Source organism: Salmo trutta, chromosome 7 (assembly GCF_901001165.1).
Source record: "Salmo trutta chromosome 7, fSalTru1.1, whole genome shotgun sequence".
Classification (NCBI taxonomy): Eukaryota; Metazoa; Chordata; class Actinopteri; order Salmoniformes; family Salmonidae; genus Salmo; species Salmo trutta.
The window spans coordinates 12973069-13094974 of record NC_042963.1 but is presented as its reverse complement, the minus strand read 5'-3'; the positions used below and the strand labels follow the sequence as shown (position 1 = coordinate 13094974).

General features: G+C 42.1%; 1 protein-coding gene and 1 non-coding gene across 3 annotated transcripts; both read right to left on the bottom strand.

Moving 5' to 3' along the window:
• Window positions 1-10304: 10304 nt before the first annotated feature.
• Window positions 10305-79563, bottom strand: LOC115196957 (protein shisa-like-1a). 2 transcript variants are annotated; one of them, XM_029758023.1, is made up of 8 exons: window positions 79256-79563; window positions 54754-54944; window positions 54429-54519; window positions 45083-45163; window positions 38961-39159; window positions 32653-32866; window positions 19201-19508; window positions 10305-11768 (listed from the first exon to the last, which is right to left on the bottom strand). In XM_029758023.1, exons 5-8 carry the CDS (start codon window positions 39025-39027, stop codon window positions 11764-11766), a joined length of 594 nt encoding a protein of 197 aa, XP_029613883.1. In that variant the 5' UTR covers window positions 39028-39159; window positions 45083-45163; window positions 54429-54519; window positions 54754-54944; window positions 79256-79563; the 3' UTR covers window positions 10305-11763. The 2 variants fall into 2 exon arrangements, with proteins under 2 accessions (XP_029613883.1, XP_029613881.1); XM_029758021.1 differs by lacking the exons at window positions 45083-45163; window positions 54429-54519; window positions 54754-54944.
• Window positions 43926-44001, bottom strand: trnat-ugu (transfer RNA threonine (anticodon UGU)). Its single transcript has one exon. It is a non-coding gene; the product is annotated as a tRNA-Thr (tRNA).
• Window positions 79564-121906: the final 42343 nt, after the last annotated feature.

Here is a 121906-nt window from a genome sequence, read left to right as displayed (position 1 = left end):
GTGACAATTGGGGTGATCAGTCCTTGGTTCCAAATATTGGGAAAATGCCAGAGCTAAGGATGATGTTAAAGAGTTTTAGTATAGCCAATTGGAATTTGTTGTCTGTATATTTGATCATTTCATTGAGGATACCATCAACACCACAGGCCTTTTTGGGTTGGAGGGAAGCTGAGAGGTCAAATATACTGTTAAGATTTTCTACTGCCAAGTTTAGACCTTCACTATTACAGTGGAACCTTTTGTCCAGGAAGTTGTCTGAAGGGATTGAATTTGTTGTTCCCTAATTGTTTTTTCGTAGGTTTCCAAACTACATTCCTTCCATCTATAGCATTTCTTAAAATTACTCAGTTCCTTTGGCTTTGATGCCTCATGATTGAGCATAGCTCTCTTCAAGTAGACTGGGATTTTGCTGTGGTCTGATAAGGGTGTCAGTGGGCTGACTGTGAACGCTCTGAGAGACTCTGGGTTGAGGTCAGTGATAAAGTCGTCTACAGTACTACTGCCAAGAGATGAGTTATAGGTGTACCTACCATAGGAGTCCCCTCGAGGCCTACCATTGACTATGTACATACCCAGCGTGCGACAGAGCTGCAGGATTTGTGACCCGTTTTTGTTGGTTATGTTGTCATAGTTGTGCCTAGGGGGGCATATGGGGGAGGGAATACTGCCACCTCCAGGCATGTGTTTGTCCCCCTGTGTGTTGAGGGTGTCAGGTTCTTGTCCGGTTCTGGCATTTAGGTCACCACAGACTAGCACATGTCCCTGGGCCTGGAAATGATTGATTTCCCCCTCCAGGATGGAGAAGCTGTCTTAATTAAAGTATGGGGGGATATAGGTAGCACACAGGAGGACATTTTTCCCTGTTAAGATAAATTCCTTTTGAATTTCTAGTCAAATGTAAAATGCTCCTGTTTTGATTAATTTAATGGAGTGAGTTAGGTCTGCTCTACACCAAATTAGCATACCCCCTGGGTCCCTTCCCTGTTTCACACCTGGTAGTTTGGTGGATGGGACTACCAGCTACCAGTAACCTAGAGGGTAACCAGTGGGTCCGTCTCTGCTATACCAGGTTTCTTGTAGGATGACAATGTCTGTATTTCCGATTTCTTTGATGAAGTCCAGGTTCCTGCTCTTTAGGCCAAAGGCAGATGACCTCAGGCCTTGGACACTCCAGGATGAGATACTGAAGGCTTTCTGTTCCATAAAGTGTCCAATGTTGTAGGTCGTTTGGTTTGGCCTCAGGCCAGTAAGTGTGAACAGAGCCTGCTGAGCATCTGGTACATGCCATTGGCTAGGGCTAGTGTAAGAGCCCTGTGTGAAGTGTTGGGGCTGCGTTTGAGAGCGATGTCCTTTAGAGTCCGGGCGAAGGTGGGCACTGCTGCCTTGTATAGGTGGACCTGGTCATAGAGGCTGTTCAGGGTAGAGTGGTGGGCCAGGAAAACATTTGGTTTTGAGGCACAGTCACGGGAAATACTTGCGTTTACCCGCTGTATGGTAGCAGGGTGGAAGTCTTTTCCTGGTAGCAGGGTGGAGATAACCACTTGTGCATTGGAGAAAGTAGAAGAAGCTTTTTCAATCACTCCCTTCAGTGCTGTGGCAACCCTTTCCTTCTATGTTCTCAGGTTGTTTGTGCATGTGTGTGTTATTATGTGGCTAGGTGAACCTAGTTGGTTCTCAGACAGAAGGTCTAGGGCGCCCTGGGTGTTTGGACACCAGAGATTAGACACACTGTGTTTGGGCAAAAGTTTTTTTTCTTGTACATTTTTCCCATTTGAGTCCATAAGAAGTACAATACACTCTCTCCCTCCCTCTCTCATCTATCACTCACTTTCTCTCTTCCCCTCCCTCCCCTCTTACGCCCTCCCTCTCTCTACCCTCTCTTACTCTCCCTCACTCTCCCACTTCTCTCTATCTCTCTCCCTCCTCCCCCCTCTATTACTTATTTCCCCTCTCCCCCTCCTCTCCTCTCTTCTCATCTCTCTCTCTCCCACCTCTCTCCCAACATCACCTCTCTCACCTCCACAGACAGGATATTGACGCATAGATATACAGTACATCAAGGGTATTGACTCAAACAGTAAGTCAATACATAGCATTCAAGGCAAAAAAGTTGGTGATAAAGCTGCAATGGGTAAATTGGTGAAAGACTCAGAAAGACAGACAGACAGACATACAGACACAGAGACAGACAGCCAGCCAGCCAACCAGGCAGGCAGGCAGACAGACAAATAAAATCACAGACAGGCAGGCAGTCCGACAGGCAGTCAGACAAACCCTAAACCTAACCCAACTTCATGTCCACATACCTGGGGTAAGTTGTGCCGAGAGACCACTTTTTTTGGACAAGATATGTTTTGAAAACTGTAATGTTTACATTCATTCAGATTATTTCCAGGGATTCACAACATCCTGAAAAATATGTAAATATCTTTGTTAGAAAGAATACTATATTTCCCTTGACGGAGAAATGCTGAATGTAAAAAATGTGCTCAACTTACCCCACTCTCACTTACACTTAAAATAACATTGCGGGGCTGCTGTGGGGTTCGGGACCAGTTCTTGCAGGACTGTGGTTGGGTTCGGGACCAGTTCTTGCAGGACTGCGGTTGGGTTCGGGACCAGTTCTTGCAGGACTGCGGTTGGGTTCGGGACCAGTTCTTGCAGGACTGCTGTGGGGTTCGGGACCAGTTCTTGCAGGACTGCGGTTGGGTTCGGGACCAGTTCTTGCAGGACTGCGGTTGGGTTCGGGACCAGTTCTTGCAGGACTGCTGTGGGGTTTGGGACCAGTTCTTGCAGGACTGCTGTGGGGTTCGGGACCAGTTCTTGCAGGACTGCTGTGGGGTTCGGGACCAGTTCTTGCAGGACAGCTGTGGGGTTCGGGACCAGTTCTTGCAGGACTGCGGTTGGGTTCGGGACCAGTTCTTGCAGGAGCAGGTGGGAGTCTGACAAAAATCCAGCGGTGGTGAGCGGGTGCGGTATGAAAAGAGATTGGGGTCCCCTGAATTTTAGAATGTTTAATCTTATCAAACACATTGTTTACCATCAAATGGGTTTAGCATATATATATTTTTTAACTCAACTAGGCACGTCAGTTAAGAATACATTTTTATTTACAATGACGGCCTACCCCAGCCAAACCCGACGACACTGGGCCAATTGTACGCCGCTCTATGGGACTCCCTATCATAGCCGGTTGGGATACAGCCTGGATTTGAACCAGTGTGTCTGTAGTGGCACTTCTAGCACTGAGATGCAGTGCCTTAGACCGCTGCACCACTCGGGAGCCACATGCAACATTTTTGAGTCAACTAAGGTCCTTTTACAATGCTAGAATGCACTTCCTTGTCATTATGTGTTGGGACAGCCTGTGGGACCTAAAATGTAATAAATTAAAAAGACAATTTAATATTATTCTCATGTATATGAAAATCAATTTTTAAAACTGCTTTACAGAGAGTAGTGAGACAGACAGTGATGAGGCTGAGGCAGGCTGCAATTCAGGAGGAGGTGGAGGAGACAGAGAGAGAGAGAAATGTTACTAGTACAGCTGTCCCCTGAAATATGATCCCCTGAGAGAATCTGTAATGTAATCAAACACATGAATAACTTGTTTCTTTTCGAATGGGTATAAAATACAACATTCTAGTCAGCTAAGGGTGCACTTCGGCAGTTTACAATACAGAAAACTGAATTGCATTGTAGCTCAAATGAGATGCTAAGAACATGAACGGAATTAAAAAGATAACAAATTTCAATATAAACATCTCCACATGCTATTTCTCTGAACTTTTCTAGTGTCCAGTCCCAATTAACTATTTTGGAAGGGCAACCTGATGTGCATTTTGTGTAATTTTTTATCACAGAAAATGACATTAGGCCTCTTCCCTATATACTTGCATGAAAATGCAATCAAACAATACAGTTCTAAAAATGTAATATGTTTGTTCGTCTTATCTCGTCTTGGTGTTTGTTCGTCTTATCTCAATCGTCCAGTGGAGTTTATAGTTTAACCACCTTTTTCTTTACTACTACCTCACAGGTGACCTTTTAAGAAAGCCCTGTGTCGAGGTTCAGCTTAATTTGGCAGGAATTACTTAATTCATCCTCAACATGGTGCTTTATTCTCTCCCCGCGAAAACAGATTTCCGTCATCTGAATTGTTAAAGAGTGTCCCCAGGAGGCCGTACATTGACTTTCAGCTTCCTGCGATTACAGGAAGTGTCTTAATTGGGGGTCTTAGGGGAGGTTTCGAAGGATTATAAAAGTTGAATCTTCTCTAACAGTACATATTTATGACCGGGGGACTGTCATGACCCGGCATATGACATTTTTAAGTAAATCGACCCAAAAGCATTTTTGACCTCTATTGGACACAATGGTCTTGCAGTTCAAGAAAATAAAATGACCTGGTTACCCAGACTCCTCACTCCGGCCAAACGCCCACGGACGTTAGTTTCTTCTCCGCAATGAGTCTGGATCTGAGTGCCTCCCCAACCCTTTACCTAACGCGAACACATTCGGGCCGTCTGATTGGTCCAGAAACAGATGGGTTGGGCCAGAGCCAGAGCACATGCGTAAAGTGCCGGTTTGAAAATTCGTCACTGATACTCTGATTGGTTAGAGACGATCCAATCGCTGATCACTTTGTATTGTACGCCCCTCATCACCACAAACGACTTCAATGATGGCAGTCTCAGACTAACGAGCGTAGCGAACGACAGAGCAGCAGAATCATTTAGTGTGAGTCGTCAGGCTAAAAACGTGTTAGAATGAATTTTGAAGAGCATGTTGGTCACATTTCTATTTATTTACTTGAAACTGTCGGTGTCTGCCTGTGTATGTCTGTCTGTCTGTCTGTCTGTCTGTCTGTCTGTCTGTCTGTCTGTCTGTCTGTCTGTCTGTCTGTCTGTCTGTCTGTCTGTCTGTCTGTCTGTCTGTCTGTCTCTCTGCCTGCTTGTCTTCCTGTCTGTCTATCTTTGAGTGCATATGTCTGTCTGTCTGTCTGTCTGTCTGTCTGTCTGTCTGTCTGTCTGTCTGTCTGTCTGTCTGTCTGTCTGTCTGTCTGTCTGTCTGTCTGTCTGTCTGTCTGTCTGTCTGTCTGTCTGTCTGTGAGTGGATATGTCTGTCTGCCTGTCTGTCTCTCGGTATGTCTTTCTTTGAGAGTCTGTTTGTCTGACAGACAGACTGTCTGAGTCTTTCACCAATTTACCCATTGCAGCTGTATCACCAACCTTTTCGCCTTGAAAGCAAAGTAATGACTTATGCGTCAATGCCCTGTCTGTGGAGGTGGGAGAGAGGAGGAAGAGAAAGGAAGGAGAGAGAGAGATGAGAAGAGGGGGAGGGATGGAAGAAGGAGTGAGAGGGAATGGAGGGGGAGGATATTGAGGGAGGGGACAGAGATGAGGGAGGGAGTTAGAGAGGGAGAGGAGGGAGATATTAGTGAATAAGAGAGAGATAGAAGAGAGAGGAGGGGAGAGAGGGAGAGAGAGAGAGAGAGAGAGAGAGAGAGAGAGAGAGAGAGAGAGAGAGAGAGAGAGAGAAAAAAAGGAGGGAGAGGGGGAAAGGGAGAGAGCGAAAGCACGAGAGAGAGAGAAAGAAAGAAAGAAAAAAGAAAGAAAGAAAAGGAGGGAGAGGGGGAGAGGGTGGAGGTGGTGAAGGGGGAGGGAGATAGAAAAGGAGGAGGATAAAGAGCAGGTAGTGAGAGAGACAGAGGGAGGCAAAGAGAGGGAGACAAGAAGGGAGAGAGAAAGGAAGGAGAGAGAGGAGGAGAGAGGGGAGTTGGTGAAAAAAGGGGGAGGGAAAGAGAAAAGGAGGGGCTATAAAGCACAGGAGGTTGGTGTCACCTGAATTGGGGAGAACAAGCTTGTGAGAATGGCTGGAGTGGAATTAGTGGAATGGTATCAAATACAGTACATCAAACACTTGGTTTCCATGTGTTTGATGCCCTTCCATTCGCTCCGTTACAACCGTTATTATGAGCCATCCTCAGCTCTGAAGCCTCCACTGGTATGAAGAGGAGGTAGAGAGAGAGACAGAGGGAGGCAAGGAGATGGAGAGAGAAGTGGGGAGGGAGAGAGGGGATTAGAGATAGAGAGAGACAGAGAGAGAGACAGAGAGAGAGACAGAGAGAGAGAGAGACAGAGAGAGACGTCTGTCTAAGTCTTCCACCAATTTAACCTTTGCATCTTTATCACTATCTCTCCCCATTGACTGCAGTGTATTGACATTAGCCTCACGTGTTGTGACTCTTCTCTTTTTGCAAAAATGTCACAGGATGACGTTTTGAGGCTGACAGTGGGTTGCTCAGGCCCACTTTCATTCCAGCTCAATGTCACACTACTCACAGGGCAGACAGAAAGAGAGAGAGTAGACCTGGCGAGGGTTGTGTTCCTCCTCTTCATCACGTAACTAGCCCATTTCAGTAGACAGTTTAAATATTCTGTCAGGTCATCTGAACGCTTTCTCTTCACTCAATGTTTTGGGGCCAGCCTTCCAATTTACTGCCCTTGAACTCCCCGGTCTCAGGGGATTGCCAGTTAGATTTGCCCGATGAAAATTGCGGACATTTAAGACATTTAAGACAGGGATCGCAGTCTGATTTTCTGATCTGAGGTCAGGTCTCAGAGGATTCTGGACACTTAGTGTCGGATATAAAAAGGTCTGCAATTACAATAAATAGACTACTGAATAAGGGCTGTCAGTCTTGTTGAAGGTTCAGTTGAGGGGAAAATAGGGCTGAGTGTGGAGGAAGTGCAAAGACAGATGCAATATTGGTACTGCTTATGTTTGGTACTCCTGTACAGTTAGACATCTACACATGAACGTTCTCTGAGTAAGGGAGGAAATGTAACTAGTTTACATTTCACAATTAGTTACGCACTTCAGCTCTATTCTTCTCTCCTATCCTCTCTCCTTACCTCTCCCATCCCCTCTCCTACGCTTCCTTCTCCTTACCTCTTCTCTACCACCCCCCCCCCCGCGTATCTCTATCTTTGACTGACATCTGATCTTTGACTGACAAATGGCACTATAATGATCATCAGATAGGGGCATCCAAATGGTCTTTATCACATTGCGTTTAGGCAAATGGCACAAAATGGCAACATTAAGATCCACTTAACGTGGGCTCAGCGCCACAGAAGGGCTCTCTGCCCTGCCTCGGAGAAGGCTGAGTGGGCAAGGGGGTAGATGGGAGTGATGAGGTGGTCTAATGTGGTTTTAATAGATGGATGCCGGAAGCTGATGCTTTGCCCCACTTCTCTGGAACAGTGGGATAAGGAGGTCCAGGCAATGTTTTGTTTTCATAGTGATTAATGGGGTGAATTAGTTCACACATGTCCATGTCTCTGTGGTCTTTTCATAATAATGCAATCACAGCAATGAAACAGAGGGAGGAGGGAGAGGTCTGGGAGAATGTGCAGGTGATGGGGAGCAAAGAGATGAATGTGTTTAGGGGAAGAAAAGAAGAGTGTGAGGGACAGACTGGTGGGAGGAGGAGAGACCAGAAAAGGCATATTGAACAGAGGTACAGAGGTGAGAAGTTTGGAGAGAGAGAAAGCTGATTAATGAAAAAGTTCAAAGGACTTCCTGCTAACAAACCTTGACAACTCCTGTGATGCTCTGGCCTCTCACACGCTCCCCCAGCTGTGGCAGACAGGTTTTGTCATTTAGAACAAGGTGTCTCTGTCTGTGTTTGTGTCTGTCTGGCCTGTCATCTCCTAGCCTTAATGATGTCTATGCCTCTGGCCTGGCTGCCTGGGTCGTGTGATTCACCAGGCTGGGAGTGTCAGCTACAGGCCACTGCTTTGACTCAGACAGGATGTTCTGGCCAAACACAACCTCTGAAACTTGATTCAACTTTTATGTTTTTGGCTCCCAAGTTGTGCTGAGATTCTGCATTTGATAAAGAGCAGAACACACTCAGGAATGTTTAAACACACTGGAAAAGATACATCTTTATTTCTCCCTGGTGTAACAATACAAAGTTAACAAGTGCAGAAACAATTCAGCTTCTAACTGTACATTCTAGTGGGTAATACATAGACAGAACGTGGTGCAGGTCATCATCACCACACCCACAGTGAGGTACCGACCAATCACTACAAAGCTTCTGTGTACAAGTGGAGATTCACTGTAAGGCAACTGTTACTACAGCAACCTCAAGACTAAAACATAAGTGCGCTGCCATCCTTACAGCAATGATTACAATATTGACTACCGTAAATTCCGGACTATAAGCCGCAACTTTTTTCCCACGCTTTGAACCTCGCGGCTTCAACAATGACACGGCTAATATATGGATTTTTCCCGCTTTCAAATTTTTTTTCTCCCAAAAAACAAATTATGTGACGTGCTCAGTTTTTTGGCGGCATGAAGCTTTCATTAGACCAATGGAATTGCCGAACGGGTTAAGGTCAAACAGTGACGAGAGCGACAATGAAAACGATCCAATTTCGGATGAAGCAATTCTGAGGCTATTCAACTCCGACACCGAAGGAGATGGTTTCAGTGGTTTCAGTGCACAGGAGGAGGAAGATAGTGACCAATGACTTTCTTGGTAGGCTACTGTTTACTGCTAATTTTTTATTTTTTGTTACAAGCCGTGTTTCGTTAAAGCCAATTTATTTTTGTTACAAGCCGTGCTTCGTTAAAGCCTATTTATTTTTGTTACAAGCCGTGTTTCGTTAAAGCCTATTTATTTTTGTTACAAGCCGTGTTTCGTTAAAGCCTGTGTAAAGTTCATTTGTTTCAATGTACCGGTAGGCACCTGCGGCTTATAGACATGTGCGGCTTATTTATGTTCAAAATAATATATATTTTTTAAATTCAGTGGGTGCGGCTTATATTCAGGTGCGCTCAATAGTCCGGAAATTACGGTATGTCACGTCAAGTCCATGTTAAGAAAACAAAACAGAAAGTCAGATTTGCCTTCTAAAACAACAACACCACAGACCTTGTTTGGGCTTCCAGTTTGGGGAGGGCTGCAGTTAGGCTCCCCATTATCATTGCTATGATAAGAGGGGCAACTGTTGGGCTGTAAGCCTACATGACATGTCTGTTGACACTGCCTGCTAGGGCAGGGGCATTACCCTAGTCATCACCACTACATATTGTCGATGGGAAGGGAATTCCCTGCTCACAGCTTTGCCTTGTTACAGCAAAACAGCACTGGGGTTCCGGAGGAGACGTGTGTTCCCTAGCATATCTGATCTCTGCCATTTCCACTGTTTTGAGGCCCAATTAAATCCCCTTTGTACTGCAGAAGCTGTTTAAAATTCCTGCTCCTCCAGGCTTCCTTGCTGCTGATGCTGCCTCACTTTCTGGGGGGGAGAGAGAGAGAGGGAGGGAGGGAGGTAAGGAGAGAGTGGGAGAGAGAGGAAGAGAGGGAAAGGGGGGGAAGAGGTAAGAGAGAGAGAGAGAAAGAGGGAGAGAGAGAGGTAAGGACAGAGTGGGAGAGAGAGGAAGAGAGGGAAAGGGGGGGAAGAGGTAAGAGAGAGAGAGAAAGAGGGAGAGAGAGAGAGAAAGGAAGGAAAGCAGGACGAAGAGATAGAGCGCAATTAGCACCTCCACAGCTCTCCAGTCCAGGCCAATTATTTCAGTTGGGCGCATCGTATCTCAGCACAAGGTACAAGTTTGCTGGAGCAAACATGCAATTAGACTATACGGAAGTTAACTATCTCAAACTGGCCAAATCTGAACGTTATTGCTAATCATAAGAGATCCCGTTGAGTATACCAAACATTAGGAACACCTTCCTAATATTGAGTTGCACCGGGGTATGGACTCTACAAGGTGTCGAAAGCGTTCCTCAGGGATGCTGGCCCATGTTGACTCCAATGCTTCCCACAGTTGTCAAGTTGTCTGGATGTCCTTTGGATGGTGGACCATTCTTGATACACACAGGAAGTTGTTGAACGTGAAAACCCCAGCAACATTGCAGTTCTTGACACAAACTGTTGCGCCTGGCACCTACTACCATACCCTGTTCAAAGGCACTTAAATCATTTGTCACCCTCTGAATGGCACACATACACAATCCATGTCTCAGTTGCCTCAAGGCTTAAAAATCCTTCCTTAACCTGTCTCCTCCCCTTCATCTACACTGATTGAAGTGGATTTAAGTGACATCAAGAAGGGATCATAGCTTTCACCTGGATTCACTTGGTCAGTCTATGTCATGGAAAGAGTTCTTAATGTTTTGTACACTCAGTGTATATTGCCAGCCATGGTCATTGTTGTAACAGAAAATTGTAACATTTACTTTTTTGGGGTGCTGCACACTTCAGTGAATTTATGAAGCCAGATGTTGACAAAACAATTTATTTAAATCATTTGAATAAATTGGCAGGTTCAGTTTGCCGTTTTAGTATATTGGGGATAGTTGTCCTGCTCCTCCTGCCATGTGGCTGTTCAGGAGTATTGGTGGTATTTCCAGTAACTCCCAGAGAACCATTTATGGGTCTGCCCTCTTGGTTGGCCCCTACCAAGGATACTGTAGTGTATTGCCTGCTGCACGGTGCATACAGTCCAGGAATTCTCTGCACGTAATGTACTGGCTAAGCTGCTGCCAGATCGCAGGTTATAGCTCCAGAACTGGGGTAGAGTGAGGAGAGTGAGTAGAGACATACCCCTGTACAGTACTATATACCGCCTGGTCTTCCCCCCCTACACTCCATCCCCCTCCCAGTCTGCTGACCTGAACAGATGCTTTATTCTCTCTCCCCTCCCAACACAACAAAGACTGCACTTTATGGATCAATAAGAAAGTTCATGTCAGAAATGAGTTAAGTGTTGAGCTTTATCCCCTCCCTGTGCGTGCACTACACTGCAAAAAGTGAAATCTGAGCAAGCCTAAATCAAATGATCTGCCACTGACGTTAGATAATTTAGCTTGGTTTGAAAAAAAAAGAAAGATATTTCAATAGAAGATATTTAGGCTTGCTTAGATTTCACTTTTTTTTGCAGTGTAACACCTTTCAGTGGGAACCACTGACGTGATTATTTTGTCAGCACTCCACTCTCCCTGATTGCTGAGCTGACAGGGTGCCTTGAAGGGGAGGGGCCACCGTATTCAATAAAGGTTCATTATGCTGAAATATGTCTGTTCCATAGACTTCACCGTCCCATTAAATCTATCCTCAGTGATTGAGCCAGTCTATGTCCTAATTTTAGCTCCAAAGAGATGCTAAGCATCATGGTGAATCGTCTAGAATGTCTACCACTCGTAAAAAGTCCCTGACTAGTCTACATGAAATAAATCACCAAGAGATACACCCACTACCTCTTCTGACTACTACTGAATTTAACCCCACACAGCAACAAAGTACAATGAACACTCAAACACACACATTAAACAAAGCCCCCCTTGTTCAGTTGATCAGTTGTGGTTTCAGTTTCCATTGGCATCCTCTTAGAACAGCCCCAGCCCATGCAGGGGGTTCTTCATGATCACTTTCAGTGCCTGTGACCTGTTCCTTAACAGTGTTCGGGTAGCAGCAGCTCCATTCGCCAGGACCTTTCATAGTAGTCTAGTGTTGACCTTTGGCCTGGTTCCGTTGGTCCAGTGGTGGAGGTGTTTAGAGGAATGGAGGCGAGCAGGTTCTGCTAGCTAACTGCTATCTCCGGCAGGGCCAGCCACCCTGTGGTATGTTACTGTGTAAAAAATCCTGCCAGACATAGACAGGTGTCGGAGCCGTGCTATCTTCTGCGGCGTGCTCTGCTCAGCATCGCTGCTCTCTACCATCCATTCATCCTCTCGCAGCTTCAGTCTGAATGGGAAAAAAGGAAAGTGATGTAGTATTAAAACCCTTGGAACAGGAGTATAGAACCCATCACCCAGCTAAATTAACCAGCCACATATACTGTAGTCTCAGCCTTCTCCTTGTTTGTATTGCACAAGGCCAGTGGGGAAAAAGGCATGACATGGTTATTGTTGTGATCTATTTTTAATTGCAGTGAAGAAAGGAACAAAAATCAACAACCATTCCCCTCCCTGATGATTCCTCTCTACCAGCCTGTGTTGTGTTGTGCATTTTTTAAATGTAAATTAGGCCACCATATGGAGAGTGATACTCTCTAATTGGACAGGGCCTGGACATGCTGCTCTACACACACACACACACACACACACACACACACCACACACACACACACACACACACACACACACACACACACACACACACACACACACACACACACACACACACACACAGGGAACACACACACACAGGGAACACACACACACACACACACACACAGGGAAAGGTAGGTTACCTTCTCAATGTAATCCGTTACAGTCACTAGTTACCAGACCAAAATTGTCATCAGTAACACAACTCAAAATAATCGGATTACTTTCAGATTACTTTCCCCTTAAGAGGCATTAGAAGAAGACAAAAAAGATCCATCAAATGCATTTGGCGTGTCGTCATAGTGGTCTGTGACTTGTGGTCAGACTCGCTCAGGTGGAACAAACTATTAAACGTATGCTTTTTTTCAATGCTGAATTGAATGTCACTGGGTAAACAGAAAGGTGTCATTATGCATTCTTTCCCCGCAAACATCCTTTCTGAATTTAAATGTAATCCAAGAAGTAATCATCTAGTTTTCAAAAGTATCTGTAATCTGATTACAATATTTTAGCTGGGAACGTAACTGATTACAATTCGTTTTTTTGTAATCAGATTACATGTAACTAATTACATTTAATCAGTTACTCCCCAACCCTGCAAACACAGGACAGCCTTCACTTGATTTAATTATTTACTACTCAGTCATTACCACACAAAACACTTCAGATAAAAGTTGTGGTTCAAAGATAATGTGTGAATATGCAGGAAATAGACACAAGCATTTATCACGACACTTGTGGACCAAAATGTTTTTCATGAAAGCTGTTTGAAGCTATCAAGCATATTTCTGGAAGAATCTGGCATGAGTGAGTGGTATCTGTGTGATATTATTGTGTCACTCACTGCTCTGGCAGACTGGCAAGCAGATGGGTACTGTAAGTGAGGTGGGTGTAGGTGTGTTTTCTGCCATATGGTCAAGTACAATCAAAGCAATGTACCAGACATTGACCATCTGATGAATCATAAACCAGTCTCCATTTGCCAGGTGACAGACTTGCCAATACGATATCTCAGTCACAGAGGCCTGACTGGAAATGGCTGTTAGGTGACAACCAAGCAGATGGCTCAGCTCTGAGTCAGGGCCTGTAAATGTGATGACAGATGCCACCTTGTTTGGACCACTCTGGTTGGCTGACCTGTGCAGGCCTCTTGAAGCAGTCAGGTAGGCAGGCAGGCACCACCCAGGAGGTGGGTGGTGTAGTATATAGAGCTTGGCCAGGTTGCTGTGATCTGATGCCAAGTTGTCCAGGCGTTGATCACCGTAGCGATAGATCTTCACCATGCAGTATTAATATGATATGGAATGTTGCTGGCTGCCTACTCTGTTTTCACACTGTCAATGCTCTTGTAGCTGGCATATCCTCACTCATCAAATCAGCACTCATGTATTGTTAATTCCATCAACAAACATACTGTAGAGAGGGAATGGATTTTTCGCTTTTTTTAATGACACATTACACACCAACCCCTAAGCAGTCATATCGTCTCTTACTGTGTTGTCAAACCTGAATTAAACGATATTGGATTTCAGCTCTTTTTTATGATGCTCTGAAGCATCATACTAAGTTTGTATTAGCACGGGCACATGAGGAATGTGAAGTGCACCAGTAATAATACAGAAGAGAAGGCTGCCTACATGAAAGAAACTGAACATAGGACCTCTCTCTGGTCCGGCGTCCATCAGACATGTGCGATCCGATGCCATGGGGTGAAGAGGGTATCAAGAGAGTTAGGAGGTATCACCCCACCCCTGGGCAGAGAGAGCTGCCTTAATAATCAGACGTTTTAACCCGATCTGAGACTTTGTAACCGTCAGTAGGACATCCCGTTTCATTACTGTGCGACGAGTGTTTTTATCGCGTGGTGCTCTGAGCTTCCAAGAACAGCTGTGTTTACTGCCGTGTAAATGCTTGCTACCAGGTCTCCAGTGGACCACAATGTAAAAAATAAATCACGTGTGTGGCCATGTGCTCTCCGTGCACAAATTGGCAAAGAAAGCAAATTAAGAAGCCACAGCTTCTTATCAATCATGGCGTACTTGATACTGCCATGATCCCACTGTTCATATTCTTTGTTATACTTAAACAAGGGGATTTACTGTTTGTTTTCTATATTGGACCCACCGGATTAGAGGTCGGACGATTAATCGGAATGGCCGATTTAATTAGGGCCGATTTCAAGTTTTCATAACAATCGGAAATCGGTATTGATGGACGCCGATTTGGAAGATTTTTTTATGTTATTTTTTAGACCTTTATTTAACTAGGCAAGTCAGGAACAGTGGGTTAACTGCCTTGTTCAGGGGCAGAACGACAGATTTTTACTTTGTCAGCTCGGGAATTCAATCTTGCAACCTAACGGTTAACTAGTCCAATGCTCTAACCACCTGCTTTACATTGCACTCCACGAGGAGCCTGCCTGTTACGCGAATGCGGTAAGAAGCCAAGGTAAGTTGCTAGCTAGTATTAAACTTATCTTATAAAAAACAATCAATCATAATCACTAGTTAACTACACATGGTTGATGATATTACTAGTTTATCTAGCCTGTCCTGCGTTGCATATAATCGCTTAGGTACACCTTGCTCCAACCATAAACATCAATGCCTTTCTTAAAATCAATACAAAAGTATATATTTTTAAACCTGCATATTTAGTTAATATTGCCTGCTAACATGAATTTCTTTTAACTAGGAACAATGTGTCACTTCTCTTGCAAACAGAGCCAGGGTATATGCAGCAGTTTGGGCCGCCTGGCTCGTTGCGAACTGTGAAGGCTATTTCTTCCTAACAAAGACAGCCGACTTCGCCAAACGGGGGATGATTTAACAAAAGCGCATTTGCGAAAAAAGCACAACCGTTGCCCGACTGTACCGAACCATAAACATTAAGGCCTTTCTTAAAATTAATACACAGAAGTATATATTTTTAAACCTGCATATTTAGCTAAAAGAAATCCAGGTTAGCATGCAATATTAACGAGGTGAAATTGTGTCATTTTGCGTTCATTGCACGCAGGGTCAGTGTATATGCAACAGTTTGGGCCGCCTGGCTCGTTGCGAACTAATTTGCCAGAATTTTACGTAATTATGACATAACATTGAAGGTTGTGCAATGTGACAGGAATATTTAGACTTAGGGATGCCACCCGTTAGATAAAATACGGAACAGTTCCGTATTTCACTGAAAGAAAAAACTTTTTTTTTCGAGATGATAGTTTCTGGATTTGACCATATTAATGACCTAAGGCTCGTATTTCTGTGTGTTATTATGTTATAATTAAGTCTATGATTTGATAGAGCAGTCTGACTGAGCGGTGGTAGGCAGCAGCAGGCTCGTAAGCATTCATTCAAACAGCACTTTCGTGCGATTTGCCAGCAGCTCTTCGCTGTGCTTTAAGCATTGCGCTGTTTATGACTTCAAGCCTATCAACTCCCAAGATTAGGCTGGTATAACTGATGTGAAATGGCTAGCTAGTTAGCGGGTGCGCGCTAATAGCGTTTCAAACGTCACTCGCTCTGAGACTTGGAGTAGTTGTTCCCCTTGCTCTGCATGGGTAACGCTGCTTCGAGGGTGGCTGTTGTCGATGTGTTCCTGGTTCGAGCCCAGGTAGGAGCGAGGAGAGGGACGGAAGCTATACTGTTACACTGGCAATACTAAAGTGCCTATAAGAACATTCAATAGTCAAAGGTATATGAAATACAAATCGTATAGAGAGAAATAGTCCTATAATTCCTACAACCTAAATCTTCTTACCTGGGAATATTGAAGACTCATGTTAAAAGGAACCACCAGATTTCATATGTTCTCATGTTCTGAGCAAGGAACTTAAACGTTAGCTTTCTTACATGGCACATATTGCACTTTTACTTTCTTCTCCAACACTTTGTTTTTGCATTATTTAAACCAAATTGAACATGTTTCATAATTTATTTGAGGCTAAATTGATTTTATTGATGTATTATATTAAATTAAAATAAGTGTTCATTCAGTATTGTTGTAATTGTCATTATTACAAATAAAACAAAAATCGGCTGATTAATCGGTAGCGGCTTTTTTGGTCCTCCAATAATCGGCACCGAAAAATCATAATCAGTCGACATCTACACCAGATTAGTGTAAATACATGGCTGTTTTTTCCTTTTCCTGATCAATGCGTGTTGTCTCTTCTTTTTAGTCAGAACACACAGTACCTGGTTAAGCCGTCTGTATTTGTTTAAGCAGATTTTTTTTATAAAGGGCATTTATCTATCCACGGAGAGAAAGTAATAACAGATTCCCAGGCCGCCTACACAGAGCCCGTAACAGATCTAAGGCTGTGCACACATACCAGCCTTCTCAAGTAGCCTTATGGCAAACAGTGTTCCCACACATTCACTTGTCAGGCTGCAATTCCTCCACAAGAGGAAGTAGATACAGCGAAATGATCTGATACTTCTACTTTAAAAAGTATTGGAGATGCCCCAGTTCTGAGACTCTAATTCTCAGTCATTACCCATCATCCTCCCTGACCCTGGTGATACAGCTCTGTCCCTCGCAACTAAACTCAAGGCCATCTGATGATGACGTGTTGTTTGGGCAACAAACTCTGGAAGCTATTCAGTCACAACTGGTTGTAGAGTTTTCAGTGTAAGACAATAGCAATGTTATTTTAACCTCATCCCAGAAAAACAGCTTTTGATTGAACAGAGCCTTTGTTCTCTGTCATCTCAATGTTTTTGTCATTTGGGAAGAGAGCATCATTTTTCATTCATAACTTTGTACATATTATGAAAATATCATACTAATGAATGTTTACAGAAAGCATACATGCTATGAGCTGACTAAGCCAGAGTAAGTCTAATCTCCATTTTTTATTTTATTTAACCTTCATTTAACTAGGCAAGTCAGTTAAGAACAAATTCTTATTTATAATGACGGCCCTAACCTAACCTGGACGACGCTAGGCCAATTGTGCGCCGCCCTATGGGACTCCCAATCACAGCCGGTTGTGATACAGCCTGGAATCGAACCAGAGTCTGTAATGAAACCTCTAGCACTGAGATGCAGTTCCTTAGACCGCTGCACCACTTGGGAGCCCAAATGACAAAATAAAATAGACATACGTCTCTATTTTCAGAACAAGCTCATAGTGAAGTTAAAGAACTCAATGCAATCTATACCAACCTTATGGAGTCACAATGCAAAGCACTGACTCTCAATCATCCATTACAACACCCTATTCCTGACCCAATTCTGATCCCCTTTCAAAGACCCCATATTTTGTCTGAAGTGGGCTGTTGCCTGTAGGGGTCAAGTAGCCCTGGCTGAAGTTATTGAGGCTTCTCAGACTGAACTGACGTCTCTGTCTAACGTTGTAGTTAAAGGGGCAGTGCTGTTAAAAACTAGATTTTTCTGTTTTATTTGTTTTTATTTTTCCACACCATGAGGTTGAAATAACACTCTGAAATGGTGAAAATAATGATAATGCCCTTTTTGTTTAAGAGCTGTTTGACCCTTCATCAGGGTATGGGGGTGGGCATTAGACCATCCTATCAACCAATCAGGGCTGTGTATGCAAATATCTTCACATTTGTTTCATAACGCCACTCGATCAGAGTGAGCATTTCAATGGCCAAAAGAGTCTCAGGAATAAATTATACAAAATATATTTTGAGTTATTTTCATGAAATAAACACACAGTTATTTATTAGACATACAGTGATGATTTAAAAAATACAATTAAAAAGACTGCATGGGTGCTTTAAAGCATGTATTCACCACTAGGATAGATAGTATCTGAGCTCCTCGATCATGGCAGGTTCTAATTAGGCATATATTCATCAATAGGACAAGTGCTATGGACATGTGTCTCTGTGGACATGTCCCAGTGGTAGTTAGGCATGTATTCACCACTAAAACAGCCCCAGGATCCCCTTCCACTGCCAAGCTTCTCTGTCTTTGTCAGAACTCTGGCTGTCATGGTCTGGCACGGCCATAAACCCATTTGTCATATCTCTGCCCTCATTAAGTTCTCATAGACAGTCAGAGAGATGGCTTGGCCCAGAGGACTCTGTCTGTCTGTCTGTCTGTCTGTCTGTCTGTCTGTCTGTCTGTCTGTCTGTCTGTCTGTCTGTCTGTCTGTCTGTCTGTCTGTCTGTCTGTCTGTCTGTCTGTCTGAGTATAAGCCAGCTCCTGGACCTCTAGAGAACATCTGAGACAGAGATCAGTTTGAATAATTGACGTTTTTAGCCAAAGATTTAGGTTGTTCTGACGTTGTTTGATCCAGCTGTTATTTGAATGCTTTGATGATAGATATGTGTGTCAAGGCTTGATGTGTGTCCCAAAGGTACTACAGTATTTAGTTGTCTCTCACTTTCCTCCTCTCTCCGAGTGGTGCGAGTGACTGAAGGGGCATGTTGGGCGAGTGTATGGTATCGAGCAGTCCTTGCGTGTGTGTGGGGGGAGAAATGGAGAGAGCATAGGAGTGTGTGTGGGAAGAGATGGCACAAGCGTGTGTGTCTGTCTGTGTGAGTGTGGGGGGGGGGGCAGGTAGGTGTGTGTGTGTGTGTGTGCATGCATGCGTACATCTATATATGCGTGTGTGTTTGCGGGAAAGGTTACAGCAGGTGAGTACGTGAGTGTGTGGGGAGGCTCAGTGGTTCAGATTCCCTGTCAGCCTACGCAGCTGATGGGGGAGGAAGGACTGCTGCTGGAGATACCAAACCTCTCCTTATGGAGACATGTTGCTCTGATGGTCTGCTATGGTAACTTTCCCTTAGCAACATCGTACCGTTCTACGAGACATAATGAAGATGAGGCAGCGTAAGGTGATGAACCCCGAGGGAGAATGTGATAGGCTCCCTCGTGCTTTTGCTGTTCAGAATGAGATCATCAGCAATTGTCCTATCTGCCCCATCTATGCCTTCCAGCAAAATAACGCAGAAACATTTGGCATTGGAACGTGTTAGTGTCCTGACTCTGACAACTCTATGTCCATACAGTACAATGTAATAGTGTAGTCATGTATATAACGCACAATGAGTCTGAGTGGACATCCACTGACTGCTGGCGACAGAGTGACTCACCAGACGGTGGGGGCGTGCTAGGGTTCGTGGGGCTCTGGTCCTCTCCTCTGAGGCTGTGTCTGGGGTGCTGGTGGCTGAGGGCCATGGGGTGACCCTGGGTCTGTGCCTGGGTCTCATTCTCCTCTCCTGGGACTGGCTGGTGCCACTGGCTCCTGGCTTTCTTCAGCCAGCGCCCACCCAGACCCCACTTCTCCAGGTATACTCTGCACAGCTCATAGTTCATGGCCGAGTAGTAGAGGAAGTCCAGGGCTAGCAGCACCATGACGAAGAAGCCGTAGATCCACACTCCTACCAGGGCTGTATAGTTACTGTATAGGAGCGATAGGGGAAATAGAGAAAGTGAGAATGGCATAATATATAATTATATGTATTCACCTTTTCTGTGTGCATTTTAAGCATATTTTTGGTAAACGTATATTATGTTAAAGAAAGAGTGACTGAGATGTAAAGGGTGTTTCTAGTTGCCTATCCACCTTAATTAATAAATCTCTCTCTTCAAACGTTGGTCCCAGTTTTTCATCCCAACACATTTATTAATGCATTTCACACTCCATAAGGATTTATGTGGTCCACATTAGCACCTTCTTCAGATTCACGCTCCGCTCCATAAATCCCCTGTACGGTAAATGTCTGCAAATAGTTTCCAATTACAGTATACCTGTCACGCCCTGATCTGTTTCACCTGTCCTTGTGCTTGTCTCCACCCCCCTCCAGGTGTCACTCATCTTCCCCATTATCCCCGGGTACTTATACCTGTGTTTTCTGCCAATTTGTTTTGTTTGTTCAAACCTACCAGCATTTTCCCTTGCTCCTGTCTTTCCTATAGTCCCTGTTTTCTAGTTTCCCGGTTTTGACCTTTCCTGCCTGACCTGAGCCTGCCTGCTGTTCCGGTGCCTTACTCCCTCTCTGGATTATTGACCCCTACCTGCCTTTACCTGTTTGCCTGCCACTGTTTTAAAGAATACACTCTAGTTTCTTCAACAATGTCTGCACCTCGGTCATACCTTTAAGCGTGATAATACCTCGATGAACAGCGTTATGAATGACACTTGTAATAAATGTCTTTATATGCTGATTATTTAAAAAACAATCATTGTGTAACAGATCTGTGTATTAGAGAAATGACTACCCAGGAAGGGGATTGGGTCCTATCAGAGTTCAGACAGGAAGGGGATTGGGTCCTATCAGAGTTCAGACAGGAAGGGGATTGGGTCCTATCAGAGTTCAGACAGGAAGGGGATTGGGTCCTATCAGAGTTCAGACAGGAAGGGGATTGGGTCCTATCAGAGTTCAGACAGGAAGGGGATTGGGTCCTATCAGAGTTCAGACAGGAAGGGGATTGGGTCCTATCAGAGTTCAGAACTCAGCATCAGTCAGCTTTAATTTATCTCTCTGACCCTGAAAGATAATGAAACAGAGGATAATATTATTATATTACTGCTTTCAAGTGAGTTTGATTATTTGGAGGGAACACCATTCCTTATTTTGGGGAAGACTAATGAATAATGGGCTTTTCCAAACATTTCCTTGGATGGTGTTGTGGATATTTCACAAAACCATTTAGAATTATTCTATGGTTGTACTTGCTTTGCAACTGCACTCAAACCCATATGAAAACCATGTTTACCTCTTCTCACCTCTCCCTGTGCTTGTGTGACATATAGCTGACATATAGCTGTTTTCATGGTTTAGTCTGTGGTGATGTGTACATTTGTCTATTTAAGAGCAGCAGGGCATCCTTCCAGCAGTGCATTTGATTTAACCTTAGAGTAAGCAAACCTAACTGTTTGGACAGCCGTCAGAAACAAATGTTAGACAATGTTAAACAAGCCAAAATGAAAGGACAAATAGCTGAGACCGATCATGACACAGACACAAAGAATTTCCTAACAGATACACATAAAGTAATAATTTGCTAAACCCAGTGACTGGTCCAATCACCGTCCGCAGTAATAGAATAGCCTATTAACACTCTCATGCCCGTAACACTTTAGCCATGATGCTCAGAGTCCCAGACACAGAGCTATGGCCAGTTTAATCTGAGGCCAGTGGTAAATATCACCACTTCAACTCTGCAGTCCAGAGGGGAGGAGGAGGAAATGGCCTCCCATCAGCCACTAGATGAAATATCCTGGCCTGCCGAAGGGCATGTGTAACTGGTCTCAGAGAGCACCCCGCTGACAGGGTATTAGAGGAGAGATACAGACAGAATAAGAGAGAGAGCTCTGACAGAGTCTGTGTTTCAGTCTGTCAGTGTCCTCATACGGTGCTCCAATACACACTATGGGATGTCTCTTCTCTTCCTGAGTTCCACTCGATTGCTGCAGACAGAGCTGTCGGTCTCCATAGAGATTTGTCTTCAAGTCTATCTATATTAGTGTATCTACTTACATTAGTGTAGTGTGTTGTAGTATGTTATATATAGTATGCATTGGTTGAAGCTCAATGTTAAATTCAAATCGCCCTACCATCATATGTAAACCAAATATCTCTACCGTCAAATCAACTTGATCGGAGGTACACAACACCCTCCCAGCCTCTCGTCATAATTCGTCCAGCGGTTACCAAGAACCACTATACCAGATTTTTGACGTGTCATTAGAATTATGGTCGTTAGACAATTTTTTCCCCAAACCTAGCTCAAATTCTAGACGTCCAATTAAAACGAGGCTACATCGCACATAAGGTGACCTTATTTTTGTATTTTTTTGCGTACTTTTACCCCTTTTTCATACGGAATTAGGAGAGGCGAAAGTCGAGAGCCATGCGTCCTCCGAAACACGACCCAGCCAAGCCGCACTGCTTCTTGACACACTGCTCGCTTAACCCGGAAGCCAGCCGCACAAATGTGTCTGAGGAAACACCATACAACTGGCGACCGAAGTCAGCTTGTAGGCGCCAGGCCCGCCACAAGGAGTCGCTAGAGCGCCATGGGACAAGGAAATCCCGGCCGGCCAAACCCTCCCCTAACCTGGATGATGCTGGGCCAATTGTGCACCGCCTCATGGGTCCCCCAGTCACGGTCGGCAGTAACACAGCCTGGGATCGAACCCGGGGCTGTAGTGACGCCTCAAGCACTGCCTTAGATCACTGCGCCACTCAGGAGGCCAGGACCATTAGACTTACATCCATTTGGATTGAATAAGTTTGTAGGTGCATCCGTAAAAAAAAAAAATACTATTTACTGCTCTCATGTGCACATTTCTGGCCAATAAAAGCCAACGATGTGCTACAAATGCTAACATATTTTCAGCCGAACCGTGTGCAACTTGGTTCTTACTCAACAGAAACCGCTAGCTAGCAGCTGTAGTTAGCTAACTTACACCAGTTGGATGAGAAGTGAAAGGTAGGTAGCTAGCTATTGAAGGTTTTTCATACGGCTGAAGTAAACAGAAGTAAACTGCTGACCTGGACACTTACGTGTAATCAGAGCAAAAAAAATGTAACTAGAGCATGTCCTTGGCTTCTATTATAGCTAGTTAGAGACACCAGACTTTGGGAACTTTAGTAAAACTGCCACGCTGCTAATTTATAATACATGCACACACCAGAGATCCAGTGCTAATTCTAGCCCTTAACTTACGCATTCATTCAATTTTCTTCTGGTCATTATAATCCAAATTTGCGCTGACTGATCAACACAGTGTCAAGTTACTTTTCAATGTGTTCCCGAAAACCTGACGTCGCCATCCACCAGTAAAAAGTAGCAGGGGTGCAGGTTGTACATGAATCATCCAGATAAAACAACATCATAATGATAATTTGCTTGCGTGACCTGTTTTAGACTTTCTTTTTTTCACCTCTAAAAGTCTAAGCCGTTGGGAGGTGGGGTTCTACTCAGCTGACAAATGTAATTATTTTTGTATTATTTGATAAAATATTGAATTTAGCCTTTACTACTTCAATGCTACGGTTATGGGTTCGATTCCCATGGGGGACCTGTATGAAAAAGTATGAACATGTATGCACTCACTCCTGTAAGTTGCTCTAGATAAGAATGTCTACTAAAATGGAAAAGGAACGAATAGACCATTTCAGTTTTCACATAGAAACAAATTGCATTTACAAAGTATTTCAAGAAACTGGAAAACATGTAGAGTTGAAATCAGAAGTTTACATACACTTAGGTTGGTGTCATTAAAACTCGTTTTTCAACCACTCCACAAATGTCTTGTTAACAAACTATAGTTTTGGCAAATTGGTTAGGACATCGACTTTGTGCATGACACAAGTAATTTTTCCAACAATTGTTTATAGACAGATTATTTCACTTATAATTCATTGTATCACAATTCCAGTGGCTCAGAGGTTTACATACACTAAGTTGACTGTGCCTTTAAACAGCTTGGAAAATTACAGAAAATTATGTCATGGCTTTAGAAGCTTCTGATAAATGATGTCAATTAGCCTGAGTCAATTGGAGGTGTACCTGTGGATGTATTTCAAGGCCTACCTTCAAACTCAGTGCCTCTTTGCTTGACATGGGAAAACAAAAGAAATCAGCCAATGCCTCCACAAGTCTGGTTCATCCTTGGAGCAATTTCCAAATGCTTGAAGGTACCACGTTCATCTGTACAAACAATAGTACACAAGTATAAACACCATGGGACCACGCAGCCATCATACCGCTAAGGAAGGAGATGCGTTCTGTCTCCTAGAGATGAACGTACTTTGGTGCGAAAAGTGCAAATCAATCCCAGAACAAGAGCAAAGGACCTTGTGAAGATGCTGGAGGAAACAGGTACAAAAGTATCTATATCCACAGTAAAACGAGTCCTATATCGACATAACCTGAAAGGCCGCTCAGCAAGGAAGAAGCCACTGCTCCAAAACTGCCAGAAAAAATCCAGACTACGGTTTGCAACTGCACATGGGACAAAGATCGTACTTTTTGGGGAAATGTCCTCTGGTCTGATGAAACAAAAATAGAACTGTTTGGCCATAATGACCATCGTTATGTTTGGAGGAAAAAGGAAGAGGCTTGCAAGCCAAAGAACACCATCCCAATCAGGAAGCACAGGGTGGCAGCATCATGTTGTGGGGGTGCTTTGCTGCAGGAGGGACTGGTGCACTTCACAAAATTGATGGCATCATGAGGATGGAAAGTTATGTGGATATATTGAAGCAACATCTCAAGACATCAGTCAGGAAGTTCAAGCTTGGTCGCAAATGGGTCTTCCAAATGGACAATGACCCTAAGCATACTTCCAAAGTTGTGTCAAAATGGCTTAAGGACAATAAAGTCAAGGTATTGGAGTGGCCATCACAAAGCCCTGACCTCAATCCTATAGAAAATGTGTGGGCAAAACTGAAAAAGCGTGTGAGAGCAAGGAGGCCTACAAACCTGACTGTTACAACAGCTATTATTCTGACATTTCACATTCTTAAAATAAAGTGGTGATCCTAACTGACCTAAGACAGGGAATTTTTACTCTGAGAAAATGTCAGGAATTTTGAAAAACTGAGTTTAAATGTATTTAGCTAAGGTGTATGTAAACTTCTGACTTTAACTGTATCAAACAAGTATTTTTATATTCCACAATTATTATCAGATTAACTGTTTTGTACAGATAATTATCAGACTCAAGTTACAAACTCTGGTAAACGCTCAAATACATTTACCATAAATTCCGGACTATAAGCCGCAACTTTTTTCCCACGCTTTGAACTTTGCGGCTTAAACAATGACGCGGCTAATATATGGATTTTTCCCGCTTTCAAATTTGTGGATCCTGACAGCGTGGAGCATTGTCAAAAAATCCACTATCATCAACGGGGTTCGAAAGGCTGGACTGCTGCATGTTGAAGAGGGCTCAGCGAGGGATTTGCCTCCGGATGAAAGTGACGAGAGCGACAATGATAACGATCCAATATCGGATGAAGCAATTCTGAGGCTATTCAACTCCGACACCGAAGGAGATGGTTTCAGTGCACAGGAGGAGGAAGATAGTGACCAATGACTTTCTTGGTAGGCTACTGTTCACTGCTATTTTTACATGTTTTGTTACAAGCCGTGTTTCGTTAAAGCCTATTTATTTTTGTTACAAGCCGTGTTTCGTTAAAGCCTATTTATTTTTGTTACAAGCCGTGCTTTGTTAAAGCCTATTTATTTTTGTTACAAGCCGTGTTTCGTTAAAGCCTATTTATTTTTGTTGCAAGCCGTGTTTCGTTAAAGCCTGTGTAAAGTTCATTTGTTTCAATGTACCGGTAGGCACCTGCGGCTTATAGACATGTGCGGCTTATTTATGTTAAAAAAAAATAATAATTAATTCAGTGGGTGCGGCTTATATTCAGGTGCGCTTAATAGTCCGGAAATGACAGTAGTGAATTTTGTTTTCACTGGGCCTTTACTAGTCCTGTATAAGCCGATATTGACGCCTTCAGTTGGGGCAAAAAAATAATCTGCAGCACCCCCACCCCCAAACTACTTCTTGCAGCTATGGTCTGTCCTAAATCTAAAAGATATAAGAAAGCTCAGGATATATTTAAGTTTTTTTGGTCACATATTTAACCCCTTATTTTTGTTGTCACAAAACTACCTCCATACTCCCATTCATTTGTATGGGTTAGCTTCAGATGAGTCCCATGACACTTGTAGGGGTTGTAGAGCAAATCGTCAAATTTTTCCATAGAGTGGTCATATTATTTTATAGTCCAAACCGTTCGGACACTACAGACGTTTTCATGAGAAGACAGATTTTCGGTCTCATGGTCTGACAAACATCACTGTAGCTTGGCCACCTTCCACCGCAGATGGGTAAGGCCGACATATGCGGATGTGGTGGATTGAGATGCAGCCCATGCAAAAAAACAGATATCTCTAGTTTAAAATGATGGATTTTGTATGGGGATTTTTTTATTATGTTACTTAGATTGAAGCACGGGTGCGTCAATAGACTCTTAAAGACCAAGCAAGATAAATAAACGGTAAATCAGTACAGAATGAACAAAAACATTTTGGAACAAACAGGTGCTCTCATCACCGTACTGTCTATTTAAATAGTGTCTAGTTGACGTATCTATAACAGGGTTGGTAGCATAACTTTTAGCGTCACCGCCCTGCGATTTTAAGATCCTGGATTTGCCTACCAGAGGGGATATTTTGACCATTCTGTTTCGTGTATTAGTTTGACACCCCCCACCCTTTCCCGGCACACACACCGGCGTACACACGCATGCACGCTGTGTGCTTATTTTAATTGATTAGGTCTCTCTTAAAAGAGCCTTTGGGTTTGTTGGGCGTCGTTGAGTGGCAAGGAACAGTGAGTGTGGCGTGCACTAGCATTAGTACTACGGCGGAGAGAACGGTAGAGTGACCAACTCTCAAAGAAGGCATCTGTTGCCCTCATCCGTCAGATGCACGCCCTCCCTACGGTACAAATGCATGCGATAAGTAGCACAAGTTGTAACGTTTTCTCCTTTTCAGGTGCCACTTTCTGTCATTTGAGAAGCTGACAAACAATTTATGCTACAGGACATCAAACACTGTCAGTAGCACTTATGTATGTTCTGTTCCAAATCTGTGAGTACTCCCAACTGTTTTCATATTTATACATCTGGGAATGTGTGCTCTTTTACTGGAGCTGGACAGCCGTGTATATCATTACTAAGAACATTTGTAGCTAAAGGATTTAGAGCACCCATCCAATGTCAGATTTGTTTTGTATTTGTCTAATTTGTCACAGTTTGTGTATCAGGAGTTAACAAAATTGCTATTGAAGAGCCACAGGGTTATGCAGGCTTTTTTGTTCAATCCCAGTGCTACCACACTTGATTCTACTACTCAGCTGTTCATCAAGACTTCAGCTGTTCATCGAGACCTTGAATAGTTGAATCAGTTGTGGTAGAACTGGGCTTGAACAAGAGAGCCTGCATAGCCCAATACATCTTCAAGAGCAATTGTGGCCATCCATAAATTGTATGTACAAAGTTTACTATATCTGATTAATGTTTGTTTGATTGTAAATTTTAGATTTTGTAATAACTCACTATTGTTTACAGGTAATGTAGTACTTCTTCAGTAATCCTTAAAGTACATACTCATGTAAATAGTTATTGTGTACATGTTGATTATTTTCTGTATTTTCTAGGAGCTTTCTCCATTGTCTTGTTAAAGGAGGTCAGGGATTCTTTTCCCAGTTTACTCCATATTGGCTTATACGGGTTTCTGTTTTTTTCAGTTCCCTCTGGAAAATCATCTGTTAATATTAAATAAAAACTAATAACTACATTATTCCTGTTGCCATTTGTCATTATTGTGTACTTTAACTTGACTTTCATTGCTGTGTTTTACTGTATTATAATGTATAATCAACGTAGAGTGTAAAAACCAAGTTTTAAGTGAGAAGTAGGCATTGGTCTGAAGCAGTAAAAGAAAGGAAATTTACATGAGCACCACAATGCATACTCCACTCTACCAATGTTTTCCAGCACACAACTTTGACCTACTACAGTAGCTATTTTTGGTCTTTTGTACTTCCAATAACGTGTAGGCAGGTTGATTCAAACAGCTTAATTCATACTCTTCAGAGGGATAATGGACTTTACAGTGTCCTGCTATTAAAATTATGTATATATACAGTACCAGTCAAACGTTTGGACACACCTAGTCATTCAAGGGTTTTTCTTTATTTTACTATTTTCTACATTTTAGAATAATAGTGAAGACATCAAACCTATGAAATAACACATATGGAATCATGTAGTAACCAAAAAAGTATTAAACAAATCAAAATATTTTATATTTGAGATTCTTCAAAATAGCCTTGATGACAGCTTTGCACACTCTTGGCATTCTCTCAACCAGCTTCATGAGGTAGTTTCAATTAACAGGTTTGCCTGTTAATTTCTTTCCTTCTTAATGCGTTTGAGCCAATCAGTTGTGTTGTGACAAGGTATGGGTGGTATACAGAAGATAGCCCTATTTGTTAAAAGACCAAGTCCATATTATGGCAAGAACAGCTCAAATAAGCAAAGAGAAATGACAGTTCATCATTACTTTAGGACATGAAGGTCAGCCAATGTGGAACATTTCAAGACCATTGAAAGTTTCTTCAAATGCACTTGCAAAAACCATCAAGCGCTATGATGAAACTGTCTCTCAATGCAGATCACCACAGGAAAGGAAGACCCAGAGTTTCCTCTGCGGCAGAGGATAAGTTCATTAGAGTTACCAGCCTCAGAAATTGCAGCCCAAATAAATGCTTCACAGAGTTCAAGTAACAGACATCTCAACCAGAGGTCGACCGATTAATCGGAATGGCCGATTAATTAGGGCCGATTTCAAGTTTTCATAATCGTAAATCCGTATTTTTGGACGCCGATTTGGCAGATTATTCTTTTTTATTTTTTTTTTACATTTATTTAACTAGGCAAGTCAGTTAAGAACACATTCTTATTTTCAATGACGGCCTAGGAACGGTGGGTTAACTGCCTTGTTCAGGGGCAGAATGACAGATTTTTACCTTGTCAGCATGGGGATTCAATCTTGCAACCTTACGGTTAACTAGTCCAACGCTCTAACCACCTGCTTTACATTGCACTCCACGAGGAGCCTGCCTGTTACGCGAATGCAGTAAGACCAAGGTAAGTTGCTTGCTAGCATTAAACTTATCTTATAAAAAACAATCAATCAATCATAATCACTAGTTAACCACACATGGTTGATGATATTACTAGTTTATCTAGCCTGTCCTGCATTGCATATAATCGCTTAGGTACACGTTGCTCCAACGTGTACCTAACCATAAACATCAATACCTTTCTTAAAAATCAATACATAAGTATATATTTTTAAACCTGCATATTTAGTTATTAATATTGCCTGCTAACATGAATTTCTTTTAACTAGGGAAAATGTGTCACTTCTCTTGCAACAGAGTCAGGGTATATGCAGCAGTTTGGGCCGCCTGGCTCGTTGCGAACTGTGAAGACTATTTCTTCCTAACAAAGACAGCCGACTTCGCCAAACGGGGGATGATTTAACAAAAGCGCATTTGCGAAAAAAGCACAATTGTTGCACGACTGTACCTAACCATAAACATCAATGCCTTTCTTAAAATCAATACACAGAAGTATATATTTTTAAACCTGCATATTTAGCTAAAAGAAATCCAGGTTAGCAGGCAATATTAACCAGGTGAAATTGTGTTACTTCTCTTGCGTTCATTGCACGCAGAGTCAGGGTATATGCAACAGTTTGGGCCGCCTGGCTCGTTGCGAATTAATTTGCCAGAATTTTACGTAATTATGACATAACATTAAAGATTGTGCAATGTAACAGGAATATTTAGACTTAGGGATGCCACCCGTTAGATAAAATACGGAACGATTCCGTATTTCACTGAAAGGAAAAACGTTTTGTTTTTGAGATGATAGTTTCCGGATTCGACCATATTAATGACCTAAGGCTCGTATTTCTGTGTGTTTATTATAATTAAGTCTATGATTTGATAGAGCAGTCTGACTGCGCTGTGGTAGGCAGCAGCAGGCTCGTAAGCATTCATTCAAACAGCACTTTCGTGCGATTTGCCAGCAGCTCTTCGCTGTGCTTCAAGCATTGCACTGTTTATGACTTCAAGCCTATCAACTCCCAAGATTAGGCTGGTGTAGCCGATGTGAAATGGCTAGCTAGTTAGCGGGGTGCACGCTAATAGCGTTTCAAATGTCACTCGCTCTGAGACTTGGAGTAGTTGTTCCCCTTGCTCTGCATGGGTAACGCTGCTTCGAGGGTGGCTGTTGTCGATGTGTTCCTGGTTCGAGCCCAGGTAGGAGCGAGGAGAGGGACGGAAGCTATACTGTTACACTGGCAATACTAAAGTGCCTATAAGAACATTCAATAGTCATATGAAGGTATATGAAATACAAATCGTATAGAGAGAAATAGTCCTATAATTCCTATAATAACTACAACCTAAAACTTCTTACCTGGGAATATTGAAGACTCATGTTAAAAGGAACCACCAGCTTTCATATGTTCTCATGTTCTGAGCAAGAAACTTAAACGTTAGCTTTCTTACATGGCACATATTGCACTTTTACTTTCTTCTCCAACACTTTGTTTTTGCATTATTTAAACTAAATTGAACATGTTTCATAATTTATTTGAGGCTAAATTGATTTTATTGATGTATTATATTAAGTTAAAATAAGTGTTCATTCAGTATTGTTGTAATTGTCATTATTACAAAAAAAAAAAATACAAAAAAAATCGGCCGATTAATCGGCATCCGCTTTTTTGGTCAGCCAATAATCGGTATCTGTATTGGCGTTGAAAAATCAGAATCGGTCAACCTCTAATCTCAACATCAACTGTTCAGAAGAGACTGAGTGAATCAGGCCTTCATGGTCAAATTTCTGCAAAGAAACCACTACTTAAGGACACCAATAATAATAAGAAACTTGCTTGGGCCAAGAAACACGAGCAATGGACATTCGACTGGTGGAAATCTGTCCTTTGGTCTGATGAGTCCAAATTTGAGATTTTTGTGAGACGCAGAGTAGGTGAACGGATGATCTCTGCATGTGTGGTTCCCACCGTGAAGCATGGAGGAGGAGGCGTGATGGTGCTTTGCTGGTGACACTGTCAGTGATTAATTTAGAATTTAAGGCACACTTAACCAGCATGGCTACCAAAGCATTCTGTAGCGATACGCCATCCCATGTGGTTTGTGATTAGTGGGACTATAATTTGCTTTTCAAAAGGACAACGACCCAAAACACACCTCCGGGCTGTGTAAGGGCTATCTGACCAAGAAGGAGAGTGATAGAGTGCTGCATCAGATGACCTGGCCTCCACAATCACCCGACCTCAACTCAATTGAGATGGTTTGGGATGAGTTGGACCGCAAAGTGAAGGAAAAGCAGTCAACAAGTGCTCAGCATATATGGGAACTCCTTCAAGGCTGTTGGAAAAGCATTCCTCATGAAGCTGGTTGATGGAATGGCAAGAGTGTGCTAAGCTGTCATCAAGGCAAAGGATGGCTACTTTGAAGAACCTAAAATTTTAAATATATTTTGATTTGTTTAACACTTTTTATGTTACTACATGATCCATATGTGTTTTTTCATAGTTTTGTTGTCTTCACTATTATTCTACAATGTAGAAAATATTAAAAAAAATAAAGAAAAACCCTTGAATGAGTAGGTGTGTCCAAACTTTGACTGGTAAGGTACATACATTAGGCTGTAAGTATCTTTAGATATAGGCCTATTGTAAATGTGTATTATTGAAGCGTCATCATCTTTATTGCTAAAATAAATATAAATCACAGTAATTTCACAGAGGTAATGAACTGTTCAACACATCAATTGATAAAACAGGACCGTGTTTAAAAATCAGCTGGTTCTGAGTTTATGTTAATATTACACAGGTAAGCTAATGGTTACAGAAATCAGGAATGTAGACAGGCTCTATAGACCTCTATACAATATCTATATGAGTGACTGTGTTGAACACACCACCTCCTGTTTTAATATTTGCCAAAAAATATATTTATTTTTCATTGAATGTATTGTTAAAATAAACGTTTAAGGAAATACAGGCAGGCACCACATTACTACAAACAAAACAGCTCACTCAATCAAGCCTGGTGGTTGTAAGTATAAAAGCAAAGCTTGCTTTCATATAATAAAAAAAGCTTGAAAAGGTAGTGGAATGGGATAATGTTTTGTTTTGGGTGGGAAGAATGCAATACATTACCTTGTATGGGGTACAAATCAAATTATTGTGGGAGCACCTCCTCTATGAGTAGGACTTAGGCTATTTGAGAAGGTTTGAATCCTAAGCAACCTGCTTACAAATAGTCTGAAGTACAATAGACCAACAGCTACTGTAGTAGGTCAAAGCTGTGTGCTGGAAAACCTTGGTAGAGCATGGATGAAGTATGTATTGTGGTGCTCATGTGAATTCCCTTTTTTGGCTTCTGACCAATGCCTACCTCTCACTTAAAACAATCTTTTTTGTTTTTAATAGTATAGTATAAGACAATACACTCAAGTACTATATCCATCTCTGCTGAGAGATGGCATCCGCCTGCAGCCCACTCACAAACTCAGTAACAAAGCTTCAGCTCTTTTACTTTGGTTGTGATTCTCTCTATACAGTAGGAGAAGATCAATGTCAACGTGCCCTTTGAGCACCAGGCAAATGGTGTCAATGAGTGGGATATTGACGAGGGAGCCAACAGCTTATAAATCACTAACATTTAAAGGCCAGGGCTTTTTTTCTCTGCGCAAAAGTATTTGAAATGTCTAAATCTTGAGTATGAAACTGTTGGTCGTTTCCTTACAGATAAACTTTTGACATGTTCTTTAGATATTCACTCAAGCGAGTGTCAGTACCATTTTATAATAACATTAAACCGTATCATAGAATCGCAATAATTAGCTTACTAATAGATAAGGAAAAGTACTACTCTATATATTCACTACTAAAACCTGAATATGACTCACTTGTGTTTGAAGCCGTCTGTGGTGGTAGTCATATTGACCTGCATGACCGTCTGGAACTCAGTCTCGTTGCAGCAGTACTTGAAGGCTGTGTTGTTGTGGTGACAGCAGAACATGTAGGTCTTGTTGTCAGAAAGGCGAGGGCAGTGGAAACCAAAGTGATAGCGCCCCTTGTGGTCGGAGTATGGTTCACACACTCTGAAATGAGCTGATAGAGCTGTGGAGAAGAGAAAGACAGTCAGTCAGAGGATGAGGGTACTGTCTTCTCGGCAAGCACTTTTCTAGAATTACTTTACAAATCTGATAAATGGATTATAGTGATTGAGACCATCATGATTCAGCTTGCCTGTTTTAGACTTGCCCATTAATTAAAATGTTCTGGGCAAATTTCAAAACGGAGCTGGGGGACATGTTCATATATTCTATAAGAATGGACCCATAGCTATTTGTATTGGGTTTTCTCGGGAACAGGCCCTCACTTACCCTAGCACAGCTCAATACTTCTTAAAAAATTACTCTTTGTGACAAGCAAATGCCTTGTCCTTAACTGGATAAGAGACCAGCCACCAACAATAAATCGGTGGTACTAAAAAACATTTGTGCTATATTTAGGAACAAGGAAGGCGATTTCTATACAATATGGGACCTATTTTTGCTATCTCTTCCCCTAATCTTGCAGATACCCTAAGAAATGTCAATATAAGAATTTTATGAATCTATGGGTCAACCGGACCCTGGTTGCTTTCTTGTATAAAATAATAATTTTATACAATTTTATATACTCTGGTAGGGGTATTTGATATTTTACATACTACAGCCACGCATTTTGCGACAGTCAAATTATTAAAGGCATGTAAGGAAAATAATGAGGTTAATTCATTTCATTTCAAAAAATTAAAGTAATGAAAAATTAAGAGCAAAGAACTGAAAGGGAATGTATCATACTTATTGTTTTTGCATGTTTTTGTTTTGTTTTGTTTTGGTGTTTGTTGGTAATGCCATATTTTATGTTACCTTGTGTCATTTTAGAATTCAAATGTATGCACATATCTACAATTTCTTTATGATGTTGACCTGAAAAAAGGAAAATTATATAATAATAAAAAATATATATATCGAAGATTATTTAGCTTGTGATTTCTATTGCGGTGCAAATTATGCAAAACCAAGCAGAAATCAACAGATATTTATTCATCTCTGAATCTGGCAACCAGAGAGGGGTTTCTCTGTGATGGGAGTCATGGAAACATAATTTGGTAGCCTGGACTCATTGTAGATGATCACCAATTACCTATCTGTCAGAGCAACAGAGCAGAGATAATGAGTGTAGATTTACAGGGCTCATCACAGTTGTCTCATAGTATGTCACTGTGGACCAAAACCAAACTACTTGTTAGACAGACACCATCAAAACCAATCAGGTCTGGCAATTTGGCATCCTTTCGCATTTTATTACCGTTGATAACATGAGGTAAAAACATCCTCCATAGCATAGCTGGGGGTAGATTGTCCTTCTAGCAATATGGAATGAGTGTTGCCTGTAGAAACAATGGCAGAGGAGCAGAACTGGAACAAGGTGATGTCTCTGTATTAAGACTATGAGCTCTTCCTCTCCACGATGGAGCCAAGACAATTGCACTGCTAAGAGGGAAAATAATGTTCCTTCTGGGATTTAGTTAGAGGGGGGTAGGGGAGGGAGGGAGGGGGTTATATATTTCTGCCACTGATGTCAAAAGTATTTTATAATCCCATGTAGGCCAAGCAGGCCAATCAGGGACATATTGGCCATTTGAAAGAGGAGAACACTCTCAGGTCTAATGAGCTTGGGACAGTGCCTCACTCAGGGTCGTCTGAATAACTGGCTGACTGGCTGGCTTATTGGCTAAATTACTTGAATTGGCTTCCCTCCGACTCTCAAACTTTCAGGCTTCCGCGTCCATGCTGAACAGGGAAGTAGAATGAGGAGAGAGGAAGCTTGAGGTTTAATAGTATGGAGAGACGCTCTCACTCAGATGGATGTACGCTGGTAAACATTCATAAGAGTAGTTAAGATGGCGCTGAAGAACATGGCTGACGTTTTACATTCTTCCAACCAATTGTGCTATTTTGTTATTTTTTTGCGTTTTGTATTACTTATTATTTAACTTATTGTGTACATAATGTTGCTGCTACTGTCTCTTATGACTGAAAATAACTTCTGGACATCAGAAAAGCAATTAATCACCGCGGACTGGAAGAAACATTTTCCTTTAACGAGTCTGATGAGAAGGATATTCTGCTTTCACTGGAACGGGCCCAGATCCACGCCTTTACCATGAAGAAAAGACGCCAGAAATGGGGACGCAGATCGAGGATCCTTCTGAGAATTCGGAGGCAAACGAGTAAACTCCCAATGCCTTCCATTCTCCTTGCTAACGTGCAATCATTGGAAAATAAAACTAATGACCTACTATTAAGATTATCCTACCAACGAGACATTAAAAACTGTTACATCTTATGTTTCACCGAGATGTGGCTGAAGGAAGATACGGACATTATAGAGATAGTGTGATTTTCCATGCACCGGCAGAACAGAGATGCTACCTCTGGTAAGACGAGTAAGACGTGTCTTTTTGTTAATAACAGCTGGTGCGCGATGTCTAATATTAAAGAAGTCTCGAGGTATTACTCACCTGAGGTAGAGTACCTTATGAGAAGCTGCAGAACACGTTATCTACCAAGATAGTTCTCATCTGTATTATTCGTAGCCATCTATTTACCACCACAAAACGAAGCTGGCACTAAGACCTCTCTCAGCCAACTCTATAAGTCCATAAGCAAAGAAGAAAATGATCACCCAGAAGCGGCGCTCCTAGTGGCCGGGAACGTTAATGCAGGCAAACTTAAATCAGTTTTACCAACTTTTTACCAGCATGTCACATGTGCAACCAGGAAAAAAGTGAAATCCTAGTCCATTTTTACTCCACACACAAAGATGCATATAAAGCTCTCCCCCATAATTCTATCCTCCTGATTCCTGCTTACAAGCAAAAACTAAAGCAGGAAGTATACCAGTGACTCGGTCAATACGGAAGTTGTCAGATGATGAAGATGCTACACTAAAGGACTTTTGCTAGCACAGACTGGAATATGTACCAGGATTCATCGAATGGCATTGAGGAATACACCACCTCAGTCATCAGCTTCATCAATAAGTGCATCGATGACGTCGTACCCACAGTGACTGTACGTACATATCCCAACCAGAAGCCATGGATTACAGGCAACATCCGCATCGAGCTAAAGGCTAGAGCTGCCGCTTTCAAGGAGTGGGAGACTAATCCGGACGCTTATAAGAAATCCAGCTATGCCCTCAGACGAACCATCAAACAAGCAAAGCGTCAATACAGGATTAAGATTGAATCCTACTACACCGGCTCTGATGGTCGTCGGATGTGGCAGGGCTTGAAAACTATTTCGGACTACAAAGGGAAACCCAGACACGAGCTGCCCAGTGATGCGAGCCTACCAGACGAGCTAAATGCCTTTTATGCTCGCTTAGAGGCAAGCAACACTGAAGCACTCATGAGAGAACAAGCCGTTCTGGATGACTGTGTGATAACGCTCTCGGTAGCCAATGTGAACAAAACCTTTAAACAGGTCAACATTCACAAAGCCGCTGGGCCAGACGGATTACCAGGACGTGTACTCAAAGCATGCGTGGACCAACTGTCAAGTGTCTTCACTGACATTTTCAACCTCTCCATGACCGAGTCTGTAATACCTACATGTTTCAAGCAGACCACCATAGTCTCTGTGCCCAAGGAAGTGATGGTAACCTGCCTAAATGATTACCGCCCCGTGGCACTCACGTCGGTAGCCATGAAGTGCTTTGAAAGGCTGGTCATGGCTCACATCAACAGCATCCTCCCGGACACCCTAGACCCACTCCAATTCGCATACCGCCTCAACAGATCCACAGATGATGCAATCTCAATCGCACTCCACACCGCCCTTTCTCACCTGGACAAGAGGTAAACCTATGTGAGAAGGCTGTTCATTGACTACAACTCAGTGTTCAAAACCATAGTGCCCACGAAGCTCATCACTAAGCTAAGGACTCTGGGACTAAACACTTCCCTCTGCAACTGGATCCTGGACTTCCTGACGAGCCACCCCCAGGTGGTAAGAGTAGGCAACAACACGTCTGCCACGCCGATCCTTAACACTGGGGCCCCTCAGGAGTGTGTACTTAGTCCCCTCCTGTATTCCCTGTTCACCCACAACTGCGTGGCCCAACACGACTCCAACACCATTGTTAAGTTTGCTGACGACACAACAGTGGTAGGCCTGATCACCGACAATGATCAGACGGCCTATAGGGAGGAGGTCAGAGAACTGGCAGTGTGGTGCCAGGACAACACCCTCTCCCTCAATGTGAGCAAGACAAAGGAACTGATAGTGGACTACAGGAAAAGGTGGGCCGAACAGGCCCCCATTAACATCGACGGGGCTGTAGTGGAGTGGGTCGAGAGTTTCAAGTTCCTTGGTGTCCACATCACCAATGAACTATCATGGTCCAAACATACCAAGACGGTCATGAAGAGGGCAGGACAAAACCTTTTCCCCCTCAGGAGACTGAAAAGATTTGGCATAGGTCTCTAGATCCTCAAAAGGTTCTACAGCTGCACCATCGAGAGCATCCTGACCGTTTGCATCACCACCTGGTATGGCAACTACTCGGCATCTGACCGTAGCGTGCTACGGAGGGTAGTGAGAACGGTCCAGTACAACACTGGGGCCAAGCTTCCTGCCATCCAGGACCTATATAATAGGCAGTGTCAGAGGAAAGCCCATAAAATTGTCAGAGACTCCAGTCACCGAAGTCATAGACTGTTTTCTCTGCTACCGCACGGCAAGCGGTACCTGAGCGGTACCGAGGTCTAGGACCAAAAGGCTCCTCAACAGCTTCTACCCCCAAGACTGCTGAACAATTCATAAAAATCACCACTGGACAAATTACTTCTACCCCCTCCCTCCCTCCCTTTTGTACACTGCTGCTACTCGCTGTTTGTTTGTTATCTATGCATAGTCACTTTGCCCCCACCTACGTGTACAGATTACCTCAATTAGCCTGTTCCCCTGCAAACTGACTCTGTACCGGTGCCCTCTGTATATAGCCTCGTTATTGTTATTCTTATTGTATTACTTTTTATTACTACTTTTAATTTTAGCGTACTTGGTAAATATTTTCTTCTTCTTGAACTGCACTGTTGGTTAAGGGCTTGTAAGTAAGCATTTCACGGTAAAGTCTACACTTGCTGTATTCGGCGCATGTGGCAAATAAAGTTTGATTTGATAACAGTTAATTTTCTTCGGTCTCATTTTATTACCCTTCTTTATCTATTAACTAATCTCTCACAACTAGACGTAGGTCATTCAAATGTCTGAAATACCACTTTTGCCAGCACTCAAATCAGAAATATACTTCTCATTTCACAAAAAAACAATATGTTCATGTACATTTTCTAAAAACGTATCAAAATTATATCAAAATCCTAGTTACGTAAGATGATTACAGAGGGAGACATATATAAATCAAATCAGTCACTCATAAAGGTCACATATAAATCCCAAAAGGACATTTAAAAGACAGCTTAATTTATGCCAAAATCATGTCATCAAAATCCATTTCTGGTATTCTGATCCTATAGCTGATCTCATAAACCACGGGATATATTTGTTATTTTATATATTTAACATTTATTTAAAGGATGGGTATAAAGAAGGGGTCTGCGGTTATAAAGAGGGTGAATTGGCAATAAGGAAGCAGAGCACCTAAGCATTGGAAGTGGACCATAAAGTCCTCTAATGATGCAAGACTTAAAGGAGAAGCAGGCCAGGGGGAAGGCAGTCTGAGCCTTACTAGAGGGAAAACAGCTGGATCTGGTTAGGGCTCTGTCGTAAATATTGCCATGTTGTTAGTTACATTAACACCTATCCAATTTTAGGATACTACAGTAAACAGGTTGGCTCTCATGTTCCGTTTACAACCTCAACCTGTGAGCTGAAAGACCATAAACCGAAAAAAAGTTATTTGCATACTATCAAACCTTAGGTTGTTTTATAATGTGCATTACAGTTACCGACATACCGTTTCACAAATGCAGATTAGTTACAGTAATCAACATCGATGTTTTACCATGCAGAATACTGTTCCTTGACAGTCATACACCAGTCTCACTTGCCAGACTCACAGGCGACTGTGGGAAGAGACTATATACTTTAACACACACACACCATAGCAAAAAGGTGTATAAAACCAAACTTACCTGCAGTGGACAGCAGGAGGAAGATGACTGTCAGGACATTCAAGGACTGCCGGCTGGTGACAGTCATCTTCGGGTCCTCATGAAGAACAGGCGCCAGAGGGGGAGATTCTCACTGCAGGGCTGCTTTAGCTGAACCTCCTGGACATTCTTTGCTCTCTGCCACCCCCAATCACATGGCTGCTGTTGTCCAACCGGCCACCTGGACAGAGAAAGAAAACCAATCAATCAATTCATTTCATTAAATTAATGATCATGATTATTACGTATAAAGCCTATTGTGGGCTACAGTAACTAAGGGCTACAGTAACTAAGGGCTACAGTAACTAAGGAGAGAAAATAAGCTTTTGATCAAATAACATACATCTAGCCACAGGTTATTTTCTCTGATTGGACAATTGTGCCTCGCAGCACTCACCATGGACCAAAACGAGTTGGGTCTTTTTTCCAGCCCTCTAATAGTTCCGATCAATGGGAGTGCTTGTGATAAATCACATAAAGTGCTCTCTCTGTTAGAAGAGGACCCTGTTTAGCTATAGAGCTGTTCGAGATGAGCCTGTTGGTGATGATGCATCGCACCAGTTCATGCATCGCACCAGTTCACGGGTATGATAGAGTGGTGCGATGATAATGGGAGCCTCCACGGGCCTGGGTGGGGCACACAGAATTGAAGAAGAGAGATTTTCAATTCTGAGTGTCCCAGCGGGGCACGTGGAGGCTAGCATTCGCATCGCACCACTCTATCATACCCGTCCGGCGTCCGTACAATGTGGCTAAATTAGATAAATGGCTTAGGAGAAACTGTTTTATCTTAGTGAGGACTGAGGACTGTTATTTTCTGCTCTTGGACAAGTTTTTGCAATTGGTCACTGTGTGTTCCTGTTGATTTTATGTTAATCTGAGATTGCCAAATGTAAAATGTATGCTAATTTGAGTTAATTGTAGAGCACGTCACAGACTTTGTCATCAAACACTCTGAATAAGCATGAAGGGTTTTAGATTGCGCAAAGTTAGTGTGACAATATCATCCTGCTCATCTGAGCTAGGAAGCACTTATCTAGCAGTGTACATCTGTGTTCATGCTAGGAGGATCCTACATCTCTCAGGGGGAAGAGGAGAAAGGCTAGTGAGGCTGCTTCCTGCTTCATAATATTGACTTGGGTTCAAGAGACAGAATATCTGGATGTCTATCTGCTCAGCCTGGTCTCACAGACTAGGCATGACATAGTAAATGAAATCTGACACACTCAAATTAGTATGGTATGTTACATAAGACAGAAGGTTACTTCAGGATAAAACAAAAAGAGGGTGGTTGATCGGAGTGGATGGGTAACTGTATATTACGAACGTCTAGCAATCCAAAAGTTGTGTTCAAATCATCACGGACAACTTTAGAATTTTAGCTAATTAGCAACTTTGCTACTACTTACTACTTTTGAACTACTTAGCATGTTAGATAACAATTCCCCTAACCGTAACCTTAACACATTAACCTAAGTTGTAACCTCAACCCTAACCTTAACCCTTAGCCTAGCTAGCCACCTGGCCACCTAGCTAACGTTAGCAACAACAAATTGCAATTCGTAACATACATATTTCAAATTCGTAACATGCTGTAAGAATTGCAATTAGTAGTATATCATACTAATTGTAATTCATAACATTTCATATGAATTGTAATTCGTATCATACAAAATGGATGATGGACATCCACAAATTAATACATTCCATACCAAACGTAACATATCATGCTAATTTGAGTGTCCTGGATTTTCATTTACTATGCTACGTCTACCCCTGAGTCCAGGTTGGTCTGCTGAGATTGTTGGTCTCTGCCACTCTGATTTCTGTCACTCTACTCATACCTGGTCCTGTTTGGTGCCGTATATATAGCCCTGTATGCCCCTGACAAGAAAGGTGCAATGGGTGTTGTTGGAACCAAATCAAACCCAGATGGCCATCACAGTGCAATACAGAGAAACTACTGTATGTGCCAAATGCAGTGCATACGGAAAGTATTCAGACCCGTTTTACTTTTTCCACATTTTGTTACGTTACAGTCTTATTCTAAAATGGATTCAATTGTTTTTTTCCCCTCATCATACTCAGGGTTGGGGAGTAACGGATTACATAACATGTAAGGGATTACAAAAACTGTAATCCGTTATGTTACCCGCAAAAATATTGTAATCGGACTACAGATACTTTTGAGGATTACTTTCAAATTCAGTAAGGATGTTTGCAGGAAAACATCTTTGACAGTTGTTTGTTTTCTCAATGACATTCAAATCAGCATCGAAAAAAGGCACAAGTTTAAGTTTGTTCCACCTGAGCGAGTCTGACCACAAGGAGACCACTATGATGACACACCAAATGTGTTTGATGGATCGCGGGAAAAGAGCAGGAATAGGATTTTGTAGGCTACAGTTCAAGCTATGTCTTCCAATGGTGCGACTGCTGTCGGCATCCAAAGATAATCCAACTTGAATGAACATTTGGAGATAAGGATGACAGCAGTGCTGTAGTCTACAGCAGTACGGATATCACTTATTATTGATATCTACATAGCACATTGATGTAAATCACACTTCTACTCTCTGATTTAGCTATTTGCGCCTTATGGATTGTGGTTGTTGTGGATGGCTGTTCACAAGTCTAAATGTGTATTTGAACCCAATAAGTTTAAGCTGCCTATCAATCATTGTTTTTGAAACCAGTGGACAGCCAGTGAAAAATGCACTCTTGCAACAGCTACATAGTGGGGATCCCAGTCTATGGAACAAAAATGGGGCTTTTATTGCTCAATCTAATTCATTCTGATAAAAAAAAAATATCCATAGGCCTAATAGACACTTGCTCAAACTCGCACACGTTTTATAGACTTAAAGGGGCAATCTGTAGTTGCTACATCCATTTTTGGACTTTAAATTATATATATTAATGTAAAGGTATAATTTAATGTAGTAGAAGGCGATGGGTTAGAACAAGTATACAAAACCAACCCATAAAGTAAAATGTAACATCCATATATGGCCAGCTATGTAAACTTTAACATTGATTTATCCTGCAATAGATGTTGTTCAATTGGTAACATATATTTTTGTCTTCTTCTAATACCTCTAAATTACATTACTGAGTTTAGGTAATCAAAAGGTTACGTTACTGATTACAATTTTGGACAGGTAACTAATAACTGTAAAGGATTACATTTAGAAAGTAACCTACCCAACCCTGATCATACTACACACAACACCCCATAATGACAAAGCAAAAACTAAAATATCACATTTACATAAGTATTTAGACCCTTTACTCAGTACTTTAGTGAAGCACCTTTGGCAGTGATTACAGCCCCGAGTCTTCTTGGGTATGATGCTACAAGCTTGGCACACCTTTATTTGGGGAGTTTCTCCCATTCTTCTCTGCAGATCCTATCATGCTCTGTCAGGTTGGATGGGGAGCGTCACTGCACAGCTATTTCAGCTATTTTCAGGTCTCTGATGTTCGATCGGGTTCAAGTCCGGGCTCTGGCTGGGCCACTCAAGGACATTCAGAGACTTGTCCCAAAGCAACTGCTGCGTTGTCTTTGCTGTGTGGTTAGGGTCGTTGTCCTGTTGAAAGGTGAACCTTCACCCCAGTCTGAGGTCTTGAGCGCTCTGGAGCAGGTTTTCATCAAGGATCTCTCTGTACTTTGCTCCATTGATCTTTCCCTCGATTCTGACTAGTCTCCCAGTACCTGCCGCTGAAAAACATCCCCACAGCATGATGCTTCCACCACCATGCTTCACCATAGGGATGGTGCTAGGTTTCCTCCAGATGTGGCACTTTGCATTTAAGCCAAATAGTTCAATCTTGGTTTCATCAGACCAAAGAATCTTGTTTCTCATGGTCTGAGAGTCCTTTAGGTGCCTTTTGGAAAACTTCAAGTGGGCTGTCATGTGCCTTTTACTGAGGAGTGGTTTCCATCTGGCCACTGCCATAAAGGCCTGATTGGTGGAGAATGGTTGTCCTTCTGGAAGGTTTTCCCATCTCCACAGAGGAACTCTGGAGCTCTGTCAGAGTGACCATTGGGTTCTTGGTCACCTCCCTGACCAGGTGTGTGCCTTTCCAAATCATGTCCAATCAATTGAATTTACCACAGGTAGAAACATTTCAAGGATGATCAATGGAAACAGGATGCACCTGAGCTCAATGTCGAGTCTCATAGCAAAGGGTCTATTTTATTTGATCTTCATCTAAGTCACAACAATAGACAAACACAGTCTGCTTAAATGTATAATAATAATAATAATAACAATTGTGCGTTTTCATGTCTTTATTGAACACACTGTGTAAACATTCCCAGTGCAGGGTGGAAAAGTATGTGAACCCTTGGATTTAATAACTGGTTGACCCTCCTTTGGCAGCAATAACCTCAACCAAATGTTTTCTGTAGTTGTGGATCAGACCTGCACAACGGTCAGGAGGAGTTTTGGACCATTCCTCTTTATAAAACTGTTTCAGTTCAGCAATATTCTTGGGATGTCTGGTGGGAACCGCTCTCTTGAGGTCATGCCATAGCATCTCAATCGGGTTGAGGTCAGGACTCTGACTGGGCCACTCCAGAAGGAGTATTTTCTTCTGTTGAAGCCATTCTGTTTTACTTCTGTGTTTTGGGTCATTGTCCTGCAGCATCACACAACGTTTGTTGAGCTTCAATTGGCAGACAGATAGCCTTACATTCTCCTGCTAAATGTCTTCTTAAACTTGAGAATTAATTTCCATTGATGATAACAAGCTGTCCAGGCCCTGAGGCAGCAAAGCAGCTCCAAACCATGATGCTCCCTTCAACATACTTTACAGTTGGGATGAGGTTTAGATGTTACATTTACATTTTTTTACATTTTAGTCATTTAGCAGACGCTCTTATCCAGAGCGACTTACAGTAGTGAATGCATACATTTCATACATTATTTTTTTTTCTGTGCTGGCCCCCCGTGGGAATCGAACCCACAACCCTGGCGTTACAAACACCATGCTCTACCAACTGAGCTACAGGGAAGGCTTGTGCTTATTTTCTCCACACATAGTGTTTGTTCCTTCTAAACAACTCAACTGTAATTTAATCTGTCCACAGAAGATTTTGCCAGTTGCGCTGTGGAACTTCCAGATGCTCTTTTGTGAACTTCAGACATGCAGCAATGTTTTTTTTGGACAGCAGGGGCTTCTTCCATGGTGTCCCCCCATGAACACCATTCTTGTTTATTGTTTTACGTATCATAGACTCGTCAACATAGATGTTAGCATGTTCCAGAGATTTCTGTAAGTCTTTAGCTGAAACTTGGATTCTTCTTAACCTCATTGAGCATTCTGCGCTGTGCTCTTACAGTCATCTTTGCAGGACGGCCACTCATAGGGAGAATAGCAACAGTACTGAACTTTCTCCACTTATAGGCAATTTGTCTAACCGTGGACTGATGAACATCAAGGCTTTTAGAGATCATTTTGTAACCCTTTCCAGCTTTACGCAAGTCAACAATTCTTAATCTTGGGTCTTCTGAGATCTATTTTGTTCGAGGCATGGTTTACATCAGGCAATGCTTCTTGTAAATAGCTAACTCAAATTTTGTCAGTGGTTTTTTAGAGGGCAGGGCAGCTCTAACCAATCTCGTCTCAATGATTGTACTCCAGGTTAGCTGACTCTTGACTCCAATTAGCTTTTGGAGAAGTCATTAGCCTAGGGGTTCACATACTTTTCCCAACCTACTGTGAATGTTTAAGTTATGTTTTCAATATAGACAGTTTAAGCACACTGTGTTTGTCTGTTGTTGTGACTTAGATGAAGATCAGATCTAATTTTATGACCAATTTATGCAGAAATTCCGATAATTCCAAAGGGTTCACACACTTTTTCTTGCCACTGTATGTAAATATTTATGTTTTTATGCTTTATAAATGTGCAAACATTTCTAATAACCTGTTTTTGTTTTGTCATTATGAGGTATTGTGGGTAGATTGATGAGGAAAAACATGTATTTAATACATTTTAGAATAAGGCTAGTAAGTAACAAAATGTGGAACAAGTCAAGGGGTCCGAATGCACTGTAACAGGCTAGTTCTGTTTTTGGTTTTTAAAATCTCTTTACTTCAGGCTGTTCCTCCTCCTCAGAGGGACAGTCAGAGAGACTCTCTAGCTTGTTAGAGCAGCCTTTCCTTTCCTTTGACTTCTGGAGAGAGACAGAGAGAGAGAGAGAGAGTGAGAACGATAGAGAGAAATTAGGTTATTGTGTTCTGTCAGACAACAACATGCACCGCATGACCAGGGATTACCCTCCTTTGAAGATCCCCCTTCCTCCTCCTTCATTTTGGATTTACATGGATTCTGCATTTTTTCATATTGTCCTGTGGAATCACCCCCTTTGTCTCTTCTGCTGTCTTATATGTTTACACGGTACAAACAGATATGGTATTTTAATCCCCCGGTGTTGTATTTCTTATCAACAAAGAATCACATGTGGATAAAGGTTTAAATAATTAGCTTAATGTAAGTCAAGAAGAACCCCTCTTCCCGACACACATACACACACATGCACGTGCACATACGCACCCACACACACAAGCGCTCAGGCAACGCACACACATCCACATGCAAGAAAAAGAAAGGCACACATACACACACACACACATGCAAGAAATGCATTTCACTGTACTTGTGCACGTGACATATTTTAAAAAAAATGACATGACACACACACACACACACACACACACACACACACACACACACACACACACAAACACACTCACACAAAGTTGAGAAGAGATTGACTGCATCACTAAGGTATCAAACTTTTTGTTCAAGTAGTTGACACACAGTTCGGACACTCATCGGTATCACACAAGACATGCAACCAGAGGTCTCTTCACGGTCCCCAGGTCCAGAACAGGGTCTGGAAAACACACAGTATTAAATAGAGCCATGACTAAAAGGAACTCTCTGCCACCCCAGGTAACTAAGCTAGCAATAAAACCAGATTAAAAAAACACCTTTAGGCACGACGGGGACTGTGGAGAGACACAGACATTTTATGCATTTTGTATTGCATTTTGCATTGTATTTTGTATTGTATTTTGCATTGTATTTTGCATTGTATTTTGCATTGTATTTTGTATTGCAATTTTGCATTGTATTTTGCATTGTATTTTGTATTGTATTTTGCATTGTATTTTACATTGTATTTTGCATTGTATTTTGTATTGCATTTTGCATTGTATTTTGTATTGTATTTTGTATTGCATTTTGCATTGTATTTTGTATTGTATTTTGCATTGTATTTTGCATTGTATTTTGTATTGTATTTTGCATTGTATTTTGCATTGTATTTTGTATTGCATTTTGCATTGTATTTTATATTGTATTTTGCATTGTATTTTGTATTGCATTTTGCATTGTATTTTGTATTGTATTTTGTATTGCATTTTGCATTGTATTTTGTATTGTATTTTGCATTGTATTTTGCATTGTATTTTGTATTGTATTTTGCCTTGTATTTTGCATTGTATTTTGCATTGTATTTTGTATTGCATTTTGCATTGTATTTTATATTGTATTTTGCATTGTATTTTGCATTGTATTTTGCATTGTATTTTGTATTGTATTTTGCATTGTATTTTGTATTGTATTTTGCATTGTATTTTGCATTGTATTTTGTATTCTATTATGTGTGTGGTTGGTATACGACTGTGATATGAGGTTTTCTCACCTGGCTATCTTAACATGAATGCACTAGCTTCTGCTGAATGGTTAAATTGTAATGTAAATGTAGTGCTGGTATGTATATTGATGTATATTATGTATTTTATTTGTTGTGCTGTTTCCTATTTGGTCCCCAGGAAGAGTAGCCGCTGCCTCGGCAGCAAATAATTGGGGATCTTAATAAATACAATATACACACACACACACACACACACACACACACACACACACACACACACACACACACACACACACACACACACACACGCGCACACACACACACACACACACACACACACACACACAGAGAGAGAGACTGACATCTCTGTAGCTGAACACACATAGTGCACATACATGCTACAGATGGAGAGGCAGTGTGGAGGCTGTTTGCATCATGTTGAACACAGTCCTGAGATGTAACGCAAACTGACACAATATTCTAGCTATTTTGTCTAAACAACAACTGAATAAATCTGATTTAAACGTAAGCATCACTTGCTGAGGAGCGGCACAAATTATGGACCAGCACACCATTATCAATCTATAAACCTATTACAGATTTATGCAATTACTATTTTTTCTGGGCTGGCCAGATATTCAAACAGAAGCAGGACATGTTACCAATTACTCCAGCATCCACTATGAAGTCTAGATTACTACCAGACAGACCCAGATATGTCAGTTGGTTGATAAGAAAAAACAACACAAGTTTTCAGCTGTTAGCGGATTGCAAAGAGATAGCGAGAGAGAAAGAGAAACTCTTTAGTGGGGTTTTTTGTGGTTTTTTTTTACACCGTCTTGTTTTTGATCAAACATTTGCTTTCAGCCAGTAACACATTGTGGTTTCTAAAAAAAAAAATTTTTTGTTTGCTCTTGAGTATTGTTCATCTCATAAGTTAATATATTTTTGGGGGCTAGAAAGAATATTGCATTCTGCATAGAGACTTCTATTTGATTTGCTGTTGATTAGCGGTTCAATTGTTACGCTACATCCTAGGCAATAACTTTAATCCATTATTTGTACTACGTATGATGTCATACAATGAATTATAAAATGGGAGGTTCGAGCCCTGAATGCTGATTTGCTGACAGCCGTGGTATATCAGACCATATACCACGGGTACGACAAAACATTTATTTTAACTGCTCTACTTATGTTGGTAACTAGTTTATAATAGCAATAAAGAAACTCGGGGGTTTGTGGTATATGGCCAATACACCACGGCTAAGGGCTGCGTCCAGGCAGCTCCGCGTTGCGTTGTGCATAAGAACAGCCCTTAGCCGTGGTATAATAGCCATATACCACAACCCCCCGGGCCTTATTGCTTAAGTAATGAGACACAAGAGGAGTGAGTTTGTGGGGAAATAAGGTTAGCTGCCTGCACACAGGAGACTGAGCATTCACGCCGCAATTGTTGCAACCCCTATTACTAGCCTGTTCAACCTCTCTTTCATATCGTCTGAGATCCACAAAGATTGGAAAGCTGTCACAGTCATCCCCATCTTCAAAGGGGGAGACACTCTAGAACCAAACTGTTACAGACCTATATCTATCCTACCCTGCCTTTCTAAGGTCTTCGAAAGCCAAGTTAACAAACAGATCACCGACCATTTCGAATCCCACCGTACCTTCTCCGCTATGTAATCTGGTTTCCGAGCTGGTCATGGGTGCACCTCAGACATGCTCAAGGTCCTAAACCGTATCATAACCGCCATCGATAAAAGACAATACTGTGCAGCCGTCTTCATCGACCTGGCCAAGGCTTTCGACTCTGTCAATCACCACATTCTTAATCGGCAGACAACAGCCTTGGTTTCTCAAATGACTGCCTCGCCTGGTTCACCAAATACTTCTCAGACAGAGTTCAGTGTGTCAAATCGGAGGGCCTGTTGTCCGGACCTCTGGCAGTCTCTATGGGGGTGCCACAGTGTTCAATTCTCGGGCCGACTCTTTTCTCTGTATACATCAATGATGTCACTCTCGCTGCTGGTGATTCTCTGATCCACCTCTACGCAGACGACACCATTCTGTATACATCTGGCCCTTCTTTGGACACTGTGTTAACTAATCTCCAGACGAGCTTCAATGCCATATAACTCTCCTTCTGTGTCCTCCAACTGCTCTTAAATGCAAGTAAAACTAAATGCATGCTCTTCAACCGATCGCTGCCCGCACCTGCCCGCCCATCCAGCATCACTACTCTAGACTGTTCTGACTTAGAATATATGGACAATTACAAATACCTAGGTGTCTGGTTAGACTGTAAACTCTTCTTCCAGACTCACATTAAGCATCTTCAATCCAAAATTAAATCTAGAATCGGCTTCCTATTTCACAACAAAGCATCCTTCACTCATGCTGCCAAACATACGCTCGTAAAACTGATTATCCTACCGATTCTTGACTTCGGCGATGTCATTTACAAAATAGCCTCCAACACTCTACTCAGCAAATTGGATGCAGTCTATCACAGTGCCATCCGTTTTGTCACCAAAGCCCCATATACTACACACAACTGCGACATGTATGCTCTCGTTGGCTGGCTATCGCTTCATATTCGTCACCAAACCCACTGGCTCCAGGTCATCTATAAGTCTTTGCTAGGTAAAGCCCCGCTTTATCTCAGCTCACTGGTAACCATAGCAGCACCCACCCGTAGCACGCGCTCCAGCTGGTATATTTCACTGGTTACCTCCAAAGCCTATTCCACGTTTGGCCGCCTTTCCTTCCAGTTCTCTGCTGCCAATGACTGGAACGAATTACAAAAATCACAGAAGCTGGAGACTCATATCTCCCTCACTAACTTTAAGCATCAGCTGTCAGAGCAGCTCACAGATCATTGCACCTGTACATAGCCCATCTGTAAATATCCCATCCAACTACCTCATCCCCATATTGTTTTTGTTTCTTTTACTCCTTTACACACCAGTATCTCTACTTGCACATTCATCTTCTGCACATCTATCACTCCGGTGTTTAATTGCTAAATTGTAATTACTTCGCCACTACGGCTTATTTATTGCCTTACCTCCCTAATCTTACCTCATTTGCACACACAGTATAAAGATTTTTTATTTTGTGTTGTTGACGGTACGTTTGTTTATTCCATGTTTAACTCCGTGTTGTTGTTTGTGTCGCACTGCTTTGCTTTATCTTGGCCAGGTCGCAGATGTAAATGAGAACTTGTTCTCAACTGGCCTACCTGGTTAAATAAATGTGATTTTTTTTTGAAAAAAAGGTCTCATTCCTGGCCTCACCCGCAGGCCATCGGCTCAAACACTAGTCAATATTCAACGGAAACGATCCTGCCTCTGGTCTGATCAATGCTCTTTATGAATCATATCTAAATTAATTGGAATTGATTCCAGTTTTATGACTTTAGAGCTTTAGTTAGAGACTGTCCAGTGGTCCATTAGGGTATGAGGCCACATTTGTTAGATGTAGTAAAGCTGGGATCTAAGGACTGTCATTGACACACAAGCCATGTGTGTGTGTGTGTGTGTGTGTGTGTGTGTGTGTGTGTGTGTGTGTGTGTGTGTGTGTGTTCAGAAGTAGGAAATCTATCCTTTGCAGAAGGGGTGTTATTGCTTCGAGGCAAACAACACTGAGCCATGTATGAGAGCACCAGCTGTGTGATCTCGCAAGACCTTTAAACAGGTTAACATTCACAAGGCCATGGGGCCAGATGGAATACCAGGAAGAGTACTCAGAGCTTCAAGTTCCTTGGTGTCCACATCACTAAGGACCTATCATGGTCCAAACACACCAACACAGCCGTGAAGAGGGCACGACAAGTCCTCTTCCCCCTCATGGGCCATCAGATCCTCAAAAAGATCTACAGCTGCACCATTGAGAGCATCTTCACTGGCTGCATTACCGCTTGGTATGGCAACTGCTTGGCATCTGACCGCTAGGCGCTACAGAGGGTAGTGCGTACGGCCCAGTACATCTATACCAGGCAGTGACAGAGGAAGGCCCTAAAAATTGTCAAAGACTCCAGCCACCCAAGTCATAGACTGTTCTCCTTCCTACCGCACGGCAAGCAGTACCGATGCACCAAGTCTGGAACCAACAGGACCCTGAACAGCTTCTAACCCCAAGCCATAAGACTGCTAAATAGTTAACAAAATAGCTACCTGGACTGTGTAGATTGACCCCCCTTTGCACAAACTATTTTATAGTCATAAAATACACTTTTGCAACTGCTTTATTTCTATCATGTTGCCTAGTCACTTAATTCCTACCTATATGTACATATCTACCTCAATTACCTCGTACCTCTCCCTGCATATCGACTTTGTACCGGTAACATGTGTATATAGCCAAGTTATCGATTTTTCTCTCAGATTTTTTTCTCTGCTTTGTTGGGAAGCAGGCATTTCACTGTTAGTCTACACCTGTTGCCTACGAAGCACCGACTGGATGAAGGCATCCTTTGGTTAAAGGGTATTGGGTTGTTTGTTTGAAAAATGGTCTGAGTGGCTTGTCAACACAACGCCTGCTGTTCCCATAGTGACAGCTCTGACGTAGAGCGCTCTGTTTTCAAAAAGATTCAAAACCTCAAAATAAAACATAAAAGACATTAGGGTGCAAATGCAAGTGGACCAGCAGCTTGAGGTTGCCTGGGAAACCTCTCACCAAAGAGACGGGGGGGAAGAGTGGTTATTGCTCTGTCTAGTGAGTAATTATCTGTGGTAGTGAACAGGAAATGAAAAAAAAATACTTGTCTAAAAAAAGAACAGCCACAATGGAACAACACGGCAGGGTTTCCATGGCAGGGAGTATGTTGTTTTCGAGGTGAATGTGGCCCACCCTACTTTAACGGGCTGCTGAATTGTGTGCCTGCATGGGAGGCTTGTTGTCGGCATGTAGCACTTTATAAAGTTGACACAATCAGAAGAAGCAGCACTGTAATCCAAATCAATTCAGCTGGAGGCCTGTTGTTTTCCTACCTGCTGAGATGTGTCTGTGGAGAGAATACGCTGTCCCTCCCACATCCCACACACCGCTCATTCTTCTCTCTTCATCTATCAGAATCCTCAAGGGTAGATATGAAAAGTGGGTTTCTGTTTGTTTGGAAAGGCTGGAAGTTGGGAATCATGGCAAAACAACTATTCCGAGCTTAATTACATATGAGACAAAATAATATTGTCACATCGCTAATGAATATTTTCTATGTCTTAGAATAGCTCAATATCTTATTGGCAGATTCCTGCTCCAGCAGCAATATGAAGTTTGCTCAAATCTTGACTAAAGCTTGACTTGACTTGAATATGTTTTTGATGTTGGCAAGTTTAAATTGATGGAGCTATGATACAGACTTAACTTAATTGACGTATCCACATGCGTGAACCATTAAAAATGATATAAAAGTAATGTGTAAAAGCCACCCAGAGGATTTGAGCTGACCTGCTCTTCATTCTTTCTGGGCCAACTGAGAATTCAATTGCATATGATTTTCTTTTGGTGCCCTTCTCACTCAGTGACTAAAATATGCAAGCAGCTGAGAGATTTTGTAATGAGCCAGCTACTGGAGTCTAACAACTTGAATTCATTATATAATCAAGGCCTCAAAGTAGGTTGGGGATTGGAATTGAATAGAGCCCCTATCGTAATGCAAGCTTTACTCCTTTACTCCCTACTATCTACTAAAGCCCATGCCCCCCACAGGATATAGAAATACTATGGTTCACTCCTTTATACTTTGTGTAGCTATGTACAGTACCTGGGAGAGAGTGAGGAATTCTCTATTATTAGAGATCCCTGTCAAAAGGCAGGCAAAGTAAATGAAGCAAACGGAAGTGGAGTATGATAAACACAAAGGAAGCAGCTGCTGACTGAAATTCTCTTTCAGTGCTGCCTCTTGACCTCACTGAAAAGCATGGATAGATTTCACTGGTTATGATATTTTGTGCTTTGATCATGTGAGCGTGAGGCAGCCAGATAAGAGTGTGGACTAGCTGACTGGTGAGTGGCAGCATTGTATTGTTGTTGTGAGTCACATCGAAGGCTATGCATCTACACTTCTAGCAAGTTCTAGGAATCCCTTTGTGTGCAATTTAGGATGTGCATTGCTCTCTTCTGAAAATGTTCTCCTCTGACGATGTTCTTCTGAAAATGTTCTCCGCTGACGATGTTCTTCTGAAAATGTTCTCCGCTGACAATGTTCTGAAAATGTTCTCCGCTGAGATTGATATCAAGTAATTAATCTCAGTCAGTATGTTTATTAAATTCAGTTACAGTATTTATAGTTTGGGCAAGTAGTCGGACTTTGGCTATGGGTACCCAGAAAAATGTCCTCCAGAGAGATGTCCTATCCCTGTATGTGGACTTTGATAGGCGCAGACGGGGAAGTACAGTATCTCCCAGACACGACCAGTCTATGTTTGTTTGGATTCTCTCTGACACCGTGCTTTGGGCTGAATTAATTTATTTTGGCCTGCCTCCACCACATCATCCTCTGACCCAAGCCTCTAAATATACTCCTAACCCATGGACAAATAGCCTGATAGGAATTTTAAATATGGAATCCAACGTCATAGAGACAGAAATGAATGCAACATTAATTAAAATTGAAATCGTCCCCTAACGTCTAGATAATCTTAGTTATTCCGCAATGGTTTATTGCATCAACATTCTCGAGTCACATAGACCAACATGATGTTATGAGAATGGCATAGTGTGGGTAATGCTAGTCTACAACATCTTTTGATGCTCAGTGAAAACTTTCATTTTAATGATACATAATTCTAACAAGATATTCATACCTCAAATTCCTCTTGGTTTCAAGTCCCTAACAGGCCTAAAAAGGGTACTACACCCTGTTATCAGAGGTCTATGTATAGGAGTGTTGGTTTTGGCACAGCAGATAACCCAGACACAGAGCCATCACAATAGATATTCCCAGACAGCTCAGACCACCACCAGGTTACAGAGGTCACTGGGAGGGCAAAGGTCACAAATGCCTCACATGCCTCACAAACACTGCTTCTGGGACTCACTCTTACTCTGACAGAAGGTAATATCCACTTTCTATCACTTTACTCTGGGTTCCAAACACTAATGGCATTTTGGCAGGAGATTTATATGGACTGTTAGAAAACCAAAGCGGAAAGGAGACCTCTTCCAGCCAGAGCCCATTTTCCAGAGAGATTGTTAAGTGAAGTGTTGGGTGACTGGGCCTTTACTGAGGAATCACACCTCATTACTGAGCTTGTCTGTTTGTCCTCTTAATGACCCGAAACACAGCTAGCTTACCTTCTATGTCAGGGTGAGGTGATGGAACTTTACACAAACAATAAAAGTTATGTACTGTGATGAAGCACACCATTATGGCATGCTCTAAATGTCCCTTCAAGTTTTTTTTGTACATATACCGGCTCTTAGATATTGGCTGAATTCCATTGTGATTACTTTTTGCAGGATTTCACACAATGCCTTTCCAACAAGTATGGATGATAACGGTGGTGAAGATGGCTCATTATAATACAATATCTGTTCCAGATATCAAAATGAGTCATAAATAACATATCTTATAATGAATCACATTCTCTTGATCATTATCCAAACACACAACTACAGTCACTACTACAGCGGAAATATGACGTTCTGTTTTATGTACACTAGTCGTCTCAGTCTGTCATTTTGTGCAGTTTTCCCATGAATATCATTTGATTATCAAAAGCAGCTGCCAGGGACATCAGTGGATCTGGATCACAAAGAGACAGAAACCTACTCTCTCACAGTCACTCCTCTTTTATCTGTGGTCGTTGCTGTCCCTCTGCCATCCTGTCTGTTAGTGAGTGTTCTCTTTTAAACCACATGGTCTGGTGTAAAGGGAGAGAGAAGAGAACATTGTCAAAGAACTAAAGAACACAATAGGGGGGGGGGGGGGGGAGTCCTGAATACGCCTCATGCATTCAAATCTAATCTGGAGAAAATAAACAACGTTGGTAAAAAAGATTACATTACACACTGAACATCAACAAACAGATAATGAGAAAATAATGTCCCTCTGAGCATGGATTACAAAATTATGGATGATCATTTTATCCACTCACTCAGGTTTTTTCAGTCCTTTGTTTTAACCTAATCACTGTGAATATTACTACTTGTGTTCTGTGTGATCTTGACTTAGAGATCAGTCCCCTTTCTTCAATAGATAATGTCCTTCTTGGGAGAGAGCTGAAACCTTTGATGGTGAGAGTGGAGGTAAAGTCACATCTTCTCTTCCATCATCTGGCTGTTCCACCTGTTGTGAACAGACACCAGAATTTAGTATTTTTTTGTATATATTAGGATCCCATTAGCTGCTGCTGAGGTAGCAGCCACTCTTCCTGTGGTCCAGACAGGACTAAAACAGTATTGCATCACAACAAAACCCAACAACAGCCTACATCAGCTGTCCCCAACCTTTTCTGAGTTGATCACTGTCTGAGTCAAAACGCAAGCCGAATACAACAGGTGTAGCTTACAGTGAAATGCTTAACACTTAACCAACAATGCAGCTTTAAGAAAATACCCCCCCCCCAAAAAAAAGTAAGATATAAGAAAACCCCTCACATTAAAAAAAACATGAAAAATAAGCATATGTAACATTAACCAATTAAAAACAGTTATGTAGCAATGAGGTTTGTGCAGTAGGCTATAGGCTCAATACATTATCATTGCATATTAGCTACGCTTGAATTGACCTGCCAATATTGTTCTTCTCAGACCATTTAGAAATTATATTTCAACATTTTAGGTAAATGATCACACTGGTAATAGATTATTTGTTGTATTACTTGTGCCACACAGCTGAGTGAGCATAAACATTTGCCAATTTGTTACTGGACTGATGGCCTGAATCTGATGGTCAGTCTGAAGGGAGGGAGGGAGCAGTGATGAAGCTGCCTCTCACCCGCCTCACCGTCCCTCCTCTCCCCTCCTCTCTCCCTCTGCCTAGAAAAGGAGACACAGTCTTCCAGCTGATGGCGAAACTCAAGTCGCACTGCATTACTTCTGCCTCATGCAACAATTCATATTGTTACTCATATGACCAGAGAAAGAGAAATATTTCTCAATATGAAAAAAGATACAAGCCGCAAATAATAACAGGGACAGATCTAAATTTACTGGGGAAGGGGGGGTCCAAAATAGGGGAGGGTTGTGTTTTTTTTGGGGGGGGGCACAGGGGAGGGTAGTACGTTTTTTCCCTGGTTTACATTTGCTCTTCTGCTCGTATTTTCCCAATAAACAATGGCTATACTTACTTTTGATATTACCCTAATAAAGTTTAGAAACGTTGGTGAAGGTTTGGTATGGTGTGGCTATTATTAAGCTTTAGCTACTGCAGGCCGATGATATGAAAAGCAGTGCGCCCCGGCGCTCTAACTGACTTCAACATTTGAACTTAAGGTGAGGAAAACTGTTTCAGGCCTACCAGAGTTACTTCTATAATCGAACAATATAATGCTTATCTTTAGAAAAAATATTCGGATCGAAAATGTGTGAATTACCCTCATTCTGTAAATCTATACGTGTATAGTAGACGCAGTAGCCATCTAACATAAAGAAATACATGTTGGTGTCGTAGCATGACGCCTGCATATCTCTATATCTCTGGGGTTAGGCCTAAGCTTCTCTTCCTTTATATGTAGTGCATTCGGAAAGTATTCAGACCCCTTGACTTTTTCCACATATTATTAAGTCATAGCCTTATTCTAAAATTGATAATACCAGATAATGACAAACAAAAGCAGGTTTTTAGACATTTGTTCAGGGGGAAGAGGAAAAAGCCTAGTGAGGCTGCTTCGTGCTTCATAATATTGACTTGAGTTCAAGAGAGAATATGTGGATGTCTGGCTGCTCAGCCTGGTCTCACAGACTAGGCGTAACATAATATATGAAATCCAACACACTCAAATTAGTATGGTATGTTATGTTTGGTATGGTTACATAAGACAGAAGGTTACTTAAGGATAAAACGAAAGGAGGGTGGTTGATCGGGGTGGATGGGTAGGTGTATATCGCAAACGTCTGGCAATCCAAAGGTTGCGTGTTCAAATTTCATCACGGACAACTTTAGATTTTTATCTAATTAGCAACTTTGCTACTACTTACTACTTTTTACCTACTTTGCAACTACTTTGCATGTTAGCTAACAATTCCCCTAACTGTAACATTAGCCCATCAACCTACGTCCTAACCTTAATCCTAACCTTAACCTTTAGCCTAGCTAGCCACCCTGCCAAAGTTAGCAACAACAAATTGGAATTTGTAACATACATATTTGAAATTCGTAACATGTTGTAAGAATTGCAATTAGTAGCATATCATACTAATTGTAATTCATAGCATTTCATATGAATTGAAATTGGTATCATACAAAATGGATGATGGATATCCACAAATTAATACATTCCATACCAAACGTAACATATCATGCTGATTTGAGTGTCCTGGATTTTCATTTACTATGCTACGTCTACCCCTGAGTCCAGGTTGGTCTGCTGAGATTGTTGGTCTCTGCCACTCTGATTTCTGTCACTCTGCTCATACCTAGTCCTGTTTGATGCAGTATATATAGCCCTGTCCCTGACAAGAAAGGTACAATGGATGTTATTGGAACAAAACCAAACCCAGATGGCAATCAAGGTGCAATACATGGAAAACACTGTATGTGCCATATACAGCGCACTTGGAAGTATTCAGACCCCTTGACTTTTTCCACATTTTGTTACGTTACAGTCTTATTCTAAAATGGACAAAATTGTTTCCCCCCTCATCATACTACACACAATACCCCATAATGACAAAACAGTTTTTCATAAATTTTTTGCAAATTAAAAAAATTAAATATCAAATTTATGCAAGTATTCAGACCCTTTACTCAGCACTTTGGTGAAGCACCCTTGGCAGCAATTACAGCCTCAAGTCTTCTTGGGTATGATGCTACAAGCTTGGCACAACTGTATTTGAGGAGTTTCTCCCATTCTTCTCTGAAGACCCTCTCAAGCTCTGCCTTGTTGAAGGGGGAGCATCGCTGCATTTTCAGGTTTCTCCAGAGATGTTCAATCGGGTTCATGTCCGGGCTCTGGCTGGGCCACTCAAGGACATTCAGAGACTTGCCGGAGACTTGACACTCCTGTGTTGTCTTGGCTGTGTGGTTAGGGTCGTGTTCCTGTTGGAAGGTGAACCTTCGTCCCAGTCTGAGGTCCTGAGTGCTCTGGAGCAGGTTAATAATATTTAGGTGTCTTTTGGCAAACTCGAAGCAGGCTGTCAGCTGTGGGCCTTTATATAGACAGGTGTATTCCTTTCAAAATCATGTCCAATCAGTTGAATTTACCACAGGTAGACTCCAATCAAGTTGTATAAACATCTCAAGGATGATCAATGGAAACAGGATCCACCTGAGTAGCAAAGGGTCTGAATACTTATGTAAATAAGGTGTTTCTGTTTTTTATTTTTAACACATTTGCAACATATTTCTAAAAACCTGTTATCGCTTTGTCATTAGGGGGTATCGTGTGTAGATTGATGAGGAACATGTTTCATTTAATCCATTTTTGAATGTGGCTGTAATGTAACAAAATGTGGAAAAAGTCAAGGAGTCTGAATACTTTCCAAATGCACTGTATACACTACATGACCAAAGGTATGTGGACACCTGCACATCTTATTCCAAAATCATGGGCATTAATATGAAGTTGGTCCCCCCTTTGTTGCTATAACTGCCTTCACTCTTCTGGGAAGGCTTTCCACTAGATGTTGGAACATTGCTGCTGGGACTTGCTTCCATTTAGCCACAGAGCATCAGTGAGGTCGAGCACTGATGTTGGGCGATTAGGCCTGGCTCTCAGTCGGCCAGTTAAGTTCGTCCACACCAATCTTGACAAACCATTTCTGTACGGACATTGCTTTGTGCATGGGGGCATTGTCATGCTGAAACAGGAAATGGCCTTCCCCAAACTGTTGCCACAAAGTTAGAAGCACAGAATTGTCTAGAATGTCATTGTATGCTATAGTGCTAAGATTTCCCTTCACTGGAACTAATGGGCCCCAGACCATTATTCCTCCTCCACCAAACTTTACAGTTGGCACTATGCATTGGGGCAGGAAGAGTTCTCCTGGTATCTGCCAAACCCAGATTAATCCGTCGGACTGCCAGATGGTGAGGCGTGATTCATCATTCCAGAAAACAAGTTTCCACTGCTCTAGAGCCCAATGATGGTGAGCTTTACACCACTCCAGCCAACACTTGGCATTGCACATGTTGATCTTAGGCTTGTGTGTGGCTGCTCGGTCATGGAAACCCTGTTATGAAGCTCCCGATGAAGAATGCTGATTTTGCTTCCAGAGGCAGTTTGGAACTCGGTAGTGAGTGTTGCAACCACTCGGCATTCCTGTTCTGTGAGCTTGTGTGGCCTACCACTTCGCGGCTGACCCGTTGTTGCGCCTAGATGTTTCCACTCCAAAACAACAGCACTTACAGTTGACAGGGGCAGGTCTAGCAGGGCAGAAATTTGACGAACTTACTTGTTGGAAAGGTGGCATCCTATGACGGTGCCATGATGAAAATCACTGTGCTCTTCAGTAAGACCATTCTACTGCCAGTGTTTGTCTATGGAGATCGCATGGCTGTGTGATCGATTTTCTACACCAGAAGAAACGGATGTGGCTGAAATGGCAACATCCACGAATTTGAAGGGGTGTCCACATAACTTTGTATATATATACTGTACCTGTAAAAAGTTTAGACACGCTGTCACATCCTGACCATAGTAAGCTATTATTTTCTATGGTAGAGTTGGTCAAGGCGTGACGGGGGTTTTCTAGTTTAGTTTTTTCTATGTCATGTTCTAGTTTTGTATTTCCATGTTGGGTTGTTCTAGTTTTGTATTTCTATGTTGGGCTTTGTTTGGGATGATCTCCAATTAGAGGCAGCTGGTCATCGTTGTCTCTAATTGGAGGTCATATTTAAGTTGGTGTTTGTCCCACCTGGGTTTGTGAGAGATTGTTTTTGAGTTGTGTATGTTTCACCTCTGCGTCACAGTTTGTTGTTTTTGTTAGTTAGTTGATTGTTTATGTGTCGCATAGTTTCACACTGAAAATAAAATGTGGAACGACACACACGCTGCACTTTGGTCCGCCTCTTCCTACGACAACCGTGACACACGCCTACTCATTCAAGGGTTTTTCTTTATTTTTACTAAAAAGTGTGAAACAAATCAAAATCAATTTAAGATTTTAGAGTCTTCAAAGTAGCCACCCTTTGCCTTGATGACAGTTTTGCACACTCTTGGCATTCTCTCAACCAGCATCACCTGGAATGCTTTTCCAACAGTCTTGAAGGAGTTCCCACATATGCTGAGCTGTTGGCTGTTTTTCCTTTACTTTGCTGTCCAACTCTTCTCAAACCATCTCAATTGGGTTGAGGGCGGGTGATTGTGGAGGCCAGATCATCTGATGCAGCACTCCATCACACTCCTTCTTGGTCAAATAGCCTTTACACAATCTGGAGGTGTGTTGGGTCATTGTCCTGTTGAAAAACAAATGATAGTCCCAATAAGCGCAAACCAGATGGGATGGTGTATCGCTGCAGAATGCTTTGGTAGCCATGCTGGTTAAGCGTGCCCTAAATTAAAAATGTTGCTGGTGACACTGTCAAGCACCCCCACACCATCACACTTCATCCTCCATGCTTCACAGTGGGAACCACACATGCTGAGATCATCTCTTCACCTACTCTGCATCTCACAAAGACACGGCGGTCGGAACCCAAATTCTCAAATTTGGACTCAACAGACCAAAGACAGATTTTCATCGGTCTAATGTCCATTGCTAGTGTTTCTTGGCCCAAGCAAGTCTTTTCTTCTTATTGGTGTCCTTTAGTAGCGGTTTCTTTGCAGCAATTCAACCATGAAGGCCTGATTCACACAGTCTCCTCTGAAGAGTTGATGTTGAGATGTCTGTTACTTGAACTCTGTGAAGTATTTATTTGGGCTGCAATTTCTGAAGCTCTAATGAACTTATCCTCTGCAGCAGAGGTGACTCTGGGTCTTCCTTTCCTGTGGCGGTCCTCATGAGAGTCAGTTTCATCATAGCGCTTGATGGTTTTTGCGACTGCACTTGAAGAAACTTTCAAAGTTCTTAAAATGTTCCGTATTGACTGACCTTCATGTCTTAAAGTAATGATGGACTGTCGTTTCTCTTTGCTTATTTGAGCTGTTCTTGCCATAATATGGACTTGGTCTTTTCCCAAATAGGGCTATCTTCTGGACCTTGTCACAACACAACTGATTGGCCCAAACGCATTAAGAAGGAAAAAAATTCCACAAATTAACTTTTAATAAGGCACACCAATTGAAATGCATTCCAGGTGACTACCTCCTGAAGCTTGTTGAGAGAATGCCAAGACTGTGCAAAGCTGTCATCAAGGCAAAGGGTGGCTACTTTGAAGAAGCTCAAATATAAAGTATATTTTGATATGTTTAACACTCTTTTGGTTACTACATGATTCCATATGTGTTATTTCCTAGTTTTGATGTCTTCACTATTTTTCTACAATGTAAAACATAGTAAAATAATAAAGAAAAACTTTGAATGCGTAGGTGTGTCCAAACTTTTGACTGGTACTGTATACTTAAAAAAAATTAAACCATATAATTATAGAGATAAACTGAAAATACCAACATGTGAGAAATACTGCACTTTTTTTATTAATGTTTCAATGGAACCATCAAAAATTATACAATTATTTAATACAAAAGACATTTCACCAAAATCAAGGTTTCATAATTATTTGCACTCCTCATTTTGTACATTTACATTTTAGTCATTTAGCGAACGTTCTTATCAAGAGTGAAAGCATGCATTTCATTTTTTTCTTTTTTTCTTCTATGTACTGGTCCCCCGTGGGAATCGAACCCAGGCTCTACCAACTGAGCTACACTTAGTGCAACCACCTCTGGCAAGGATAACAGCATGGTCTTTTCCTGTAATGTTTGACAAGGTTAAGGAACACATTTGGAGGGATTTTGGACCATTCCTCTATGCAGATCCTTTCAAGATCCTTCACATTCTTGGGTTTGTGCTTATCAACAGCCCTATTCAACTCAGACCACAGGTTTTTGATTGGATGGAGGTCCGGCGACTGAGAAGGCCATGGTAGAACATTGATTTTGTTGTCACAGAATCATTTCTGTGTGGCTCTTGAGGTATGTTTTGGGTTATTGTCTTTTTGGAAAGTCCACTTACGGCCAAGTCCCAGCCTTCTGGCAGACGCAACCTAGATTGCCCGCCAAAATTGCCTGATCCTTGGTGGAATTCATTATGCCATCAATCTTAATCAGTGCCCCTGGACCTCTGGAATTAAAACAGCCCCAAAACATCACTGACCCACCACCATATTTCATTGTGGGTATGAGGTGCCTCTCCTTGTATGCATTTCTGTTTTGACGCCAAACATGCCAATGCTGTATCTGACCAAAACGTTCAATTTTGGTCTCATTTCTTCTGGCAACCCTTCCGAAGAGCCTGTGGTTGTGGAGGTGGTGTGTGATGGTGCTTTTTGAAACCTGGTGACCCCAAGATGCCACCAAGACTTGCAATTCTTTCAATGTGATTCTTGGGGATTTTGTTGCTTCTCTCACCATCCTCTCACCATCCTCCTCCCTATCCTGGGGGGAAAAATGCATTTGCGTCCTCTACCCATGAGGTTTCCAACACTTACATATCTTTAGATTTTTTTAAATAATTGCCCTAACAGTGCTCAGTGGTATATTCAATCGTTTGTGGATTTTTTTGTAGCCAGTATAGTTCCTTAAGACTTAGAACAACTTAAATAAGTGGAATTTAATTCCTGGTTTTGGTAGATGTTATTTATAATCATCTTTAAGGGTGCCATCAATTGTGAAACCTTGATTTGGAGGACATTGATATTGAATTACAGTAAATCAATAAATTATTTGTGGGTTCCATTGAAACATTAATAAAGTACAGTATTTCTCACATGTTGGTATTTTGAGTTTATCTGTATAATTATATAGTTTATATATTTTTAAGTATTGTTTCTGCATTGCAGTCAGGGGTGGCAGTAATTTTGGAACCCACAGTATATATTAAAATATGAATATCATCCAGTGGACACCTAAGCCTATAGGTCTTTGCATGCAATGCCCTGATGCATTTAGTGTTCAAATCTCTGACAGCTGAACTGTGAGGTGGACAATTATTGTTTTAGGAAAGTTGCCTATAAAGTTTGTCACATGCTACACATCAAAAAATAAGGAATAGTGTTTTTGTTATTTGTTACAGGCTGTTTTTAAGGACACGTAAATGTGGCTCATTTGGCCAACATTCCACATTTATTGATGACGCTGGCTGCAGCAGGTAGGATCTGAATGCATATGGATGTCCATTCAATTTCTCAAATGTCCGGTAAATTAAAATGTTCCCTGTCATGTCCAGTGCCCAAAGGAAACTTTGAAATGGATTGATGTTTTTATGAAGATTTTAGAATATTCACATTAAAATCTTTCTCCAATTGGATGGAAACCTAACTACAGACACCTTAAAGACTCTGGTAAGTGTGCTAGTCCAGTGTCACTTTGATTATGCTGCACGTCATGGTTCACCAGCAGCCCCAAACATCTAAAGAATAAGCTACTAACCAAACAAGGAAGAATTGTACTTAAACGCTCCCCTCATACTCATCTAGAGGTTGAGCATTTTTGAATCTCTCTGTATCTGTGATGTGTCTGTATCTATGTAGTTGTATATGTATTTATGTAAAAAAAAAAAAAAAAAAATGGGGACCACAGTGGAAACAAGTACCCAACTTTATTGTGCAATCCCGGTCACTTAAAAAAAATCTTTGTGTATATAGTGTATTATTTTTTTTTACTGACAAATAAAATCAATAAATCAATCCAAACTGTGCAGCGGCCAATTGATGACTGGAAAGAGACATCTGTTACAAAACACAAAAAAGTTGAATAACATTCGGAGATTGTCAAGCCAAGCCTTCGATACTGGTTAAGCCTACAAGGTAGGAAGGGATGTATTTTCTGTTTGCTGAGATTGACATAGTCTATTTATTGTGGTATTGAAAACCCAAATCATGATATTGAAGTGCCTGAAGTCGGTATGTATCGGTTGTGTGGTGCATGGACACAGAAACCTGTTGGTGGAACATTTGTTGCATAGATTTTATATAATTATAAATATGGCATCATAATGTTGAAAATGTGATTTCCCCCTGGCTGATCATTGTCTGCAGCCAGCTCTGATTGTAGTGTAATGAAACAAGCAGGGAGACTGAGCTCATCAGTGGTGGTTGGTGAACCCTCAACCTACTGGCTCATAGCCCTACGTGGCATCGACTGTGCCACAAAAGTGGCAAAGTCGATATCCATGTTTATAAACACAGTTGTTATTGGTGGTCGTAATAATTATTTTGAAATAAATCTATGAGGGGGAGGGTGCTCCATTCATTTTACAGTACAAGGGGAGGGGGGTGCATTTTTTATGACACCTTGAGTGAGACCAGGAGTTCTACCTTCAGACACATGAAATGATTCAAAATGGGAACACTTTGCCTTCCTGGCACTAGGGCTGCTGAATCAAGTGCACCTACCGTCAACAGAGCGAAACAAATACAAAAAATAGGAACGCAAGGCTTTCTCTTTTGATTTTTTACATAAATGTTTGGTGATACACTAGGAATGTACAATGTAAAATCTACAATACAATAATATTACAATGTGTGTTTGTGCCAATGTGTTTGGCTCTTCACAGTCTACGTTGTGCTATGAGGTGTTTTATCTGGGTTTTTTAATCCGATTTTCATTTAGTCTTGGCTCTATGTAGTACTGTGCATTTCCCAGAGTCTGTTCTGGACTTGGGGTCTTTGAAAAGACCCCTGGTGGCATGTCTTGTGGGTTATGTATGGGTGTCTGATCTGTGTGTTAGCTGTTTGAACAGACATTTTGGGGGGGAGGGAGTTCATACCGTAATGTTACCAAATCCACCTGTAATCAGAAAAAAATTGCACTCACATTTGCCGACCCTGAGAGTGGCAACACAGATGATAACAGCGCACATGGGAAAATAGAGCTTCTAATCTGATGTGATCAAAGCTAAAAATTGCTACAAGAAAGTAAGAGAGATTTATCAGGATAAAGGTAAGACCCAGATGCAGACGGTGTCAAAGTAACAATGTTTATTACAGCAACAGAGGCAAAGGTACAGGACGGCAGGCAGGCAGGCTCAGGTCAGGCAGAGGTTGATAATCCAGAGATGGGGCAAAGGTACAGGACAGCAGGCAGGGTCAGGGGCAGGCAGAGTGGTCAGGCGGGCTCAGGGTCAGGACAGGACAGGAAAGGGTCAAAACCAGGACGAGAAAAGAGAGACTGGGGAAAAGCAGGCGCTGATACAAAAACTGCTGGTTGACTTGACAAACAAGACAAACTGGCAACAGAGAACACCGGTATAAATACACAGGGGATAATGTGGAAGATGGGCGACACCTGGAGGGGGGTGGAGACAATCACAAAGACAGGTGGAAACAGATCAATGTGTGGCAGAGAGTAAAGACTATTGTTTCTACAGTAGTTGAGGTGTCCACGTTCACTGGCTGCACATCATTTCAAAAGATTGACCAGTGACTAAAGTGACCGCCCTGGAGCTGTGTGGAAGAGCAGGGCAGATCAGCTCAATCAGACCACACAACTGAAAAACATTCATTCTGCCAATGAGAGGATTGGATTACATATTCTTCAAAGGCATTCATGCTTATGATTGGACAAGACAGATTAATTGTCAAATTGAATGTCCTTTAGTCTCACATTGAAAACTCATTCTTGTTACAGTTATTGTTTTTTTTCATGGCATGTCTTCTCGTTATCGTCATCAGTTTTCATCAGGAAAAAAAAGTTTGTTGATTAATATTTTTTCGTCATAGTAATTGCTGACGAAATGAACACTGGTCTATCAAAGGTAAAACAGACAGGTCAAAGGTCAAATCCACTAGTCCGGCATTTGGTCACAGGCAGAGAGAGCAAGTAATGAGTATTGATGGGGAGCTGAGACATTAACAGTAAGATTCAGATATCAGGCTTTTCAGAAAATGTAGCTCATGTTCCCCTGCTCCTGAAGAGCTATATAACTATGTATAGTTTGGATCAAGACATTTTGCCAATGGTAGGAGCATGATCAGTGGCATGCTGATTCAATGCCAATCACAGACTAATTGCTCTCTCGGTCTGATAGTGTTATTATGCAGAAGCTTCAATAGTACTAATATTAGCACAGTTTATATGTGCCATCTAGCAAAGTACAGCCATTATTGTAATGGTAATATTGTTTATCAATAGGTCAATACTTCCATAGCCAGGTAGTATATATAGCATTTCAAATCGATGTGATGTTTCCCCACATTTATGCTGACCCAAAGATGTACTTCTATACACAGAGCGACAGCACACAAGCACACAGCACATTAGTATTCAAAACAGCCAGTGGCTGAAAATGTCTCTGAATTTCAACATCATGTTCTTTATTTTATTATTCCTGCTTTTAAATTCAGCAAGGTTTAGATACACAACACTAGAGAGAGAGCCCTTCTGTCGGTTGAAAAAGACTTATCCCAAAAAACACCATCCACTAATAATGTTAATGTGAATACTGCTGGAATGACATCGTTGTAAAGGGTGAGTACAAACAAAACAACACTTTTGACAATTCGGTATAATGAACTAAGTGTTGTTTTATTGGGAGTAAACAACAACAGAGAACAGCTTCCAATGTGCTTTGTTTTATCCATTGAGCAGACACAGTTGTACAGTAAACAGGAGGCATAAAGCTTCATGTAGTCCTATCAGACATTACACTTGACAGTGTAACAGCTGGCATAGTGCCTCTGGCGTCTAATGATTACAGCTTTTGAATATGGGGCCCTGTGGGGCCACAACCCCAGCAGATACATACAATACAGCTGATGAGCGATCAGATGAGATGAGAGTATATTCTACATGAACTCCTGTTAGGCTCCTGCTAGAGATATTAATCTGTTGAGTGGAATTGGATAAGGGGGAGCATCAAAAGCAAAGCCAGAGTCTTATCAAGGAACAAACCGGCTGCTGACTGTATGAGACTGAGGCTGTCTGCCTGCCTCTGTCAGTCAGAGTGAAAGAGAGAGAGACTCAGCCCAGAGATGGGGAACTCCATATGAACTCAATGCAGAAATAGATATATAACTATAACTTTATAACTAGATAAGGCTGATGAATATTCAGTATATTAAGAACCATGATGAGTTCAATGACTTTGGAAACAGACATCTGCATGTACAAACCCTTTAAAGCCTTTGTGCATTCTTGGAATTAGTGGTGACTTGAGGAACAATGGAGTTCCTAGTCAATGGTTCCAATTTGCACCTTTGGTTAGTTGAGGGGTTCTTGGAGGAACCTTTAATGGTTTAATGTAGCAACAGGTTCCTGGAGGAAACCTGGAGTGGATGTGTGGCTTAGTAGGGGCGTGGATTTAAAATAGATATTTTTTGGCCACCCGTTAGATTAAATGTTATTCCTGTTCATCTGTTCTGTTTTATTGTCATCACATGTTAAGGTTGAACACTGACAGTTTTGGACCTTCAATGAGGCTAACAAAGGTGTAAAAACTCCTCAAGAGCCTATGCAAATCCTAAAGTTGAAATAGTTACCACTTTATTAATGTATGTAATCAGCAAAGTTAATATTAAATATTGCAGTGTACAAACTTAAAATGATGAACAGGAATGACATTTACTGTCACGACTTCCGCCGAAGTTGGTCCCTCTCCTTGTTTGGGTGGCGTTCGGCGGTCGACGTCACCGGTTTTCTAGCCACCACCGATCCACTTTTCATTTTCCATTTGTTTTGTCTTCATTGTACACACTTGGTTTCCATTCCCAGAATTATGTTCCTTATTTAACCCTCTGGTTCCCCCCATGGTTTTGTGTATGTTTGTTCATTGTAAGTTGGTCTGTATTTGTGAGCTTGACTATTTTCCTTCGTGGAATATTTGTTGTTTTGAGTGAAGTTACATGAATTATTCATCTCTGTGTCCTGCGCCTGACTCCGCCTTACCTGCTACACCTAGACACCTTACATTTACGCTAAAGGGTGACCAAAAACGAACTCTCTGAAAAGCCGTGCCTCCGATATGACAGGCCACCTCTACAATATAATAGGGCTATATCAACACAGACAGGTTATCAACACCATAAGTCTACCACTACATAAACACAGAAAGCATGAAGTCTATAAAGAAACCATTGAGATAATTGGCAAAGAAAAGACAGGGAACGACTTAAAACCAACAACATGCACTCTTAGAAGTGATGGATTCTGGGTACTAACTCCTAAACTTGGGAAAGGGTTAAAGCGTTTGGCCAGTAGCAATGTTCCCAGGCAGCCATTGTTCCCAGGCAGCCATTGTAAATAAGAATTTGTTCTTAACTGACTTGCCTAGTTAAAGACAGGTTAAATAAAAAATAAAATAACAAAATGATCAGGTATCCTATTGAAATATTTAGTGAAATATTTAGTGCTAAGGGTCTACACCAGAAGTTAATGGTTATCTGTAGGAGGAAGGTATATAGTATGTGCAATTAAACTTGGAATGTACTGAGTGTAGGGAAAGCAATCACATGTGGCAGGCACTGATAAGGGGAGAGAGCCATGGATTAGTGATCAAGGGGGTCGAGATCAGGTCAGGTCACGTTAAGGGAGAAAGAAAAGTTTATGGCCCGTATCACTTAGTGTCCTGCCTAGCAGTAAAGATACAATGTTTGTACAGATGTGTAGAAGGAGACTCAGCCTAGGAGGAAGAGTTAAATATCAGTGCTTGTGTGAAAAGTTTTTTGTCTAATGCAGCTGTATTGACCCTCTGGGAAGAATAAACTTGGTTGACCTTTCATAGCGTCCGTTGAGTTTTTACTCTGATATTTAGAACTTAACAGAAGTAAAGGTGCCTGGAAGAATCTTTTGGGCTAATCTTCCTGGGGTCCAGCTAAATTAATTAAGGCAGTTTATACAATTTTAAAAACATTAAAATACATTCACAGATTTCACAACACACTGTGTGCCCACAGGGCCCTACTCCACCACTACCACATATCTACATTACAAATTCCATGTGTACATGTGTGTATGTTATCGTGTGTGTGTGTGTGTGTGTGTGTGTGTGTGTGTGTGTGTGTGTGTGTGTGTGTGTGTGTGTGTGTGTGTGCATGTGTCTGTGGCTATGTTTGTGTTCCTTCACAGTCCCTGTTGCTATTCCATAAGCTGTATTTTTTAAATCAAATTTTACTGCTTGCATCAGTTACTTGATGTGGAATAGAGTTCCATGTAGTCATGGTACTGTGAGCCTCCCATAGTCTGTTCTGGACTTGGAGACTGTGAAGAGACCTCTGGTGGCATGTCCTGTTTGGTATGCACTAGTTCAAACAGAGAGCTCGGTGCATTCAACATGTCAATACCTCTCATAAATACAAGCAGTGATGAAGTCAATCTCTCCTCCACTTTGAGCCAGGGGAGATTGACATGCATATTATGAATATTAGCTCTCTGTGTACATCCAAGGGCCAGCTGTGCTGCCCTGCAATTTTCCTAAGTCCCTTTTGTGGCACCTGACCACACGACTGAACAGTAGTCCAGGTGCGACAAAACTAGGGCCTGTAGGATCTGCCTTGTTCATAGTGCTGTTAAGAAGGTAGAGCAGCACTTTATTATGGACATACTTCTCCCCATCTTAGCTACTGTTGTATCAATATGTTTTGACCACTGTTATTCCAAGTAGTTTAGTCACTTCAACTTGCTCAATTTCCACATTATTTATTACAAGTTTTAATTTGTCCCAAATACAAAGCTTTTAGTTTTAGAAATATTTAGGACTAACTTATTCCTTGCCACCCACTCTGAAATGAACTGCAACTGTTTGTTAACCTCACTAGGGTAGGGGGCATTATTTTCACCTCCGGATGAAAAGCGTGCCCAAAGTAAACTAGGATATGCATATAATTAGTAGACGTGGATAGAAAACACTCCAAAGTTTCTAAAACTGTTAAAATAATGTCTGTGAGTATAACAGAACTGAAATGGCAGGTAGAAACCTGAGAAAAATCCATCTAGGAAGTGGGATTCTTTTATGTTTGTAGTTTTCCATTGACTGCCTATACAGATTCCATTGACTTAGGACTCAAATTGCACTTCCTATGGCTTCCACTAGATATCAACAGTCTTTAGAAATTGTTTCAGGCTTGTATTCTCAAAAATGAGGGAGTAAGACCACTCTGAATGAGTGGACACTGCAGTGTCCCAGAGGTTTTTCATGCGCACGACCGAGAGCGCGCCTTTTTTGTTTTCCTTTTATATTGACGAAGCTTTTGTCTGGTTGAAATATTATTGATTATTATGACTAAAAACAACGTGAGGACTGATTATAAACATCGTTTGACATGTTTCTATGAACTTTACTGATACTTTTGGGATTTTTCGTCTGCCTGTTGTGACTGTCTTTGAGCCTGTGGATTACTGAACAAAACGCGCGAACAAAACTGAGGTTTTTGGATATAAAGAGGGACTTTATCGAACAAAATGAACATTTATTGAGTAAATGGGAGTCTTGTGAGTGCAACCATATGAAGATCATCAAAGGTAAGTGATTCATTTTATCGCTATTTCTGACTTGTGTAACTCCTCTACTTGGCTACTTGGCTCGTAACTGTTTGTAATGATTTGTCTGCTGGGCGCTGTTCTTAGATAATCGCATGGTATGCTTTCGCCGTAAAGCCTTTTTGAAATCTGAAACCGTAGTTGGATTAACAAGAAGTTAATCTTTAAACCAATGTATAACACTTGTATGTTTAATGAATTTTTATAATGAGTATTTCTGGTTTTGAATTTGGCGCTCTGCAATTTCACTGGATGTTGTCCAGGTGGGACGCTACCATCCCACACCCCCTAGAGAGGTTAAGTATTGTAATCTTTTCAGTCACTGTAGTAGCTGACATGTATAGTGTTGGGTCATCCACATACTGTCACGTCCTGACCAGTAGAGGGTGTAGTTGGGTCAGAACGTGGCAGCAGAGTCTGTGTGTTTTTTATTGTTTCATTAATTTTGGCCGTGTGACTTCCAATCAGGCACAGCTGTAGAGGGTTGTGGCTGATTGGGAGTCACACATAAGTTGCCGACTTTGCCTTGTGGGTTTGTGGGTAATTGTTCTTGTCATTGTGCTTGTACCTGACAGGACTGTGTTGGCTGTCAGTTTTTGTTGTTTTGTAAATTGCATAGTGTTCGTTTAATTAAATATGATGAACCCTAACTCCGCCGCATTTTGGTCCACTTCTTCCTCAGACAGCCGTGACAGAATTACCCACCACCAAACCAGGACCAAGCGGCGGATGAGAAAAAAGGAGGAATGGACATGGGAGGACGTCCTGGATGGCAAGGGAGCCTACACCTGGGAAGAGATCCTGGCCGGAAGGGATCGCCTCCCATGGGAACAGGTGGAGGCACTCAGGAGAGCGGAGGCAGCTGGACAGAGGAACCACCGGGAACGTTTCCGAGGTACACGACTAGCGTTCAAACCCGAGAGGCAGCCCCAAGATTTTTTTTGGGGGGGGCACACGGGTAGTTTGGCCAGGCCAGGAAAGAGTCGTAAGCCAGCTACCCGTGACTACAGGGAGGTGCGTATGAGGTGGAGGGCGCCATGTTACGCCATGGTACGCACTATCTCGCCTATATGGACGCACAGCCCAGTTCGCCCAGTACCAGCGCCCCGCAGGTGCCAGGGCAAGGGGAGCATCGAGCCGGAAGGGGTGATGCCAACCCTGCACTCAAGACCGCCAGTGCGCCCTTTCGGTCCGGTGTTTCCCGCTAGACGCACTAGCATGGAGGTGCGTGTCTCCAGGCTGGCAAGTCCAATACCAGCCCCACGCATCAGGAGTCTAGTGCGTCAGCCCAGCCTCGCCAGTCAACAGTCACCAGAGCTGCCCGCCAGTCAACAGTCGTCAGAGCTGCCTGCCAGTCAACAGTCGTCAGAGCTGCCCGCCAGTCAACAGTCGTCAGAGCTGCCCGCCAGTCAACAGTCGTCAGAGCTGCCCGCCAGTCAACAGTCGTCAGAGCTGCCCGCCAGTCAACAGTCGTCAGAGCTGCCCGCCAGTCAACAGTCGTCAGAGCTGCCCGCCAGTCAACAGTCGTCAGAGCTGCCCGCCAGTCAACAGTCGCCAGAGAGGTCAGACTGCGCTGAACTGCCGGAGTGGCCAGACTGCGCTGAACTGCCGGAGTGGCCAGACTGCCCTGAACTGCCGGAGTGGCCAGACTGCCCTGAACTGCCGGAGTGGCCAGACTGCCCTGAACTGCCGGAGTGGCCAGACTGCCCTGAACTGCCGGAGTGGCCAGACTGCCCAGACTGTCCCGAGCTGCCAGACTGCCCAGACTGTCCCGAGCTGCCAGACTGTCCCGAGCTGCCAGACTGCCCAGACTGCCCCGAACTGCCAGACTGCCCAGACTGCCCCGAACTGCCAGAGTGGCCCGACTGCCCGGAACGGCCAGAACCGGAGCCACCTCCTGATATAGGTGGGTTGGGGAGGGGGGGTGTAGCACAGTGCCGCCGGTGACGGCAGCCACCCTCCCTTCCCTCCCTTATTGTTTAGGTGTTTTTTTTGTTGGGGATTTTCTGTGTTTTGTGTAGGTGCATTTCGGGGTATGCACCTTTGAGGGGGGGGGGGGTACTGTCACGTCCTGACCAGTAGAGGGTGTAGTTGGGTCAGGACGTGGCAGCAGAGTCTGTGTGTTTTTTATTGTTTCATTAATTTTGGCCGTGTGACTTCCAATCAGGCACAGCTGTAGAGGGTTGTGGCTGATTGGGAGTCACACATAAGTTGCCTACTTTGCCTTGTGGGTTTGTGGGTAATTGTTCTTGTCATTGTGCTTGTACCTGACAGGACTGTGTTGGCTGTCAGTTTTTGTTGTTTTGTAAATTGCATAGTGTTCGTTTAATTAAATATGACGAACCCTAACTCCGCCGCATTTTGGTCCACTTCTTCCTCAGACAGCCGTGACACATACATGGACACACTAGTAAAGATTAGTAAAGATTTAAAAAACTAATGGGCCTAGACAGCTGCCCTGGGGAATTCCTGATTCTACCTGGATTATGCTGGAGAGGCTTCCATTAAAGAACACTCTCTGTGTTCTGTTAGGTAAATCTTTATCCACAATATAGCAGGGGGTGTAAAGCCACAACACATATTCTAACAAAACAGCCCCCACAATCTTTGTATCATCAATTTCTCTCAGCCAATCAGTCATTTGTATAAGTGCTGTGCTTGTTGAATGTCCTTCCCTATAAGCATTCTGAAAGTTTGTTGTCAATTTGTTTACTGTAAAATAGCATTGTATCTGGTCAAACACACATTTTCCCAAAAGTTTACTAAGGGTTGGTAACAGGCTGATTGGTCTCCTATTTGAACCAATAAAGGGAGCTTTACCATTCTTAGATAGCGGAATTACTTTTGCTTCCCTCCAAGTCTTGGGGCACACACTTTCTAGTAGGCTTAAATTGAAAATATGGCAAATAGGAGTGGCAATATCGTTCACTATTACCCTCAGTAATTTTCCATCCAAGTTGTCAGACCCACGGTGGCTTGTCTTGGTTGATAGACAACAATTATTTTTTCACCTCTTCCACACTCACTTTACGGAATTCAAAATTACAATGCTTGTCTTTCATAATATGGTCAGATATACTTAGATGTGTAGTGTCAGTGTTTGTTGCTGGCATGTTACGCCTAAATTTGCTAATCTGGCCAATGAGCCATCTGATTCAATGAATGATGGAGCTGAGTTTGCTTTTTTCCCCAGCATTTCATTTAAGGTGGTGCAAAGCTTTTTACTATCATTCTTTATGTCATTTATCTTTGTTTCATAGTGTAGTTTCTTCTTTTTATTCAGTTTAGTCACGTGATTTCTCAATTTGCAATATGTTTGCCAATCGGTTGTGCAGCCAGACTTGTTTACCATACCTTTTTCCTCATCCCTCTCAACCATAACACTTTTCAATTTCTCATCAGTCCATGGGGATTTAACCGTTTTTACAGACATTTTCTTAATAGGTGCACGCTTATTTGTAACTGGAATAAGCAATTTCATAAATGTGTCAAGTGCAGTGTCTGTTCCTCATAACACACCACTGACCCAAAAATATTATTTACAGTTGAAGTCAGAAGTTTATATATACTTAAGTTGGAGTCATTAAAAGTAATTTTTCAACCACTTCACAAATGTCTATAGTTTTGGCAAGTCAATTGGAGGTGTACCTGTGGATGTATTTCAAGGCCTACCTTCAAACTCAGTGCCTCTTTGCTTGACATCATGGGAAAATCAAAAGAAATCAGCCATGACCTCAGAAAAAAAATTGTAGACCTCCACAAGTCTGGTTCATCCTTGGGAGCAATTTCCAAATGCCTGAAAGTACCACGTTCGACTGTACAAACAACAGTATGCAAGTATAAACACCATGGTACCACGCAGCCGTCATACCGCTCAGGAAGGAGATGGGTTCTGTCTCCTAGAGATGAATGTACTTTGGTGCGAAAAGTGCAACTCAATCTCAGAACAACAGCAAAGGACCTTGTGAAGATGCTGGAGGAAACAGGTACAAAAGTATCTATATCCACAGTAAAACAAGTCCTATATCAACATAACCTGAAAGGCCGCTCAGCAAGGAAGAAGCCACAGCTCCAAAACCGCCATAAAAAAGCCAGACTACAGTTTGCAACTACACATGGGGACAAAGATCGTACTTTTTGGAGAAATGCCGAAGAACACCATTCAAACCGTGAAGCATGGGGATGGCAGCATCATGTTGTGGGGGTGCTTTGCTGCAGGAGGGACTGGTGCACTTCCCAAAATAGATGGCATCATGAGGTAGGAAAATTATGTGGATATATTGAAGCAACATCTGAATCAGTCAGGAAGTTAAAGCTTGGTCGCAAATGGGTCTTCCAAATGGACAATGACCCCAGGCATACTTCCAAAGTTGTGGCAAAATGGCTTTAGGACAACAAAGTCAAGGTATTGGAGTGGCCGTCACAAAGCCCATACAAAAACTTGTGGGCAGAAGTGAAAAAGCGTGTGCGAACAAGGAGGCCTACAAATCTTCTCAGTTACACCAGCTCTGTCAGGAGGAATGGGCCAAAATTCACCAAACTCATTGTGGGAAGCTTGTGGAAGGCTACCCGAAACATTTGACCCCAGTTAAACAATTTAAAGGCAATGGTACCAAATACTAATTGAGTGTATGTAAACTTCTGACCCACTGGGAATGTGATGAAAAAAATAAAAGCTGAAATAATTCATTCTCTCTACTGTTATTCTGACATTTCACATTCTTAAAATAAAGTGGTGATCCTTACTGACCTAAGACAGGGAATCTTTACTAGGATTAAATGTCAGGAATTGTGAAAAACTGAGTTTAAATGTATTTGGCTAAGGTGTATGTAAACATCCGACTTCAACTGTACATCAACAACATAGTAATCACTACAAAACGTATTATATGACCTAATACACTATATTAGAACCAGACTTTTGAACTTTGGTTTTCCTCGATATGGCTACTATATTGTGATCACTACATCTGATGGCTCTGGATACTGCTTTCAAGCAAATGTCTGCAGCATTAGTAAAGTTGTGATCAGTACAAGGTGATGATTTTATTCCTGTGCTGTTTGTAACTACCCTGGTAGGTTGACCAATAACCTGAACCAGGTTGCAAGCACTACTTACAGTTTGAAGCTTTTTCTTGAGTGGGCAGCGTGATGATAGCCAGTCAATATTTAAATCACCCAGCAAATATACCTCTCTGTTGATGTCACATACATTATCAAGCATTTCACATGTTATCTAGATACTGACTGTTAGCACTTGGTGGTCTATAGCAGCTTCCCACCAGAATGGGCTTTAGGTGAGGGAAATGAACCTGTAGCCATATTACTTCAACAGTATTTAACATGAGATCCTCTCTCATCTTTACAGGAATGTGGTTCTGAATATAAACAGCAACACCTCCACCATTGGCATTTCTATCTTTTCTGTAAATGTTATAACCTTGTATTGCTACCACTGTATCATCAAATGTATTATCTAAGTAAGTTTCAGAGATAGTCAGAATATGAATGTCACTAGCAAATTATTGATTTCATGACCGTTGTTTCATATGTTAATGTGGGCAATTTTGAGCACTTTTCTACTGAGGTGCTTACTTATTTTTATTGCTTTACTGGGAAGCTTAGCAGAAGTAGATATGCTCATGTTATTTATGTTAGTGCAGGGTGAGCTGCACACAGTGGACAGTATAAATCTGGTTCATAGGCACATGATTTATCCATACAATAGTTGTAGAATCAGCAGAGGCATTCAGGACAGTTAGAGGGACATAAATTAGGTTACTTACATTGTGTCTACCATCGCCTCTGGTGTAATGTACATTTGCTGAAGCATTATGCTAACTTTGCGTCACAATGGTAGGGATTAGCTGAGCTGGGCTTGAGTCATTGATAGGCCAGTTTCTCAACGCAGCCTTATAATGCTGTGAAAGGATCCAGGAACCCAAATGATTTGAGTGGATCCCATCCTCCTTATAAAGTGTGTTTTGTTTCCAAAAAGTATCGTAATTGTCAACAAAAGTTACACCCATTGAGCTGCAACAATCACGTAGCCAGTTGTGAAGGGAAAGAATCCTGCTAAAGCGTTCAATGCCACGATTCAGAGAGGGCACAGGGCCAGATATGATGGGTCTTTTGTTAGTGTCTAGCAGAGAGTCAATCAGCTTTTAAAATCCAGTTTCAACTGTTCAGAGCTGCTCTTCATAACATCATTAAAACCCACATGGATTACGATAGAATCAATTTCCATGTCCTGATATAGTACATTTGGGAGCAGCTTAGTAATGCCATTTACTCAAGTTCCGGGGTAGGACATTGTTTTTGCTCCAGGAACGGTCACATTTCATACCATGGAGCTGCCCAAAATCACGGCTGATGAGAATGACAAGGAAATCCGCCCACTCCCATGTTTCACAGGATTGGGAGAACCCTTTATGGACGGGTGAGAGGCAGGATAACTAACCTGGTGCAGGCCTCTGACAGATGGAAAAGCCCCGCTCGATCCAGAACAGGGACGGAAGGTTGCCGATGTTGACTTAGAAATCATAGCAGCAGGCACTGCGGTCGCAGACACAGGCACCCTCAGCGACGAAGGTGCAGGAAGATCAGGCTCCAGGACGGCGAAACTATTTGTTGTTTGTATCTGCTCCGGGCTTCTTGTTGGGAGTGTAGACTGCTTTATGGGAGGCCGCTGTCTTTGGCTTCCACGGCTCGTGACATGCAACCATCGTTGATTGCCTTGCTTCTCTTGCTGTGCTCCTTCGATTATGCTATCAAATGGGGGAGCTCCGGGCAACACTGGCCAGTCGGATAACGACAAATGACAAGGCGGAGATGCATCCAACAAGAACGAACGCCGTCCAGCCACCAGACTATAAAATGTAAACATTCTACACTGCGTTTTCCCCAGTTTCTTAAGTAGGCTGGCGACCTGCGTGATCAAGTAAGCCACCTCAGACCTATAATCCTCGGCAAGTAAACAATTGCCACATTGGAACTCCGAGTTATCCGGTTTGTCCTTGAACAAAGCGTAGTAGATACAGCTCCTACAGCGCTGGAACCGTTCATTTATTTCTCCAGACAAAGAGGGCTCCATTGCAAAACTCATCTGGTACCAACTTTGTTAGCTTGATGGCTAGCAGCTTAGCGACTACAGTCAAGCAGGCTTCAACCTGTCTGTTAAGCGGTAAGAAATAGCGGTCCTAGCTGTTAAAAGCTAACCGCGTCACGGAATTCAGTATTCGGTATTTGTATTTAATGATTAGCGGTTTTGTTTTAATAAAAAAAATAACACACCAAGCGTTTTCCAGCGTATAACGTTCAGCTGCGCACTCCGATGACGTATGAATGACTGCCGGAAATTTCTTGACTGCCGTTAGGTATGCAATGACTAGCATGGCAAGAGGAACTGATGATGATTCCATTAATTCCATTCCAGCCATTACAATGAGCCCGTCCTCTCCTATAGCTCGTCCCACCAGCCTCCTCTGGGCTGAATACCCCCTCAGATAAAGTCCTCAGGGCTGTCCTCTTACAGGGCCCTGCAGAACAGAACAGTGTGTGTCTGACAGAGTGACAAGGTCACATGCGGTACTTTAGTTGTGGAGATAATGGCTAATGGTCAGAATTGGTTTAATCACATGGAGATGACTGCCTTTAGCAGTCCAAAACGTCTGTATGTGCGCACACATGGTGGGAAAAGTGTGCTGACAATAAGAGAGTATAAACTATGTACACTAGGAGTCTAGAATGACTGTGCCGTTGCACCTCAACCCATGTGTTCACACTAAGAAATACTGTCCCGTGTTCCAACTTGAGTGTGTGTGATCCTGTATATCCTGTCCCTTGTTTAAATGAAATGAGTACATTCCTAATAACACAGACCTGTTAATTGACTCAGAGAACAGTGTTCTCAGAGAAGGACCCACAGGCGAGCTGCAGTGTAAAGCCACTCTGCAAGCATGCGTAAAATGCATTCCTCAAATGCGTTGTTGTGTGAGAGAATATGCTACATGCTCTCAGTGCCCTGCCTGAATCCTTTCCTACTTTGCAATCATTCAAAGTGAAGGCTCAGCACTGTGTGTTGATGTGCATTAGCTCTAATGGTCTCATTACTTTAAAACACTCCAAAGGGACACAGTGTCACCCACATACGCAGACACCGGCACACATGCATACTCACGCAGACCCACACAAGATGCCTCTGGCCACGTTTAATAACTCCAACAAAAACTGGCAACGGAAGCCCATAAGCTTTTTAAGTCATTTCGCCACACACGAGTGTGAATTCTAATCATTAGTCAGTGAGAAGACGGCTTTATGTGATGTACAAATGGATTCTCCCTCTCCTCTCTAAATCCTCTCATGTGCCTCCAAGCTCCCCCACGCGCCTGTTTCCAAGTTACCCACCTACAGCCACTGCCAATCGGCCTTAATTGCCTCACATTTAAAGGGAGAGCTGAGACACAGAGCTAGCTAGCCGCCCTCGCGTCTCTCACACTGAGCTTACTCTGCTACCACGGAAGAGAAAGCACTCCACCTGGATATCAGAGAATGAGAGAGAAACAGAGAGCACACCGTGTACCCAACCCAGAGTGAAACTTCACTCCCCCCAACAAAAGAGGCAGGCATCCCTCAATGATATGAAACCAGTGTATTGTTTGGTTTCATAACTGTATCGAACAAAGCCATACAAGTTACGCCTCTGTCTGTGTCCTCCTGCAGGACTATGAAAAGGACAATGTAAGGATGTCAATACAAACTTTGAAACGCCTTGCTAAGGTTCACAAAAACAAGTCCATACAAAGCAAAAAGAGAGAAAGAAAGAGGGAACTTCTAGTGATTAACACCAGCATTCTCTACTCACCCTTGTTGAGCTTGTAAAGGAGGGGGTGTCTCCTGTTTCTCCGTGCAGGCAATTACTCCACTGTTGCTCCTTGTGCACTCTTCCTTTGTTGCAGCTTAACACAAACGCATCCTCATCCCAATGAATTGATCTAAATCAACAGCTCACGAGGGAGAGAGGAGGGAAGGAAACGCAGAATAAGAAAAGAGCACTCTTCCCAAGTCCTCTGCACTGTATCCAAGCGGTTAGAGCTCAGCGAGAGTGTGAGTGAGAGAGAGAAGGAGAGAGCTAGAGAGTTGAAGTGAGGGAGTGAGAGAGAGAAGGAGAGAGCCAGAGAGTTGAAGCGAGTGAGGGAGTGAGAGAGAGAGAAGGAGCGAGCCAGAGAGTTGAAGCGAGTGAGGGAGTGAGAGAGAGAGGAGGGTAGCTAGTGTGTACACACTAGAGTGTGTGTGTTTCCTTGTGTTTGTGTGTGTGTTTCAGCGTGTGTTTCTGTGTGTTTCAGTGTGTGCTATGGGTGCATTCCTCATATGTTGTCTGAAGCAGAAGCCACAGAATTAGCTGCTGTTACACGAACAAGGGATTCTCTGCTCTCCGGGGGAAAGATTTCTGCTCAGTAACTTTGCTGAAGATCCCCTTGTGTGAATATGACCTTCTCTTTCTCCTTAACATCTCTCTCTCTCTCTCTCTCTCTCTCTCTCTCTCTCTCTCTCTCTCTCTCTCTCTCTCTCTCTCTCTCTCTCTCTCTCTCTCCCTCTCTCTCTCTCTCTCTCTCTCTCTCTCTTTCTCTCTCTCTCTCTCTTTCTCTCTCTCTCTCTCTCTCTCTCTCTTTCTCTTTCTCTTTCTCTCTCTCTTTCTCTCTCTCTCTCCTCCTCCTCCTTCAGTTAATTTGCATCCCAATCTCCGCCCCTATCACCACCCTCACTGTCTGTCCAGGGGTCATTGCATGATCATGGACATGCACATGGAAATATAGTATTTACACAAGCACACATAAAACACAAAAGAAAGTGAAGGATCTCTGCAGTCCTCAACTTGAAAGGACCTTGCTGCATGAGTAACTAGGCAAAGGACAGAGTCAGAGTAAATAGCACTCTGTCATTTCTCCTACAGGTCTGTGATTCATGATGTGACGCATGTGCCCTGTAACAGTATAGGGGCGTTAAGTGCTTCTCTCCCCAGGAGAGTTACTACTGTCCAGGCTGTATCACATCCGCCCGTTTGGCCCAGCGTCATCCGGGTTTGGCTGGGGTAGGCCGTCATTGTAAATTAGAATTTGTTCTTAACTGACTTGCCTAGTTAAAGAAAGTTAAATAAAATAAAAAATCAAATACTGTAAAGCTCAGCACCCTGTTACAGAATGCACAGAAAGCCCCCTGCCAATCATATCAGTGGAAGGTGCTTTAGATGGCACCCAACAGTCATGCTTGGAAATATACAGTATGTTGATTAACTGTCATAATTTCCCCTTTGCCACACACACAGCACCTGAAGATGAAGTGAAAGGGGACCTTTTCAAATGGAAAAAAGGAAAGATGGGAACATATGGCGTTGCTGTCGTCTTGATGTGTGCATAACGGTTTGGTGTGTGGGCGGCACCAGCACGCTGACTGAGAGATGAAACGCTCCCATGGAGCCAGCGAGGATCATGGGTATTGTCCTGTCTTGGCTGCTGTTGACGCTCCAGCAGACCTGAAAATGTGCATCAGAGGTTTACAAATAAGTAATAAGTGTCAGTCAGAGGCAGGTGAGAGGCAAGACCAGACCAGAGCTGCCTATAGGGAGCCCTGTAGCTGACTCAGGGAATGGAGGCTACTGTATTGTGCAGTATGCTGTCCAGCCAACAGGAAATACTGGAGGGGAAATACTGGGGATGTTTTGAGCAAATGTTAAAGTATATTGTTGCTGGTGTATTGTTACTCAGCCATGAGAGAGAAAGTATTTCTCATCGGTCATAACCGGTCTTTTTACCCTTATTGTTCCAGTGCTTGTCCTTTGTAGAGTGGCAATTTTCATTGCTGGGAAGTATTTGTGCCACCTAAGAGTGAGACACAACTACACAGTCTGAACCCTCCAGCAACAAAGAGTGTAGAAACCCAGTCTGGTGCTACGTGATACATTTCTGTGAAAAAGTATTTGCCTCCTTTTTAATTTTCTCTACTTTTGCATATTTTCAATAAGGACCGGACTGTACTGTATTGTACCACACACTGTATTGTCCCTCTAATAACTCTGACATCAATGCAAATGTCATCGAAAATTTTATCAAACACTTCATGAGAGCCCATGAGCTCATGTTGTGCAACATTTCTATAGGCTATACAATTGCGTGAGAAAACAGTGATGGCTTCTATTAAAAAGAGGAGGATCTTATCAGCTTTCTATAGGTGAGGCCTACTATATTTATTTCTCAACTTTCCTAATATTAAGCACGTTGCTTCTCTTTAAAATAGGAGTATAGCATACCTGGCTGGCATGAAAATTAACCACAGAAAAGTGTCGTCCCTTCGCTATTTAAGTGCATAGATGACATGTATGATTATTCTTTTCTGTCCCTGTTTCGAAGACAGGTACATGATAATGATATATTATCACTTGCGAATGATGCTCAGCGTAAGGCAAGAAACAATTCCTTTTTTTGCTACTTTTAGTAGTTGCACACCTCATGTAGCCTGACCCATAGGTCTATGTGTTTTGATAAGGTTTGGATCACAACAAGCCCAGCTTAAGGCAAACAGGCATGCTTTTTTTGTGTGACTTTTTCAAATCATAGTTGCACACCTTATAGACTACTGCCATGTGCACATTGCTGTGCTTACAATGTGAAGAAATAGCCTTATACTTTCTCAACATTTTAAGCCAAACGTTCATCTGTTTAAGCTCATTGCTTAAAAAAATATAAAAAAATGTATGCTAGTGGTTGTATTTATTTGGGGTCTATCGCATCCCACAACTGTCCCAGACTATGTTTAGAATATTATTTCTCGCACAGAATAGAATAGGTACATTTTTGTACTATGTGGGATAGTAGATATAGTGCTTTTGCTGTTTGTTAGGCCTACTCATCTTGTTGGCTGATGAAAAGTAAATGTGGACAGTTCTTCCAATATCTTCAATATGGACCTCGAAATTGGATAAGGACACGTGCAGTTGCGTCCTGGATGTGGTGGTCTTCACTTGTAGCCTGTGATAAAGACCCAATCATGTGACTGAGAGCCATGTGATTGAGAGGTGCTTTGGCATGCAGCCGGGAGAAGGGATAATATAAAATAATGCCATGGAATTCTAAGCAAATATTGTCTGCTAAATGAACTAGTGTAGCCCACAGCCATATGGCATAGCAAGATCAGGCCCTAACATAAGGACAACTCAGAGTATGCTATTCTGTTCTTTTGAAATAGACTACATTTTCTTCCTATCGTGTCTTTAGACCTGTCTCAAATCAATAATGATTTATGATGATGATATAGGCTATATTACATGTATTTCTTAGACTTTTTAAAATGTAGATGTTGCTTGTAGGTTATGCGTGGAAGCCAGGAGATGCTAAATGTTATTTGCTTGACAATCACCGATTGATAACATTTCATGACCACCACAGCCCTATCTTCAATCAAAACCTAATATTAGATAAAGAGAACCTGAGTGAACAAATAACACAATGACATACTTATTTATTTCACCCACTGCCCCTGTGTGAAAAATTATTTGCCCCCTTACACTGAATAGCTGGCTGTGCCACTTTTAGATGCAATGACTCCAACCAAACGCTTCCTGTAGTTATTGATCAGTCTCTCACGTCACTGTGGAGGAATTTTGGCCCACTCTTCCATGCAGAACTGCTTTAACTCCACATTTGTAGGTTTTCAAGCATGAACTGCTCGTTTCAAGTCCTGCCACATCTCAATTGAGATTAGGTCTGGACTTTGACTAGGCCATTCCAAAACTTCAGATTTGTTGCTTTCTAGACATTTTCATGTAGACTTGAATGTGTGTTTTGGATCATCTTGGTGCATGACCGAGCTGCGCTCCAGCTTCAGCTAACAGATGGATGGCCTGACATTCTCCGGTAGAATTATCTATTACAGAGCAGAATTCATGGTTCCTTCTATTAAGGCAAGTCTTCCATGTCCTGAGGCAGCAAAGCATCCCCAAACCATCACACCACCACAACCATGCTTGACTGTTGTTATAAGATTCTTACTGTGGAATGCAGTGTTTGATTTTCGCCAGGCATAATGGGACCCATGTTGTCCAAAAAGTTATACTTTTGACTCATCTGTACATAGAACATTCTTCCAAGAGTCTTGATGATCATCCAGGTGCTTCCAGGTGCTTTTTGGCAAACTTGAGTCTACTTTTTTAACTAGATGTGTCCCATTATGTCTGGCGAAAACCAAACACTGCATATTCTAAACATTAGACAGGTTCTAGGCCCATTAAAGGGAAACAGTACAGAGGCAGATATATAAAGAACAAGCTATGTTTAAAGCTTAGAGGACTAGATTTACTTGTTTGACAGATAAATAACACACATTAAGAGTACATCACAATTACTTCTTAGATCTGTTACTTCCACTTGATAGCTTTCTGAAATACAACAGTGCTTTCTCAGATTCAGCTGACCAGTTCACAAGATGAACAAATCTGTGACAAACAATGCTGTTCTGATGGTGGAAAAGAAATGGTTTCCACTGCATTTACAGAAACAAAATACAAATGAATTTATTTAAAAGACTTAAAGACAGTCACCTTCTTGGAGGGCGCTGCCAATAACTGCCTGGATCTCAAACCAGCAAAGCCTCTCCTAACAAACAAAACAAACCAAGTGACAACAGAAGGACATTTATGCAGTGGCTTCAAATAATGTACATCTTATATATTGTCACACATGAATAAAGTCAATGATGGTCAAACTCAACACATAGCATTGAGAACAATCAACCACACCCCAAACATTTCGTCAAAAGGCAGCATGGTCACAAAATGGTTGCTCACTGAAATAAACCAACAGAAACGATGCCGTACAGACTATACACAACCAAGCTTGGTTCATAACCTGTCACACAATATTATTGAGTTACAAGATTGAAACTGATTGAGGTTTAGGTGAGGGTTATGGTGATGCCCATCTACCGTGGGATTGGCAATAGCAGGCAGAGGCAAAGGTGCAGTTCAGTTTAAGTCTTTATAGATTCTGTTAATGATACAGGGCAGGGAATGAGAGACAGTTGTTGACATGACTTTTGTCTTGAATTGAGACTTGGTTGGCTTTGTGTGGACTATAGTTCATCTAAAAGAAGATAGAAAGGTACAAATAATAACGGGCAATAATAGCAATGAACATACATAATTAATCAGCTGTTACAGTTTTCCATAGTTGTTTACACACGTTTGCTGAATTTATTTGTATCAAAATGACACACGGGTCATATGAATAGATCTGTCTACCAACCAACACACTGATGTGCTCAATGCAAAACACTACTATGAATATCCCATCAGTAGGTTTATGCTTTTTGCATTTTCAGTGTTACACTGTAGCCGGTTGTAAAATATTGTTACAGTAATGTATACCTACTCAAATATACAGAAATAAACACACATGCAATACAGTAGCAACAACATTGTCATATATTTCCAAAATGCAGTATTTTTGTAAAGTTGTGTTTTGTATGTAACACTTTCCATACCCAACAGGAGAAAACCAGGAAAAACATTCAGTAAGATAAAGGGTTTTCTGTACAAACATAAAACATTTAAGTGGCTCAAACGTTCAAAACTCTCAACACAAAGACAAAAACACATGCAAAATGAAAAAAGACATTAGGCTGCATACTGCCTCCTATTTTGGTCTGGCCACAGCACCTCATCTACATCACAAGCGATGTTCTCCCTGGCTAAACAGAGGGGAAAGAATCTTCTGGAGTGACGGATCCAGCCACTGAAAGCCCCCACATCAACTTCACCACATGCATCCTCCATTGCCTGGAGAAGATTCATGAGTGCGAGGGGATGGCGGTCATACACCTTCCATCGCCATGCTGAAAAAAACTATTCAATTGGGTTTAGGAATGGGGAATATGGTGGGAGGTAAAGAACAATCAATCGTGGGTGGTCGATTAACCAGTTGCGGACCAGAGCAGCCCGGTGGAAAGTCATGTCGTCCCAGATGACAACATACCTAGGCTGCTCTGGTCCAGCCCTCTGCTCGGCTGGAATGAGGATGCCATGTAGTGTGTCCAGTAAAGTGATGAGAAGGGGGGTGTTGTAGGGACCAAGGTTGGCATGGTGACGGAGGATGCCTTGCTGGCTAACAGCTGTGCACATGGTGATATTCCCTCCACGCTGTCCAGGGACATTTACAATGGCCAATAATCTTCCGTCCCCATCCCCTTCTTTTGGCTAGGTTGAAGCCAGTCTTATCAATGTAAATATAAACATGCTGAATTGCAGCGGCATCCAGCTCCAAGACTCTGAAACAGACAAGACAATATGTGACATAGACCTAGAGCAGTCAATATGGTGAGAAACAATACACTGGATTACAGTACTGTAATGTGTCTATACAGTGCTGATATGATAGCAAATTCACAGTATAGTACTTACTTGCACATATTCATAGCGCTGTTCTTTAACCCCATCTGAGATTCGCTCAGACCTGTTTCATCCGGATTCGGTTGCGCTGTAATACAGGGTCCAATGTAGACAAGCCCACCCGGTGAATGTTATTGAATATTGTGTTGTCTGCAATTATGTGGTTCTGGATTTCTCGTAGTCTAATGGTATTGTTTGCCACCACCATGTTCACAATAGCGGTCTCCTGTTCTGGTGTGAACAGCTGGTGTCTTCCACCATGGCCTGGCCATCTCTCAGTTCTGCAGAAGATTCACAAATATGATATGTTTGTGGTTGCAATTTTGGAGACTTGGTTTAGGGATTTGGTACATGAGTTTCAGGTTTCGGTGATTGCATTTCAAGTTCCAATGTTAGTGTGTAAACAATTGGGAAAAACTGTAATGGCAATAATCAATGACAAAAATGCAAATGTAAAAAGCATAGAAATGGGTAAAGCTATGCATAAATATAGCAGCAGAAAGGGGATGCAATAGCATGTGGCATGGTAGGCCAAAGCTATAGGAGGCTACTTTATCAGTGGCTACATAGAAAGTCAAGCAAACAAACAATATAAAGTTAACAAAAGTAGCACGCATAGCCATAAAGCAGACCTAGTTAGCATAACAATGACAATGCACAAAAGTGGTACAGACTAGCAAGTGAAGAGACTAGCAAGTGAAACACACACTTGGCCCTCTGATTGGACCAGCAAACTGTACCAGCAAACTGTACCAGCAAACTGTCAATCAACACAGGTTGGATGAGCTAACCAGTGAGAAGGTTTTGGGGGGGTCGCGGGTAGATATTTTAATAGGCTACATATAGCGTGCCATTTGGATTTTATATGTACTGTATAGCTTTGCTTACTCGATCTGGTAACTTACACAGGCCTACGGCATTGCACCAAGTTCTTATTTTAAAAACATTTAGGTCTATCTATGCTTCAGAACCAAAAAGTTGCGTGTCTTGACTGTTGACCAATGACCAGTCATCAGCATTGGCGCAGGTGCACATATCCAGTGACCAGAAAGCGCTGGTTTAATTTTCTCCGGTTTTGCCTGGCAAAAACAGTAACCTACCTACAGTCATATTATCCATATAAAGTTTAGCAATCTATTACGGACACATCTTTGCCAGAACAATACTATTAGGCTACCTGGGGATATCATTGATCGTTCTCAAATTTCAGATAGGCCTAGTTTGGGTGGGTTATAATTATATACCTCAGTGGTGGGTACACACTATCTGTCTAAAGATAGCTGTAACATTCAATAGATAGCTGTACCTTCAATAGTTATGGGATGAAAATGTAACATATTCTGGAAAACAAATTAAGATATTTGTGAGGGAAAAAAAGGCTATAGACAGATCATGGTTTCCTTTTCTTGCAAGTTTTATTTTTATTTATTTTTAAACAATACAAAACATACAAAAGAGAACATACAGACAAACACAAACATCAACATCACACCTGCCCAGACCCACCTGTTCTCACCCCTATCTCCAGTGCCTGCACTACTTCCCGCCACATGTCCTCAAATTGCACCATTTTATTTGTCTCCGTCACCCACGCTCTTTCAATATTTAGATAATGATGCATATGATTTTTCCATTGTCTTAACAATGGAGAAAAGTTTGATTTACATTTTTTTAAGTTTCATATTTCTTTTCTAAATAATTGACGAGAAGAGAATCGTGCAACGCATCGGTATCTCACTGCACCCTCATATGACATGTCTTGAAATATGCAGACAGGCGGATTAAAAATAAATGTATATTGTAATACTTCTGACAGCCCATAACTTTTGGACTTTATAGCATTCCCAGAAGGCATGGATTATTGAGTCATTGTTAGTTTTACACTTAAGACAACACTCTGTCGTTGTGCTGTAAAATTTGTGAATTTTGTCCCTTGTATAATACATTCTATACATTAGTCTATACTGGATTAAGCGTGCATTTTTGTTAACTGAAATTTTGTTAGCTATGTTCCAACATTCCCTTTGTCTTGTGCCAATATCATTCTTTGTTCCAATAGTTTATATTTTTTCTACTGTAAGAGATTGTCAGTTGGATAGGCTCCCTGCAAGGTTTTGTATATCTTACCTATCATATTAATATCATTTTCTGACTCAAATAGGATTCCCTCAAGATTGCTCTGATGTCCAAAAGACTTCAAATCAAAATTTCGTGATATGAATCTTGCATGTTGCATGTATATGAAAATATCTACATTGGTCAGTCCAAAATTGATTTTTTTCTGTCATGGAAATAAATGTATTTCCCACTACCAAGCCATTTACGGTTTCTATGCCTATAGTTTTCCATGTGGACCAATTTATCTGTGCATTCTGAAAAGGTATCCAAGGATTATTCCATAGTGTTGTAATATTGGTTAATGTAGAAACTCTTTCATTTTCTTCCATATTGTTATAGTGTTTTTAACTATTCAATTGTGAATGTTCTTAGCTTTATCCTTTGACAATAGACATGTGAAAATATTCTGGGGGTGAGCATGTGCATCTTAAACAATTACCCATTGTTTCTCTTTAGTGCATCTACCAATATTTCTCAAGTAAAAGGCTTGGGTGGCGAGTTGATACAATTCCAAGTCTGGGAAGTTAAAACCCCCCTCAGACTTAGGGAGATGTAAAATGTGCATTTTTATTCTATCATTTTTATTTGCCCATACAGTACAAAGTATGTTATGGCTGAGTATGCTTTTTAAATAATGTCTTCAGTGGAGTAATTGGTATTACTTAGAATAAATTTAAAAAACTTTAGAAGCCATGCCGAAAAGGTTTATTCTACCTGTAAGATTTATGGGAAGATTGTTCCATTTAAATATATCTGCTTTCATATTGTTGAATAATGGGATAAAGTTATCTTTATTCAGTACATTTGTTGTTTGTTGTCACTCATTAAGCAATCTAAGTATTTAATATTTTTTGTGCTCCACTTAAAGAATTGAAGTTTTTTCCACGGGCATTGAGTTTTCTATGTTGGTCAGGTACAGTTTATCAGGAAATCATCGGCAAATAACTTTATTTATATTCATGTTTACCAATACTGATACTCTTTCTGCAAGGGGTTCAATTGCCAGTGCAAACAGGAGAGGGTGAGAGGACATCCCTGTCTTGTGCCCCTTTCTAAAGCAGTTTCATCAGATAATGTACTATTTGTGTATATTTTTGCTTTAGGATATTTATATATTATTTGGATTACATTTATTATTTCAGCTGGAAAGTTGAAGGCTTCCAAAGTATTGACTGGAAAATTGCCATTCAAGATGGTTCAAAGCCTTTTTGGCATCAACACCCAATATTGATAAATCCATATCTTGTTTTTATTGTGTTATGTTATTATACTGAAACATGTTCTTGAATATGTTTGTTTCTATTTTTAATAAACCCTGTTTGATTGATACAGTGCATTCGGAAAGTATTCAGACCCCTTCACTTGTTTCACATTTTGTTATGTTACAGCCTTACTCTAAAATTGATTAAATAGTTTTTATTCCTCATCAATCTACTGTACACACAATACCCCATAATGACAAAGCAAAAGCAAGTTTTTAGAAATGTTCGCAAATTTATTACAAATAAAAAACTGAAACATCACATTTACATAAGTATTCAAACGCTTTACTCAGTACTTTGTTGAAGCACCTTTGGCAACGATCACAGCCTCGAGTCCTCTTGGGTATGACACTACAAGCTTGGCACATCTGCAGATCCTCTCAAGCTCTGTCAGGTTGGATGGGGAGCGTAACTGCACAGCTATTTTCAGGTCTCTCCAGAGATGTTTGATCGGTGCCTGGTTTCCTCCAGACGTGAATCTTGTTTCTCATGGTCTGAGAGTCCTTTAGGTGCCTTTTAGCAAACTCCAAGTGGGTGTCATGTGCCTTTTACTGAGAAGTGGCTTCCGTCTTGCCACTCTACCATAAAGGCCTGATTGGTGGAGTGCTGCAGAGATGGTAATCCTTCTGGAAGGTTCTCACATCTCCATAGAGGAACTCTGGAGCTCTGTCAGAGTGACCATCGGGTTCTTCGTCACCTTCCTGACCAAGGCCCTTCTCCCCCGTTTGCTCTAGGAAGAGTCTTGGTGGTTCCAAACTTCTTCCATTTAAGAACGATGGAGGCCACTGATGGAGGCCACAATAATTTCTCTGAGCTCTACGGACAATTCCTTCATCCTCATGGCTGGGTTTTTGCTCTGACATCCACTGTCAACTGTGGGACCTTATATAGACAGGTGTGTGCCTTTCCAAATGATGTCCAATCAATTTAATTTACCACAGGTGGACTCCAATCAAGTTGTAGAAACAGCTCAATGATGATCAATGGAAATTTCAAGTCTCATAGCAAAGGGTCTGAATAAATATGCAAATAAGGTATTGCTTTTTAAAAAATTATACATTTGCTAAAAACCTGTTTTTGCCTTGTCATTATGGGGCATTGTGTGTAGATTGATGAGGAAAAACATTTATTTCATGAATTTTTAAATAAATGTAGAAAAAGTGAAGGGGTCTGAATACTTTCTGAATTCATTGTATGTACCATGTCTGAAAATACTTTTTCTATTCTATCGCTTATGCGCTTTGTTATTATTGTGTTGTCGGAATTTATTAAACTCAGGGGTCTGTAATCAGCAGGGGACTCTCCAGATTATCCTGATTTTGATATAACTGAAATAACTGTTTGATACATGGAACTAGGAAGTACGGAAGTGAGTGTCATGTGTTGTCATTTCTGTAAATAGGGGCACTACTTTGTCCGAAAATGTTAAATAGAATTCTATGGGAAAGCTGTCCATTTCTGGTGCTTTTCTCCATGCGAATGTTTTAACAGTGTCTAATATTATTTTTGGGTGATCTCTGTTTTAAGTGATTATTTTGTTTCTGCTGGTAGTTGCTTTAGGGTTGTTGAGTCTAAGAAGGCTGTAGGATCAGTCCAACAGTTGTTTATTCAGATTTATTCAAATTTTCATATATGTTTTTAAAATTGTCGTTAATCACGTTGTTGTATCTTTAACTTTTCAAATTATAATTGGTTTGGCGTGTATTCGTTTTGTGAGGGCTGCGAGGTGTTTATTTGGTTTATTTGCCATTAAGTAGTACAGTATGCTTTATTTGAGTTTAACTTGTAGTTTTTGGCTCTCCTAAAGTAAAACATCATATTCCTGCTTCTTAAGTTAATTTAATTTTCTTATTTTCCTTGTAAATATTTTTTTAGGAGATTTTTCTAAAATAGTTATTTATTTTTTGTAACCAGATTCTCTCTTCTCTATGTCTACATTTGTAATGGTAAAGGTTTATTTTTTCAATTACTTATTTAATACATTCCTGGTCTTGAAGATGTGCTATGCTCATTCTCCATATTCTATCGCTAAGTGTATTTTCTGTTGGGGTAACTAAGCATGGTACAGGTCAATGATCCAATAACACTATGTCATGGATTCTTTTTACCCAGTAAATTGTTGAGTGCATTTTGGAAATACAAATGTAGGTACAATTCAACATTAGAAAATGGCCTTCTTGATCCTTGTGCTGGGATATAAGGGAAAACATTGTATTCTTATTTATTAGGATAACTACACCTTTACTGTTACTACAGTAAGTGACAGCATACGACTCTCCAACCCAGCTCCTCTTTAAATATTAATGTGGCCTTTTTTAAAATGTAACTCTTACAGGAGAACCACATCTGCTGACAATCTCTTAAAGTGATCAATAGTTTTATGCTTTTTTTGCCATCATGGAACCCATGCACATTCCATGTAATAAGTTGGATTTTGTTGGTCTTTACTTGTAGAGAATCAAAGTTCACTTTGTTTGTTTTGTCTATCATTGAAGAACCAGATAAAACAGTTTAGCAGACATGTCATATGAGGGCGGTGGACATTCCATGGAATGGGAGAGTCATAGTATGAATACATACCCATTTTTCTCCCCAATTTCATGGTATCCAATTGATAGTTACAGTCTTGTCTCATCGCCACAACTCCAGTACGGACTCGGGAGAGGTGAAAGTCAAGAGGCGTGCGTCCTCTGAAACACAAACCAACCAAGCCGCACTGCTTCTTGACACAATGCCTGCTTAACCCAGAAGCCAGTGTGCATGTGCCCGGCCCGCCACAGGAGTCACTAGAGTGCAATGGGACAAAGACATCCCTGCCGGCCAAACCCTCCCCTAACCCGGACGACACTGGGCCAATTGTGCGCCACCGCATGGGTTTCCCGGTCGCGGCCGGCTGCGAAAGAGCCTGGATTCAAAGCAGGATCTCTAGTGGCACAGCTAGTACTGCGATGCAGTGCCTTGGACCACTGAGCCACTCGGGAGGCCCCGCAATAATAGTGTTTAACGTGATTTTTGAATGACTACCTCATCTCTGTACCCCACACATACACATACGTTCCTTCAGTTGAGCAATGCATTTCAAACAGATTCAATCACTAAGACCAGGGAGATTTTCTCATGCCTCGCAATTAAGGGCACCTATTGGTAGATAGGTAAAACAAAAAGCAGCCATTGAATATCCCTTTGAGCATGGTGAAGTTATTAATTACACTTTTGGTGGTGTATCAATACACCCAGTCACTACAAAGATAAAGACGTCCTTCCTAACTTAGTTGCCGGAGAGGAAGGAAACCGCTTAGGGATTTCACCATGAGGTCAATGGTGACTTTAAAATAGTTACGGAGTTGAATGGCTGTGACAGGAGAAAAACTGAGGATGGATCAACAACATTGTAGTTACCTTGGGGGCTGAGTCACTGGTTTACTAGCTTACTGGCTTACTAGTGCTCTTCCATGCAGTCCCTAGGAGGGGTGAGTCACGTCGTGCCAGTTCTTTTTGCGCTATACTCGACTTGAGTGGATTGAGTCACTGACGGGAGCTTCCTGTCCGGTCTTGCGCCCCTTTGGGCTTGTGAGGTGGAGGAGATCTTCGTGGGCTATACTCAGCCTTGTCTTAGGGTAGGAAGTTGGTGGTCTGTTGATATCCTTCTAGTGGTGTGGGGGGCTGTGCTTTGGCAAATTGGGTGGGGTTATATCCTGCCTGCTTTTCCCTGTCTGGGGGTATCGTCACTGTGTCCCCCAACCCCCACTTCTCAGTCTCCAGTATCTATGCTGCAATAGTCTATGTGCCGGGGGGCTGTGGTCAGTCTGTTATATCTGGTGTAATTCTCATTTCATATCTGGCGTCCTGTGTGAACTTAAATATTCTCCCTCTCTCCCTCCCCTCCCAGAGCTAGGACCATGACTCAGGACTACCTGGCCTGATGACTCCTGGCTGTCCCCCATCCACCTGGTCGTGCTGCTGCTCCAGTTTCAACTGTTCTGCCTGCGGCTATGGAACCTTGACCTATTCACCAGACGTGCTACCTTGTTCAGGACCTGCTGTTTTCGACTCACCCTCTCTCTCTCTCGCTCTACCGCACATGCTGTCTCGACCTCTGAATGCTTGGATATGAAAAGCCAACTGACATTTACTCCTGAAGTGCTGACCTGCTGCACCCTCTACAACCACTCCACAATCCTTCATTCTCTCTCTCCCAAGCCAAACTTATCTCTCTCCAACTCCCCCTGCCAGTTTATCCCCCCGTTTCCCCACCCAACAGAAGCTTGTTCCAACCTCCCATCTTTTCCCACCCTCCCTCCCTCTCAGACACACTTATTCCCATCCATCAGCTTTCTCATTCATTCTCATTTATTCCAACACAGCATACCCTATTATCTGTGTCAAACCAGCAAACCCAATCTTCTAAGCTTTATTAATTAAACTTATCTTGTTCTTTTTATCTTCCACTGTAATGTTTCCCTCTAATGGGCCTAGAACCAAACCTGTCTACTGTTAGATGTTACAATTGTAATAACATTTTTATATTTTTACTAAGGTTTTGTCTGGTTCGTTGCATTGCTCAGAACTGTTGACCCAACTCAATAAGTGACCTGTCACAAGCCTTTGTGTCTTATGTTCTGGTTGAGTGATCCTCTCATTAAACAATAACTGGCATAGTCTGGTAGTTGTGCCATTTTAGCTAACCCTAGTCAACAGGTGTTACTACAATATACTACAGTCATGTCCACAAAAACACCTCAGTAAATACTACAATATACTACAGTTGTGTCTGCAAAAGTACTACAGTAGAAACTAGAGTAAAGCCTGTAAAAACACTACAGTGAATACTACCGTGAAATCTGAAAAAACCTTTCAGTGAATACTGTAGTTTATATAATAATACTACAGTATGTAGACCATAGTATACTATAGTATTTTTTCATGTGGGTAAGCAGTAAATGTGTAACACGTTTGAACCAGGACCACAACGGAAACACATTTTAAACTTTTTTGGTGTTATTCTTAACACATTTCTAAACGCATAGTATCCACATTTGTGGATGTGGTTGTTTTTAAAATGTCAAATCAAATCTAAATCAAATTTTATTTGTCACATACACATGGTTAACAGATGTTAACCTCTATGGGCTAGGTGGGACGCTTGCGTCCCACCTACTCAACAGCCAGTGGAATCCCGTGGCGCGATTTTCAAATACCTTAGAAATGCTATTACTTCAATTTCTCAAACATATGACTATTTTACATCATTTTAAAGACAAGACTCTCGTTAATCTAACCACACTGTCCGATTTCAAAAAGGCTTTACAACGAAAGCAAAACATTAGATTATGTCAGCAGAGTACCCAGCCAGAAATAATCAGACACCCATTTTTCAAGCTAGCATATAATGTCACAAAAACCAAAACCACAGCTAAATGCAGCACTAACCTTTGATGATCTTCATCAGATGACACACCTAGGACATTATGTTACACAATACATGCATGTTTTGTTCAATCAAGTTCATATTTATATCAAAAAACAGCTTTTTACATTAGCATGTGACTAGCATGTGACTAGCATTCCCACCGAACACTTCTGGTGAATTTACTAAATTACTCACAATAAACGTTCACAAAAAACACAACAATTATTTTAAGAATTATAGATACAGAACTCCTTTATGCAATCTCTATGTCCGATTTTAAAATAGCTTTTCGGTGAAAGCACATTTTGCAATATTCTGAGTAGATAGCCCGGCATCACAGGCTAGCTACTTTGACACCCACCAAGTGTGTCACTCACCAAACTAAGATTTACTATAAGAAAAATTGGATTACCTTTGCTGTTCTTTGTCAGAATGCACTCCCAGGACTTCTACTTCAATAACAAATGTTGGTTTGGTTCAAAATAATCCATAGTTATATCCAAATAGCGGTGTTTTGTTTGTGCGTTCAAGACACTATCCGAAGGGTAAAGAAGGGTGATGCGCCCGACGCGTTTCGTGACAAAAAAAATCAAAATATTCCATTACCGTACTTCGAAGCATGTCAAACGCTGTTTAAAATCAATTTTTATGCGATTTTTCTCGTAAAAAAACGATAATATTCCGACCGGGAAACCCTGTTTTAGTTCAAAGACGAAAAATAAAAACATGGTGTTGCCTCGTGCATGCGCCTCCGTCTCATTGTCCTCAGATCAACCACTATCCAAATGCGCTATTGTTTTTCAGCCATGGCCTGCAAAGCCACCATTCATCGTTCTGGCGCCTTCTGAGAGCCTATGGGAGCGTTAGAAAATGTCACGTTATGCCAGAGATCTCCTGTTTTGGTTAGAGATGATCAAGAAGGCCAAGAAATAGTCAGAGAAAGCGCTTCCTGTTTGGAATCTTCTCAGGTTTTGGCCTGCCAAATGAGTTCTGTTATACTCACAGACACCATTCAAACAGTTTTAGAAACTTTAGGGTGTTTTCTATCCAAATCAAACAGTTATATGCATATTCTAGTTACTGGGCAGGAGTAGTAACCAGATTAAATCGGGTACGTTTTTTATCCGGCCGTGCAAATACTGCAAATACTGCTAAATGATGTAAATGTAAATGTAGGTGTCCTGGAGGGCATGTTGCACCCGGTGATGCGTTGTGTAGACCGCACTACCATCTGGAGAGCCTTGCGGTTGAGGGCGGTGCTGTTGCCTTACCAGGCGGTGATACAGCTCGACAGGATGCTCTCGATTGTGCATCTGTAGACATGTGTGAGGGTTTTAGGTGACAAGCCAAATTTCTTCAGCCACCTGAGGTTGAAGAGGCGCTGTTGCGCCATTCTTCACCATGCTGTCTGTGTGGGTGGACCGTTTCAGTCTGTCCGTGATGTGTACGCTGAGGAACTTAAAAATATCCACCTTCTCCACTTCTGTCCCGTCAATGTGGATAGGGGGGTGCTCCCTCTGCTGTTTCCTGAAGTCCACGATCATCTCCTTTGTTTTGTTGATGTTGAGTGAGAGGTTATTTTCCTGACACCACACTCCGAGGGCCCTCACCTCCTCCCTGTAGGCTGTCTTGTCGTTGTTGGTAATCATACCTACCATGCCTACCTATCATGCCTCCTCTAGTTGGAGGCCACGCAGTGAACAGGGAGTAAAGGAGGGGCCCCAGTGTTGAGGATCAGCGGGGTGGAGATGTTGTTTCCTACCTTCACCATCTGGGGGCGGCCCGTCAGAAAGTCCAGGACCCAGTTGCACAGGGTGGGGTCGAGACCCAGGGTCTCAAGCTTAATGATGAGTTTGGAGGGTACTATGGTGTTGAATGCTGAGCTGTAGTCAATGAACAGCATTCTTACATAGGTATTCATCTTGTCCAGATGGGATAGGGCAGTGTGCAGTGGGATGGCATTTGCATCGTCTGTGGCCCTATTGGGGCGGTAAGAAAATTGGAGTAGGTCTAGGCTATCGGATAGGGTGGAGGTGATATGACCCTTGGCTTGTCTCTCAAAGCACTTCATGATGACAGAAGTGAGTGCTACGGTGCGATAGCCATTTAGTTCAGTTACCTTAGCTTTCTTGGGAACAGGAACAATGGTGGCCAACTTGAAGCTTGTGGGGACAGCAGACTGGGATAGGGATTGATTGAATATGTCCTTAAACACACCAGCCAGCTGGTCTGCGCATGCTCTGAGGACGCGGCTAGGGATGCCATTTGGGACAGCCTTGCGAGGGTTAACACGTTTAAATGTTTTACTCACGTCAGCCACGTTGAAGGAGCCCACAGTCTTTGGTAGCAGGTCGTGTCAGTGGCGCTGTTTTGACCTCAAAGCGCGCAAAGAAGTTGTTTAATTTGTCTGGGAGCGAGACGTCGATGTCCACGGCGGAGCTGGTTTTCTCTTTGTAATCCGTGATTGTCTGTAGACCCTGCCACATATGTGTCGTGTTTGAGCCGTTGAATTGCAACTCTACTTTGTCTCTATACTGACTCCTTGCTTGTTTGATTGCCTTGCAGAGGGAATAGCTACACTGTTTGTATTCGGTCATATTTCCAGTCGCCTTGACATGATAAAATGCGGTGGTTCCCGCTTTCAGTTTTGCGCGAATGCTGCCATCAATCCACGGTTTCCGGTTAGGGAAGGTTTTAATAGTCACAGTGGGTACAACATTTCCAATGCACTTCCTAATAAACTCACTCACCGAGTCAGCGTATACGTCGATGTTATTGTCTGAGGCTACCCAGAACATATCCCAGTCCACGTGACCGAAGCAATCTTGAAGCGTGGAATCCGATTGGTCAGACCAGCGTTGGATAGACCTAAGCACGAGCACATCCTGTTTTAGTTTCTGCCTATGGAGGGGAGCAACAAGATGAAGTCATGGTCAGATTTGCCGAAGGGAGTTAGAGTAGCAGTGGTCAATCAATCACAGGATACAACAATGTGGAGTATAGTATTTTACAGTATACTACAAAGTTCTATAGTAAGCACTATACAATCAATGGGGAACCTCAGAGGAAATCCCTGGCATGAGATCCCCAAAGACAGCACAATCATATCAAAACAGCATCGGCAAAGCTAGTAGTTAGCAGTAAAGTTTGCTAGCAATCCAATCAATTTAAAAATTCTACAGTAAACACTATGTGATCGAGGGATACTACAGTGCGTAGTATGGTATTCTACACTGTATACTACAACATTCTATAGTAAGCACTACACGATTGAGGGATACTACAGTGGGTAGTATAGGATTCTACAGTATACTACAGTTTACTACAGAATTCTATATAATTATATTGTACAGTGTAGTATGTTTTATGTGGGTAGCTACTGCCATATTGTAAATATTGCTCTCTGCATCCTCTCTTACAACTCTCATGAAATATTGACTGTTTTGAAATGTGGTGGGAAAATCAGGTCATGAGTGAAAACATAGACGCTTCTGGATTATTCCCTACACTTACAAGCTGGAATAGACTCTTGACAAGCTCCTCACACTGATATCCATAGATAGTGCTGAAGCAGTTGGTTAGTGGCTCTTTGATTATTAATGTTGACACTGGGTGTTAAAGGGAGAGTTTCGTCATAGTGTATCTTCTCAACAGGGGAGATGCCCAGCGTAGTGAGTTTCCCACTGGCACAGAGTGAGTGGGTGGAATATTTAATGCCCTGTCCTTTTTTTGGGTCGGACATGCTGCTGAGTTTTTTCCTAATTCAATGCTGTGTGCTGTGTGCAACAATTTCCATCAATAATTTATAATGACGGTTCAAGAACAACGTTGTACTGCAAAGGTACATTTTGTCAATTTTCCTTGCCTTAGTCTGTAAATCCCTCCATCCCTCTGCGAGAGGAGAGGTCCAGCTTATGTGGTGTATTTTCTGCAGTGTGACCTTCCCTGCTTTAGCCTGGATCAAGGAGATTTCTTTTAATCCTTTTAGGAGAGACCATAAATGTAGAGGATCAGCTTACACAGCCAGCCATTAAACCAGGGGGGTATTTGATACAGATGTGACTTCTAATAAAATGAAGAGATTTCAGCTCTCCACATTATATGGTCACTGTGGAAAGGAAATGTATTTTTAAGAAAATTGTGTGTGTTTCCTTAATGTACACAGCTTTTGCTAATTTGCTAATTTGCATAGTTGATTGTTTACTTCCAGCGTTCACTTGCAGAATTGTAATCATTTTCTTTATTTCCTGCACTGTTGTGTTATCATTACGCACTCTGTCATGTTTCCTTTATTTAAAAAAAAACCCAAATAATTGACAAAATAAATGATCTTCTTAGACAGTGCATTTTCAGCAGTTCATACTTTCGGATGATTTCTAGGGTTCTGTACTCCCAAACTGTCACGATTCCCACCGACGGTGGCGCCCCCTCCTGCTCGGGTGGCGCTCAGCGGTCGTTGTCACCGGCCTATTAGCTGCCACCGATTCCCTTTGCTTTTCCCTTTTTTTTATTTTAGACACCTGTGGTCAATTAGCCATTAGAGGGGCTATTTAGGTTAGCTGGCCCGCTCCTTTTCGTGCGGGATTAATTGTTGTTTCCGACTGTCTTGTTCATGTTCGGCTTGGCATTGTCACACCTTATTTATTCCCCTGTGTTTGGGAACTTTGGTTTTGTTTCTCAAAGTGTTATTAAAAAACAACACTCCCTGTGCTCGTTGCTTCCTGCGCCTCATTCCTAAACCACGACTACCAACGCCGTTACACAAACTTATTGACCGTTTTTGTGCTTGTCAGTTAGCTAGCAGTTCTCAACTGTTAACAGCCAATAGCTAGCAGCTTCTTTCTGCCGATAAAAATTGATGATTACCATCATTTCATTACTGAATTATTTAACGTAACAAATCAAACATTAAACCTTGTAAATAATTCCTGATAATTAAAGGCAAATTAAAGGTGACCTGTGTGGCTCAGTTGGTAGAGCATGGTGTTTGCAACACCAGGGTTGTGGGTTCGATTCCCATGGGGGACCAGTACGGGGGAAAAAAATGTATCAAATGTATGCATTCACTACTGTAAGTTGCTCTGGATAAGAATGTCTGCTAAATGATGTAAATGTTGTAAACAATTCATTTAGACCCAGAATTTATTTTAAACAGCTGTTTATGCGTGCTGTTGCCCAGCTATTAAAAGGGGCAGGTGGCTATTTGAGACTCAGTGTTTTATGCTATTTACTTTTGGAGAAACAGCGATCATAACACATATAACTTGTGTTGTGCCTTCAATTCTGGCCATATAGATTCCAGGGTGGCTTTTTCAAATTAATCGTCATCCCTCTGACCAACCTGCCCCCGATGGCCCAAAGTCATCCAGTGACATGGACGAGAGTGAATTTTCTTGTCAAGCACTTTACAGGGGCATTGGTGAGGGGGATAAGGTAGAGGTCAGAGGGGAGCATGAAGAGATGTGTGAAGACTTACTGTATCTATACAGACATGACAGAACAAGCTCTACTGGGCTGGGGGTTAAACAACTGACAACAACAGCTTTAGTTTACTTCCTTCCTCCTTTGATGAACCTTAAGCCAATCTCTGATCTGTGCAGGTCAATAGGTTGAGTCCTGAGTAAGTACAGTTCGTGGGTGGCCCTCCACAAAAATCCCTTGGTAGTCATTTAGCTAGGCACAGGTGCTGGCCCCCTTTTGGGAAAGTCGTTTACAACATCGTCATCATCTCCATCAACCCTGATGGGTTGGTTTCAGAACCTCTCTCCCTGCTCCGGGAAGTGCATCTTGTAAATTGCCTGGAAGACATTGTTGCTTCTTACAAAGCCGTGAACCTCATCTTGAAAGCAATGGGGTGTCTCTAAACATAAGCAATTACAAGATTGAATCATTGAATCATTGAATCAGATGGCTAAGCCATCTGAAAAATATTTAAATAATACTTTCTCAAAAACAAACAACCCACTTGGCAAAAACTGTTCGAATCAACGTTCTTTCCACATCATTCCAACACAAAAATGTAATGTGATGACGTTGAATCAACGAGGGAAACTGGTTAAATTTGTAACAAATCATCAACGTAAGGGATTTTCATTATTTAAAAAAAAACTTCAATCCAATGACATGGTGGCATGTTTTGTTCATTTCATATTGAATTCATGTTAGTTGACAACTCAACCAAATGCAAATCAAAACTAGATGTTGAAAGAAAGTCTGTGCCCAGTGGGAAAATTAAACAATGAACGTTGCTAATTGTCACGTCCTGACCAGCAGAGGGCGTAATTGTATTAGTTTTGGTCAGGACGTGGCAGAGTTTTTGTTTTTCTATGTTTAGTTAATTGAGGTTGGACTCCCAATTGAAGGCAGGTGTGTTGAGTTGCCTTTGATTGGGAGTCCTATATAGTAGTGTGTGTTTTCCTTTGGGGTTGTGGGTAATTGTTTCTGTTTAGTGTGTTTCACATCACAGGACTGTGTTGGCTGTCAGTATTCTTGTTTGTTAAATTGTATAGTGTTCCGTTTGATTAAATATGCCGAACACTAACTCCGCTGCGTTTTGGTCCACTTCTTCCGAAGACAGCTGTGACACTAATATGCTGTTAAACAGACGGTAGGCTAGTTTTACCACCGTCTTTGAAAGCTTTTTATCCCAGTCTCTGCAGCTGCATTCCTTAGGACTGATTTCGTCGACTAGAGTAAATTACAAAGTTGGAATACATACATGTTCATATGAAGCACAAAAGGATAATCGCCTAGGTCAGTGGTTCCCAACCTTTTTCGGTTACTGTACCACTAATAGAATTTTGCTCTGCTCAGAGTAACCCTGAAGTACCCCCTCATGTGCATTTTACCAGTAAGCCAATGGTCTCATGAGTACCCGCTGTGCATAGGCCAAGTACCCCCAGGGGACTTAGTAGCCCTGGTTAGGAACCACTGGCCTAGGTTATAAACTGAATTTAAAGTGTCATTATTCCTGCAATAATTCAGAAGCATGTGACAATTTTTATATACTGTACAGTGTAGATTAGAGAATAACAATGGGCTTTTTTATAAAAAAAATGTATTACATTTTCTTGATCTCCCAGTTCAGTTATTTTTGAAGTAGTAAGCCCTGTGGAATCTATGTTTCTATCAACCCCAGACTTCTTTAACTTTGTCACCACAAAACTTAAAAGTTAATTCATGTTGACAGATGCACTGTCAGCCACTGTCAGCCAGTATGTCTAATCAATGGCTGAACCCTCCTACCCACTGCAGATGACAGAAAAGTCCTGGCTTTTTAATGGCTGTGTTCCCTTAGTTCCCTTCACTTTGTCTTGGCTTTTGTTTTTTCACTCTTCTGTCAGCTTTTACTTCGCCTCAGGGCCAATCTGTCTCATTCATTTTCTATTGTACCTTTCACTTACCCAGAGCGGCTCGTCATATTGATGCAGTGACAGTGCCATAACAAACAAAATACAAACCTTTTTGCATTCCACACGACTGGTCAACATTTCTGCTGCACAGCATCTATAGTTCATGCAGTTGGTATTCTTGGTACGCATACATTATTATGGGGGAAATTTCCATACAAAAAGTTACAGCATTTCAGAACAGGCGGACAATGTACATGGAATGTGACATAAAGGCTCTCTACAATCTGTAGTGTATATTTAAAAGGTGTAGAGGACCAAGAGAAGATGTGAGATAAAGGGACAATGCCTATCAAATATTTACTACAGGGATCATAAAATAGATTCAGCCACGGGCCAATTTTTTCTTGACGGATGGTCGTGGGGCTGTAACATAATTACAAATCATTTGTATACTGCAAATTGACTGCAAGAAGCCCAAATAGGTATAATGTTTTACTAAAACATAATCATTTCAAACCTTCCTTACATTTGTATATGATCAAGCCGTGTCTCTCTCTATTATGCCTGGGAGTACTTGGAAACAGATTCCTTAAATTAAAATTACTTGGAGCTGATTTCCTGGTGGTTTTTACTATCTTTTACGTCCAACAACGAAAATTTCACACAATGTTTTTGCCAAATTCAGACCGTGGGGCACAAGATAGGGGACCCTGATTTACTACAGTTCATTCGGAAAGTATTCAGACGCCTTGACTTTTCCACATTTTGTTACATTACAGCCTTATTCTAAAATGGATTAACTTAATTGTTTTCCTCATCAATCTACACACAATACCCAAATGACAAAGTGAAAACAGGTTTTGAAAAATAAAAAAAACAGATCTTCTTTACGTAAGTAGGGAGGTAGCCTAGTGGCACCTGGCACCATCCCTACGGAGAAGCATGGTGGTGGCAGCAGGAATGGCTTCAGGACAAGTCTCTGAATGTCATTGAGTGGCCCAGCCAGAGCCGGGACATGAACCCTATCGAACATCTGTGGAGAGACCTGAAAATAGCTGTGCAGTGACGCTTGCCATCCAACCTGACAGAGCTTGAGAGAATCTGCAGAGAAGAATGGGTGAAACTCCCCAAATACAGCCAAGCTTGTAGCGTCATACCGAAGAAGACTTGAGGCTGCAATCGCTGCCGAAGGTGCTTCAACAAAGTATTGACTAAAGGGTCTGAATACTTATGCAACTGTGATAGTTCAGTTTGACATTTTTAATGAATTAGCAAAAATGTAAAAAAAACAGTTTTTGCTTTGTCATTATGGGGTATTGTGTGTAAATTGATGAGAGGGGGAAAAAATGTAATCGATTTTTAGAATAAGGCTGTAACATAACAAAATGTGAAAAAAGTCAAGGGGTCTGAATAATTTCCGAATGCACTGTACCTGTCTATGATGCATCTGCTCTATTCTACCCCCTCAGTGAGAAAAAACAATGCAGCCTTAGAAGTGTGTCACCTATAACATGTCTCCCTCTTTATCCTCTGAGAGTTCCCTGAAGGAAGGGAACTGTCCATCTAGCGCTGGGGAAATTCCATACGCCAGGAGGACAACATCTTTCTACAATAATCTGGTGATTCCGAGGAGCTTGGGGAGTCCGTGGGAAGACTATGACATTCAAAAGGAAACAACTAAACTTGATGAAGTTCTTTGAGAGAAAATACTAGCCTATATCATGTTTGTAGCATACTAAAACACGTCACTTTTATCTGTATGCATCCTGTCATTCAGCCTGTGGATGAGGTTGTTTTCAAGGTGAACATTTAAATAGCACTTCACTGAGTAGAGGGAAACGATGCCATGATTGATGCCTCTGGTGTCGATCTGAACGAAGGTAATTAGTGTGGAAACAATGAAGTGAGAATCCTCAATGCTGGGATCAATTCAACTCACAGCCATAGCTAGAACTGTATGGGTTGCTCACTGTTCGGTCAGCATCGGTGAAAATACAAAACGAAGCCTTTGGACTGCTTAAAGAGGAAGAGTACCATTGCATGACTTATTATCAGTGAGGATGTAAATTAGAGACATAGCTTAAAGGTCCAATGCAGCCATTGTTATCTCAATATCAAATCATTTCTGAGTAACACAACTTACTGTGATTGTTTTCAATTAAAATGGTCAAAAAGACACAAATATTGCCTGTTAGCAAAGGGAAATTTCTCAAGAAAGAATTTAGCTGGGACTGTCTGGGGGTGGAAAAAATAAAATAAGGTGTTATTGGCAAAGATGTTTGGAACTCTCTTTCTTATTGGTCTGTTAACTAATTTACAGCATGGTGATGTTCATGGAAGGCCAAACCTCCATCCCACAGGCTGCATTTTCTGGTGGTCTCTCAAACAGATCTTACACTTAAAAAGTGCATTATAACAATTTTTTCAATTTCACAGTATTATTCCAACCTCAGTGTGTAAATACATAGAAAACACAGGAAAATCACGATTTTGGTTGCACTTGGACTTTAAGACATGACCTGTTTTATCTAGTGAAGTGGCATTTCACACCATATGGAGAGCCCAGGAGCAAGAGGGAGAGATGGGATGAGGAAGGTAGGGGGGTGTGATGAGGGGAAGAGAGTTGCAGTAAAGGAATAGGGATGAGGAGTAGGGAGGCATGGTTCTGTAGATTAACCACGCTGAGGGCTCTTACGCCGTTTGCTAATAAGAGAGTTGTTAATTAGCTCAGTAAAATCAACAGCTCTCTGTCAACCAACCATTACACCGGTCTCCACTTCCATCAGTTCTCTCCTTCTATTTCCCTCCTTTTTCAAACCCTTTGAGTGTTAAAAGTGTTGAAGCGGACAGTCAGATACTCTTCTCATGGAAAATGAACAGGGATCCATGGATATATGATGCACACATGTAGGCCTATGACAATGCATAAAATGTAATGCTTATAGTCCAGTTTACCTAAAGCCTTGCACTGCCCAGCATCCCTCTCTGGGCTGTGCTACCCTTCGGAAGAACTTCAGATACAGTACCCATCAAAAGTTTAGACACACCTACTCATTCAAGGGTTTTTCTTTATTTTTTACTATTTTCTACATTTTAGTATAATAGTGAAGACTATGAAATAACATATATGGAATCATGTAGTAACCCAAAAAGTGTTAAACAAATTTAAATGTATTTTATATTTGACATTCTTCAAAGTAGCCACCCTTTGCCTTAATGACAGCTTTGCACACTATTGGCATTCTCTCAACCAGCTTCATGATGTAGTCACCTGGAATGCATTTCAATTAACAGGTGTGCCTTGTTAAAAGTTAATTTGTAGAATTTCTTTCCTTCTTAATGCGTTTGAACCAATCAGTTGTGTTGTGACAAGGTAGGGGTGGTATACAGAAGATAGCCCTATTTGGTCCAAGTCCATATTATGGCAAGAACAGCTTAAATAAGCCAGGAGAAATTACATTCCATCATTACTTTAAGACAGATCAGTCAATGTGGAAAATTTCAAGAACTTTGAGTTTCTTCAAGTGTAGTCGCAAAAAACATCAAGCGCAATGATGAAACTGGCTCTCCTGAGGACCGCCACAGGAAAGGAAGACCCAGAGTTACTTCTGCTGCAGAGGATAAGTTCATTAGAGTTACCAGCCTCAGAAATTGCAGCCCAAATAAATGCTTCACAAAGTTCAAGTAACAGACGCTTGTTGGATGTGGCAGGGCTTGCAAACTATTACAGACTACAAATGGAAGCACACCCGAGAGCTGCCCAGTGACACGAGCCTACCAGACGAGCTAAATAACTTCTATGCTCTGAAACATGAAACATGAATGAGAGCATCAGCTGGTCCGGATGACTGTGTGATCACGCTCTCCACAGCCGATATGAGTAAGACCTTTAAACAGGTCAACATTCACAAGGCCACTGGGCCAGACGGATTACCAAGACGTGTGCTCCTAGCATGCGCTGACCAAATGGCAAGTGTCTTCACTGACATTTTCAACCTCTCCCTCTCTGAGTCTGAAATACCAACATGTTTCAAGCAGACCACCATAGTCCCTGTGCCCAAGAACACTAAGGTAACCTGCCTAAACGACTACCGACCCATAGCACTCACGTCTGTAGCCATGAAATACTTTGAAAGGTTGGTCATGGCCCACATCAACACCATTATCCCAGAAACCCTAGACCCACTCCAATTTGCATACCACACCAACAGATCCACAGATGATGCAATCTCTATTGCACTCCAAACTGCCCTTTCCCACCTGGACAAAAGGAACACCTATGTGAGAATGCTATTCATTGACTACAGCTCAGCGTTCAACACCATAGTGCCCTCAAAAGCTCATCACTTAGCTAAGGACTCTGGGACTAAACATCTCCTTCTGCAACTGGATCCTGGACTTCCTGACGGGCTGACCCCAGGTGGTAAGGGTAGGTAACAACACATCTGTCACTCTGATCCTCAACATGGGGGCCTCTCAGGGGTGCGTGCTCAATCACCTCCTGTACTCCCTGTTCACTCATGACTGCACGGCCAAGCACGACTCCAACACCATCATTAAGTTTGCTGATGACACAACAGTGGTAGGCCTGATCACCGTCAACAATGAGACAGCCTATAGGGAGGAGGTCAGAGACCTGGCCGTGTGGTGCCAGGACAACAACCTCTCCCTCAGTGTGATCAAGACAAAGGAGATGATTGTGGACTACAGGAAAAGGAGGACCGAGCACGCCCCCATTCTCATCGACGGGGCTGGAGTGGAGCAGGTTGAGAGCTTCAAGTTCCTTGGGGTCCACATCACCAACAAACTAACATGGTCCAAGCACATCAAGACAGTCATGAAGAGGGCACGACAAAACTTATTCCCCCTCAGGAGACTGAAATTTGGCATGGGTTCTCAGATCCTCAAAAGGTTTTACACCTGCACCATTGAGATCATCCTGACGGGTTGCATCACTGCTTGGAATGGCAACTGCTCGGCCTCCGACCGCAAGGCACTACAGAGGATAGTGCGTACAGCCCAGTACATCACCGGGGCCAAGCTTCCTGCCATCCAGGACCTCTATACCAGGCGGTGTCAGAGGAAGGCCCTAAAAATTGTCAAAGACTCGAGCCACCCAAGTCATAGACTGTTCTTTCTGCTACCGCACGGCAAGCGATACCGGAGCGCCAAGTCTAGGTCCAAGAGGCTTCTAAACAGCTTCTACCCCCAAGCCATAAGACTCCTGAACAGCTAATCAAATGGCTACCAAGACTATGCTGCTGCTACTCTCTGTTATTATCTATGCATAGCCACTTTAATAACCCTACCTGCATGTACATAATTACCTCAATACCTCGACACCGGTGACCCCGCACCTTGACACATTGACTTTGAACCGGTACCCCCTGTATACAGCCCCGCTATTGTTATTTACTGCTGCTCCTTAATTATTTGTTTTAATTATCTCTTACTTTTTTAGGTGTTTTCTTAAAACTGCATTATTGGTTAAGGGCTTGTAAGTAAGCATTTCACTCTAATACCTGTTGTATTCGGCGCATGTGACAAATAAAATGTGATTTGATTTGATTGGAGACATCTCAACATCCACTGTTCAGAGGAGACTGTGGGAATCAGGTCTTCATGGTCGAATTGCCGCAAAGAATCCACTACTAAAAGGAGACCAATAAGAAGAAGAGACTTGCTTGGGCCAAGAAACACAAGCAATGGACATTAGACCGCTGGAAATCTGTCCTTTGGTCTGATGAGTCCAAACCGGAGATTTCTGGTTCCAACCGCCATGTTTGTGAGACACAGAGTAGGTGAACGGTTGATCTCTGCATGTGTGGTTCCCACCGTGAAGCATGGAGGAGGAGGTTTGAATGTGTGGAGGTGCTTTGCTGGTGACATTGTCTGTGATTTATTTAGAATTCAAGGTACACTTAACCAGCATGGCTACCACAACATTCTGCAGTGATACGCCATCCCATCTGGTTTGCGCTTAGTGGAACTATTATTTGTTTTTCAACAGGATAATGACCCAAAACACACCTTCAGGCGGTGTAAGGGCTATTTGACCAAGAAGGAGAGTGATGGAGTGCAGCATCAGATGACCTGGCCTCCACAATTGAGATAGATTGGGATGAGTTGGACCGCAGAGTGAAGGAAAAGCAGCCAACAAGTGCTCAGCATATGTGGGAACTCCTTCAAGACTGTTGGAAAAGCATTCCAGGTGAAGCTGGTTGAGAAAGTGACAAGAGTGTGCAAAGCTGTCATCAAGACAAAGGGTGGCTACTTTGAATAATCTCAAATATAAAATATATTTTGATTTGTTTAACACTTTTTTGGTTACTATATGATTCCAGTGTTTTTTCATACTTTTAATATCTTCACTATTATTCTACAATGTATAAAATTGTAAAAATAAAGAAAAACCCTTGAATGAGTAGGTGTGTCCAAACTTTTGACAGGTACTGTATGTGGTGTAATAAATTACAAACAGAGCAAAGAAGAAAACAGAAGACCATCCAAGAGATACAACAATTGTGAATTAAAACCTGTGTTGGCAGTCACACAAACATTTTAAATAGCAACATTAGGCTACAAATCAGAGGTGAAGGGCTTTGTTTTGTCTGCCGGAGTCAAATCTAATACACCTGGACTTCTGGCTCATCTTGGCCGAAGCCTGTTCCCTGATTCATGGCCACCCTAAATGGTCTCGTGAAATGTGTGCTTTTATAGAGGAAGACTAGATCTTCCTCTCAGTGAAATGTCCACAAAGGAATCAGGGCCAAGCTCAACCAGGGGTGGAGGCAATAAGGTGCTCCTGATGCCATATTATCTCCCATGATATATCATATTACTGTATATCACGTGTATGCATTATATAGACAAGGATGCCTGTCCTATGATAAGAACATCTAACTGTGCAGCTCAAGAGAGTCAACAAGTGCAACATGGCTCAAAAGGCAAGAAACTCAACGTTGAGAAACATTAAAAGACAACGAATTTGAATAACCTAAGAGGAAGTTGTCCCCCCACAGTGTGTTGGCTGATAGCTGTTGATTTTAAAGAAATTATGAGCAGCTACCTCGTCAGCAATCAGGCTAAAAGCTCTCAGTGTGATTGTAATGGCTTGTTAGCCTGTTACACTGTCACGTTCAAGAGGCCAGAGGGTAGCAGACGAGATAAATCTGTCTGCTCAGAATATGTTTGGCCACTCCCAACTACGCAGAGTCATCTTGAGCGATGAGATGACTCCCAGCCTGTGTATGTGTTTGTGGGTGTGCGTGCGTGCGTTCTTGTGTGTATGTAAGTCTACTGCTGTCCTTTCCAGGCGGTGGAGTTGCTAATGTGCCCCAGCCCTATCCATTCTCATCGACCAGTCTGGTGCATCACCCCAATGGGCACACACTGGTTGAATCATTTCAATGAAATTACGTTGAAGCATACATTGACGTCTGTGCCCAGTGGGACACTGGTTGCTAAGCAACCTGACAAGAGTTAAATCGAGGAGAGGCTTAACTGAATGAGCAATGCAAAATATAAACGTTTATTTAAGTTAGTATTGGTGATAGATGTGTCTTTGGGGAATGAACCCGAGAGCAAACATTGATTGGCAGCTGGCATTGAAGTTACGCTTGTCCTTTGAAGTTTGTCCTTCGAAGCGCCTTTGGTTTGGTGCCAGAACGTTTTACCATAATCCGTTTGCCAAACCTAAAATCAATGAGATATTTGATTTATTAGGATCCCCACTAGCCGACGCCAATGGAGACAGATATTCTTACTGGGGTCTGACATATAACGAAAAATACATTACAGACAAAAGACTTACAATTTAAATACAGTACCAGTCAAAAGTTTGGACATAGTTTTGATGTCTTCACTATTATTCTACAATGTAGAAAATAGTAAAAATAAAGAAAAACCGTGGAGTGAGTAGGTGTGTCCAAACTTTTGACTGGTACTGTACATTTGTGTGTGTGTGTGTGTATATCAGTTACACATACATGTCAGTACATACATACAACAAGTAGATCACATGGGGGAGAGATTAGGTGTTGCTTTATTTGTTTTTTGAAAACAGGTTTGCTGTTCACGTGCGCTGTATAAGATGGAAGGGAGTTCCATGCACTCATGGCTCTGTATAATACTGTACGTTTCCTTGAATTGGTTCTGGACCTGGGGACTGTGAAAAGACCCCTGGTGGCATGTCTGGTGGGATAAGTGTGTGTGTCAGCGCTGTGTGTAAGTTGACTATGCAAACAATTTGGAATTTCCAACACATGAATGTTTCTTATAAAAACAAGAAGTGCCGCAGTCAGTCTTTCCTCAACTCTTAACCAAGAGAGACTGGCATGCATAGTATTAATATTATCCCTCTGATTACAATGAAGAGCAAGACATGCGACTCTGTCCTAAGGCAGTTAAGAAACAAGGCAACAGTATACTTGTCATCCCCCACTAATGATGTAGCTCAGCACCTGCAGGAACGTGCAAGTGCGGTGTCGTAGAGCTTGATTAGTGGGGGAGGGGAAATATGCAGGCATGAAGCACCACCATACAACCCTGACAACCACTGGAAACATGAAGAAAATGTTATGTATGCAATTACGTTATTCAGGACTAAGAGGACTGTGATCTAGCTTCCTCTATATGTGCACCTCAGGAGACAGTTGTATGACATTTTCTGTTTAATAACACAATGCAATCACAACAGTCACGACATGACACAGCCGTTTTATATGGGGGGGGGGGGGTTGAGAAATAGAGACAGTTTGGTATGTAAAGTCATACTCTTAAGGAGCCTAATGTTTCCGTTACTCCTTGAGGTCCATGGACCTTATGTTATTTTCAGAGGTAGGCTGGCTCTGGCAGCCAAAAAAGCCAAATACTCAATTTTCATTTGCGACACGGTTCTAGAAGCATAAAGCCCTTTACTTTCATATCACATCAAAATGATCTCACAAATGCAAAATACATACTGTACACTGTTTTTAACCGGCTTTATCACAGTTGCAGCCGACAGTGTTTTTCAGTGACAACACATTTCTGGCAGCCTTCTTCCATCACACACAGATGTTTGGAGCATGCTAGATAGCTAGCTAGTCCCTCTGTCGTTTGTCTGTCTTCTGTAAACACTAACTCTAACCCTATAAAAGGGTGTTTATCAACTTAACATTTTTTTTGGTTCGCGCTGATATGAAAGATAAGGTCCTTAAGCTACCAAAACTGTACCGCAAGCGACGCGTGTTAATGTTTAGACAAAACGTGTTAATGTTTATCAAAACTCCCCTGTACAGAAGACGCCTTCGTTCAATGACTCTTATGTGTAATGTAATGGAACTGAAAGTCATGATCAAGGACTAGGAAAGTCATATGCTGTCTCAGTCTGCCTCGCAAAATGGTCTGGATTATTAATAATACACACGTGTTATTTAAAGGCTTTCACATTCCTAGGATATCCGGGCAGCGAAGTTATACAAACAATAGCATTACATGTTGAGTTAGACAAGCATAATTTAATTTACAACTTTATTCTTACAAATGTAGGGGTTGATCACATCAGAGCTAATGCAAAGTAGCAGTTACTGAAATTCTCACTCGAGGATAAAGTGATTAACAGATATTAAGCACGGGAAACATACAAGACATGAAATTATCTATTATTTTATTCACACCAACTGACATAAGTATAACTCTTGCGATTGCCATACAGTGAGGGAAAAAGTATTTGATCCTCTGCTGACTTTGTACGTTTGCCCACACTGACAAAGAAATGATCCGTTTATAATTTTAATGGTAGGTTTATTTGAACAGTGAGAGACAGAATAACAACAAAAAATCCAGATAAACGCATGGCAAAAATGTTATAAATTGATTTTCATTTTAATGAGGGAAATAAGTATTTGACCCCTTTGCAAAACATGACTTAGTACTTGGTGGCAAAACCCTTGTTGGCAATCACATAGGTCAGACGTTTCTTGTAGTTGGCCACCAGGTTTGCACACATCTCAGGAGGGATTTTGTCCCACTCCTCTTTGTAGATCTTCTCCAAGTCATTAAGGTTTTGAGGCTGACGTTTGGCAACTCCAACCTTCAGCTCCCTCCACAGATTTTCTATGGGATTAAGGTCTGGAGACTGGCTAGGCCACTCCAGGACCTTAATGTGCTTCTTCTTGAGCCACTCCTTTGTTGCCTTGGCCGTGTGTTTTGGGTCATTGTCATGCTGAAATACCCATCCACAACCCATTTTCAATGCCCTGGCTGAGGGAAGGAGGTTCTCACCCAAGATTTGATGGTACATGGCCCCGTCCATCGTCCCTTTGATGCGGTGAAGTTGTCCTGTCCCCTTAGCAGAAAAACACCCCCAAAGCATAATGTTTCCACCTCCATGTTTGATGGTGGAGATGGTGTTCTTGGGGTCATAGGCAGCATTCCTCCTCCTCCAAACACTGCGAGTTGAGTTGATGCCAAAGAACTCCATTTTGGTCTCATCTGACCACAACACTTTCACCCAGTTGTCCTCTGAATCATTCAGATGTTCATTGGCAAACTTCAGACGGGCATGTATATGTGCTTTCTTGAGCAGGGGGACCTTGCGGGAGCTGCAGGATTTCAGTCCTTCACGGCGTAGTGTGTTACCAATTGTTTTCTTGGTTACTATGGTCCCAGCTGCCTTGAAATCATTGACAAGCTCAGATTTCGCAGTAAGAGGAACTGCACGAAGTCGGCCATTATGACGCCGAGATCTGGGAGCTGCCGCAGGTATGAGGCTTTTCAAAACGGGGGCGGTACTAGTTTACAAGTTCACTGTCTATCTGAGACTGCTAAATAAAAAGTTACAATGGCTGCTTCTGATAATTCCTCCTTCGAAGAAGAGCTGGACAATTAATGATGTTATTTTTCGTAGGAACATACAGCCCTATATATTTGAGCTGCAATATACTGAAGAGGAGTTGAGACGGCGAGAAAAATAATTGCGAGACCAGAAAACAGTGGTCGCAGCCTAGACCAGCTGAACCAGGACTCAGGAGGGTAAATGACAAACGAGTCGGTAGCTAGCTAGCAATATAACCTCTCTTTTAACCAAGGCAGTGTTGTTCAGTACAGTACAACTTGGTGAACGAATTAATAGAACCACTATAAGCCAAGCTAGCCAAGTTTAGTTTAGTTTTGTTGTTTCCTATATCTAAAATGTACTATAGTCTAATGTTATGGCTTGCTAGCTATCTAGCCAGGCTAGGCTCAGTGCCTCTCATTATGAGTAAAACTGGATACATGTTTTGATGATGATGGCAGAGACTAAAGGAATGACTTTGGCTTGATGAGTCATATTAGTCTTATAGTGACTATACCTGTGTGTTGTAGCTAGCTAACTAGCTAGCCAATGTGTGTCTGTGAAATGTCTCATATTGTACACCATGCTGCTACAGTAGGAATACAGACAGTACACAACAACTGCCCATGAATGTGTAATAGCATTTTCTTCTTTCTCTCACAGACAATACCTCTTGGATACAAACAAGTTGATGACTCAAGAGGAGATGTGAAAGGTCCCATAACAACAAACTCCCCTTGCATCAAAGTGACTCCGAACACCTCATATGCAAGTATTCCCTTTGTTGAACTGTAGTATTTATTATTAGCGTTAGTAGCATATTTTATATCTACTGTATATATGTCATACATTTACATAACTGTTCTTGCATACTGCTGTGTAAACTCACCTCGGACTCCAGAGCAAATAAACATAGTCTTGAATACAAGTGATGTCTACTTATTTGCTTTATCGATAGACTAATCTACTGTTTTATATAAAACATGTTTACTCGCCAACAAATTAGTTGTATTAAATGATACACCAACTCCCTGCATAATTTGTTTTAGCAGTACGACTGAAGCTAGTTTATCCAAATACATTTGATGAATATCACAACTAATTGATTAAGAAGTTGAAGTCATTTTACATTTTAGCAGATGCTCTTAACCAGAGTGACTTACAGTAGTGAATGCATACATTTCATACATTTTTCTTTTTTTCATACTGGTCCCCCGTGGGAATCGAACCCACAACCCTGGTGTTGCAAACACCATGCTCTACCAACTGAGCCACATGGGACCAAGTCAACACGTTGTTGGTTTCTGATGCAGCTGGAATCATTTAGTCACTTGTCAGTACACCTGTAAAAAAATATGACATAAAACCCTTTTATATACATATGTACAACAGCTAGCAATATTTATACCACAATGCAGTTGTGAGCATACTAGACTTTCTGTACTATACTCAGTGGTGATATTAGCATGTAAATCTTGGTGGGGCAAAAAAATATATAAATGGGATGCATGCCAGCAGAGCCACTACACAACACAACACTAAACAATACATTAATTGCACTATAACGGTGACAAACAGTGCCCTCAAACTGTTAGGGCCTACATAAAGCAGTCCCAACAGAAATCCCAACATCTTACCACTGCTACACCTGGCTATCAGCGGAGCCTTGTCTGGCAGTGGAACAGTTCATTCAGCCTTATATATTGCCTTAAAAAAAAACATAGCTGATATGGCTGACTCCCAACATCTTACCACTGCTACACCTGGCTATCAGCGGAGCCTTGTCTGGCAGTGGAACAGTTCATTCAGCCTTATATATTGCCTTTAAAAAAAACATAGCTGATATGGCTGACTCCCAACATCTTACCACTGCTACACCTGGCTATCAGCGGAGCCTTGTCTGGCAGTGGAACAGTTCATTCCGCCTTATATATTGCCTTTAAAAAAAACATAGCTGATATGGCTGACTTGCTTAAACAAATGTGGTTTCTAATGACAATTAAGATGTACAAACTATGGCGTAAGGGGACGACAAGCGGATAAGAGGCAATCCATAATTTCGATTAAGACATTAATGAATGAGGTAGGACGAACGTAGTCAATATAACTATTTGTTTAGCACTTTTGAAATGTACAGCGACAGAATTCAGAACATGGGCCATTCTTACAGTGTTCTCCCTGTACACCAAGACAGAACCTTAGGATAAATAAGTGGGCATATAAGCAGACAATGAAAGCTCTTACAATGTTAGATGATTACATTTCTCTAAAACAGGTAATAGGCTACATGTGCACCACCAAGTCAATACAGTAGGCTAAGTTATGAGGGGTAAATAGACCAAATTATTAGGGTGAGGCACATGGGCTACAACACCTTACTACACAACATACACTTAGTGTTACTTTCTTAGCTACAGTGTACATATCTCTCTGGCATATTACATAATTTATGCAACAGCACACAATACATTTTTGGACTCACCTTGTTGTGTTGTGCTCACTTAGACAGGAAGGTGGCGTGGAGATCCTTCATGGGCAAATTTTGCCATTAAAGTCTGGTATTCTCTGGATTTAGGGTGCTTTCAAAACAATTGGGAAATCTGAAGAAAAAAACAAGGTTGAATCATGATGACATCATTGATCTTCAGGTCATAGCTCTAGAAAGATGTTGGATTTACAATTCCGAGTTGGCTGACCGTTGAAAACTTATTTTCCCAGTCAGAGCTCGTTTATTCCCGACTTTCCAGTTGTCTTGAACTCACTGAAGTCAAGTTTTCGCAGTTTCGAGTTAACAGTTGTTTTGAGCTCAGCACAAATCATGCTTCATTGACAACACGGCCAATGTTGAATGTTTATCATTTTAAACTTGGAAAAGAGCCCCTTAATCCCAGATTTGGGACCACACAGCCACTGTCACTGATTCCTTCCATACCACTCATTGTTGAATTTGCGATTTCAAACTTGTTGTGTAATGTCCAATGGCCGATGAGCACCGATATTGTCACGTTCTGACCAGTAAAAGGGGCTATTTGTTATTGTAGTTTGGTCAGGGAGTGGCAGGGGGTGTTTTTTTTTTGTGTTTTGGGTTATGTTCTAGTTTTTCTATTTCTATGTTTCTACCTAGCTTTTCTATGTTGGTTTTGGTAGGACCTCCAATTAGAGGCAGCTGGTTGTCGTTGCCTCTAATTGGAGGCCATATTTAGTTGGGTTAGTTTTTTTTGTGTTTTGTGGGTGATTGTCTCCTGGGACTGTTTTCGTCGTTTGTTTTTGTTTCTGTGTCTTTTCTTTAATAAATAAGATGTTCAATATACCCACTGCATTTTGGTCCACTCCTTACGACGACCGTTACAGAACCACCCACCACAAGAAGACCAAACAGCATGGAAAAGAGGACTGGACATGGGAGGACATCCTGGACGGCAAGGGATCCTACACGTGGGAAGAGATCCTGGCCGGAAGGGATCGCCTCCCATGGGAACAGGTGGAGGCAGCCAGGAGAGTGGAGGCAGCTGGAAGAAAGGCCCACCGGCAATGTTATGAGGGAACACGGCTGGCAAGGAAGCCTGAGAGGCAGCCCCCCCCAAAACATTTTGGGGGGGCACACGGGGAGTTGGGGTAAGTCAGGCAATAGACCTGAGCCAACTCCTCATGTTTATTATGGGGAGCGTTTGGTGTGGAGAGCACCTTGCTATGCGGAAGTACGCACGGTCTCGCCCATCCGCACGCACAGTCCGGTGCGGTCAATACCAACCCCCCGCAAGTGCCGTGCTAGAGTGGGCTTCCTGCCAGGAAGGAGTATGCCTGCTCAGCACATCTGGCCACCAGTGCGTCTCCTAGGCCCAGGCTACCCTGCGCCTGCTCTACGCATGGCAGCCATCAGTCCTCAGCACAGCCCAGTTCGCCCTGTGCCAGCACTCCGCCCGTGCCGGGCTACAGTAACAACTCAGCCAGGACGTGTTGTGCAGGCCGTGCGCTCCAGACCTCCAGTGTGTCTTCAAGACCTGGTCTATCCTGTGCCTGCTCCCAGAGCCAGGCCTCCTGCATGTTTCCCCAGCCTGGTGAGTCCTGTGCCTGCGTCCAGAGCCAGGCCTCCTGCATGTCTCCCCAGCCTGGTGAGTCCTGTGCCTGCGCCCAGAGCCAGGCCTACTGAAAGTCCCGCCTATCCGGCGCCGCCAGAGCCGCCCACCTGTCCGGCGCCGCCAGAGTCGCCCTCAAGTCCGGAGCTCCCGGTGAGCCAGTGGTGGAGCGGGGTCTGCGTCCCGCTCCTGAGCCACCTCCGTAGGGGGGAGGATTGGGAAGGGGGGGGTGTAGCACAAGAACCGTCGTTGACGGTGGCCACCCTCCCTTCCCTCCCTTTAAGTTTGGGGTTGTTTTTGTGTTTTTTTTTGTTTGGGGTGCATTTCGGGGTCTGCACCTTTGGGGGGGGGGGGGGGGGGGGGTACTGTCACGTCCTGACCAGTAAAAGGGGTTATTTGTTATTGTAGTTTGGTCAGGGCGTGGCAAGGGGGTGTTTGTTTTGGGGGTTTTGGGTTATGTTCTATGTTCTTCTATTTCTAGGTTTATTCTAGGGTATCTATTGCTATGTTAATATTTTTTGGGGTTGGTCTCTAATTGGAGGCAGCTGAATCTCGTTGCCTCTGATTAGAGAACATATTTTAGTAGGGGTTATTTTCATTGTGTTTGTGGGTGGTTATTTTCTGATTAGTTCATGTTAACCTGACAGAACTGCTGGTTGTCGTTTTCTTGTTTTGTTTATAGTGTTTCAGTATAATAAATACAAATATGAGCACTCAACACGCTGCGCCTTGGTCTCCTCCTTCAGACGGCCGTTACAGATATGCTTTATCTATAATTGTTCTTCATTATTTTTTTTCATATGTCACAGATTAAAAAGGATTTGCAAGTAGATTCTCGACTTGATTCATAGTGATGACTGCTAACTAAGATTTTGAAAGTATGATGTTGACATGATCAGTCCAATCAAAGCTAATGTACACATAACGTGATTTGACATCAGTTTATCTGTGGCCAATGATCTTGAGCCTTTTTGGATGGGCACTTCTAATTTAACTCTATGGCAGCACCCAAGGGGCTATACATTTCGAGGTCTAACCTTAGACTTGGTGGTCACGTAGTGTCCCCATGAGTGACAGAACACTGAGCCAATCACTGCGCAACGCTCTGTATTTTCTGCTGGCTTGCCCCACCACCACAGAAAGTACTGTGCTAGGGTGAAACGCCTACATTTTGGAGCTGCCTTACTCAAGAAAACAAAAAAGAGACCATGTTTGTATGCAGCTTTATTAACTCTATGATATATTGTTTTACATTGTTTGCAAACTGATATGTGACACATATTAATGCCAAAATAACATGTAAAACAGGCAATTATTTTACAAAAAATGTGGAGCTCAAAACAGGTGGGGCTCTGCCCTGAATGACGGGTCGCCACTGACTATACTACAACATCAGTCTAACTGAATATGGATGTTGTGTTGGTTGAAGGTTCCAGGCAGGTTGCAGAATGCTGTTTTAGCTGGTGAACCTCTTCTTGGGTTAGGTAATGACAGCTGGTTTAGCAAGCTTTGGCGCAGTGGCAATGTTGGCAGGGATGTTGGGTTTGGGCGTTGTGACTTGGCTCCTTGTAGACAACCGTCTGGTCCGTTCTGCCCTCCCCAGCCAGGTGGACAAGCCTCTCGTACACTTTCTTCACCACCCACTGCTTCGACCTCTTGCAGGAGACTTGTTTGTACTGCTAGTCTCCTGGAAAGACATGAAGACAGATCATGAGCACTTGTAAAACATGAAGACTGATCATGATGATGTGTAACCATACAATAAACCATGTTCATCTGTAAACAAAAAAGGGTACAGTAGCCTGGTATGTGTTTTGTTACACTCAGTCTATAATAGGGCATTGAGATGTTAGCAAAGATGTGAAAAGTTTGAGGGGGGCTTGACTTGTAGACAGTCTAGTCGTTTATTGTTGTGTATGCGCACCTACAGTTGTGCTGTTAAGTAGACAAGCACTTCCAACAATAGAGTAAATAGGCTAGAAGAGTATACTAACAGCCCCTCTCCCCCATGCCAAAGAACTAACTGCAAGGGTCTGAAAAGTTTGAGGAGTGTATTGGTGATTTTGTTTTCTCAAGAGAGTATTGTGCTTTCATAAATGCCTTTGGCTCTCCTGGCTTGTTTCAAAGTCAGATGATGTTGAGCTTGAGCTTATTCCAGGCTGAAAGCTTTCATCCAATGTGTCTCAGGCTCTGTACTACTAATGCTGCTGTCAAGGTCATTGTCATCAGGATTAGTCTGTAGGACACCCAGTAGTCAGTGATTAGCCAAAATTGTACTACTTTGCCCCCATCAATATACACTCAAACAATGTACTATATCCACCCACCCCCTCATGTCAATAGATAATCCATACTAACCTTCACACACAATACCCACCCCAGTCATCCCCTCCTTACTAATTCCTCCTTTTCTCCAAATTAGACTTCAAACCATGCATGAACAACCAACTAAGCCTCCATAATACAGAGAAAACTACAATAGAAGTTGTAGCCTACTTGTAAACGCACCAGCTATGACAACAAGATCGCATAGGCCATGTTTATGCCTGCCTCCAGTATATTTATTTGACTAGATTTAGTAGATTTTAGTACAACTTTAGAAGGTGACTTACACTAGGTGTTGGTGCTGCGCTTGATGTTGATGCATCTGCAGATGTTGATGGGATTGGAATCTAAATAGAACACTGTCACGTTAGCCTCTGCGAGTGTAACCTAACGAAGCTAACGTTAGCTTGTGAGAAGCACCTCACTAGCTTTAAGCACCAGCTGTCAGAACAGCTCAAAGATCACTGCACCTGTACATAGCCCATCTGTAAACAGCCAATCTATCTACCTACCTCATCCCCATACTGTATTTATTTATGTATCTTGCTTCTTTGCACCCCAGTATATCTACTTGCACATTCATCATCTGCACATCTACCATTCCAGTGTTTAATTGCTATATTGTGATTACTTCACCACCATGGCCTATTTATTGCCTTAACTTACCTCATTTGCACTCACTGTATATAGACTTTTTGTTTTCTTTTGTTCTACTGTATTATTGGCTGTATGTGTTGTTTATTCCATGTGTAACTCTGTGTTGTTGTATGTGTCGAATTGCTATGCTTTATCTTGGCCAGGTCGCAGTTGCAAATGAGAACTTGTTCTCAACTAGCCTACCTGGTTAAATAAATGTGAAATAAAAAATTAATTAAAAAAACAGAAACGCAGGTATTTGAGTGTAGTGAGGAAATTCTACATTTTTATGACACATATGATATGTTAATACCATATTCATGGACATACGAACGGTCTTCATAGCAAATGCTATCTGGCTGGGGGATACCCCTTTCTCATATCAAGTCTCACTTTGTGACCCATTCCACACATCTGTTGTTTGTCATGTAGACTATGGGGGTGTATCTTTGCTATAAAATATCTTTATATTCTTTGTGTCAGGGCCCTCAACCCAATAGTCAAGAGTGTTGATCAGCCACATTATTGCAGAGATCTCACTCTATTCACTTAGTGTGCATGTAGTGACCTTGCTCCCTTATTAATAAGTGAATAAAGATGTTTGATTAAGTATAACTCTAACTTATGTGATAAGTTTATCTCTCCTCATTTGATAATACAGAAATAACCACCACAGTCCTCCACTGAGTCCACCGTCCTCTCCACTCTAAACACCTCCACTGTCTCCAGATTCATAGACAGGTAGGCTAACTACCAGTGATGGCTGTACCACAGGGAGTGTTGTTGATTGCTCCATGACTGTGTGCATGCAGCAGTATGATCCCCGCAACTGGCCCTCTCCACAGTCACCATGAACTCTCCCAGCTCTATGCTCCCCTCGGACACAAAGGTCTTCAAACACACTGCAGTGCTGTACCTCTGCAGTCCTTACACAGATCACACACACACTCAATTCAAGTAGCTATCAAGCAAACACATCATCACATAACTAGCTAGTAGCCAGGTAAATAGGCTGTGTATAAATGGTTAGCTAGCTATCTTTTTCACAGAGACACACAATAGCAAACCCACCGGTACAGTAATATTACAGTAGCGTTAGCTAGCTAGTTTATAGGCTATGTTGTTATCTTTTTTACAGAGACGCAATATATTTTTCACAGAGACACACAAAGCCTAACTAACATTGGCTAAATAGCAAGTAGCAAGTCTACCGGCAAAGTAATGTTAGCGGTAGCTAGCTGGCTAGCTACAAATGCTAGCTAGAGAATGTAGTTCTTATACTGAATGTAAATATAAACACAACATGCAACAATTTCAAAGATTTTACTGAGTTACAGTTCATATAGGGAAATCAGTCAATTGAAATAGATTCATAGGGCCTAATCTATGGATTTTACATGACTGGGAATACAGATATGCATCTGTTGGTCACAGATACCATAACAAAAGATAGGCGCATGGATCAGAAAACCAGTTAGTATCTGATGTTCCCACCATTTTCCACATGCAGTGCGACCCATCTCCTTCATATATAGTTGATCAGGCTGTTTGTTGATTGTGGCCTGTGGAATATTATCCCACTCCTCTTCAATGGCTTGCGAAGCTGCTGGAGATACACGTCGACCCAGAGCATCCCAAACATGCTCAATGGGTGACATGTATGGTGAATAAAGCAGGCCGTGGAAGAACTGGGACGTTTTCATCTTCCAGGAATTGTGTACAGATCCTTGCAACATGGGGCCATGCATTATCATGCTAAAACAAGAGGGGATGGTGGCCAGTGAATGGTTCGACAATGGGCCTCAGGATCTTGTCACGGTATCTCTATGCATCTCTAATGTCAATTTCACCACCAGGAGCTCCCAGTCACTGTCCACAATTTCTGTGGATTACCTTGACGTTGTGACAGGACAGACCCCACGCCCACTTCTGAGGCGTCCACCTCCACCACGAAAAGCAGCATAGGATCTGGGTGTTTCAGCAATGGGCGGAGGTGGAACCCCCCTTCAGTAGGCGGAAGGCCTCATCGGCAGCAGGACTCTGCACCAACTTATGGAGACCACCTTTGAGGAGAGAGGTG

Coding starts and splice junctions, on each gene's coding strand:
- LOC115196957 (XM_029758023.1), bottom strand. CDS start 39,027: ATGACTGTCACCAGCCGGCAGTCCTTGAATGTCCTGACAGTCATCTTC. Junction 32,867..38,960: donor CCTCCTGCTGTCCACTGCAG/GTAAGTTTGGTT, acceptor TCTTCTCCACAG/CTCTATCAGCTCATTTCAGA. Junction 19,509..32,652: donor ACAGACGGCTTCAAACACAA/GTGAGTCATATT, acceptor GCTCCTATACAG/TAACTATACAGCCCTGGTAG.